Source organism: Vombatus ursinus, unplaced genomic scaffold, assembly GCF_900497805.2.
Source record: "Vombatus ursinus unplaced genomic scaffold, bare-nosed wombat genome assembly UNPS02005659.1, whole genome shotgun sequence".
Taxonomy (NCBI): Eukaryota; Metazoa; Chordata; class Mammalia; order Diprotodontia; family Vombatidae; genus Vombatus; species Vombatus ursinus.
The window spans coordinates 4,614,329-4,746,648 of record NW_020945437.1 but is presented as its reverse complement, the minus strand read 5'-3'; the positions used below and the strand labels follow the sequence as shown (position 1 = coordinate 4,746,648).

Here is a 132,320-nt window from a genome sequence, read left to right as displayed (position 1 = left end):
GTGTGTGTGTGTGTGTGTGTGTGTGTGTGTGTGTGTGTGTGTGTAAGGCATGGGAACACTGAAGAGGGGTTGGCCAATGGAAATTAATTCAGCAAAAGAGAAAAAAGAAGTGAGCAGACAGGAATAAGAGTCAATAGAGAGAAATGTCAAAAAAAAAATGGGGTGGGCAGGGCATTTTCAGGAGGGGAAGTTGCTGAACCGTATAAAAAGTTGGTGTGAAGTTAAGAAGCATGATGGCAGAAAAGACCACTGGATTTGGCAATACAAAGAAAACTGGTAACTTTGGAGATAGCAATTTCAGTTGAGTTTTGAGGATAAAAATAAGTACCTTATTAGAGAAAAGGAAGACAAGATAGAAGACAAAGCTGAAAAAGGGAGATCCTTTAGACTTAAACACTGGACTTTGTACATGGGAGTCGATTTATAAATATTTGTTAAATTAATGAATTCCTTAAGCTTGGTATTCATCAGGGATTCATATATAAATCTTTAAAAAAATGCAATAAAAGGTTACCTTCATATGTTTTGCTTCATGGATCATTGCCTTTTTATCAGTAAATGAGCTCTTGTTCATTTGCTTGAGCTTTGAAAATATCAAGCATGTGAATGACAAGTACACAGGCGTCCAATTCTTAGCAGGCCCCACTTTCCATTAATATATTTACAGAATATTGTTCCAAGGAAAAGCACAGAATCTTATTAATAATAGCTTCACTGTTTAATTGAGCAAATAATTACTCAGTTAACGACTTTACTTTCTCTGTGTAGAACCTCTGAAAACCAGGTTGGCCAAAACTGGAGGCAGCAAAAAGTCTTCTTTTTCATGTTAATGTATAAGAGAAAAATTACAATAGGTGGTCAATGAATACTTGTTTCCTTCCTTCCTTACTTCTTTCCTTCTTTTCTGCCTTACTTCTTCCATTCTTCCTTCCTTGTGTGGCTGAATCTGTTTCATTCACTAGCTGCTGATTAAATCAGAAGTAGATTGACCTCATTGATACTAAAACCCTCTTATTCACAATAGGTATCATTAGTTGACTTAATGGTGTATCCTTCTTAAATCACATTTTCAAATTAATTTGGTTGGTGTTTTCAATCTTGATAGCATCCTTGGCCTTCTCGTTGTCATGGTGAGTCCTCCTACCCTTACATCCACCCTACTGCTTCGCAGAAGAGGTACCCTGATTGTACCAGGGGAATGGGAAGAGGAGCAGAGAGCAGCAGCTTGGTAAGGAAGGTTGATCTTAAGGTGTTGTCCTTTCTGCCCCTTTGCAGGCTTATTAAGATAGGAATCACATGTATTATGATGATCATGCAGATATATTATGATGGGAATAGATTATGAACATTTAAAGGGAAGAAATAATTACAAAATTACAGAATTTTAAGTTTGGAAGGGACTACAATAACCATTGGTCCAATTGTGTGAAACTATAATAAAAAAAATTTAAATAGAAATATCATTTCAAGATAGAGATTAGTGAGTCTTTTTTCCCCTTAATCTTTCCAGCTCCTTTCTCTTTCTTATTAGCTCTAATATGGTGGTTGTAGTATAGCAGAAATAATTGAAAAATTTGGAGTTGGAGGAGCTGGCTTCAAATACCCTGCCAAGCAAATTACCAACAACTATAGTAATATTCATACACGTTTCATTCTTGGCTTTTTCCAGAAGTCTCTTAGACTTCCAAAATGCTCCATTTCCCACAATTTCTACACAATGCATCTGCAGATTTCTCCTTTATTTAACCAGATCTCAACAGTCCTTTTTCACATCCATTAGATTAAAATTAGTAGTTTTTTACCAAGTTAATGTCTAAGAATTCCATGACCTAAAAGTTTTCACCAAGCTGTCTCCTAGTGGGGGAAGAATTTGTGTTGCTTATTTTCTTTTTTGTTTGTTTACTTGTTAAAACTTTCACTTAAAACCTAGGGGTTTTTTTTTTCAAGGTATTTAGGCCCACTAGTATTCCAACTGCATATTTTTTTTCCAGGTACAGTATAGTTATTTCCTCTGCCATGAAATAAATGGGTTAAAACACAAAAGATAAGAACACATTGATAAATATTTAAAACATAATACAGTAACTATAACTCCAATTTTACTCTCCTGGGAAGTTATTAAAAATATTAAAACATGAAAGATTTGATTTAACTGCTGAAAAGGCAGGCTCATATCTGCACTGCCTGAGCATTCAATTAATTTCTATAGATTTTAACAAGCCAAACATAGTTTGAGCTCATTCTCCAGTCACTATCATTTTCTCCTCTGAGAATACTGAAATATCTGCAAGAAGCACCTCCCATTGGGCAAACAGCACTCAACCCCAATAGCTCCAGTTGTCTTGAATCCACAAAGGTGCCAACAAAGATGGAAACACTCATCTTAGAATTTCTATTTAGTCACATATGCTCAGGAAAAGAAAAAAAAAAGGCATCCAGAGATTTGAGATCCAGTCTCAGTATTATCTAGGCCAATACCTGTACTCATTGTCATGTGTGAACAATCATCATCATTGCCTTGGGGGAGGAAAAGAGAAAAAAAATTCCTGCCCGGCATCTTGGGAAGTCCAGGGGAAAGATTTCCAGAGTGCTAAGTAACATATTCAGAAAGGCGGAGGGAGATTCAAGATTAATTTTCATTTCAGAGAGTCTAATGAACCAAAAACCGCATTTTCCTGAAGTGAGCACTTCCAAGTGAAATACAGATTTCAAGTATATAAGGTTCCTTATCTGTATATTGGTGAGATTAGGCTTTATAGAACATCTAATTCAACTTAGAAAGGTTAATCATCCCTTAGCCCTCACATACCTTCAATCTCCCTCACCAGTGACTTTTTCTTATCTCTTAGATGTGCCCAATCTTACATTACAATTATTAGCATTATAATTTTTAATATGTGGGCATTACTCAGTCATAAGCAATGAATATTCTTCAAACTATATATTTTTTATTTATTTAAAGAACACTTTGTAATTCTATCTTTATTGATATTGAGTGTGCTTTGGTAGATTTACTGGTAGATATTTTATCATTTCATGGTTATTTTGAATGGGACTTCCCTTTCTATCTACTGCCTCCTGGATTTTGTTATTACTATATAGACATGCTGTTAATATTTTGGAGAGGGGATATTTTGTAGTCTGCATTTTTACCGAAGCAACTAATGGTCTCAATTAGTTGTTTTACTTTTTCTGATTACCTAGGGCTTTCTAAACACATCATTATGTAATGAGCAATTTTCTCTACATAGTAAATGCTATATAAAATGTTAGTTGTTTTTTTCTTATGTTTAGCAATAAGGAAAGGGAAAGACAATAGCTTGATGAGATAAAAAGATGTCCGTGGACTGGGGAATACTAAACAAATCACGGTACCTTCACGTAATGACATATTATTGTGCTATGAAAAAAATAACATGATAAATACAGAGGAGCATAGAAAACTTCTATGAACTAATAAAAAATAAAATAACCAGAGACAAGAAAACAATATACATAATGATTTTGTCAACATAAAAAAGAAAACAACAAAAACAACAAAACACTCAAAAACTGAGTGCTGCAAAATTAGAATGAATAAGTTTGGCCCCAAAATGAGGTAGATGAAGACACCTCCCCCATTTCTCTTCAGAGATTCAGAAAAGGGAGTCCATAAGTTTGGAAAACTAACATGAGATTTTTTTTATATGCTGGGTATAATTTTTTTGCACAATTTCCACTCCTCCACATTTTCTGTCATCATCATTATTTATTATATGTAATTTATTATATACATATATACATATAATAAATATAATTTATTATAAAAGATGACTTTCTGGGACCAAGTAAAGTAGAAAACATAGCTGATCTAAAAACAAAATATATCAATAAAATATTTTAATAATAGCTAGTATTTAAATAGTGCCTACTATTTGCCAGGTACTGTGCTAAGAGCTTCACAATTATTATTTCATTTGATCCTCACAACAATCCTGGGAGGTTGGTGCTATTATTATTCTCATTTTACAGTTTAGGAAACTAAAACAAACAGAGCTTAAGTGACCTCCCCATGATTACACAGATAGTGTCTGAGGCCAGATTAGAACTCAGGTCTTCCTCACTCCAGACCCAGTATGGGCAAGGCGAGAATCGTTGTGAAGACACAATCTTTTTCTTTGTATTTTTTTTTAAGAAACTGGTCGATAATCTCAGTGAAGAATAGACAATGAATAGGTGAAGTATCCCCACCAACGCATTACTATTTCAGCTACAGAAATCTATCACTTTCACTATTGAAATAATGAGTAGGGACAGAATCACTTCCCAAGCTACTCGAATGAAAAAAGAATTGAGGGAATTAAATGATATTAATTTGGAATATGTGTGATGCAGCTTCTTTGTTACTTTACTTTCCATTTAAATTTTGATGAAATATTTTGTTTTAATGTTATTCGTTGCCCGAGTTTGTTAATGTGGTGGCAACTGAATTTCTATACATGAGTTTAATTTAGAAGTTATCCGTTTTAAACAGGGCAGGATCAAAATTAGTCAGATAAGAATAAACTTTTAAAGATCCTATAATGTGAACCCAAATTCATGTGGGTCCAGGATAGGTTAGTTCATATTAGGAAAATGAGTCCCAAAGAGGTATGTATAGTGAGCTGCCCACCATCCTCCTTCTCTGTAACTACTCCTTTTTCATTTTCTTCATTGTCTCCTCATCCTCTTACCAAATGCCCAATAGAATTCTTCCTCACAGCTGTCTTTAATTCTTTTCTACATTCTCCCTTGGCAATCTCATGATGACTATAGTTTCAATAATGACCTCCATGCAGATGACTCCCATATCTATTTTTCCAATCCTGAACTATCTTCTGTCCATATATGTCTTTTCAAATACCTACTGGATATCCTGCCTACTGTCAAACTTAAACTATGTCCAGAATTGAATTTATTATCCATCTCCAAAAGCTGCTCCTCTTTTTTATTTCAGTTTCTTCTTGTGGCACCACCAACATTTTAACCTAGAATTGTCCTTGATTATTCCTTCCCTCATCACTCATTAGTTACCAAATAATTTTCTATGGTATTTTTCACATCCGTCTCTTACTTTTTATTCCCTTAGACATCATCCTCCTATCTGTCCTCTTCATTAGCCTGATCAATTGCAATAGCTTCCCCAATGTAAAGGATCTTAGTCTCCACTTTCTACTTCCCTCCTTTCTCTGGTATAAGAACAAACTTTCTCTGGCCATGCTTCTGCTCAAAAATATTCAGAAGCTCTATAAGGTCTAATGAATAAAGTTCCAACTCAATATTTGATTCCTTGCTTATTCAGTAATATAGACAATATGTTGTATGTTCAGTAGAGAGAGACATTGTGAAATTAAAGGAAAAGTAACATATTTTTACAGAGTTATGGGTTCATCACAAATTTACCCAAGTCAATATAGGGAAGAATTAGATATTTGCAACCTATCTCCATCTATTACCCACTTTTCCTAACATTTGCAAAACGGTGCATTAGAACTACCTCTCCCTATCCTTTTTTTTTTTAAGACAGAGCCGCCAATGAGGAACTTCCGTTACCAGTGAAGATTGACATCTTTTCTGCAGTTTATAGTTTTACATAATTACCTTAGCTCAGGGAGTTTCATTATAATTTCTGACTGCTTTAGGAATCCCCCTGAATTTTATAAATGAATTGTGAAATGGTATATTTTGAGATTTGAAGAATATGAATATAGACAGAAATAGATCAAAATGTATAAGAAATTCAGGACTCATTTAATAGGCATTCAATGCATTTTTATTTAGCCTTCTATATACATGGCACTTTCCAGGCATAAGTACAGTGATGAGAAACAAAGATGAATAAAATGAGAACTTACTTCCAACTATCTACTTGGAATAGAAAGTTAAAAGGTAATGCTTCCTGGAAGTCTTATATACATTATCTCATTTGATCTTGCAACAGCTTTGAGAGGTATGCAATTGTGAATAAAATGGGTCTCTCAATTTTACAAGGAAGGAAAGTCAGATTCAATGAAACCAATTGCCTATGGTCAGATAGTACTTGAGCCCACCCCCAAAGGATGAGTAGAATTTGGGTAAGAAGTCTCTCCATATTGTAAGAAGTGTGAATGAAGGCATAGACATGGATGAACAAAGGAATTTCCATTTGATATACAAGGAAATAGAGTAGGAAGAATCTTTTTCAAGAACAAATTGAAATGTTATTTCTTTTTGAGGCAAGGTAGTTGAGTAAAGTGTTTCATATATGTAGGCTCTTTTGGCAAGTTCCAGTTTAGTAACTTTTAGAGTGACATGTATATTTTACCTTTTAAAACTTCTATCCAGATAGAATATTAACAATATGTTTTTGTTTTATCATGACAAACGTTAAGTTACTTAAACATTAAAATTATAACCCCTGGAAAAAGACTCCTCAAGTCCTGGTATTCCATGAACTGTGTACAATCTTGATGGCTGATGCCAGGAAGGTCACTACCTCTTTTTGGCTTATTGCTTCCACTTGCAATTTACTCTGGGAAAATTGCCAGTTTGACTCATGTCTAGGTTTCAACAAAGGTAGATGAATGGATGTGCCCAGCTTCTGCACAAGCATTCAAGATAACAAACATATGAATGATGTTCAGCATTTATTTCTTCCCACATAAGATGCAAAATACTCACAGGAGTCCATAAATAGACATTGAAAACATATAAGACATTCAATGGAATCACAGGAGTCCATACAAAATAGAGAAAACACATAAAGCACTCATATGGTACACAAACTCCCCTTGGAAAGGAAATCAATTTGGGGTTACAAGTGGGGCCACCCCTTAACCTTACCTAGTGATTCCTACTTCCCCACAGGCTCAATGTGTCCCTTATGGTTTTGAATTTTTTCAGAAGGTAAATACACTTTGGGATTGATGCACAGTTCCCATTTGATCTAGGGCATCTGAAACTCATTGTAATAATATGTTGAGATTGGGGGGAAGGGAAAAGAATTACTAAAATACTGATATCTTGCTGCCCTATTGTATGTCTTTAATTCTTAGTGTTTCTCTAGCAGGATGGACCTTGTGGGTATTCTTCTTTTTCCTCTTAGTAGAATACTTCTCATGGAATTCTTCTTTTCTTTAGAAGGTCTCTGAACTTTTGATCAATGGGGTTACTTGCAGGACATTCCCCAAAACGGTTACAGTCCAAGAAATCTCCCTTCTCTAATAAGAGAAATAGATTCCATGATTACACTGTGTAGGAGTACCCCACCCCTAAACATTGGAGGCTAGTGTTCTGAAAAATTATCCATGAATTTCTCTCTTGAGCCACATAAACAAGAATGTCAACTTTCTCCAATTACTTCTATCATAGCCCCAACTGCTTTCATTTCTGGCTTGGGGAAAGTCCATCAAAAAAAAAATCTCATGGGGCAAATGGACAAGGAACCTGTAGGCCAGTACCTGTAAGCTCCATTTGCTCCTATTCCAGTCATCATTACTAATTCCTGGGAGGACAATACTGTGCATATATAAGGGCCCCCAATTTCAATCTGTCCCCTCCAGAATACAAGTCTGCTTTGCTCTAGTCTCAGTTTTCTGAATAGGGAATAGTAAAAAAGAAAAAAAAATAGCAAAAGGGCCAAGCAGGTCATATTAAGCCAGTGAGAAAGGCAGCTTTTTACACGAGGGCCTTACCTCCTAAGTCCCAGTCAACCAATACACCACTTCAGTGTATAGTTTATTTATTGTCCATGAGCCTTGAGATTTTAAATGAAGATTGATATAAGAAAAAACTTTTCTTAGCAATCAAAATAGCCTAAAAGTGGGGGGATATAGTTTCTCCCTCATTGGAGTCTTCAATGCCTGTACATGTTGGATCAATAAGCTCAAGTGACTATTCAGGACACCTATTTGGTGTTTAAGACTGCCTTTCACAAACTGGCTCCAGCTTACTTTTCCAGTCTTACTATATATTATTCCCCTTCATTCACTCTGTAGTCCAACCAAACTGGCCTTCTTTCTATCCACACATGACATTCCATTTCAAGTCTCCATGCCGTTTTCCTCTGTTTCTCTGTCATGATAAAAATTGTTGCTATAAACATCTTTTTGTATTTGTAGATATCTCTCCTTGGTCTTGGATCTTTTGGGGGCATATACCCAGTAGTGATACTCCTGAGTCAAAGTGTACATATTGTTTAGTGGCTTTGGGGATTTATTTCCTAAATTGTTTTGCAAAATGGTTGGCTCAATTCACAGCTCCACCCACACTGGATTAATGTGCCTGACCACCCTTAATACTTCCAACAATTGTCATTTTTTCTTTTAGCCCTCTTTTTTTAAATTAAATTTATGTGAGGTAGAAAATCTGTGTTTTAATTAGAACTTGTTTGTGACTTGAATTTATTCACATACTTGTTTATAGCTTGAATTTCTTTTTTCAATAATTGCCGACTCATAAATTCTCTATATATCTTACATATCTGATCTTTATCAGAGAAATTTCAGCAAAAATGTTTTCCCAGTTCAGTTTCTCTTCTCATTTTGACTATGGACTAAGGGTAGGGATAAAGTAAAGTAAGGGTAAGGAGTATGTATATGTGTATGATGCCCATATATATGATACGTGTCCATATGGATCTGTCTGCATATGACTCATGAGGAATCTTTTCCACCCAGCCTTCTCCAAGAGAGAATTTGATTCCTGCCAGGAGAGGATAGTAGATTGGAATCAGAATCTGGCCACTGAAATAGTATTGGGATAGAAATATCTATTGTTGTTGTTATTATTGTTTAGTCATTTCAGTCACGTCTGACTCTTTGTGGGCCTGTTTGGGATTTTCTTAGCAAAGATACTGGAATGGTTTGCCATTTCCTTCTGCTCATTTTACAGATAAGGAAAGTGAGACAAACAGGGTTATGTGACTTGCCCCCAATACTATTAGTCTAAGGAAAACAATTGCTAAATTCAAGATAATTTCCTGATTACTTTCCGTTAATGAAGAAGATTGTCCCAGCTATATATCCAAGCCTTGACTCTCTTCCCACCAAATGCTAGTTCCACAGTGAATACACACACAGCAAATACCAATGTATAACAAACAGAAATCAGATAAATTACACTAATAAGAATATATAAGAAACAAAACAGAGTGAATAAGTCCTAAAAGTGAAAGAGAGAGAGAAAGAGAGAGAGAGAGTATCAGATCTCACTCAAGGGGAATTTCTTCTAAGATTCTAGTATGGTAAACCGGGGATAGGGGCAAGGTTGAAGTGCTCTACCTGTTGGCTTCTTCCCCCAGTCTTTCCTTTCCTTCAGGGATCAGATGAGAGTCTGGAACCATATGTCTTCTTTCTTGAATCTGGAAGCCAAAACACTAGAATCTCTCTTCTACTAAGCACTCAGAGGTTGGAAGAGACCTGGAAAGGCTTCCCGCAGGAAATGATATTTCCTTCCTTGAATTGGAAATTCTTAAATTGAATTGAGATTCTTCCACCAGTTTGTTTACTCTCCTAAAACATTTCACAAGATTTTTGACCTGGAATGGATCTTGAGAGAATTCAAGTTGGAGCTAATCTGAAAGTGGCTCAGGAAGCTGACCAGGAATGAGACCAATTATAGTCCAGGGGAAAGTAACAAAGTAGGTAATTGATTGAAGAAGTAGTGATTATTTAGCTTGGAAAAAAGGCTAAGCAGGAACATGGGCAGCTGTGTTAAAACATTTGGATAACTGTCATGTAAGAAGGAGTCTTTAGAGGCAAAGCAGACAACAGGGTGTTCAGTTAGGAGACCAAAGTTTGATTCCCAGGTCTGCCACTAAATGGCTATATGATCCTGGGCAAGTGCCTTCACTTTTTGGAGACTCAATTTACTTATATGTAAAATAGGGATAACAGATATTTACCATACAGAGTTGTTGTGGGATTAAAAAAAATGCTTCAAAAACCTTAAAGCACTATGTAAATTCCGGTAACCAGGATGGTTTCCTAGTCCATCCCCTACTTCAATACAGAAACATATCAACAACAATCAGCCATCCTTTATTAAGCATCTACACTACTATGTGCTAGGCTCTGGAGAACAAAACCAAAAATGAAACATTCCCTGCTCTCAAAGAGCTAAATTCTACGTGGGGAGGGAGACTGCATTTACATCCATATAAAATAAATACAAGATAGTTTAGGGAAGAAGGGCCCTAGAAGCTGGGAAATCAGGAAAAGCTTCAAGTAGAAGGTGATACTTAAGCTGAGTTTTGATGAAAACTAGGTATTCTAGTGGAGTGGGATCATTCCAGGCACTGCGTACAGTGCAATGCAAAGGCCAGGAGATGGGGAGAGCAAGGCTTGGGTGTAAAGAACAAGAAGCAAGCGGTTACAAGGGATCTCACCTTTATCAAGAGAGCGGAAATCAATATGACCTAAAACCATATGTATATTTTTTTTTAAAGAAGCTCTGGGCAATTTCATGGATTGGTTGCTTTTTTTTTTTTTTTTTTTTTATGTTACCACTTGTTAGAATGCTTGGATTCTTCCTTAAGCAGCAACAGTCGGATCACTCCGCCTTTTTCAGAGGCGGGTTGCTTCTAGTCCTCTTGTCGGTCTGTGATGGGCTAAAGGATGGAAAGACCAGGAAAGGTTGTGTCTTTTTTTTTTTAAGCACCGAGACTCCGCCCAGACTGACCCCCTGTAGCAAAAGGAGAGGCGGGCGCGCAGGCCAGCTGGCTCTGAAGCCCAGGCGCTCCTCCAAGGAATTTGGCCTCACTAAGAAGGGGGCAGGGTAGGCGAGGGGGAGGATCAGAGTGCAGGAAAGCGGCAGAAACGTGCGGGCAGGCCCTCAGCACCAGCAGCGGCTGCGGCTGCCCCACCCCCGGAGAACCTGGAGGAAGATTGGAGGAGAAGGAGAAGAAGGAGGAGGAGGAGGAGGACAATGTGGACCCCGCTCCAGAATTCCGTGGAGGTGGCGTTGCGCAGGAACCCTCACCGCCTGTGTGCGGGGACCCTGGGGGTGGCGGTCAGCCTCTTCCTGCTCGGCTTTCTTTTCGGTAGGCGCCCGCAGTCAGAACGCTTCCCGGGCTGGGTTGCAGGTCCTGTTTCCCCCATCATTCCCTGGGGCTGCCCGGTTAGCTCACCCTCTTCTTCAATCCCTGAGAAGCGGAGTAGGGGAAAGGGCTAGTTAGGGATGTGAAATGGAGAGTCAGCTCAAGGCTTACACTGGGGCAGTTGTAGGCTTAAATCTTTCCTCCCCTCCTTGCTTCCCAAAGGTAATTCTTGCATCCTTAAACTCTCCCGAGCTACTAGTTTCAAAGAATTAGTAATTACACCCGTCTGTACAGTGCTTCTTCTGGGAGGCGGGGTCGTAGTGGGAGAGAGTCAGAGTGCCTCAATTTCGATCCTAGCTCAGACCACCTGTGTGATTTGGGGCATGCCATTTCACCATCCTGGGCCTTGGCTACGGATCGTGAAGCCGGTCCATTCTATCTGCGTCCGTGATGCCTCTCACCCCTGCAATCCTGCGCGTGCGAGGCCCAGCCTGCTTTTCAGGAATACCTAGGATAGATGCCATACCTAGGGAGTACACACACGGAAAGGTCCTTTTTACATTAGCTGATAGACTTGTTAGCAGCAATATTCCGGGGTTATGAAAATGTGTGCTTGGCAGCTTGCTTGCTTGTATGCAATGTACTAGTAGCATGCCTCCGGGTCCTTGGAGATTCATGTCAAATCTCTTTAAACCACTTTTCCTCATTGGGAGTAAAGGGAGCTCATATGGAAGTGCTGGAATCTTCCTGCCCTTTAGGAGTCGTTAGTGCTCCTATACGTCTTTATTGAAGGTACTTACCATTAAGTAAAAATACCAAAATTCCAAAGTACCTCTCTTTTTCTCCTGGGATATCTTACAGGCTGTGACTCAAAATTGCAGACTTTCGGAGCCATAGAATGTTAACTCTGGAAGGGCCCTTGCAGATAAATGAAGTGGTGGACTTTAGTCACAGAAAGATCCAAGTTCATATTCCACTACCTACAGTTACTAGCTTTGTGGCCGTGGTCAAGTTGCTTGTCTTCTCTAAGCCTTAGCTTTTTCACCTGCAAAATAAGATTAATATTACCTGTAATACCCATTCCACAAGACTGTATGAAGCTTGGGTGGGCTGGCATATGCAAAGAGAAGTGCCATATAAATGTCACATTATCATTATCTAGTTCTGTACCCTCATATACATCTTAAATCTGGGATAGGCCAGTATGATGGTTTGATTAACACCTAATACAGTGCCTTGTACACAGAAGATGCCTAATTAATGGTTGTTGAATAGAATTGCACTGAATTGACTTCAATTTAGAGTGAACCAAGGTAGACATAGAGGAATACAGTCTGGGTCTGAAGCATGAGCTCCATTCCTTCAGCCCTCCACCTGCCTTACTGTAACAGTGAGGTCTGCAGTATTTTCCAATGTCATAATCTCTTGATTCCCCAACTACTGATAAGATTTTATTTTATTTTTTTCAGCCAAAAACAAGGTTTATTGAAGATTTGCCATATTAGCTAGACTCTTAAGGATTCTGAGCATCTGTGGGCTATTGGCTAGATTGTGAAAATCTGAGCAGTGGCTAGATTATAAGAATCCCAGTCTCTTAATGGTGACAAGATGGACCTTATATACAGAAATGATGTGGTTTTGGGGGTTCAGGGGTCCTGGGACCCCAAAATCACAACACGGGTCCTGCATGAAAGAATTTGATCCAAGCCTTCTTTCAGCCAAAGACAAGGTTTATTAGAACATCCATCTTATTGGGCAGACTCTTAAGGAGTCTGAACATGGGTAAACAGTGGCTAGATTATAAGAATCCCAGCAGTAACTAGATTTTAAGAATCTGAGCCATGGCTGGATTATAAGAGTCTAAGCATTGGCTGGAGTTAGGAATCCCAGCAGTGGCTAGATTTTAAGAATCTAAGCCCAGATAAGATTTTAAATACAAATTCTTGCCAGGATAACAAATGCAAATTCTTGCTAAGATATAAGAAATAGCTGCCCCCCCAAAAAATGATAATCAGATTGTTATTTGAAACAAAGTTTAGCTAAATTGGTTTAGGATAGAAACACAGTTCAGAAAATGAGAGGTTACTCATCCCTCTAGTAGAAATCAATCACAGTCAATAAGCGTACTATGTGCTGTAAGCACTGTGCTAAGCATTTGGGATGCAAATACAACACATAAAATAGAACATTAGATCTCCAATTTAGACCTTGCTTCATGTCCTAATTTTTCTACTAAATATCTGTGTGATTAATCTTTGGTAACTGTTGAGTCATCTATTTCTCCTTTGAGCCTCAGTTTCCCCATCTGTAAAATGAGAATGTTAGACAACATGATCTTTGAGTTCTAAATCCTTTCAGCCCTAAATATTAAGATTTAAAATTGGCCCAGTTCATGATGAATAAAATACCTGTTTGAGCCAGAAGAGATTTAGTTTAAGATTGGAGTTCTACTCCCATCCCCCTTTCTGTAATCCTTGTGTGCTATGAGTTTATCAGAATTCTTTTAGCTGTAAGGTTTGATTAGAGGTTAATTGACAGGTGGTACTATACAAATACATTATGTAGCTCCAGGCTAGAGTAGCAGCCTAGTCAGCATATCTATCTAAAAGTGCTTATTGACATTGAATAGAACTTTGAACAGTTCTATTGAACAGATCAGTTGTAGAATCTTAGCCAGATTTCCTAGCCAGTTGTTTACAGAATTCAAAGTTGTTTCTTTGAGGAGAATAACACTTATTAAAAGTTTCAATAAAGCAATTAAAATTCCCCAGATAATCTAATGATGAACTAATATGTGATTTCTTTTCATATATTTTAATTAAAAGTGAAAATAAATGTATTGCAAATATCATACAATGTTTGGGGAAAATTAGAGAACAGAATATAATAAAGTAAAATACTTCATTTTACTGAGTAAGTTAGCCAATGGCAAAATTGCAAAATTAAAAAAAAAAACTTTCATCTCTTCTTTCCTCCCCCTCCTCCATCTCTCCTTTTGGTGATTTTCTGTTTCTTTCCTCACTTTGGCATATGGTATTCTTATACTGCCCTGGGCATAACGCATGGGTACCCCAAAAAGACTGTTCTTGGGGATTTTACAGCCTAATAACCATACACAGGCAATCCCCTACCAGAGCGTATCTGATGCCTTTTATCCTATCCTTTCAAGAGCTCAATTTTTTGGTGTTGGCTAATCTGATAGTTTAATCTGTGCTAATTTTGCTTTTTTGAACATCACTTGAAAAATGAGGATACTAATGCTGCTACTTCACCTCCTAGTGTCATGAAGAAAGGACTTGCTAAGCTTTAAAGGGCTTAGCTAAGCAAGCTTATATCAAAGTATAAGTTAATTATAACTATTTTTTACCTCATGAACTGCCTTTGAGCTCAGCTCTTCTCAAGAAATAATATCTCCATAGGAGTTACTCTGAGTACCCTCACTCCATTGACATCAGCAGAATTCAGTAACTTCCCAGGGATGAGACTTCTTATGCAAATTACTGCCCCAAACTTATCCCATGGGAGATATCTAGTAAACACAATTGTGTGATAGTCAACATACCATTATTCTGTTTCACCAACATTCTAACTGGAACTTTGAAAGTAATAACTGAAAGAGCCTATTCTATTAGTTCTGCTTTGACTGAAAGGCATGGTGGCTGAGTGAATAGATAGACTTGGGATCAGGTCAACCTCTTACTCATAATAGATCTAAGTGATCCTGACCAAGTTGGTGCATTTCCATGTCTAGGGGTTCCCTACATTAATAAAACTACAGGTACAGTCCCTATCCCCTACTTTGCCTACCCAGCATGTTTCTCTTCTGGGGGAGAGAAGATAATAAATTACATTTTGAAAATGCTAAGTCTGAACTGCCCACAGAACATCAGGTTGGATCTGTCCAATAGCAACAGTGGAGATCAAGAGAGAGACTGAGGCTGAATATATAGCTCCGGGAATAATTTTCACAGAGAAAGTAATTAAACCTTTTGAGAAGAGATGAGATGATCAAGAGAGGATATATAAAGAAAAAAGGATCCAGGAAGAGCCATCCACTTCTTTCTTCTCAACCCTCCCTCCATTCTCCTCTCTCTCCTCTATCCTCCTATCCCTTACCTCCTTCCCTTCTGTCTCTTCCCTTCCCCTAAGGACTTTAGTGGGTAGAGCACTACATTCAGATCTGGTCTCCCTACATAAGCAGTGACCCAGGCAAGTCATTTAAATTCTATCTTCCTCAGTTTCCTCAGTTGTAAAATGGGCATAAGAACAGCACCTGCCTCCCAGGGTTGTGAGGATCATGCTTAGCACAGTGCCTAAAACATAGTAAGTGCTTAATAAAGCTTTGTTTCCTCCCTCCATGCTTCTTTGTATCGCTGTTTATTGTTTCTTATGCCATATTAATATTCTGTTTCATATTAATATAGTATAATGTATTTAGCCATTTCTCAGTTGTTGAGTATCTACTTTGTTTCCAGTTCTTTACTACGACTAAAAGTGCTGCTATAAATATTGGTGTATTTTAGTATGTATTGAAGCCTTTTTGTGAATTACCTCTTTAAGGCATATGCATAGAAGTAATATCTCTGCTGCAGTAGACATTTTTATCACTTTCTTTTTATAATTCCAGATTGCTTTCCAGAATGGTTGGACAAATTCTCAGCTCCAAAACCAGTGCATTAGTGTGTCTGTCTTTTTACACTGTCCCTCCAACATTGACCGTTGTTGAGTGTGAGGTGAAACCTCAGAGTTCATTTGATTTTTATTTCTCTTATTTTTGTGTGTCTCGGAGCATTCTTTCATATAGTTGTTAATAGTCTCTTTTAAGAACAGTTTGTTTATATCTTTTGAACCATTTTTCTTTAGGGTTGGCTTCTTAGTCTTTTATAATCCTATTAATTGTGTTCTGCATGTGATATGACTATGTGTGTATGTGTATACATTTGTGTATATGTATATACACACAAATGCTTAGTAAAACTTTTGGAGGTATTGATATAAAGATGTTTTTCTAAGTGGACCGCTTACTTTTTTTATCCTAAATGTATTAATTTTGTTTGTGCAAAAGCTTTTCCATTTTGTGAAACTGAAATCTTACATTTTTTCTTTTGTAATTGTGTCTCTCTCTTGTTTGGTGAAAAATTGATATATCCATAGCTGTGAAAGATATATCATCTGTTTCTCTTTGAATTTTTTTAAATGGTATAGTCTTTAATATTCAGGGCAGTTGGGTGACACAGTAGATAGAGTGCTGGGCCTGGAATCAGGAAGACTCTTTTTCCTGAATTCAAATCTGGCCTCTGACACTTACTAGCTAAGTGACCCAGGGCAAGTCATGTAATCCTGTTTGCCTTACTTTCCTTATATGTAAAATGAACTGGACAAGGAAATGGCAAACTGCTCTTACCATCTTTGCCAAAACCCCAAATGGGGTCACAAAGAGTTGGATGCAACTGAAAACAATTAAATAACAACTTTAATATTCAAGTCATATATTCATTTTTAATTTATTGTGGAATATGGTATAAGATGGTGGTCTATATTTAGTCTTTTCTGTCCATCTATTTTTCTTTATTTTTAACCAATACCAAATGATTTTGATGATTATTGTTTTTATATATAGTTTGAGGTCTAGAAGTTCTGTTTCCCCTTTATCCTTATTTTTTCCATTATGTCTCTTGATATCTTAGATCTTTTGTTTCTGCAAGTAAAATTTGCTATTATTTTATCTAGCTCTGTAAATTATCCTTTTAGTAATTTGATTGGCATAGCATTAAATCTATAAATTAACTTGGTAATGTATTTTTATTATATTATCAGAGCATAGCCATAAGCACTGAATATTCTTCCAGCTTATTTAAGTGAACATGTTGTATTTATTCTATACTAGTACTGTATGTGCTTTGATAGATTAGCTCCCAAATATTTTATGTTCTTTGTAATTATTTGGAATAGGACTTTCCTTTTTATTGTTGTCTCCTGGATTTTGTGGTTAACATGTAAAAATACTTTGAATTGTGTGGATTTATTTTGTAGTCTTAGCCCAGTGCCTGGTACATAGTAGGTGCTTAATAAATATTTATTGATTAAGTGATTGATTCAACTTTGCTGAAGCTATTATTTGCTCATTCCCTTGGATTTTCTAAGTAAATCATCATGTCATCAGCAAATAAGGATAGTTTTGTGTCATCTTTCCTATCTTTATTAATCAATAAATGTTTAGTAAGCACCTACTATCTGACAGACACTATGCCAAGTGCTGGGGATACAAAAAGAGGCAAAAGACAGTCACTACCTTCAAGGAGCTTGCCTTTAAAAAGTACTTTATTTATTTTAACATTCTTTTTTTAGAATTTTGATTTCCAAATTCTTTCCTTCCCTCTGGCCTTTCCCCCACTCATTGAGAAGGAAAGCAGTATGATGTCAATTATACAAATGAAGTCATGAAAAACATATTAAGGAGCTTACCTTTAATTTCATTGAGAAAGGAATTATTGTGTTCTTGTGGTTTAGTGTGTATGATAATGGAGAATTTATGGTGTAATGGAAAGGGCAACAGAATAAGTCAGAAAAAATGGAATTTCACTTCTAACTCACCTTTGTTTTACCTTGGGTAAGCCCCTTAACCTTTTCTCTCTCTTTTTCTCTCTGTATGTATCACTTTCCTCATTCCTAAAAGGCAGGTGTGCTATATTATTTCATTTGTTCATTCAATAAATATTTAGTACATACTTTCTCTGTGCCAGGTATCATTTTACCATTGACTTGTAGTGAAATAATGTATTTTAAAATGTTTGTAACTGTAAAATATCATATAAATTAAGGTGTAATGGTTGCACAATCTATCTTCACCAGTATGGGTACTGGGCCCTTTTGATAAATGACAATTAAAATATCTCTGCTCCCCACCCACCTGGCCATTGATCACTATCACTACCAGAAATATTATCACCAGCAGTTTGCTAAACTATTATAAAATTCCTTTTGAAAAGGCAGGGGTTGACATCTTGCCCAATTTCTACCCCAAACATTGCCTGGAGCACAGAGATCTTGTCTTTGTGGCCTCCTTCTTCAGCTCCACCCTCACAATACCTTTGTTTCCTCAGATTTTAAATAGTTGTACCTATAGATAATTTATACAGGCTTTGAAATGAGCTCTGAATGCTTACTGGAGAGTTGTATTGATCAGATAATGTACCTCCCTGGGGACTAGGTATTCAAAACCTGCTTCTTTTAAATCTTCTTTTCAAATATCTAAATAACTATATTTCTATAACTAATAAAAACTAGAGAAAGGCAAAAATCTTTCCAGTGTGAGCGTCTGAGGGTCTCTTTAGTAATAGCCTATTTTTCTTTTCTCTGTTTATTTTTTAAGAAAAGGAAGAATATGGTTGCTTATACTTAGTGAGCAAATACTTATGCTTTGTGAACAATCTAATATTTTGAGAAATATTTGAATTTTAAAAAAATTCTATCTATATTAGCTGTCACTTCTTATGGTGCCATTTAAATTTTTTTTAATTTATTTTATTCTGAACTTAAGAAATAAAACAAGCATTTCCATAACATAGTATAATAGAAAAAAAAATGATTGTACATGAAACTGCAAATCTATTATGTACAACTTGCTATGCCTTTTAGATATATTATAGTCATCATATAACTTTTTTCCCCCTTTTTTCTTCCCCCCCACCCTAGAGATGGCTACCATTAGACATAAATATGTATATGTAAAACCATTCTATACATCTATTTATCAGTTCTTTCTCTGGATGCAGGTAGCATTTTTCTTCCTATGTCCTTTGTAGTTAATTTGGGTATTTATAATAGTCAAAATGCCTTAGTCACTCAAAGTTTGTTGTTTTTTTTTGTTTGTTTGTTTTGATGAGGCAGTTGGGGCTAAGTGACATGCCCAGGGTCACACAGCTAGTAAATGTCAAGTGTCTGGTCTGAGACCCGATTTGGACTCAGGTCCTCCTGATTCCAGGGCTGGTGTTCTATCCACTGTGCCACCTAGCTGCCCCCAAAATTGTTCTTAAAACAGTATTAAAATAATACGCTTTGACCCAGAGGTACCACTACTAGGTCTGTTTCCCAAGATGATTAGGGAAAAAGCAAAAGAACCTACATTTTCTAAAATATTTGTAGCAGCTCTTTTTGTGGTGGTAAAGGACTGGAAATTGTGGGGATGCTTGTCAATTGGGGAATGGCTGAAGAAGTTGTGTTATATGATTGTGATGGAATACTGCTATGGTAGAAGAAATGATGAGCTCGATAATCTTAGAAAAACATAGATAGACTTGCATGAAATAATGAAGAGTGAAATTAGCAGAACTAAGAGAACAGTGTATATAGTAACAGCAGTATTGTTTCATGGTACCATTTTTTACTTGTTTTGTACAACATTGGATTTGGAGCCTGAAGACCTGGGTGTCAGTCCCCATTCATTCACTTATCATTGCACTGATGTTTAGCAAGTCACTCAACATCTCTGAGTCTGTTTCTTCCTCTGTACGTTATTAATGGTCATTGAAATCCTGATTTTTTTTTTTAATCTTTCATTGTTCTTAGCTCCCTCTACTGAACTTTAAGGGTTTTCTTTTTTTTTCCTTCAGATTATGCTTGAATTTTTAAAAAATGCATTTTTCTTGGCGGGGGTGGGGGGTGAGTTGGGGGGAAAGTCGATCATGATCATATTTAGCTTTAGAAATATTAACTGACATCCTCAAGACAATTCTTTGAGTTGTATCATTGTTTGTTGTATTAGTCAGAGGGCAGCTGATGTCATGACAATTGCCTAAGTACAAGTGACAAAATCATAACAAGAGGGAATGAGAATCTTTGTGGCATTCAGCCTAGTTGCTTTTCAGTTTGATGTGTTCAATTCCAGTATTTAGTGACACTTTATTACCAGGTAACTAATTCTGCTTGTTTCCCTGCTGACTGTAAAAGTAGAACTAGACTATCGCTTTCTGTCAAATGTATTATAAAGGGAGCTTATAGCCTAGTGATATATGGCAGTTTTTTGTTCAGTGGGTATTTTGAAGCTTAGATATTATTACATGATTTTCTTTTGAAATGTAGGAGTCTTTTTTACAAATAAGTTTCTCTTAACACCATAAGACAATTGAAATGTATTTTATTTTGGTAGAATAAAGAATCCAGTTTTCTTATCTTTCTAGTCTTGTTTTTAGCCATCTTAATCAATTTGTTATACACACTTTGTTCTCCATCCCCTTCCTCTGACACGTTAAATTCTGCTCGTCAGAATCCTCAAACACATTTCTTCATCCCTTAAGTTGTTATACACAGGAGATAAGAGACTGGACCTATAATTTCATTGTTGAGGAAACTCCCTTTTCCAATGGAGGATAACACCTTCTATACAACTTAGAAGATTAGACAGTTGCATTAGGACAAATAACTAGTTAACCCCTCATTTAGTAATGAAGTATATGTTTATGAAGCTTATTGGCCAAAGAATTTCAGATTTAGAAAATAGAAATAGACAATGACACTTCTTTCTTCACCATGCCCAGTGTCCCTCCCAAGGGCAATATCATCCCTTCTCTGGCTTTTTGTCTTACCCAACAATCTGAGGTCCCCTAGGAACTCACATATCTTTTCACTTTTCATGAGAAGGTGACCATACATGCACAACATTCTCCCAAGAGAGGCTTCCTTTCACTTAGCAAACTTCTCCTAAACCAGAGCAACCATGAATGTTCCATTGCCCACTGAAAAAACATACCTCATTCTCCATGTAAATTCATTTCAGAGGCATCCTTTCTCCCAATCTGAAGATACACTACCTTGAATTCTAGTGCTACAGTCTTAGACCCTCTCCTCTACTGCCCATATCACATTCTCTTGAAGATTTCTCCCTCTACTTCCAGTAGTCAATAAAAATTTATTAAATGTCGCTATGTGCTAAGTACTCTGCTAAGCACTGAATTAGATTATGGGAATCATCAAACCTTTACCATTCATTTTCAGACTTAGTAAATGGTACATCACTAAATTCTTTCTGTATCCTTTCCCTTCCCTTATGCTACCTCCTACTTAGCTATTCTTTCCTATAAAAGACATTGACTTATCTTCATGATTTATTCCCCCACTCATAACTGAAAAAGACCTTTCTGTTCTCCTCTAATTTTAATGGGCATTCCTTTTATCTTTCTTGGACTATGGGGTGCAAAGATAGAAATTACTTCAGAGGGCCTAGTGTCCAATCCCAAGGGAAGGCAAATTCGAATAAAAATACTTAGACTTACTTCTATTCTTCCCCTTTATACATTGTTTCCCACAAAACTAGAGTCTGAGCTGATCTTTGAACCCCAGCATCCATCTCTTCCCTCCATGCATTTACATAAGCTATATCTTTTGCCTACAATATATTCCCTCCTATCTCTACCTCTCAGAATCTTTGTCTTTCTCAAAGGCTCCACTCAGTGAACACCTCCTCTGTGAAGCCTTTTTTGAAACATCTACTTGTTATTTTTTTCTCCCTACTCAGTTTTTCTTATTCTGTACTTATTTGGGTACATGTTGTATTTCTCCTCTTCCCTCTCTCAACCATGTAAACTTTTTGTAGGTTGGGATTATTTTATCTAGCACATATACATTTAGTCAGTTATTTGTTTATTGAATTCAGATGAAATTCATCAGAGAAGGTGATATGTCATAATGAATAAATGGATTCACCATAAAATATCAAAGAACATGAGATGCACCTTGAAGAAATCATGTAATCTACCAATCTATTTTAGAACTGGGGAAAATGAATCCCATAAAGGTAGTATGATTTTTTTTCCCCAAGAATAGTTAGTAACAGAGCATATGTTCTTTTCAGTTCACCACTTTGAAGAGAATAGTATAAGTGGGAAGGTTACTGGATTTGAATTTTTTTTTATCTGATTTTAACTATGATTCTACTACTTATTACTTGTGTAACCAGGTAGCAATCACTTGCCTTTTTTGGGTCTCAGTTTTTTCATCTATAAAGTAAAGGGATTGAACTAGATAATCTCTGGAGTTCCTTATAAATCTATATATTCTTTGATCCTATTACTTTTTTTTTTTACATAGATTTCTAAAAATGGTAATTCAGAAGAGGTCAGTTAGCCAAAATATTTATTGAGTATATATTCTGTGTTCCTGGAACTGTATAGGTAGCCTAGTAGAGAAGAGTGCTGGACTTGAAGTAAAGAAGACATGAGTTCAAATCCCACCTCAGTTAGTTGCTAACTGTATAACATTAGGCAAATCGTTTACCTTCTCTCAGGCTCAATTTCCTTATCTATAAATTAGGGTAATAATAATACCTACCACTCAGGGTTGTTGAGGATCAAATAAGATAATGTAGTGCTTCACAAACCTTAAAGCTAGCTATTATTTATATTATCACTATTTTATGGGCAAAGTGAAGGGTTAGAGAGGATAGAAAGATATGTAAGACTTGGGCCCTGCCTTTGAAGAATCTACCATCTTGGAGAAAAGACAAAAAAGAAGCAATTCAGGAATTGTACAAGATAACATTGAATTGAATTGAGCATAAGGTTTTCTTTTTTCTTGGAAATTCTGCCTCAGTTTAATGTGTATTCAATAAATTAATCACTGAATTAATATAAATAGGGCTAAGCCATGGGTTTCCATTGTAAATGCAGGTAAGACTTGAGAGAATGGGAGAGACTAATGGAGCTCATATAGCACACAGTAAGTGACATAAGTTTTCTGAGAGATTTACTTGAACATGGCATCGTGTGTAGGTGCCATAAACATAAGAGGACTTAAGTGTTTTTTGCTAATGATGAAGTTGCTTATTTATTAACAAGTGAAACATTTTCATGTTCAGGCCCCATGATGACCCTTCAGTTGCTTTCAAGTGCTTTTGTATTCATAATATTCAAGGTTTCTTAAATTTTTTGGGGGGTGGGCTGTTGAGGCAATGGGTTGAAGTGACTTGCCTAGGGTTACACAACTAGTAATGTCAAGTGTCTGAGGTCGGATTTGAAGTCAGGTCTTCCTGAATCCAGGGCTGGTGGTTTATCCACTGTGCCACCTACCTACCCCTTAAACCTAATTTCTGTCAGACTCTTTTTTCTGGAATTCTACCATTAAGAAAAAATAAACTTGGAATATAATCAATACACATCTAATATATATATATATATATATATATATACACATATATACATATATACATATATACACACACACACACACACACATACATATAGGGTATGGAAGAAAAGACAAAAGTCCTGGTTTTACCAGTTATCTGACTTTTGGCAAACACGTATCTGCTCTATTTTCATCTTCTCTGTGTAATGCATGCTCTACTTCACCGGGTTGTTTTCAGGATCGAATCAGAAAATCATAGAGAGTTGGAAGAGGCCTCATAGACAAACCATTATTTATTGGATAAATCTCATCTAAAAACCCTCTCAACTAGTGGTCATCCAGTCTTGAAGACATATTATGGAGTACTCACTGTGTGTAGAGGCAATCTATAACATTTTTAGACAAGCGTATTGTTAGGAAATTCTCCTTATGTTGAGCTAATATCAGACCTCTGTGAGAAATGATTATTAGTAACCAATATCTTGGAGAGATTCTGAGGTTCTCCCCTTTTTCTAAATTCCTCTTTTTAAAAAGTTCCCTTTTCTTGAAGGATATCACTGATAATGAGATTGCATTGACTCTACCAGATCTTGGTCAGACCCCACCCAAACTTGCAAGGAATTTAATCTAAGGTGAGGAAGCCCTTTGTGTTCTACTCAAGGTTGGGTGGGGACAGGTCCTTTTGTCTAGATTGCCAAAAGAGGAGTGTGGAGACAGATCCTTTTGTCACCAAAGGAGGGGTGGTGGTTCTGAGTAGAGATAATTTCTCCATCCTAGGGTCACTCTCAGCCCCCCCCCACCCTGTTGAAAAGGATATACATTCTTTGAATTGATAGCCTAAAGCTATGGGAGGTCTGGTATTGAGATACTTTTCCTATCCCGAGAAACTCAGTCCTTCATTTAAATATAACCCACCCCCAAACACGTTAACCAATTAGATTTGATTGCTGTTTGATGGCCCACTTACTGTTTTGAAGGGTACATAAACTGTCTGCAGCCATAGTTGTCTTTCGTCTAAGAGAGATGGCCAAATGACCATCCTTTTATTAATAACCTGCTGGCCTTATTAATAAAATGATTAAATTACCCAGAAACTGTTTCTCGAACCTTTTTAAATGTTACACCTCCAATAATTTCTATATCACTTTATACCATCTGAAATTTTGATTACATATGTATACTCTTATCCAGGTCAATGATTGAAAAAAAAGTTGGGAAAAAAAAGATACTTGCAAGTATTCCAATTGAAGGCACATTGTAGGTTATTGTCTTTTACCATTAGTTTCAATTTTCATCCCTCTAATTTCTCATATGAAAAAAATCCCTTGAAAGTCAATAGGGATTTCATTTGGAAATGAGAGACTCTGGGTAAAATGGAAAAGGCAGAAGCACTGACAGGTCTTCAAGACAAGAAGCACTCTGTATTCTCTGACATTCCTTCCAACTCTAATGATAAAAGAAATTCCAAATCAGTGGAGTACAAATGTTCTGACTGAGGATTTCATTTTTCATTGGTAGCTTGCCCCCAAAGCACCAGAAGATGTTGAATTTTAAGTCAGTTTGTTCCTCCAATATCATCTATAAATGCTTTTGAGATGATCTCACTTCGTTGGTCATGTCAAGTTCTCCATGGGCTCATTTTTTCTTTCAATTCAATTCTCTAGCTTGTAAGGCAATACAGCATACCCTTCTGTCATTCTCTCTAAAGCTTTTCAAATTAGATAGTATTTTATTTCTTCCATATTTTAAGACAGCTGTGATGATGTCTATTGAAGAGGTGCAAGGTCACCAAAATGTTGAAGTGCAAGGTGTGTGTCATGGTGTCTCGAATTTGCTCGAGCTGTCTCTAAATCAAGTAAAGGCATTTATTCTTGATAACACATAGGGTTAAGTGATTTGCCCAGGATCACACAGATAATAAGTGTCAAGTGTCTGAGGCTGGATTTGAACTCTGGTTCTCCTTACTCCAAGGTTGGAGTTCTATCCACTGCCCACCTAGCTGCCCTGAAGCTAGCTATTCTTATAGAGGTATGCCCAATGCCTTGGGCAGAGAGATGAGGTAATCAGGGACAGAAAGGTGAGGTAACCAGGGGCACTGTAGGCTAGGGGGCTCAGAGTTTTACACCTATCTAGGCACATCATTCCATTGTTCAGCCCACTTGCCCAGGCAGATTTTTTTTTTTTAGTTTTGTATTTCATTGACCAGGCTATTTAAATTTCATTATCTCATTGACCAGTCTATTTGAATCTCATCATCTCCAGAAAGGCTTCAGCTAATCTCATCATTTATAATATGGATTGTACTAAAAAGCAAGCTCATTATAATTTAAATCAGTTATTGCCTGTCATAGATATAGACTCCCTTGAAAAAAATTAAAGACAAATGCCCTTTAAAATGTTTCAGTAATATATGAATAAAGTTATATTGTGAATATTTTATGAATTATTAAATAATGAGATATGGCAACTGGATAGTGAGTGAATTCTAATTTTTCATTTATTACAGCTTTCCAACACCAAAAGAATGATTTAATGAGGATTTCTGAAAATTTTGACTAGAGGACAGTCTAGCCAATATTGCCACCTTGGAGATCTGACTTACTGCTGCACCCTGCCCATCGCATTTTAGTCTGTAAAACCATCCGACAAACCAGTTATAGCTGAAATTCAGAAATCCCCTAAATCTAAATTGTAGAAGACAGAAACACAAGAGAAAAATTCACTGTCTCCAAAAGAAACAATCAGACATGAGAAATCTGTCCTGCTAATATACACATTCCATAAATGTTGCTTTTTAAATTTTATTCCCTTTAGCTGTTTTACTTTGTAAGATGCAAAGAGGTTGGATCACATTTAAATGGCTACGCTGCCCCCTTTAAAATCCAAAGAAAACCAAAGCATGACAAGGCATGTAGATCCTACTGTGCTGCCTCCCCATCTTCCTTTCTGGCTCGTTTTGGTCCTGAGGCATAAAAAAAAACTTGCATATTGGGGAAAGAAGAACCTGAGCAGAATTACAGTCAAGTTGTTTAGTAAAGTAAAATGCAGAACTGTACCAAGGTCCTGGAAAGCTGTAAAATGCAATTAATCACAGTACCTTTTCTTGTTCAAATAATTTTAATTATTGGAATGCACATTTTAAAATCTGCAAATTATAAAGGTTTGAAATCTGTTTTTAAAAAGAAAAAAGATATTTGAAAAGAGAAACTCCACTACAGAAGGGCTCTCTTGATAGAATTATTTGGAAATTCAAATAATGTAGATTCAGACCTTTTTCTGCAAGACCCAAAAAAGTATTTATTAATGACTCAATGATCATCAAGGATGTTAACTTGGAAGGAGGTTTCTACCTTGTTTCTGGGCCCTAAGGATCTTTGCTTTAGAATTTTATCAGTGACTTGGATATAGGCATAAATAACATGCTTATAGAATTTGCAGGTAACATAGTAGAAATATCTAATATGTTGGGTGATAGTTAAAGTTTAAAAATATCTCACCCGGTTCTCATATTGGACAGGACCTAATAAAAAGAATGAACTAAAATGGTATTTTCCATTTGGGTTCAGAAAATCAATTCATAAATACAAGTTAGGTGAGCTTTAGTATACAGTATATTCCTTGGAGTTTTGGTAGCTTGACCTTAATAGAAATCAGTTTTGATATATCATAGCAAACAAGCATAATGGGACCTTAGACTGTATTGCGAGACATAGTGATAGGCCTAGAAATTCTTGAGTGGAAAAATCCTGGTCAGCTAGAGAACAGCTAGAGAAAAGCAAGCAGAATGGAGAAAAACCTGAAGATCATGCTATGGAATAATGTTTTTAGAAATAGGATATGTCAGGTGCAGCTGAGAGAAAGAAAGAGAGTACGTGTACCTTGCATTAAAGCAGTTCAAGCTTGATGTAGCAAGAAGCTTACTCATACTTATTTACTTATTGCTATATGGAAGTGTAATGAGTTGTCTTGGGAGACAGTGGGTTCCATCTCACCAGAGGTCTTTGAGCAAAAACTAAATAAACAGTTGTCAGGTATGGTATAGGGAGGGGTCTTTTTTCAGTATAGGCTGGCACTGAGGTCTCAGAGATTTTATGATCTTTTGGTGATGCTAAGCAATGTTGGCAAATGTGGACAATGTAACATAATGAAGATTTTTCTTTCAAAAGCCAAATTATGTCAAAACCATGGCAATGATGAATCTTTTAAAAAAATTCATGAAATTATTTAATATCTTTTAAAGCACTAACAACATAAAGAAGGATTTACATATGTCTCAACAATTCATTCTGAAATTTGGGTGTGTGTTACAGGATGGATTGCAAAACCCACCAGTGAAGTTAGTACCATAATTCCCCACCGAAATATGAAGAAGGTATTTCTGGATGAACTGAAAGCTGAAAACATCAAATCATTTTTATAGTAAGCATATTTTTTAAAAATTAATATTCAGTATGTTATTGGTTGGAATAGTTGTTCTTTCTAGAAATGTCCCTATCTTGAATTACTGATTTAAGAAGAAACTTGGCATTTAAATGCTTGCATACATGTTGAATTATCTTGTAATGGTGTCATATTTTGCCTGTCTAAGAAATACTATGAGCTGTATTTCATGATTTTTACCTTTCTGTGCTTCTATTTGAGAACTCAATGGAGCAAAGTTTGATGATGGACTGAAACAAAGTGGCAGTAAGAGTAGGAGACAGAGATACTTTATCACAAAAAAATAGAGACTAATTCAATGTGATGAGGTGCAAAGAATGCTAGATTTGGAATTGGAGGACCTGAGTGTGAATCTCTACTCTTTCATTTACTATGTATTTGACTTTGGGCAAGTTGTTTAACCTTTTTGGGCCTTAGCTTCCTTCTCTATAACATACTAGTTACCCTCTAAATCATCCTCTGCTTGAAAATCACTGATGTCTTTGGTATTTTGAAAAATTAATGATATAACATTCTTGTTATAAATAAATAGCATTACCTTTTATAGATTAGCAAATGAGGAGGGTGTGTGTGTGTGTGTGTGTGTGTGTGTGTATGTATGTTACCTAAATGCTTAAAAATCACTTACAGACTAGCGATCTAATCTGTAAGATTCTTGACTCTATATAGGTAATCAGTTTATAACTCTCAATTATAATAGTAAGAATCTTAATATTAAAAAAAGTATTAAATATGGTAAGTAATACATTTTAAATGAATAAGAACAATAGCTAGCATTTATGTACTGTTTTGAGATTTACAAAACACTTTACTATGTAAAACAGAGCCAGGAGAACAATATGCAGGTCTACAGCCAAGCAAATGGAAAGAAAAAAGCAACAAAACAATTAAAATTGTAAAATAATGAAAAATAAGCTTGGTCTAAAAGAAGAAATACAAGAAGAAGCCTTCCTTCACCTCCTTTCAGAGGTTGGGATTAAAAGGTGTGACCTATTGCATATAACATCAGACTTTGTTGATGTGTTGATTGTTTTTGCTGAATGTTTTTCTCTTCTTTTTATAAAAAATTCTTTGTTTTTAGGAATAGATCTTTAGAAAGGGAGTGGGGGGAGGAGAGACAGAGGAAAGAATCAAGGTGATATCATCACATATATAAAGAAAGAATGTAGGGGCAGCTAGGTGGCACAGTGGATAAAGCACTAGCCCTGAAGTCAGGAGGACCTGAGTTGAAATCTGGCCTCAGACCAAACACTTGACACTTACTAGCTGCGTGACCCTGGGCAAGTCACTTAACCCCAAATGCCAAAAAAAAAAAAAAAAAAGAATGTAGTTAGAGGGTCAGCTGTCAAGAAGACTTTAGTTGCTGGACTGGGGTTGCTGATTTTTTCAGTCAACTCCTTGCTGATTGACTGGAGAAAGGCTGAAACTCATTGAAAGACAGCTGAATTTCCTGTATTGCTCCAGACTATTACTAGCTGTGTGACTCTGGGCAAGTCACTTAACTGTAATTGCTTCCCCACTCCCAAAAAAAATCATCTACTGGACTGGATTATAGCTTACTGACTTCTTCCAAATATATTAACAAAATGCTTTTTCTGCTCTAATGGTATCATTGATCCCACCAAGCAACCACCCAGTGTTCTAGGTTCAGAAACTTGGAATAATATTTGTTTCCTCCCTCTACTTCCCCTGTCATATCTACTAAGTCCTACTGATTTTACTTCTGCAGCATCTCTTGCGTCTGTTCACTATTCTCTAACTCTACTACCACCATCTGAATAGATGCACTTGTTTCCATTTACCATTTATAATAGCCTCCTGACTGGTCTTTCCACCTACTTTCTCTCCCCACTCCAATCCATCTTTCATAGCACCATCACATTTTCTTTCTTATGTATGGATCTAGTAATCACTTCTCTGATCAAAACACTTCTGTGAAACTCAATTGCAGACCAATTAAAGTGCAGCTTCTTTAGTCTGTCATTCAAAGCATTCTATATTAGCAATAGCGTACATATTATTAGCACATATTAGCATCAGCAGTATTTAATCTCAAGCTATTACCCTCAAGTTATTTTATGCTCCATACAAACTGGATTGTTTTATTGTCCCTCGTGTATATCTTGTACTTTTCCACTTCTATGCTTTTGCTTAATATATTACCTTATTTTGGATCCCAAGGAGCAGCAACACCACTCCATACTAATATTTGGTTTACTAATGGTCTATAAACTACCAATACTACATACACATGAGAAAGATAACATTGCTGCTTATAGAAGTCTTCTGCATTGGCTACCCAAACTATCAGATGTCTAAATAGCTATTAGAAATGAACCAGCAAATGTAGTTCCTAGAACCCAGACCAGACCAGAACTGAAGGCGGGATCTGAGTGGCCAGAGCAATTAAGGCCAGCACTGTATCATATTCAAAAAGGGAAAGGCATTTGGAGTTTTTTTTTTCTTCAAATTTGTCATTCTGTGGTTAGCAGCCACCAGGCACCTTCTGAATATACCTCTAGTGAGTAAGATAGGCAAGGATGCACATGAGTGTTGAGAGAATTCCTTTGGCATCGGGGGCTGTACTCACAGACTTACTAGTCTGTTTAATCTGTTTTTACCTACAAATTCTCCTCCTCTCTGTGGAGGAGGCTTACCCTAGTCAGATACCATCATTTATGTTGTTCCTCATATGGAGAAAATTAAAAAGAAAATTCATAGTCTTTACATATACGTGAGGTACTATAATTAAAGTATCAAAAAAAAGTATCATAGGTGGATAAGAGATATTAAGCAGTAGAAAATTCCCCAAAGGAGAGAGGTATCACTTCTGGCAGAGGAAAATCAAAGAAAACTTCATGATTATTTTTTTTTTCTTGGCCTTGGAGGATGGGGTGTTTTTCTAAACATGTAAAAGTAGTGTGAATCAAGACAAAGGCCAATCTGGCTAGAGCTTAAAGTATAGAATTTTTTGTTTATGAAAAGGAGATATATGAGAGAATGGGTAGGAAGATGAGTAAGCATAAGTTAGTAAATGACTATGGGTTTGGATTTTATTGAGTAGGTAATAAGGGTCATTGGAAGTTTATTTGAACAGTAAAGGGACATGATTAGCCTTGAACATTAAGAAAATTAATCTGAGGGAAGGGGGAAAAAGAAATTTACATGGTAACTTTATTATATATTTAAAAGGAATGGCAAGTTGTACATAATAGATTTGCAGTTTCATGTGTAATCATCTTTTTTTTTAATACCATGTTGTAGAAATGCTTGTTTTATTCCATAAAGTAAAAATAAAATAAATTTTTAAAAAAAAGATTAATCTGGGATGAGTTTAAAGGATGGATTGGTACAGGGAGATAATGAAGGCAAGAAGTATGTATATACATACATATATCACTTCCACAAAACAACTCTGCAAGGGCCGGGCCCATGAGCCCCATTTCACAAATAAAGAAGCTGATTCCCAGAGAATTTATGTGATTCACACAGTAAAATAGAACTAGGAAACCTAAGTCTCCTAACTCCTTATTTCAATTTAGATTCTGCCTCTCCCAGATTCTCTCTCTTCCTCACTTTTTTTCCAAGTTGCTATAGAAATCGAGAAGTATATCTAGAAATTGAGGAATTTGGTGGGAAAAATTCACATCTCTGCATGGCGATTGCATTTGACGACAATTATGGTATCTCACCCATATGTAAAGAATTACGTATTGTACAGTACTTTTACATTTCTTTGTATTCTGCTGAATTAAAAATAAATATTTCAAATCAAACATTGTTTTTAACCGTTATCCATTTTTCTCAACTAGTAATTTTACACGGATCCCACATCTGGCAGGCACGGAACAAAACTTGGACCTTGCAAAGCAAATCCAATCCCAGTGGAAGGAATTTGGCCTAGATTCGGTTGAACTTACTCACTATGATGTCCTCTTATCCTACCCCAATGAGACTAATCCCAACTATATCTCTATCATTGATGAAGATGGAAATGAGGTAAGGGAAATCGGTTGTTTTTGCGTACCACAGAAGAAATCCTACATAAAGATAGACAAAGCCTATCCATATTGACCCTTGTACATGACAACTTTAGTAAGCTATCAACCTTATCTATCAACCTTAGCTTTACCTTGATCTTGCCATCACCAAGAAATGTACTACTTCTATGTTTAAGAACTCTGAAATTCCTTTATCTGATCACAGTGTGTTGGCTTTTTGCCTCTACCTCTGCTTCTCATATCAGACCCTATTCTTCATCCAAACCATTGTTTCCCAGGTCATCACCCCTGCAACTAGCTACTTTCTCCTCTTTTCTTCATCTTGACCTCTTGGTGAGCTAGTTTAAATCTACACTGTCTTGTTGTCTTATGTCCATGACCCCTTGATAGTCATTTGCCAAGCCTCAGCCATGGATCACTCGTATAAATTCTGCTACCTTTGTTCCTACGCATATACTGCTGAATGAAGGTGGAAAAATTCATGCAAGTGTTCTGATGGGGTCCACCACTGAGTCTACTTTTTTTATTTTTTGGGTTTTTTTTCCTACTGGATGCTTATTTAGTACCTATAAATCTGCCAATTTTTCTTCCATCCTCATAAAACCTTCACTTGATCTTTCCATCCCTGCTATGATCTCATATCCCCTAGGGATGGACACACACACACACACACACACACACACACACACACCAGTATTAGATAACAGTCACTTAAGAAATGTTCTGTATGGACTCATAGGAGGTTAGGAGTAGAAGGTTAAATAAGAGAGTGGTACTAGGTGAGGAAACTGGGGTCCAGAATGGGTAGTGACTTGAATAAAGTCATTGGAAGCTAGATTCCAGTGTTTAAAAGTGAGTGAGAGAAGAGCAAGTGAAGATATTGAATATAGATTATTTTGTTTGGCCAAGAAGAGGAGGGAGATCATATCATAGCCAGTGGGAATAGCTAGATCAAGATGACTTTTTTTAAAGATGAGAAAGACATAAGTGTGTTTGTATGCAGCAGGGAAGCATCTAGTAGATATGGAGAAATTGAAGATTAGAGATTGAGAGAGAGAGAGAATAGAGATAAGAGGAGTTCATCAAATGGATAAGGTGGGAAAGGATGGGATCAAGATTACACATTTTGACATTTGGATTGTCATGGAAAAGGGCCGCCTCTTCATCTGACACTGGGGTAAAGTGATAGTGGAAGCCAGTTGTCTAAGTGGTGTGAGGTAAGGAGGAGGGGAGAAGAGGGAGTTTTCAGCAAATTTTTCATTAAGTACATGATGGGGTCTTAGAGATGTTGTGGGAAAGGTGCCTTGGGAGATTTAAGGAGAAATAAGAAAGTCTGGAATAGCTGCCATAAAGTGTGGGATAGCTAATCAATTAGAAGGCAAACAGAGCGTTTGCCTTGCTGCAGTGAGGGCTCAGTTAAGATTAGATAAAATATATTGGTAATGGACCCATTCAACTTAGTTCATGATTTTCTTCATATCTGTTTAATATTATATAAATATGAGGGGGAAAAAATGGATGTTGGGAATAATCCAGGGTTGGGGTTGTCAAGGACTGAACCACAACTATAGGACAAGGAGTCAAAGGGATTAGAGAATATAAGGTACTGTAGAATGGGTTCACCAGAGGGTTAAGATAAGAAAGGGAGGAGACTGTAGCTAATACAAGGAAGGGTGTTGGCCATTGGACTATTTGTGCGGGCCCACAAAAGACAGAAGGATGATGGAAATAGTGGTTATGGTTAAGGATGAAAATCAGGGTTAGACTTTGTAAGGCATAGGGAAGTATGAAATGATAAAGGATTATAATCGGATGAAGGAAGTTCAGAGTTCATAACTTGTGAAAGTAGAATACTTATCGGTGATAGCAAAATCAGGGATATGACCATATATGTGTGTAGCATACATGGGTAGAAGAATGGGTCATAGAATAGGTCATCAAGCAATTGGCATATTAAGGCACTGAAGGGAACATCAATATGTATTTTGAAGTCCATTAACATGAGGGGAAGAGAAAAAACTGAGCCAGGCACTGAACTCATTGAGGAAAGAAGAAGAATGTCTTAAGGGTTGGTAGATAATAGCTACTAGTATCTGGATTATTCTTTATGGTAAAATAATATCCCATTCCATTTATATACAAGAGTGTTCAGTCATTTCCTCCAATCATTGCGCACAATGGTAATGATACTATGAATATATGATTCTTTCCTGTTATTAACTTCTCAAGGATATAATCCCTGTAGTGAGATCTCTGGATTGAAGTATGACCAATTTCATAACTTCTCTTGCATAATTCCAAATTGTTTTCTAGAATGATTTGACCAATCCCCAAATCTACTGTCTGTTATTTGGCCCCATCCATTTAAATTTCCTATCCTCTACTATCTCTGCTAATTTGAAGATTATAAGGTAATAGGTGAAAGTTGTTTTAATTTGCCTTTCTCTGCTTAATAGTAACTTTGAATAATTTTCACATGGGTATGTACAGTTTGCATTTCTTTTATTGAAAACTTTGTACATATCCTTTTGATTACTTTTTTCTTGGGGTATTACTCATCTTGTGTCAATTTCCTATGGATTTTGGATGTCAGACTTTTAACATATAAAATATAACATTTATTTTAATATATATCTATTCTCATTCTAACTTCTTTGATTTTAATTATGTAAAAGTTTTAAATTGTATGTAAATGAGATTGTCTTTTGACTTTTATAATCTGTATTTTCTAAGTTATATATTTTTCCTCTCTTAACAGCTTCAAAAGCTATAATTTCCCATTCTTCTCTAAGTGTGTCATACTATAACATTTTTATAATTGGATCATTTTTCCATTTGAAATTTATAATGGTGTGAAGGTAACATAGTAAAATTATTTAGGTGTTTTGTTTTTGTTTTTTGTTTTTTGTTTTTTTTTGGTATTTATGAATAATCTGCAAATGAAATTCAGCATTCAGAATGAAGACCAAATAGTTATAAAATTCATTAATTTGAATGTCATTTCATTGTTAAATCATGAAGCTAATAGTAGCTAACATTTCTATAGTATTTGGGGGTTATATCTCATTTGCATCTTGCAACAACCCTACAATAGAGATGCTGTAATTATCCCTCTCTTACAATGGGGGAGGGAAAGGAAGAAAAGGGAATAAGCATTTATGTAATACTTACTACGTGCCAGGGATTGTGCTGTTTTATATAAATATTAACTCATTTGGATCCTCACAAAACCCTGTGGGGTAGGAGTTATTATTATCCTCATTTTATATTTGAGGAAATTTAGACAAACATAGTTAAGCTAACTTGCCCAGGATCACACAGCTCATAAATGTCCAAAGTGAAATTTGAACTCAGGTCTTCCTAACTCCAGCCTCAACACTATCTTTTGTACCGCTTAGGTACCTCACACTGAGAAAGCAAGTTCAATGCTTAACATAGTAGCTGAGGTGAGAATTCAGGTCTCCTGTATTCTTGTCCCAGAGCTCTATCCACTATACCAAACTGCCTCCCTATCTGAATCTAATTTCTTCCAAACTGCTTTCCAAGTTTCCCAGATGTTCTTGACAAATAGGGATATCTTCCAGTAGCTTTTATTATGGGTTTATGGAATGTTGGGTTATTGATTTCAGTTGGTTATGCTTTTTCTAATTATGTTTCACTAGTCCGCTTTTCTGTTTTTTTAACTGAGGATTACAGTTTTATAATGTAATTTGTTTTCTGAAAATTCTATTCCTCCTTCATTCTTTTTTCTATTATTTCCCTTCAGATTCTAGAAGTTTTTCATCCTCTGAATTTTGTTATTATATTGGAGCTCAACAAAATATTGTTTGTTGTTGTTGTTCAGTCATGTCCAACTTTACATCCATGGGATTTTCTTGGCAAAGATACTGGAGTAGTTTGCTATTTCCTTCTTCAGTTTATCCCCATTTTACAAATGATGAACTGAGGCAGACAGGGGTTAAGTGACTTTTCCAGGTTCACACAGCTAGTAAGTGTCTGAGGCCAGATTTGAACTTGATGAATATTCCTGACTCCAGGCCCAGCACTGTATCCATTGAGCCACCTAGCTGCCCAACTGTGCCACCTACTGTTAGAGAAAACGGGAAGTGTTATTTGTCCTTCATTCTCAAAAAGGACCGACATCAGGAAGGTGATGCCAAGACTTGCAAGTGAATTGGATTTAAGTGAGGGAGGGCTGTGCAAAGTCACCAGCCTCATTTTCTCCTCTGGAGCCATCTGGGTCCAGTGGCAAGATATAGATCACAATAACTGGAATACTGTACATTTAAGAAAGATTTCCATTATGCTGGCAATTATAAATGTTGATGAAAAATTAAGCTATTCTAAATAAGTACAAAATTGTGTGTAGTTTTGACTTGACTATAAACTAAGAAGCTGAAAGGAATTAAAAAATATTTTTTGCACTTTGCCCTGTACAGTGAAGGTGAATTTCTGCCTCAGTCCTGTTCTTCATCTGAGAGTGACTTCTCTCCTCCTCCCCTTCTGCTCATCCCTCTCCTCCTCTTCCCGCAGCCAGCTTAGTGGATTGAAAAGAGCCATGGCTTAGGAATCAGGACACCTAGTTTCCTGGCGTATTCTGCCACTTACTAATTGGCTGAACTTGGGCTCAAGGACTCTTTTAAGTCCCAGTTTAGGGATAATAATACCTTCCCTGTCTATTTTGCAGTGTTCTTAATAATGAGATAATGAAAAATTCTTTGAAAATAGGAAGCACTTGTAAATGTAAGACATTATGGCCATTTAGGGCTCAACCAGAGCCACTCTCCTCATAAAGATTTCTGTGACTTGGACTACAGAGATAGTGAGAAAAATAAATTGTCATTCCTATTGTGAATAGTGCTTATTTTGGTACTTAAGAAGTTGAGTACTCCAGTAGTATCAATATAGAGTGCAATAATCAGGAAAAGTTGAGTTTTGATCCATCTTGCCTCACATTCTTACTACCGTGATTGTCACAACCTTCTGAGCCTTAGTTTTCTCTGTAAAATGGAGATAATAATAGCATCTGCCTCATAGGGTTGTTGTGAGGATCAAATGAGATTATATATTTAAAATGTTTTGCAAAGCTTAAAATACAATATAGATGCCAGCTATTATTATTAATTATTGTTGTTATTATCTCTTGTCTAGTACATTCTATTGATCTATTTTTCTTTCTTTTTTGGGGGGGAGGGGCTAGGCAGTGGGGTTAAGTGACTTGCCCAGGGTCACACAGCTAGTAAGTGTCAAGTGTTTGAGGCCAGATTTGAACTCAGGTCTTCCTGACTCCAGGGCCGATGCTCTATCCATTGTCCACCAAACTGCCCCTATTTTCCTCTTTTTAAAAGAGTACCAAGTTGGCATGATCATTACTGCTTTATGATACATTTTGAATTTGAAATGTTATTCTCCATTCCTACTTGTTTTCATTGTTTCTCTTGATAACACTATATGTTTCAATCAAGGATTCTAAAACTGGGGGTGAGGTAAAGGGAACGTGTGTCTCAAAAAGTGGTGACAGAAATTCTCCTTCCCCTGACATTGTTACAAAATACCTCCCCCCATATTAATAACTTTGGCAGTAAGAGAAAATCAGTACTAAGTTCAAATTGAGTGATGTGACGGTACATTCTAGTACAGTTCAACTTTGGTTCAGTTTTGCATTTTACCTAGTGTTATACATTGAGCCATTGTGAGCTGTGAAATAATACATTATTCCTCTTCCTAAACTCCTAAGGTAATTTAAGACACATTATTTCAAAATTTTCAAAACTTCCTGTCAATATTAAAAAAAAAAACACTTTTATTTCAGTCTTTTCGCTGGAATATTGACTCAAATATGTTTAGCAAAAAATCTATAGTTATTATCTCTTCTGTTTTTCTTAACCTTCTCTGAATTTTGATGAAACATATTTTTTTCTAGTTGCTATTATGTGTCTGCTTAACTATATCTGAAAGCTCCTAGAGGGTAAAGATGATGCCTTATACTATTTTTGTATTCTCCCACAGTATATAGCACAGTGCTGGACACATAGTAAATAGGTCAGTAGAAGCTTACTACATATTTTGATTCTTGACTCCTCCCACGCCTATGGAAGCACCACCAAGAGCTTGTGTTCCAGTTTTAATGGGAAGGCCATTAGATTGAACCAAAATAAGACTGCTATCAAAATGGGGGGGGGATCGGATTTTGACTGTGGGTTTTAATAACTTTGATTTCTTCTTAGATTTTCAACACATCATTATTTGAACCCCCTCCTCCAGGATATGAACATGTTCCAGATGTGGTTCCACCTTTTAGTGCTTTTTCACCACAGGGGATGCCAGAGGTAAAGAATACAAGAAATATTAAATAATAGAGGGTCTCTCTCATAGATTTATGGAGCCTTGAACATTCATCTGCTTTGTCTTCCAAAACAATCCACAGAAATACAACTGTTGACCGTTTCTTAAAAGAATAAAATATAAAGAGAAATACCAAAGTTTGATAACTACCTTGGGCAACATAGTTTTCCCAAATTTTTGTTGTTGTATCTCCTTAAACTATATGTCACATAGATGAAATGTTGAAACCTAACAGAAAAAAAAAAGGACAGGTTGGTGAATTTCTAAGAATGTTATTTAGGAAAGTGTTGGATTATAATGACAGTGCCAAAGGATGCTGGAGAGATGATATCATCTTTGTAGTCACTTGGTAATGTTGCTAAGGAGCCTAAAGTTGTGTCCTACAGCATTTCTCATGTCATTGAAGAGACAATAAGGTTAAAGTCACATTTCATCTAGTAGAATTTGATAGATCTGAGTGTGGTCATTTGAATAATACCCACAGAATACCTCAGTGAAGTAATTTAACTTCTATTATAAATATAGAAATGGGAAAGAATGGTAGAAATTTTTAAAAAATGGAGTAGTGTATATCTGAGAGCCTATGTATTATGGTAGAAAGAGCATCGTACTTGAAGTTGAAAGAACAGAATTCTAATCTTAATTTTGTCACAAAGTAGTCATGTGACATTGGACAAGTAAATTAATTTCTCTGGATTTCAATTTCTTCATTTTTTCTCCTTATCAGTTTGTATTAATATTCTCACATTTCTTTGAATTTCTCATATGTGTTATTTCTTTTTGTACAATAATATTCCACTGTATTCACAGACCACAATTGAAGACATTCCCTAGGTAGTAGATAGCCACTTTATTTCTATTTCTTTGCTACTACAAGAAGTGTTATTGATTAAAAAGTGTTTATGAAGTACATCATGTGTGGTATATATGGGACCTTTATGTTTTGATCTTTTTGGGTTGTTTGCACAATGGTGGAATCACTGGGTCAAAGGATATTAACAGTTTGGTCTCTTTTGCAAATACTTTAGTTGTTTCTGGAATGATTATACCAACAACTTCTCTAATGTCAGTTATTTATATTTTTTGTTACTTGTGAAAATTTCCAGGGAGTGAGGTAAATTTTTAACTTTTATTTTGCATTTTCTTGTTATTAGTGACTTGTGGTTAATTTTTCTATAATCATTGATTTTTTTGCACTGCTTTTGAAATAATTCAAATCCCTTGACCACAAAATTAACATTAGGTTCAGTAAATAATCAGGAAAATCAGTAGTGAAAAATATAAAAATATATGGTTCTTAGCTTATATCACAAAGACTGCTGAATTTGCCTATACAATCCTAAAATTACTATATGTAATACTTGCATACTTGTTTTTAAAAAAAGAAGTCCCTTTTAGAGAATATCATACTGATGGAGGGAAAAAGTTGATGAAGGTAATTAAGGTCAACCAACAAGCATTTATTAAGAACTTACTATGTACCAGGCACTGTGCTAAAGGTTGTTTCTTGACAGAAGTAAAACTTTGTAGATAGAGGAGTTTCTGGTCTTGTTCTCTCTTTTTTAAATGGTTGTTTGATTCTTCTCTGTAATCCTGTGGGATGTGAGAGTTATCCATTATAGTGTTTCTTTGAGACCACTCCTTAGAAGGGCAGTGTCAAAATGATTGGATTCCAGATTAGGAAGTAGGAAAGATACTCTTAATTTAACTTAGTTTTTATCTAATGACTTTTCCCATCTATACTAATATCCAGTCATTAAATTCTTTATAGTGGAAAAAAAAAGATGGGAGCACAGGACAATAGAAGGTTGACAGGAAAAAGAACAAACTCTCCTATAAACCACAATGCAAGAGTGTGTTTATTCCTAGGAGAACAATAGTTCACTGTAAATCACACAAAAGGGTCATTGTATGTAGTCATAGAACTAAAGTACTGTGAAAGGATGCCCATTATAGTTTTTCATCTTTAGTTTGTTTCAGCTAATTCTTTTTCATAGCCCCACTCTGCCATTGAATCGAGCAAAGTTGTTAACATCTCAGAAGAAGGGAATGGAATTTAAAATACATTTAATATATTAAAGAATTGGTGCAGCCAAAAGGTGATGTAAAGTGAGAAAAAAATAAGGTAAGGAAGTTAAAGATCTGAAACAACCTAGTCAGAAATAAAATAGGACATGATTATGATATTCCATAATTTCTAGGCATATGACTTGAAAAGAAACAATGAAGTTAAAAAATAGGGGGGTTGTTTGTTTGTTTGTTTGTTTTTCCCTAGAAAGAACCTTAGGTTCAGTGAAAATGCTGCATGGTTTTCCAAATAGAATGGATCCTGCTGTCATCTTCCTATTCGGTTCTGGGCTTAGTATATTGTCCATGTACAGTGTCTTTTCAAGGTTACATGTACTGATGAGCCAACTGATTGAACTGTTGCTCTAACTGTCCATCTATATCATAGTCTAAACAGAAGATATTCTTCAACAACTTGTTTATGCTTATGTGTATAGTTAGGCTAAACTGAGTAGTTGGGGAGCTCATTTAGAGGGTTTTGCATTTCTTCCAGATGATGAAGTAAATAGCTAAGTATGAAGAAGAGCAGCTGATAGACCTTACCATTTACATGGGATTACTCAAGTTTGAACTCTGCAGTAGTGCAAAACACCTTTTGGCATGCATATTGGTCTCCTTGTGTCATACCTTGCTTGATGTCAATAATCAGAGGATTGTGAAAGTTACATCTGTTGTTGGGTCATCAAAGAATCTTTTATGACCTTAATGTATGGTTAAGCATGAGGATTTCCACCTGTACTTCAATTAAGTCACAGAAGACCAAGGCTTCTAAATTTGGCCAATCAGTTTAAAAGGATCATCCTGGATTTAAGTCATTGGATTAAAGCAGATGATGCCATGTAGTAAATATCTAATGATTATTTGAAGAGAATCGACCCTGAACCTTGGGGTAATGGATAAAACAGCCAGCCAGCTGGTAATCCTGCCTTGCAGTAGCAGGCCATTCAAGTGATGGTCAAATCCAATGGTGTGGAACTTCTGAGAGGGAACTGCCCTTAGAGATGATAGGAGGACTAAGTTTATCTTTACATACACCCCACCATTAACTAAGTGATAGCTATGTGAACTTCAGAAGGTCAGAAGATCTGGAGTTCCTAATTGGTAGCAGTGTCTGCCAAAGCATCAGTGACCAACAGCAGTGTCTTCATCAGTAGTTGGGAGACTTATCAAGGGTAAACTAGATGGGCTGAGGATAAAATAGCTTCAGGACTCTACAAGGGCACCACGTTTGATTCTTAACAGAGAAACTAAGCAGACTTTCATATATCCTCTGTGAAAAGGGGGAAAAAATGATTTCTAGTAACCAAGCACCATAAATTTATGCTTTCACCACATTTGCTCCCCAAACTTGAACCCATTCTTCCCAAAGATCTTGTGGGGATGAGGGATGATTATACCCTTTTTTGAGAAGGTGTTTCTATCATAAATACCCTTGCTATAGATACTTATTAAATATAATTTTTAATAAGTAGTTATGTTGGGCTAATAATCAATGGGGAACATAGATAGTACTATGCAAATCTACCCCCTCAGGCTTACCCTAAGAATCATGAAGGAAATAATTAGTATTGGTCCTTTGGTAACTCTGTCTTCTAATGCAAATGAAAGTTGAGAAGGTAGATCTATAAGGAGGATTAGGCATATATGAGGTACATCACATTGAAGGAGAGCCTTTCAAGCAGAATTTTGTTATACCAAATGAAATTCTTTTTCAAAAGACAACAAATAAGTAAGGCTTTTGTTTTCCCTACACCTTTCTAAAAATTAACTCTAACTGTTTCAATCTGTCTTGGTTTGGGGAGTTTTGAGGGTAGCAAGTTTAACACTTCAGATGTAGGGGAACAGTGCCTGTGGAGAAGAGGCCTGTCATCTCAGCTATCCCAAACACTAACTGTTGACCATTTAACACCTATGGGCAGCCAAAAATCTAGATCATAGAAATATCCCCTAGAACATAGACACTGGCTCTAGCCTATTCCCTACAGTTTTTATCCATGGGGCCAATCCTTGAGGAGATGCAAACTGGCAATAGTCTCTATTCTATAGCTACTTAAGAACAAGATAACAAAGTTCTTGCTACCAAAGTCCTTGGTGCCATTAAATGTTTCAAAGGATGTAGTCTTTTCAATGAAACTTACCCTAAAGAAGATACATTACTATCTACTTTGCCTCTGCACTCTCAGCATTACTGGCTCCTTCCAGATGAAACCTCTTACATGTACTACCTCCCTACATTCACGTGTGAGTTTCTTGAGAGTAGAGTCTGTCTTGTTTTTGTTTGTGTGCTCAATGCTTAACACAGTGCTTTATATATTGAAGTACATAATACATGTTTTTTTAATTAATTTGTTCATAAATAATAGCTAACGTATCGTATTTTAAGGTGATAAAAGGAAAATTCTTTGTTCAGGCTTTCAACCTAATTAATGAGGCAAAGCTCAGGAAAAAGGGAATTAAAAGAGTTTATTAAAAATATGTCAAGCAGTTCATTGGTGGGCTGATCACTGGAGATAACCAAGGGTTTCAAGGTGGAGCCAGCTTTTATTGATAACTTTTGTAACGAAATAAAGACAATTTGGATAGGTCCATATCAATTAAAGGGACTGGGCCATTGCATCTCAGTACCTACCTGGTTTCTGCTATGTGAAGGCTGATAGGTATTACTATGTGATGTATAGTAGCTAATACAAAACTCAGGCCCTAGCATGAGAGAAAGGGTAGCAGGGGATCATCAGGACCATTTCGAGGGCAAGGCTCTAGTAAAGGAGAGAAAAGCTTAACCTCAACATAAAAGAGCAAAGGTTAGGGTCCAGTTTTGGTGAGTGAGGTTTGAGGCTGATAAGCCAGCAACATGACCAACACAAGGAAACTGATCAACTGGTGAATGTTTTGTTTTCTATAAATATCATTTCCTTCATGTGGATATCCTTCCCCCAGTATAGCTATGAAACCTTTTTGTTACATGTTAGATGGACTAATTGTGTCTCATTTTGTTCTAATTTTGAACTTGAGCTACCAAGCTGAGCTGATCAACACTCGCCTTCTACAAAAGGCAACATCACCAAATTGTCAGGAGATAGGAATTCTAACCCTGACTTCATAGTTAACTCCTAATGTATGTGACCTTGGTCAGGTTCCTTAACTTTTCTAAACTTCAGTTATCTAATTAGTCAAGTGGGTTGACAGTTTCTTCCTTGTCTACCTCTTCTGTTAGTAGTAAGAATGAAATAAGACAATGAATATAAAAGACCTTTGAAAAGGCCTGCTTTAAAGTGGGAAAGCCTTATATGTAATTTCTCTGGAGGAGCTTCAGAAAGTACATTCTAGTTTTAAATCACCTTTTTTCCCAACAGGGTGAACTAGTGTATGTGAATTATGCAAGAACCCAAGACTTCTTTAAATTGGAGCGGGATTTAGGAATCAATTGTTCTGGAAAAATTGCCATTGCTAGATATGGGAAAATTTTCAGAGGAAATAAGGTAAGTTCACCTTCCTTTCGCCCTCCCAACCCTCCTCCCACTTTTCTGCGCTCCATTCATTTTATTGAAATTATGGTACCTCCTTATTTCTGGCACCATTTTGCATTATTGTCCTGTAGCAAGTCTCTCCCAGGGTCAAAGACGGAGCTTCTAGATTATTATCTAAGAATGATAGAGTATTTGGAACTAGGCTGTTGTAGAAAATGAAGATGGATGTGACATATGCCACATTCCACAAATATTTCTGTAATTTCAAGAGTGTGCATTGCTAGTTTGCATCAAGGGTCTTCATTTATTGTCTTCTTGTAAACATTTTATTATTCTGAAACATATAAACTGAATTGATATTTAATGTTAGAGAGGCAGCATGATATAGTTGGGGGGGGGTGATAAAACCACTGAACTAGGAATCTGAAGACAGGTGTGGTCGTGGCTCTGATACTTATTGGCTATATGACCTTGAACAAATCACTTAATCCCTGAGCTTCAGTTTCCATATCTGCAAAATGAAGAAAATGTTACCTACCCTGTCTTCATCACAGGGGCATTATAAGGATGAAATGAAATAATGTATATATATGAAAATGCTTTGTAAAGTATAAAGTACTACTCAAATGTAAAATACTAGTATATTGCTACATTGTTATTATAAGATATAATTTAAAATTCAGTAACATTTTGTAAATAAAAGAGGATATGGGCAAAACTGATGGATGTTTAGCAGCCTTTTGAGTCCTGTTCTGTCACCTTACTTTGATTTACTCATGGATTTTTAGAGGAATCAGATTTCAAAGTTGCTCACCTACCACAATTAGAAAACCCCAGGGAAAAGTTGGGAAGTTAGAATGTGGGGTAACTAGATCTTAGGGTCTTTTATGGTAGTAGACGTGGAGTGTTACTATCTGGGGACCTAACACAATGAGAATTTGCCTGACCTCACGTGTGTATGTGTGTATTTGAGCACGATTCAACTCTTGATGCCTCTTTTAAAATGTACTTTTTTGGTAGACAGAGTAGATAGATCAATATATTCTTTTTTTTAATTAATTTATTTTGATTTATCAACCATCACTTCCATAAGCTTTTGAGTTTTAAATTTTTCCCCCTCCTTCCCCACCTCCCTCCCCAAGATGGCTCGCAATCTGATATAGGCTCTACATATACATTCCTGTTAAACATATCTTCATATTAGTGATGTTGTAAGTAAGAATTAGAACTAATAGGAGGAACCACCAAAAAGAGGAAACAAAACTCAACAGAAGAGAAAAAAAGATTGCAAATCAAAGCATACTATTTTCTTTCAAATTCCTTAGTTCTTTCTTTGGACATGGATAGCATTTTCCATCATGAAGCCTTTGAGGATGTCTTAGATGCTTGTATTGCTGAGAAGGGTTGAGTCTATCAATATTAGTTACCATGCAACGTGGCTGTTACTGTGTACAATGTTCTCCTGGTTCTGCTCACTTCACTCATCATCTGACCATACAAGTCTTTCCAGGTTTTTCTGAAGTCTGCCTGTTCATCTTTTGTTATAGCACAATAGTATTCCATTATAGTGATAGATCACTATATTCTCATTGGAGTAAGGGCCAAAATAAATTTGATTATGATATTGGCTAGCGTTCCATGTAAAATACTGATTAGTCATAGCTCTGGAATCTGTACAAGTAAATTGGCATATGTATATGTGTGTATATATATATATATTTTTTTTTTTTAAAGGTTAACTCATTTTACAGGTTAAAAATGCTCAACAGGCAGGAGTCAAAGGAATTATTCTGTATTCTGATCCTGCTGATTATTCATCCCCTGGGGTAGAACCTTATCCAAAAGGTTGGAACCTTCCAGGAGGTGGTGCCCAGCGTGGAAATGTGCTAAACCTCAATGGTGCAGGTGACCCTCTCACTCCAGGTTATCCAGCCAATGGTGAGTCATGAGTCTTCAGTCAACACTGGAGACAGAAGGGAAATAACAAAAACAAGTGCTTTGCCAAGTAAAGGAATAGATTATGGATGTCTTTGGGCAGGCAAGCACAGGGAACTGTAATGTACACTCATCTGCAGTATGGTTTTTCTTTTCCTGAAAAGTGGAACAGAGACCTCAGAATGCTGAAGTATGAGATCAGTTTATAATCAACTTCTTTACTATTTTAAGTCCTATGATGCCAGATTTAATCTCAAGAATTCAGAGAATGCTCACTGGACATAAATTAATACTGATTTAGAAAAACTGATCCTAAACTCTGTTCCTTATGACAAGGCCATTCTTAAAACAAGAAATACTTGTAGACAGGTATCTTTTGCTAATGGTATCACATAATTTGCTTATAATGCCTTTTTAAAACATCTGTGAACTAAGAGAATGCTATTTAGTTGAATTGGACTAGATGCCTGTTGAGGTACTCTCCAGCTCTCAAATTCTGTGATTCTGTGAAGAGCCAAAATGGTAGTAGAGTTTTTTAAAATAAATTCAGCAAATATTTACAAGGTTCCTTTAATGTCCACTGTGGTATGGTGAATAAAAGGCCAGCCTGGGAATCAGGAAATAAGAGCATAGCTCTTGCCCCTGATATATGCTCACTTTATGGCCATTAAATTCTCGGTGCCCCAGGTGTCTCTCTATCACTAAATAACATACGATTTCCCTTAAATCTGGTGCCTTCCCTCTATTTATTATCTTCAGTGTATCTTGTATATAATTTCAAGATTAGGGCACTACACTTCAACTGAACAGGAGGAAGAGATGTATGAAGTACAGAGATAAGTATAATACCACATAGAGAGTGAATGGGGATACAAAGGAGAGATCAGACAAAGAGTCCTAGTTATTTTTGAGAAGGGAGAGAAACCTTTTAGTTGAGGTGGAGGAAGGAGAGCAAACAGCAGTTGGCACCTAAGATAAGCCTCAATTAATAAGTATTTATTAAGTTCCTACTCTGTGCCAGGCACTAAGCCAGGTACTGGGATACATATACTTACATCAAGCTTATGTTCTGGAGGAGGAGACAAGTATATATAAAAATTTGAACAAATACAAATATATTCAAAGTAGTTAAATACAGTGTAGCTTGGGAGGGAGGACTCTAGTAGTTGAGGAAATCAGGCAAGGCTTCATGCAGAAGATGACATCTGAGCAACCTAAAGGAAGAGAGGGAATTTGTGAGTAAAGAAGGAGTGAATTCTTCATATGAGGGTCAGCTAGTACAAAATTTGGAAGAGGAAATGGTAGATGGATTGTCCTGTGTGAGGAATAAAGAGTGACATTTTGGATTGTATGAATCAAGGATTTGGAAAGTGTAAAGAAGGAAGTATATTCTAGGCCTGTGTGTCTATAAAGAGGTGGGAACTAGTCTGTCAAGTTCAGAAAAAGCTTATAGACCAATTGGTTGGAACATAGAGTCCATATATGGATATGAAAGTAGATTGGTGCCAGTTGTGGAGTGCTTTAAATGCCAGGCCAAGAAGTTTTTGTTTTATCCATAGTCCTGAGAGACCTCGGCTCTCTTCACATCTTGAACTCCCAAGGCAGCTACCAAGGCTAGGATTATTCAGCTCATGATCACTCATCTATGCTCAAGGAAAGAGACACAAAGCAAAAGAAGTAAAAACAGTCCTCACCCCACATAGAGGGAGAGAGGGAGAGGAAGAAGAAGAAGAAGAAGAGAGAGAGAGAGAATTTTTACTCCCTATTGTCAGAATGATAAAATTTTTAATAGTATAGTTCAGATCAGAGATATGGTATAAATTCAGTTTTTAAAAATGTTGTGTCACTATAATAGGCTTAGCTCTTTTCAGCAATACAATACTATCCACATTCAGAGAAAGAACTAAGGAGTCAGAACGCAAATTAAAGCATACTATTTTCACCTTTTTTTCCCCTTGTGGTTTTCCCCTTTTGTTCTAATTCTTCTTTCACAGCATGACTAATGTGGAAATATGGTTAACATGATTATATATGTATAACCTACATCAGATTGCTTGCTATTTTAGGGAGGGGGGTGTGGAGGGAGGGAAAAACATTCGGAACTCAAAATCTTATAAAAAGAAATGTTGAAAACTATCTTTTACATGTAATTAGAAAAAATAAAATACTATTAAGTGGGGGGGGATGTTGTGTCAATGCTAGGCCCCAGCACCCAGCACAGTGACACAGAATAGGTTCTTAATAAATGTTCATTGACTGCCTGTCTCACTTTTGTATTTTTATTTCCAGTGCCCAGCACTTAGTAGGCACCTGATAAATGCTCATCTATTGTTGAGGGTAACCAGAATTCTGAAGGGAATTGAGGATCCATTAAAGGAACTGAGGGCATTTACCTTGTAGAAAAGACATCCAGGGGACATGACATTCATCTTTTTTGTGGGCAAGAGATTAGGCTTATTCTGGTTGGCCACAGAGGACAGAACTAAGAACAATGGGTGGAAATTGCAAAAATGCAAGTTAAGTTTGATGTAAAGAAAATCTTCCTGATCATTAGAGCAATCCCAAAGTGGAATGGACTCTCTCAGTAGATATTGAATTTCCCCTCCTTTTAGATCGTCAAAAAAAAGACTGAATGATTACATGTCAGGTGTACAGTAGAGTGATTACTTCACAAGTATAGGGTGAAGTAAATGACTGCAAAGGTCCTTTCCAACTCTCAGATTCTGTGATACCTCAGAAGCAGAGAAAAGCAAATACTATCATTTTCTGCATTGCTGACTATGTGCTTCATTTTGTCCAGGACCAGGTACTGTTCTCACTACAAATTCTTATTTTCTTGTTACAGTATTTTCCCTTTCCTGAGATTTTTTTTCTTCCACAAGCACTAGATAGCCTGGGAGCAATCATCTGCCAGAATTTTTCTAGTTTTTTGGCCAAAGAATGAACCAACTATAGACAAACCATCTTTTAAATACATACGTTTAACTTCCCATGGTTATATGCTTTTTTTTGTGTTTTAAATATACTGATTTTGATTCTTTCTAAAATCAACTCAAAATTATCTCTCCAAGAAAAAAAATTGACCATAGAAAAGATTCTGCATTAAATAAGTTTTCTTACTTGGAGTATTGAGCTCTTTTGAAAGAGAAAAAGCAAGCAATTTCTCTTTTATTCAAAGTTATGGCTGTATAAAACAGAATCATTTGAAAAGGCTTGATTATCTTGATCATAACAAGTGAATTATCTTTTTTTCCCCAGAATATGCCTATAGATATGATATAACTGAGGCTATTGGTCTTCCAAAGATTCCTGTTCATCCAATTGGATACAATGATGCCCAGATCTTACTAGAGTAAGTACATTTGAAAAGAAATAAAATGTAAAAGCCAAAGGTTAATTGGACACCTTGGCACTAACAAAAGAAAAAGGCAGCATGGTGCAGTAGAATAAACATGGAGTCAGCAAATCTAGGTTCACATTTTAATTCAATTATAGTACTACCTTGGGAGAAGTTATTTAACTTCCTTGGTTCTCAATTTTCCTCATATGTAAAATTAGAGCATTGTATTAGATGATTTCTAAGGTCTTATCCAGCTCTTAATCTACAATCCTGTATCTCAAAACAGCAAAATACAAATACCTATTTAACCTACAGTATAGAGTTTCTAACTATAGTGAAATATTCTACATATAATGAAAGCTGGCAAAAAGTTGGACCGTAGAAATCAAGATTTTATAAAGCTACTAAAAGTATAATAATAATCCATTTATAAATCTTCCTATTATAATCCATACTTTTAAGAAGATCTCAAAGGAAGCAAAAAAATGATTGTTATGAACTGATACAGAATAAAATAAACAGAACATGGATAGATGGATGGATGGTTGGATGGAAAAACATTTATTATGTATTCATAATATGCAAAGCCCAGTGCTAAGCGCTGAGAATACAAATAGAAAATCATTATAGTCCCTGTCTTCAGAGAGCTTATATTCCAAAAGGGAAAGAACAGATATTAAAGGGCTCATCTACATAGATAATGATCTGAATGACAAATATACAGTTCATCTGGAAGGTAGAGGAAATAAACACATCTCCTTTAGAGTTATTTCAGCCTATAAAACTGTATCCATTTCTGACACTGAGCCATTTGGGAGCACCAAAAACTTTAGTAATTAGTATTAGTTCCCCGTGTTGGTTGCTTCTCTGAAAATGGCAGCAGAAACTGGGCTACAGGCAGGAATGGTGAATTGAGGGGTGCTGGTATTCTTAGAGCTCTTAGATGTGGGATTCTTAACACTAAGGATAAAAATATGCACAATAAGTTCAATAAAGTAAATGAAAATATTCCTAAAAGGCAGCTGAACTCTAAATTGGGGGGGGGGACAACAGCATACACACAAATGGATAAATGGCCCCAGAGAACAGATAATGAAGCATATCTCCCCCCCCCCACCACCTTTTTGGCACAGGAATGAGAGACAATAAGAACAGAATGTTGCATACATTGCTAGATACATTCATTGTATAAGTTATTTTTGTTTACCTATTTTTTTTGTTATAAAGAAAGAGTTTAATTCTTTTGAATAGGGTATTATCCAAAAATGACATTGATATATAAGCAAAAAACATTAATAAAAGTTACTGTTTTAAAAGAAACTAATGAATATTGATACAAACTTTTAATCACCCTAGCAGAAAGTCTATAGCTATATATGTGTATATGTATGTGCATAAAATCTACTAAACCTCAATTGGATTTGTGTCCAGAATGTAAGGATGGTTCACAATTAGAAATATAATTAGCATAACTAATCATACTAAATAATTATAATTATTTATTAACTGTTAGTTGTAATTATTATTGATTATATAATAATTAACATAACTAATCATACTAAAAGCAAAAAAACACTTGCAACATATTTTAACAATAAATACAGGGGAATAAAAACAATTACACATCATTGACAGAGAAGGGTTATATGCTGAAAATATTAAAAAGTACAGATCTAATGCCAGAAGTTAGCATTAACTCTTGTGGGGAAATGCCAGAACTACTCCTAATAAATACAAGAATAAAGTAGGATGCCTTCTCCATTGTTATCTGACATAGTTATACAAATGCTAACAGTAATAACAAAACAGACAAAAATTGAAGGCATAAACATTGGCTAAACAAAAGGAGAAAAAATATGTTTAATATGCACATGTGAAAGTGTTAATTCAGTCTGCAGAAAATGTGTTTGATTATTTATTATGCTTAGTCCTCCCATATACTTTGTTAGAGTTAAAATAATGCTTGATGTAAATATGAATTTGTATAGACTCTTTGTTAATAACTCGTTGGCCCTGACTGAGAACAGATATTATAGAGTACGTGGAACTATTAAAGGTTTTTTTTTCCTCAGTTGAGAAGTGATAAAAACAGAGCTGGGCTTTAGGAAGTTATTTTGAAGAAGTAGACTAGATGTAAGTACAGTAGAAGTACTGTAAGTCATGTAGGCAAGATTCCTCAGATCTACATGCTGGAATATATAGTCGTTTTTTTTAATTTGCTTTCTAATTGTATTTTTAATTTGTGAAATATAGCAAGCATTTCCATGACATAGTACAATAAAAAAGATGGTTGCACATGAAACTGCAAATCTACTCTGCACTACTTGCTATTCCTTTCAAATATACAACAAATTTATCATGTAAATTTTTTTTCTTTCTTCCCCTCACCCTGTTCTAAAGGTGACTACCATTAGACCCAAATAAATATGTGTGTATATTTATATATATAAATATATATAATGTATATGTATATGTATATATGTGTGTGTATGTATGTATATATGTAAAATTATTCTATACATGCTTCTACTTATCAGTTCTTTCTCTGGATACAGCAGATAGCATCTTTCTTCATATGTCCCTTTTAGTTAATTTGGGTATTTATAATAGACAAAATAACTTATCCACTCAAAGTCATTCTTAAAACAGTATTGCTGTTACTATATACAATGTTCTCTTAGTTCTGCTCATTTTGTTCTTTGTTATTTCATGCAAGTTTTTCTATCCATGTTTTTCTAAAATCACTGAGCTTATCATTTCTTGTAGCATAGTAGTATTCCATCACAGTCATATACAACTTGTTCAGCCATTCCCCAATTGATAGGCATCCCTGCAATTTCCAGTTCTTTGCTACCACAAAGAGAGCTGCTATAAACATTTTGGAACATATGGGTTATTTTCCTTTTTCCCTAACTATCTTTGGAAATAGGCCAAGTGGTGGTATTGCTGGGTCAAAGGGCATAGGCAGTTTAATAACTCTTTGGGCATATTGTTCTCCAGGATGGTTGGATCAGTTCCCAATTCCACCTACAGTGAATTAATGTCCCAGTTTTTTCACACCCCCTCCAACATTTGTCACTTTTCTCTTTTATTATTTTAGCAAATCTGGTAGGTGTAAAATGGTATCTCAAGTTTCTTTTTTTAATTTGCATTTCTGTAATCAATAATAATTTAGAGCGTTTTTTCATATGACTAGAAATGATTTTGATTTCTTCATTGGAAAACTGCCTGTTTATATCCTTTGACCATTTATCAATTGGGGAATGACTCATATGCTTATAGATTGACAAAGTTCTTTATATATTTTAGATATGAGACCTTTATCTGGTAAATTGTCTATAAAAATTTTTCCCCCAATTTTCTGCTTTCCTTCTGGTCCTGACTACATTTGTTTTTAAAGTAAAAAAAAAAAAGACTTTAATTTCCTGTAATCTACATTATCCATTTTATACCTAACTTTGCTCTTTCTCTTGTTTATTCATAAATTATTCACCTATCCATGTCTAATAAGTAATTTGTTTCGTGTTCTTCTTAATTTACTTGTAAAATCTCTCTTTATAGTTAGGTCATGTATCCTTTTTGACCTTATCTTGGTAAATGGTGTAAGATATTTGTCTATGCCCAGTTATTTTTACTCACTGTTTTCCTTCTCAGCCTCTTTTCACCCTATCCCTATAGTCAATGGTTTTTCTTATTACTATTTTTAACATATTGATCACTTCTCAATGATAACATTGTCCCCATTTACTCTCCCTTTTAGTGAAAAAATACAATTAAGCAAAATAAATCAATACACTGGCCTTGCGTGACAGTATCTGACTAATTCTGACCCAGTAGTCTCCTACCACTCTGGTGGGTGAAGAAAGGTATCCTCAAGCATCAGTCCTCTGAAGTCATAATTGTTACTGCATTGATCTAACTCAGCATGTCCAAAACCATTATCTTTTCCCCTAAACTTGTCGTCCTAAATTCCCTTTTAAGAATATCATAATTCTTTTAGTTGCCCAGGTTTATAACCTTGAAGTAAGTTCAATACTCTCATTTGCCCCCATATCCAATAATTTGACAAATCATTTCACTTCAGCCTCCACATCTCTTGAATCCTTCTCTTTCTCAACTCACATGACAACTATTCTAGTTCAGACCCTCATCACTTCTCAGCCCCCTAATTGATCTCCTGACTTTCAGTCACATCCCCTCGGCAGTCCATCCTCATCACTATTGCCAGATTGATATTTTCTAAAGCCTAGGTCTAACCATGGCACTTTGTTCCTTAAGAATCTTCAGTGGATTGTCCTCTTGACTTTATGATAAAATATAAACTCCCTATCTAGCATTTAAAAATCATTTACAATCTGACTGCATTCTATATTTCCAGACGAATTGCACATCATTACCCCCCACACACACACACACACTCTACTCCAGACAAACTGGCCTACTTATTTTTCTCCACATAAGAGATTCTATGCTTTGCCTCCAAGCTTTTGCATAGACTATCTCCCAAGTCCAGAATCCCCTCCATTCTCATCTCAGACTCTTGGAATCCCTAGCTTCCTTCAAGGCTCAGCTCAAGGGCCACATACTTCAAGAAAGCCTTTTGATTCCCCAAATTGTTAATTCAATTTCCCCCCCAAACCCCATTGTTTTTGTGTTTATTTTGTATTTATAGTAGACTGGAAGGTCCTTTGTCCTCCATTAGATTGTAAGTTTCTTGAGGTCAGGTATTGATTTTTGCACTGCCTGGTATATAGTAGGTGCTTCATAAATGTTTATTAATTGATTAAGGGCAGGGACTATATTTTTTTGTCTCTATATTCCTAACATCTAGCACAGTACCTGATACATAGTAGATATGAATAAAGGTTTGTTGATGGGTTGTTATTTTTTGATCAAATGTGTCCTTCATCTAATACTAATTTAATACTAATACTAATTTTTGTGTATTACAGAAATATGGGAGGACCAGCACCACCAGACAACAGCTGGAAAGGAAGGCTCAATGTGCCTTACAACATTGGGCCTGGCTTTACTGGAAACTATTCTACACGGTTATCTTGCTACATTTTTCTTATTTTTCCCATCTTCAGTAAATTATCATAATAGAAATCAAGTAGTCAAACTTAAATTTACATGTAACATGAATGTAAGGTCCTCAAGGCAAAATATCTATTGTTGTTGGTTTGTTTTGCTTCTGTACCTCTAATGCCTTATGCATAGTGGTACATAACATTTTTTATTGAACTGAATAGAATATGGTTCATATGCTGCTCAATGACGGGTTTTCCATTTCAGCTGATGTTAGTTAACTTGCTGATTTTAGTTAAAATGCTGTAGTATTGTTTTTTTCCTGCTTAATTTAGAATGTTCCTTGAGGGCAAGGAGTGTTTTGACTTTCTTCATATCCCTGACACTTAGCTCTGTGCCTAGCACATATAGTAAGCACTTAATAAATGTTTGTAGACTTACTAAGGAAGTGGCTTTCTTCAGAAAAAAAATATTTTTATAGCAAAACAGCAGGGAAACAGATTTTTCAGATTCTGAAATAGTTCATCATCAGTAAGTAAACTAATATATTATTCCGGCCTCTATAGCGTTATCTTAAAAAGAAGTTCAATCTGGATTCCCAAAGGCTATGCACGTGGACTGCAGATTTTGGCAGGTTTATATCAGTGTGAAAGAGCTTCGAATTTATCTTTGTAACAGTGTATGTGCTGTCTAGGGTCTAGTATAGCTGGCTCACCAAGGTGGCCATAGCAGTACTTGAAAACTACTAATTAAATTACAGAGGGCTTGTGATTTGCCTTATTGCATGGAATACCTTCCCCAATGAAATCAAAGCTTCCTAAAGCACTGAAGTATGGGATGTGATGTATCCATAAATGCAGAGAAGTTATAAAACAAAAATGATATATTGTGACAAATTATTAACAATAAAAAAAAGTTGTGGCTTTAAGTAAAGTCAAAAAGCACTTACTAATCATCTGTGCTTAATAGCTGCCAGGTACTTCATTAAGTGCTGGGTGTTCAAATAAATGCAAACCCCCCCCCCCCAAAAAAAACCAAAAAAATCCCAAAACAAAACCAACACAAAACAAAACAAAAAGTAATCCCTGCTCTCAAGGAACTCACAGTCCACTGGGGGAGAAGACATATAATCAACTATGTACAAAGAAGATACACACAGTACAAATTAGAGATGATCACAGAGGGAAGGTATTAGAATTAAGGGGGACTGGGAAAGGCTTCTTGTAGAAGATAAGATTTTAGCTGGGACTTGAAGGAAGCCAGGGGATGGAGATAAGGAGGACGAGAATTCCAGGCATAGGAAACAGCCAATGAAATTGCCTAAAGTCAGGAGATGGACTCTCTTATCAAGGAGGCCAGTTTCATAGTACAATACTCTGTAAAAACTCTCCTAAGTCTTGCTGTAGCCTTCAGCAATCCAATCCAATCTAACAAGCATTTATTAAGGTCCTACTATTTGCAAAGCAAGAGGCATCATAGTTTCAACAATATGGGGCTGGCTTTGGAAGAAGGAATGTCTGGATTCATGTTCTGGTGTCTGATATATACTTACTATGATCATAGGTCGGTTACTTATTTCCTCATCGGCACAGGCAATTCTAAAGCTGTATAGTTTACGGATGGGTTGCCAACTATCAGTGCAAGGAGTTTCGACACTGGGAGCTCTCTACACAAATGAAATCACAGGTCTAGAAAACATACACTCCCTCCTGCACCCCTAAATGTGAAAGGTATACTGTGTTAGCTTTGGGGAGAAAAAGATAAAGTATAAGGCCATACTTACCCTCCAGAAGTTTATATTCTACTGATGAGAGAATATAACATGTAAACAGATAATTATACCAATTCTTCCTGAGGAGGAAAACAGTGTAATTAGTTATGGAGGTTGAGAAAGACTTCATGGAAGAGGTGATGCATTGTGTGTGTGTGTATGTATATGTTATGTGGTTTGTCCTTCATTCTTTTATTTTTTTTTTTTTAGGCAATTGGGTGACTTGCCCAGGGTCATACAGCTAGTGTCTGGTGTTTGGTCTGAGGCCGGATTTGAACTCAGGTACTCCTGACTTCAGGGCCAGGGCTCTATCCACTGCGCCACCTAGCTGACCCAATGTATCTCTTTTTTTTTTTTTGTGAGGCAATCAGGGGTTAAGTAACTTGCCCAGGGTCACACAACTAGTAAGTGTCAAGAGTCTGAGGCCAGATTTGAACCCATGTCCTTCATTCTTGAAGAGGACCATGACATCAGGGAGATGATGACATGACTTGCAATTGATTTTGATTTGAGTGAGGGAGAGCTGTACAAAGTCACCAGCCTCACTTTCTCCTCCAGAGCCGTCTAGGTCCAGTGGCTTCATTCATTCATTAAGACGACTGGAGATGGCCCAGGATGCAGTGGGAGACCTTGGCCCTTTTAAGCTAAGGTCTTTTCAAGTTCTCCCTTTGAGTGAGACAATGCACCATTCAGTGAACAGGCCTCTTTAAGAAGTGAGTCAAGGTGGGGCAGCAAGGTGGTGCAGTGGATATAGCACCGGCCCTGGTTTCAGGAGGACCTGAGTTCAAATCTGGCCTCAGACACGTAACCCTTACTAGCTGTGTGACCCTGGGCAAGTCACTTAACCCCATTGCCTAACTAAAAAAAAAAAAAAAAAAGTGAGTCAAGGGATGGCACCTGTAATTAAAAAAAAATCAAACTGGGAGGGGAAGACCCTCAGAGTTGCTGCCCAAAAGAGAAATAGTTACTCTTTACATTCACTCTGAGCCTGGAGGGCCCAAATAATAACCATTAAGTGGTGATTAGGCAGGGACCTATTGTCGTGATTCTGGAGATCCAGAGTGAATTGTTTTTAAGGCTTGGTCTTTGAGAAAGAAATCTAGCCAGTAAACCCCAAGTTAACTAGGTAGCTTTTGGCCATCAAAATTTACCTTCCTTTGGGCAGAACACCCTCAGGTAAGAGAAGGAGAGAAGAGAGGAGAGGAGAGGGAGCCTTGAAGGAAGCTACTGTTTCTAAGAGATGGAGGTGAGTAAGGAATGTATCTATTAATGGGAGAAAGTCTCTGCCTTTTCACAGAGGTGGGAGAGAGAATGCTGACTTGAACCTAGAAAATGTAACATGTGAAATAAGCTTGCAAAGACAGTGGAGCCAGACTGTGAGAGCCTTTAAATGTTAAGCTGAAAAGTTTGTAATTTATCCTAGAGTTAACAGGGAGTTGCTGAAGATTCTTGAACATTACTGTGCCCTGGTCATTGGTGCTTTAAAAGGTTTGCTCTGGGAGATGAGTAAGGATGAATGGGAGAAAGGAGACTTGAAACCAAGAGACTAATTAGAAGGGAAGCTGTTGCAATAGGTGATGAGTTGCCAACTGACCTTAGGGGAGTAATGATGTGATTAGAGAAAAGGGTTGGCTGTCAGATGTTATTGTGGAGGTCGACTTGCTAGGTCTTGACAGCAGGATGCACATTTGGAATGAGGTGGAGGGAAGAGCCAAGCTTATGAACCTAGGTGAATAGAAAAGTAGTAGAATAGAGAATGGAAAGTTTGGAGTACAAATAGTGGAATAGTCCAGAAAAACTCTGATTTTTCTTGTCTACTCTTTCTTTGACCATAAGGCTATCTCCTTCCTAGTCATTTACCTTCCTCCTACCCAGTACTTCCTCCTATCTATTCTGCACCTTTCTCTGGAACCTTGTCTCTTCTGTATCTGGAAACTTCTCTCCTTGGAACATTCTCGGCCAGTAATTTCTAGTTTCCTAGCTAACTGGCACCTCCAGGGATGGGAAATCAATCAGACTCACATGAGCAAATTCCTTTCCCTTCCTATGAAAACACATGATGCATTCTAATCCTGAAGTGTCCCTAAACCTTGAATGCATATTTGCCTAATCTGAGAGCCACTCTGACCTCTGCAGGTACCATCACCCCAGAACTGCTTGATCTGCCCTCAAAAGTGTGGACCAGGAATCTGAGGCCATTATGGCCTGCCTTTTCCTGCCAGAGTCCCAAGATCATCATGCCCGATGCTCCCTGTTGATGTCTCTGATTCCATGCCTTCCATGTCCCCTCCTAGGGTATTAAACAGGCAGTTCTGTGGTGATGCAGGACTGGAATCATTCTAGAGATTAGGATCTGAAAACTGATAGGGTCACTAAGAGAGATGACAGATAGAAAAGAGAAGAGGGGAAAGGATCCCTAGGGGATAATTCTAAATGAGGGAAGAAGTGACTAGGATAACGATGTAGCATAGGAATCTGAGAAGAAATGATAAATCTGGTAGAAGAATGAGGAGAAAGCAATGCCACATCCTCCCCTCCCCCCCCAAAAAAAGAACCCAACAACCCAAGGAGAAGAGAGTCACCAGGAGGAGGGTAAACAATGTCAAACACTGCCGATAGGTCAAGAAGAATGAGAAATGAAAACAGGTCATAAAATTTAGAGATTAAGAGATCATTTTATAGCCTTAGAGAAAACAATTTCAGTTCCATCCCAAGGTGGTAAGGCATACTTCAAAGGGTTCATAAGCAAGTAGGGGGAGTTCAAGTCTAGACAATGGGTTTAGAAACTTCTAGACATTTCTAAATTGTGAAAGAGAGAAGAGGTATAAGATCATAACTTGACACTGTTCAGTCAGTGAGTCGTGTCTGACTTTTCATGTCCTCGTCTATAAATGAGCTGGATAACTTGACTTTAGACTGTTACAATGGTGTCCTAACTGACCTCCTTGCTTCCAATCTCTTCCCTCATAAATCTGTCATTTACTCAATTGCCAAATTAATATTTCTGAAATGTAGGACTGAACATGATTCTTCCTACTCAAAACGCTTCTTTAGTGGCTCCCTATGGTCTTTAGAACAAATTTAATTTTCACTTTTTGGAATTTAAAAACCCTTCACATTCTGCTGACAGTCTGTTGTTCTAGAATGATATCTCAGTCCTGCCCCTCATGTGCTCGGTTTCACACAAACTAGCCTATTTGCTATTTCTCTTGCCCAGCATCCTGTCTCCCCACCTCAGTGCTTTTGCGTGTTGGCTGTCCTCTCTGCCTAGAATGCTCTTCCTCCTCACCTATGTCTCTGAGAATCCTTTGCTCCATTTAAGATTCAACTCCAGGGCCACCTTCTTCATGAGGCCTTTCCTGATGATCCTCAGTGGTTGAGATTTTCTTCATCTCTCAATTACTCTGCATGTACTTGATATTCTGCTTCTGGAGAGGCAGGATTTGAACTCAGTTCTTTCTTAAACCAAGGCTAGCCAAATGACTAGTAAGCCTTGCTGCCTGTCACATATACATGCTCATATATATAAATATACATGTATATATATGTAGACATATACACATGTAGCAATATACCTATCTATATATATGCATATATACATGCATACACATGGATATTCATACACATACAAACATACTTATGCATATACATATATAGGAAATAAAGGGGGGAAGGGGATGAGAGGGAAGGGTGAGGAAGAAAAACTATATAACAAATCGGTGTGTTTTGGTGGCTATGAACTTACAATGCTAATGTTTTTTTTTAATTGTGTTAGAAAAGTCAAAATGAATATTCACAGCAACAATAAAGTAACAAGGATTTACAATGTGATTGGAACTCTAAGAGGAGCAGTGGAACCAGGTAAAGTATTTGTTTTCTAAATTACCAATGTGAGCAGGGACCAGCATGAGTATAGATAGAAGTTTAAGGAGTTACATACATAAATCTTATCTGCTTAATGGGATCATAAGATTTTCTACATGGAAGGGACCTTGCATACATCTAGTTCAGTTCCTTCCTTTATTTTACAGATGTGGAAACTGAGGGCAGAGTGGTTAAATTAACTTGATTAAGGACATACAAGTTTATAGTGTCAAAATTGTAATTGTAATCCAGATATTCTTTACATTATTTCTAGTCTTTTCCTCATACTCCTATATTTGAACCCTGTTTTATAATACACGATCCCAGTGTCTGACTCCAAAACTATTGCTTTTAGAATCATAAGATATAGAGATGTTGGAAATCATTTAGTCCAGCTGATGAGGAAGCTGAGTCCTGAGACACGATGAGACTTACCTAAGAAGACACAGATATCAAGTTGCATGGCTAGAATCTGGTTCCTTCAATTCCAAAGATACTACTACCCTTTCCAGAGAAGCTTTATGTTTTAGTAGTCTTTATAAATAATTTGATTTTTTTAAGTTCCCCATTAATACTCAGAAGCACTTTCAGAATTGACTTTAAGATTACATATACCTTTCCTGCACAGTTTTATTCTCTGTTAGTGAAATCACTATTTTGGAAACTGTGTATGTGGAAGCTGGCTAGTTTGAGTTCGTAGCTTCCTAAAATTAAGCTATGATTTTAACTTTTGATAATCTACTGTTATGCCCCTCTAAGTATTTCTATGTATACAAACATTCTTCAGGTTATTCTAAGACTTACCTAACATGAGAAATGGATTTTATAGGGGGATTTTCACTATTTCATAGATTTTCCATGTTGGGCATAGGATTTAAAGAAGGAAAGGAGTTAAGAGGATATTTTGTCCAACCTCTTCATTTGACAGATGAGGAAACTGACACAGGAGAGGTAAAGAGGTTTCCTCCATGTAGTAAGAAGCAGAGCAAGGCTTGAGTTTGGTGTTCAGACTTCCAAGGTTGTGTTCTTGCCAGCTGCCAGATGTTCAACACAGCTGCCTCTGTTGAAGCTGAAGTGAGATTGCCCCCATCTCAGTTTTATTAGATTGTGCCTCAGTTTCCAGGTTCAAAGTTTAAAAGGTTACTCCATGGAAAATATTTCGTTTCACTATTGTAACCATTCACTCATATAAACCATATGATTAAATTATATTCCTCTCTTACTAGCAGGCATTCTCTGGATATGGAGTTTTTCCTTGCCGTGTTCACATTTTAAATGAAATTTGAATTTTGTCCACCAAACACATAATACAGCTTCCTATGAGGGTTAATAATTGTTATTATCATTAGTCAACAATGATTGACTGCTATATATGAGAGTATTTCCTTTAGGAAATGATTATAGGGCTACAACTATAACAGCGCTTTACGAAGTAAGCCCTACCAACCTGTTGACAGAATGAACCCTCAGAATCTGATCAGATAGAGGGAATTACCAAGACCTGAGGAGTAAATGTAAGAAGCTTCTTCCTTACCCCTGCCCAGGAAGCAGGAACCAAGAAGCAAGAGGTTTAGTGACTTTCCCAGGGTCACATCACTAGTATACAGCAGCATGGTATAGCATGGTATTCTTTCTCATTCCAAGACCAGCTTTCTGTCAAGCTGCCTCTCATAATCTCAGTGGGAGTTTAGGGTAGTGGAAATAGCAGTGTATGTGGAGTAAAAAAATATGGTTTTCAATCCCAGAAAACTGCATATAAACTCTTTGACCTGAGCAAGTCACTTGCTTCTCTAATCCCAGTTGCTTCATTTGTAAAATGAGAACTAGAAGAACAGTTCTAAATCCTAAGAAAACCTTTGTTCCTCAATTCAAAATACCTGAGGAGTGATTGACCTAGAGGTATCTCATAAGTAAAATATAGGGAGGTACTGTATCTACTGTGGAGACCAAAAAAGTAGCCAATACTCAGCAGTACTACTCTCCCTCACACTCCTAACCCAAATATAATGGTTTGTTGGTGATTTGGAATTCGGAATGAATTCTTCTGCAATTCAATTAGCGTTTATTAACTGCTTGCTCTGCTAGTTTCTGGTGACTAAAAAAAAGATTCTCAAAGAAAACAAAACAAGGGGCAGCTAGGTGGCGCAGTGGATAGAGCACCGGCCCTGAAGTCAGGAGGACCTGAGTTCAAATCCGGCCTCAGACCAAACACTTGACACTTGCTAGCTGTGTGACCCTGGGCAAGTCACTTAACCCCAATTGCCTAAAAACAAAAACCAAAAGAAAAAAAAGAAAAAAGAAAACAAAACAAACAATTGTCTCTGTCCTTAAGGAACTTAGATCCCACAGAAACGATATTATGAATACTTATGAGGAGTAGTTGGAAATTGGTTTAGAAGCACCATTCTCTTCAGCAGACTTTTGTACATTAAACTGGCAAAATTGTAATATTTTCTGGATGGGAAAGAGCTTTCTGATTTCTGAACAGCCAACCAAAAAACCATCTCATAAGCTGGAAACTATCCTATATTATGATTAAATTCAATTCAACATATATCAAATACCTACTGTATGTTTGTTTAATAGAACACTAGGCTTTATGCTAAAGGGATACAAAGTTTAGATACATATTTTCCTTGCCCTTATGTAGCTTACAATCTAAGGGGATGGGCCTCCTCTGTTTTTAGGTGTAATTGAACTTCTTAAATTTTGCATAGATACTTTTGAAATGCAACAGCTCTTCAGTCTCCTTTTCCTGGAATAGATTTCTCATGGGATAGCTACCTCAGGTGGGTCTGTTATTGTAAAATTATAGCTGAAGAGTCCCCACCAGTGTGCATACTTTTTATAGGCAGTCAGTAGACATAGTTAACTCAGACCTAAGCCATTTATTGTAATGGCATAGTAAGGATAGTGGCTATAAACCTTTCTCCCATAAACTGAGGTACACTCTTCCACAACTACACAATATATCAGTGAAAAAAGTGGACATACACATAGAGTTCACTAATAGAGGGGTACACATGAAGAAAATGCACATGTGACTAAGGAACTTCATGCCTACAAAGTAAGAATGAGGCCTATTTTTAGAAGGTCTCAATGTCTAGACACATTAATTCTATCAAGTTTGACTGAGGAACTTCATATCTTATAAAGGACTAACAGTATAAACCCTTCCTTCTATTTTGATTAAGACTTTATTACTTCATCATTTCTATTACCTTACCCTTAGATTTGATGATTATTGAAGAGTAATTTTGTTATTGCTGTGTATTAACAGTGTTGGGGAGAAATCAGTTGATTAGGCGTCTCCTAATCATCTCTGAGCCCTCATAATTTTTGTGATGATTTTTGTAGACAGGTATGTAATTCTGGGAGGTCATCGTGACTCATGGGTGTTTGGTGGCATTGATCCTCAGAGTGGAGCTGCTGTAGTACATGAGATTGTGAGGAGTTATGGAAAACTGAAAAGGGAAGGTAATGTAACTCAAGAACTGAAGAGGTAAAGATTCAATTAAATTCAAATCAGTCAATTAGCACACTTACTGAACTTAAACTATGAGTAAGATATGTTTAAAGTTGCTATAGGGGTTACCATAGATGCTCAAAAAAATGTTTACTTTTAAGGTTGCATGTTTTTGACCATTTACTCATAGAAGCTGAAAGTTGAAAGGGACCAAAAAGGTCATCTACTGAAATACATACTTGACTTATTCTATATCATCCCCTACAAGTGAATATCTGTACTAAGAATGCTAGTGATGGAACACACACTTCCTACAGAAATAGAAGCACCCTATTCCTCTTTAGGATGACTCCAGTTGTTAGAAAGTTTTTCCTTATGTTGACCTGAACTATCCCTCACTGTAACTGCCACCCATTGTTTGTAGTCCCACATTTGAACCCTTCAAATACTTGAAAACAACTCACATGTTGTCTTCTCTCCTCTGGGCTAAATATCTCCATTTTTTTTTTTCAGTCTGTTTTCATATGGCATATTTTTCAGTTTTTTTCCCTAATTCTGCTCTCCTCTTCTTTACATAATTCATCCTGTCAATGTCCTTCCAAAATATGGCACCTGGAACTGAATGCAACATTTGAGATACAGAATGACCCAAATTGACAGCAATGGCAATATTGCCTCCTTCTTTCTGGACACTCATGCATAAATGTACTCTTGGTTCATGTTAATATCTTTGGCTGCCATTTCATAATACTGATTTATTAAGTTTGTAGTCCACTAAAAGTTCTCTAAATATTTTTCACGTGTACTGTTGTCCAGTCTGTGACTCTTCCATCCTGCTAGAATAATGTAGAACTCTTTCCCCACCAGGATCATAAAGGCTGCCTTTACAAATTATATAATGAGCTGTGTGAAATTTCAAAAATATTCCTAAGTAAATTAGCATAGATATAATGTCAAGCTTTTTATTTCAGACTGTAAAAAAAAAAGTTAGTCTGTCTTTACTACAATATTATGGGTTTATTCAATTCCAGTCAATTTATCCAACATTTGTTAAGCATTTACTATGCACAAAGCATTGCTCTAAGAGCTGAGGATACAAGGACAAAAATAAAAAGACCCTGTGCCTTCAAGGAATGCATATGTTCCTGGAGCCATATAATATGTACATGGACAAATAAATACAAGGTAGTTTAAGGAGAAGAGCACTAGGAATTTGAGGACATCAGGGAAGTTTTCACCTGCTGAACCTTTAAAGAAAATAAAGATTCTGATAAGTAGGGATGGGGAGGGAGTATACTTCGGGTAGGGAACAACTTATTCTAAAGCGGAGGATAGAATATTGAATTTAGTCCTGGGTGGTTGGAATATAGTACAGTGGCAGCAAGCATACTCTGGTAGCAACACTTCTGAGTGCACCCAAACTGGATTAATATGTAATTGAGAAATCTTTTAACAAAATAAAATTACAGTGGAATTGAGATAATGTGAACATTTGGTTTTCCAAGTCAATATGCTGCCTACATGATCTGTTTGTATGATTTTGTTGTCTCTATTTGAGTTTCACACCACTGCTGTAGATTATTTAAAGGGAAGCAATGTAAAATAAAAATGGAAAGGTAGGCTGGAGCCCAAAAGTGGAGATGAACGGAGAAATGTATAATTTATCTTAGAGGTAATGAAGAGCCACCAAAGATGATCGTTGTTATAGTAGAGTTTTACAGTTTTATGTGGGCTCTCCCTAGAGTCAGTTTTGGCAGGAGCATAGGGTAACTGTGCAGAGTACTGGGAGAGGTAAAGGTAGTATTAAGAGGAAGTGCCTCATGCTACATGAGCATTTGCTCTCTACCTTTAGAGTAAAAGGATTAGAGTAGATCCTTAGGATGCTATATCTATGTTAGCCACCAGATGGAGCCCAAACACTGATCTGCCAGCAAGCTCAGGCAACTAATTACACATACACTAGGTCCCTGTTCCTGTTTAGTCAGTCCCCTCCTTTATTTTCCCTCTCAATCCCTGTTTCAGCTAAGGGTGTAAGTAGTCAAACCCTTAATAATTTATGAAATAACTCCTCTAATGCCACTGAGATTCTTATCTCTTTCCCATCTTCTGGTGACTGGCAAGATCACTCTGTCACATGTAGATTAGCTTTAGAATCTAGATTTTGATACATACCAAATGTGTGGTGCTGCCTCAATTTCTTCATTTGCAAAATGAATATAATACTTGCCTTATCTATCTTATAAGGTCATTATGAAGACAGTGCTTTACGAACTTAAGGTATGAGAGGATTGTGGAAATATGGCAACATGTGGGACCCAGAAAAATCCAGATCATCTACATAGCTCTAAAACTCTACCTACCACTAATACCAATGAAGTATCAAGTCAGAAGACTTGAATAGAAGTATGATTTCACAATTCAAAGTCTGGCCCTCTTTCTACTAACACTCACCTTGCACACAGTAGGCATTTAATAAAAGCTTGTTAAGGGGAATTATCACGAAAAGTTATTAAATGTGGTTGTTGAGGCCCACAATAACTAAATTAAAATTTTATTCATCTGAATTTGGATTACATTTTTGTGTTCCAGTTGATTGTTTGACACAGCCTATCTATCTAACCTATCAAATCAGCTCAGCAATATGCCCCTGGAATCTGTCTGCTGGTGTTATATGTATTTTAATGTATATTTAGCCCAATATAGTACTTAGAAAGCAGATACATATTTCCATATCAGGTCATTTGACGCTTGGAAATGACAACAGTATGTAAAGTCAAATATTATTGTTCAAATACTTTATTTATTTAGACTAACCTGTAGTCCCAGGAATTATTTGATAGTTATAATATTGTGTTAAAGTTACATTTTAGTGGTTTTTTTCTGTCATTCGGTATTTTAAATCCATTAGGGTAAGGTCTCTAAACAGAACCAACAATAGAGACTTATTAACACCATACCCATCTTCCTTCAGGGTTGTGGGCTTTGTTTTTTTTTTTTTTTTTTAATGAAAATAGGATGGTCCATTTCCTTTTCTTTTCTCTGGTGGCAAGGTTGATAACTAAAATCATATGGAGTTTGGCTTTTAGTGTTTTAAGCCCACATCTTGCAATTTCTTGTGTTGCTCTGTCTTGAATACTAAAACTGTGGAGACTTTGTGGTTTGGGTTCCTAAGGAGAGTAGAAAAAATGCGTCTGGGTTGCTTTTTGAAAGATATAAATACGTTACCCTTGAGTTGTAGGTCAAATTTTCAAGATTGAGTATATGCCACAATAACAAACTCAAATACTAAAAGAAAAATATTCAACCAAAGTCTCTAATATTTTCTTGATTATAGGTAAAAATTAGAAGACATTGATTCTCTTCATTTCTTGAATTTGCATAAATATTGAGAACTCATAAAACTCATAGAATGCTCTGAATTTAAAGGATCTGCTGTACAATTGTGATATGCATTGCAGTCTCCTGGAATTGGGACCCAAGATAAAGATCCAACAATAGAACATTATGGTACTGCTAACACTGCGGAAAGCTTTTGGCATGAGGGTACACTCGGAATGAAGGTACACTTCAGAACTGATATGAAACAATCCTTCATCTGTCCCAGGAGCCACAGGCTGACGTTGTAAAGGAATCCTAATCTGCTTCCCATATGTGACTAACAAATTGATCTGTCCCAGCAGGCTACAGGATCTCTAAGCTGCCTCTGGTCCCTATATTTTTTGCTTTAGAACTTAATCACCTCAAGAGTGGAGGATGGTAATGATAGTAACAATTCATTCCCCCTCCCATTAAGATTTTGTTTATTTTCTTTTTTAATTCATTTTTGTTTTAAATCCATAGTCCTTTCCCCTTGAATACCCCACTTCCTTTAACATATGCTTAGAAGCAAAATCAATAGATACAATGACCTTGTTTGACAATGTATACTCTATTCCATTTCAGAAGAGAACAGCCTCTCTATAGACAAAGAGGGATGGTTACTTCTTCCATTCTCTTAATCAGGATTTGTTATTTCAGTTAATTAGAGTTAAACTGATTTTAGTGCCATTATTATTTAGACTAAACAATTCTTATTCTATAATGCTTTAAAGTTTGCAAAGATCTTTCCTCATAATAGCCATCTGACATAAGCAGACAAAAAGGATCAAGGTTAAATAACTTGCCTAGGTTCACCAAACTGATACATGTCAAAGGTGGGACCAAATCCAAGTTTCCCTGTATCCAAGTTTAGTACTTTGAACTTGTTAGTTGTTGCTGTATGAGTTATTATTATTATATCCACTTTTCAAATGGGAAAACTGAGGCTCTGAGAGGTTATTATTAATTTTCCTCAATAAGAATAGGAGAGGGGTTATTTAGTACCTTTCCATAAAATTAGAAGTGTTCCTTCTTGCTTCTGGAGAAAGGGGATAGAGCCATGGAGAAAATTTTAGGATCATACTTCACTACACTTATGTACTAACTTACCACACTTGACTTGAGTGTCTTCCTGCCTACTAGTAGGCTTGCATGGGTACATATTTATGCTATAGGGTACAAACCCTTTAACTCTGCTATTGATTCTAAGGAGACTTCAAACAATAGATATGTTTCTTAAAACCATAAATTGAATTGCACTCAACTTTTGCTGTCTCTGCTATGCTGACCTTTGCCTGAAAGAAGGATCCCATAACCCTGTAGTTATATAGGAATCCTAAGGCCAGAAATCTCAAGATAATCTTCAGGACCCCAACAATGCCCTGTGCATATTGGGTGCTTAATAAATATCTGTTAATTAAATTTGTGCACATGCCATGGGATAGATTGTAATCTCCTTGAGGACAGGGACTAGGTTACTATTTGTCTTTGTATCCTCACTTCTATGCATAGTGCCATAAATGTATTAGATGTTTAATAACTATTTGTTTAATATAATTGAAATGAAAATTTGAATTAAAAAATTAGGAATGACATATTAGTTTATCTGTCAAATTGGTTGGTGTTCTTGATAAACTTAATAAACATATAAGTTATTGTGATCCTGACTCTCACTTATATGGAGTGTTTTCTAAGGCTCTATATATTTTGCTATTGTTTCCAGGATGGAGGCCAAGAAGAACAATGATATTTGCTAGCTGGGATGCTGAAGAATTTGGTCTATTGGGGTCTACTGAGTGGGCTGAGGTTAGTCAATACTGTGTTGTAATGAAATCTTCATTCTAAAAAAGTAGGCAGACTTTTACTTTCTCATAGTCACTTGGAATTTAGAATATGCCAAGTTGACTGTGCCAAAATACAAAAGCAAAAAAACAAAAACAGCCCCTTACATTAAGGAGCTTACATTCTATTTGGGAGACAGCATGCTTTGAATATGAAGAGAACTGTGGTAACTATAGAACAGGGTTCCGGAAGGTAGGAGAGAAAAGTAGGATAGAGTGGAATAGAGACCCCAGAGGGATGGCAACCACATAGATTGATATGAGGGATCAAGGAATATCGACTAGGGAAGAGTATTTTGGCCTAGGCAGCTTAGGATTCATATTCATATCAATTTCAGTGGAATCATAGGGCAATAGATTTTTACACACTTCACAGTAGCAATGATAATGTTGATTTGATCACTGAAGAAAGCTGTAGAGGTGGTAGGGTATGGACATATACGGTGGCAAGGACAATTAGAAGTTTCTGGCCTTGTTTGTTGTTTAAAGGAGGGATTGGAAGAGTCCCGGGTTTTGATTGGTTATTGAAAGGTTAGACATGTTTAAGGCTGCTAACCATCCAATCCTTGGTCAGATGAACTCTATTCCAGGACTCACTGAAATGGTGACTAGATAATATTGTTCAGGGTAATGGAGTTAAAAAGGATTATCAGGGAGGGAATGGGGTAGAAGGTGGTATAGGAAGGGGAGAGGCAGAAGACATGAAGCATGTGCAAGATCTGAACTGTGGATCCAAAATTAAGGAGGTTTGGGATCCAGAGGACCAAATGTGTCAGACAGTTTTCCAAGAGAATGGGTATACAAAATAGGGCTGAGTTTGTCTAAAAGATATATGCTCCAAATTGATTCACTTGGTTCGATGTAAACCATTACTCCTTTAAACATCAGTGTTTGAGGTAGCTTTGATATCTTTGATTTCTTTACAGTACTCCATGATTTTTATTGCTTTCTAAAAATAGAAGTGATTGCGTTCTCAAGCAAGATAGAATATTGTTATTCAGTTTAAACCTAAAGCTCTATTACATTTTTTTTTTTTGAGGAGAGGGAGATAGAGAAAGAGAGGAGAGATAAGATGTTTATGCATACTTCTTCTTTTTTTCTAGGAAAATTCCAAAGTACTTCTAGAACGTGGAGTGGCTTATATTAATGCAGATTCTTCTGTAGAAGGTAAGTATTATTTGATATTAAGAAAGGGATTTAATTATTTATAATTTTGTAGTTTTTTTTTTAAACAATTCTATTCAGTAGCAATTCAGATATTTATGTGCAGAAATAGCTCAAAAGGGACAGGCTGCCATTCTCTAAGCATACATTTATTGTTTCTGAGGTAGGGAAGTCAATAGCTATCCATTCAGGACATTTTTATCTGACATTTATGTTGTAGTCCTTAGAGGTAATAGAGGTATCAATCATGAGATTAAACCTAGATAGAGAAGACTTGACTCTGTAGCCCATGTGTCTAACATGAGAGAAGACCTGACCTTGAACCCAACTCTCCTTTGCCTAGGAAAATTTCACAGATGTTCAGAAGGATATGGAAATTTTAAAATTCTTGGTTATATTTTTAAAAGCCTCTCAAACACTTTTACAGTGCTGTGCAAACATTAAGCCATTTTGAAAGATGAGTCGGAGCACAAATGTTCTCTCATTGATGCTTTATAGCTGTTAATTTTTGAGAACCTCATAGCTTCTAAAGAATTAAAGCTGTAAATGATTCAAGGGGAAAGGGAGAGGGGCAGGATACAAGTAGTAGTAGCCTATTTCCAAAGATGATTTGTATACAGGGGATATCATTGAGCAAATGTATAATTGGAAAAGGAGGGGACTGATCATGTAGAAAGAGTAAGGCATAATGGATGGACAGGCTAACTCCTGCACTGGTGGTTCCAAAATGTGATAAATCCTACAGAAAAGCCCCCAGCCCATTAGGCAGATAGACTCTCTGTTTAAGGATCTGAGGGAGAAGATGAATAAGAATTAATACAGAATGAGAAGGAATGGGTAGGTCGCAATGTGGGGAACACCCACATCAGTGAAATCGAAGATCCATTGAAGAAATACTCAAGGAAAGAATTTTAAAACTAAAAAAGAGGGCTCACTTCCTATAGGTATGGAAGTAAATACTATAGAAATTTTAAATACTTTCATATTAAGCTTAATATTTGTTGGAGTGATGATGACAACATCTGATACTTATATAGGGCTTTAAAATGATTTGCAATTTTAATTGCATTTGCAATTTGAACTGATCCTCACCTATGAAGGAGGAACTAAAGTTATCCTTATTTTGTGGATGAGGGAAGGGATGCCATGAGAGAGTGACTTTTTTTCCCCCAAATTCACAACTAGATTTAGAACCCTGATCTCCTGATTTCTAGTTCTATGTTCATAGGTTGCTACTGATGAGTACTCTTATACCAACTCTTTTCTTTTACTCGATTTCTTTGTATGTTTTCCCTTGGTTTTACATGAGAACTGAAAGATCCATTCAAAGCTAGTTCTATTCTAGTTCTAACACGTAGTAGCTTTATAATGACAGGCAGTTCAACTCATCTCTCTGAACCTGCTTTGTTACCTATAAATTGGGAGTAGTCATGCATGGACTCACTCCCTGATAAGATTGTTGTGAGGAAAGCACTTTGTAAACGTGAAGACTAAGACTGATGGATAGCTGGACATTCACATCGATAAACAAGTTGATAAGTGGAGAGATAGTCATTCTGGTAGAGAAGTGGATTGATAGACACTCAGACAGACAGACACTCTATTAGGTAGATGTACAGAAGGGGAAGTAGGAAGGGAATAAGTATGTAGCACTTTCTATGTGCCAGGCACTGTGCTAACTGCTTCACAAATAGTAACTCATTTGAAGCTCATAACCCTATGAGGTAGGTACTGTTATCCCCATTTTACAGTTGAGGAAACTGAGGTAAACAAAGGTTAAATAACCTGCCCAGGATCACATAACTAGTAAGCATCTGAAGCCAGATTTGACCTCAAGTTTTCCTGACTTCAGGCACAGTGCTCTATTCACTAAACAACCTCGCTACAAGACATAGAGATAGACCAGGGGTGGGGAACCTGTGGCCTTGATGTGGCCCTCTAGGGGCTCAAGTGCAGCCCTTTGACTGAATGCAGACTTCACAGAACAAATCCTTTTATTAAGGGGATGAGATAGACACTCATAGAACAATGGATGTAGGGATACATATATAGACACTCATAGATGAAGAGATAAATAGATATATAGATGCTCCTAGATGAATGAAATACATAGACAGTCATAGATTGATATATAGACAGGTAGAAAGATGGATATCATAGATAAATAGACATTTTACATAAAAGTGGGTTATAGGTAGTTAATCCCTCCATTACATACTCTTTTGATTTATGTCAGTGATTATTCTCTTTTTTTTTTTTCTTTAGTTTAGAATTAGATGTTCCCACTTGGGAGAATGGAATTTGATTCCTAGATGGGGACACTTTTACACTTTTGAGGTGTCTTCTATGTGATCCTTAAGTAAGTTTACAAAGCATGTAATTGATTAGTTTTTAGACTATAGGCAAATGCCCATATTTGCTGTCCTATTTTCCTTATTTGGAGTTACATATTAAGTTGATAAACTAATGTAACACTTATCCCAGGGCCTTCTATGATATGAAGTGCCTTGTTTATGGATAAACTGGGGGCTATTTCTCTGCTTTTTAGTGAGAGCTTCACCAAGAATCCTAGGAAAATCAATGCATTTTCACTTTCATCCTTGCAAGCATAGTGGCTCAAAATAGTAAGGAAGGCAGATTCATTACAACAAATCACATATAAAGGAGGATAAAGAAAAAAAGACACATATTGTTTACTTGAATGAGGCTGGGGTCACAGTAAACAAAGTATTTTTTTTCTTCATCTTTCTTTATGTGTTATTTGTTGTAATAAAACTGCCTTTTCTATTTCCTCCCTCCCCCTCCCCCCACCACACACATACACACACACACACACACACACACGCGCGCGCGCGCGCGCGCGCGCCATACTTTAAAATAAGTGCCTCAGGGAGTCACAATTTGAACATTCTTGCTAAGGACCTCTATAGGGTTATAGCTATTCTAATTCTCCTGGGTCAAGCAGCGCTTTGCATGAGCTTCTTCTTTCCAGGCCCTTGGATGTCAACTGTTCTCCCCAGCTTTTGCGGGTCAGCATTTTGACATTAGCTAGTTTACCACAGATTTCCTCCATGAGTGCTGCTCTTTTTTTGCCCAATCTAGCTTAAACCAGCAGCATTTATTAGTCACTTACCATGTACAAAGCACTGTGCTGGGTGCTGAAAATAGAAAGAACAAAGAACAAGAAACAAACAAAAAAAAAATCCCTTGCCCTCTAAAAGATTATTTCTGCTTAGGGGGATACAAACATCTTCTCTTTTTATCGGACTGCCTTTCTAAATGAGAAGAATCAGAAGTTTCCAGAAAGAATTATTTCAAAATAATGTTCATCTTGATGTTAATCTCTGTTCTTAGAGTCTCTAATGCTTAGATATTGGAAAAGGAAAGACAAACATTCTTATTATTTGTTTTGAGATGTTGTATGCTTCTATTCTCATGTTGCAGGAAACTACACTTTGAGAATTGATTGTACACCGCTTATGTACAAACTGGTATACAGCCTAACAAAAGAGGTAATTTAAAAAGCCCTCTCCTATTTGCACCTAGATAATTTTGAAATGACTTTTTAGTTACAAAGTTGGTGTTTTCTTAATGTATTACATTACCATGTATAGCCAGTTTTGTCCATTGTTTCAGAACATGTAATTGATCATATTAAGATACCAAGTTTATCACGAGGGTTACAAGCTGATACAAGCCTAGGGATTATTGAAGTCAGAAAAACAATTTCAATATAAAAAAATAAAAGTCTGGTTAACTCAGGTATCTGTTTAGGGAACAAGGTAGCATGGGGTGTGTAGTTAGCATCTCCACTTCCAGATTCCCTCTTAGAACTATTTTACCTTGAAATGAGTCCCTTCCCCTTGACCCGGAACAACTTTTTATGTATGTATGTTATCTCCTAAATCAGAGAGTTCAGGGAAGATAAAGTTTTGATTGATGCTCAGGACTCCCAAGTCAAGCAGTCTTACATTCTCTTCATTTTAGACTAAACTGAAGCGTACCAATATCATATAGTATTTTTTAAGGTTTACAGAGTACTTTATATATGTTATCTCATATAACATCACATAGTCTTACGAGCGTAAGTACAACTATTATTATACCCATTTCACAAATCAAGAAATTGAAGTTCAGAGAAATTAACTGATTTTTTGGTGGTCAATAGAGCTACTAATTGTCAGGCATCATTTGAACTTGGGTCTTTCCTGAAATTGGAGTCTAGCTTGTCCTTCCATTATACTTACACTTTCCATTATACAATATGGAATGACACTCTAACCTAATTGATCACTAGAGTCAAAGTCAATAATATTAAGTGCCTGCTATATGCCAGGCACTATACTAAGTGCTAGAGATGCAAACAAAAGTAAGACGGGCAGATAGGTGGCACGGTGGACACCGGCCTTGAAGTCAGGAGGACCTGAGTTCAAATCTGACCTCAGACACTTGACAATTACTACCTGTGTGACCCTGGGTAAGTCACTGAACTCCCGACTGCCTCACCAAAAAGCAAAAAAAAAAAAAGTGCAAGACAGTCCTTGCCCTTAAGGAGCTTATAATCAAATCAAGAAAAACAACACATAAAAAGAAGCTGAAAAATGGAGAAGAGGGAGAGAACTGGAGTAGGGTTATGTTGCAGTCCTGAAATGGGGGTAGGAAATTACCTGAGCGGGTATGAGTTACAGAGTTGAATTCATTTTGCAGAATAGTGAGTTACTGGGGATTATGAAATCCAGTACTTCAGCTGGGAAGGAAATAATAAAGTGAATTCCCTGGGCACCCTCCTCAGACAGAGGGTCTGGAAGAGCTCCTGAATATTTACCCCCTACCTCTACAATCAAAGGGAGGGAATAGTCCCAGGGGGAGGAGGAATGAGTTTCAGAGTAGACTTCATCTTGTAGAATAATGAGTTTCTGGAGATCATGAAATACCGGAGACCAGCTATATCAAATTGAAATTACAAATGATCATGACTTGAATGTACAGGCTTTCTATTCAGGATATTTCATTCAACATATTTTTATAAAGTATCTTTTTTGTCCTAGATTTTAAGGAAGATATAAAGTTGAGATGATCTAGGCGAGAAATAACCCATGTGGACCTTACAATCAATGGATTGTAAGGTGGAAAAACACAAATAAAATTAACTAAGCATAAAAATTACCTGGTAAAGGAATCAGAGTTGCAAAACAGAGTGCTCTCAGAAGATTGCATTCATCCATTTCAGAGGGAGCCATGTTAGGGGCTTCTTTCTTTCTAGTGTCTTTCATGCTCTGGCAAATGACACAAAGAATACTAAATTCCATAATCCTTGTTGTTTTAGTTCCCAAGTAACTTGTGATTAATACTGAAGCTAATTAATATAGGATTTTTTTTTATGGGAACATTATACAAGTTGATTTTTAAATTTTGATTGCTATTTCATCAGGCTGATATGATCTGAACTTTCAAGATTTTCCCTCTAATGAGGGATTATATGAAATAAATTTATTATTAAACTTAAGGTTTGCACATGTTGCTAATTCATTAGAATTTTAGTTGCCAAACACAGCTGGAAAAACCTTAATTTTTAAACAGGCTGAAGTAGGCTAATGAGGGCTCAGTACCTATTTGGAGTCTAGTGAATGCTGGATACTCTAAAGTGGCATGGTCTTTAGAGAATTCCCAACATTATAACAAGAATCACTGTTATTCTCTGAGTTTCTTCATCTCCAACATGAGATGATTTTTTTTAATTGTTTCTAGCTCATTAGATCACTGTTATTGCAAACAAAAAAAAATTACATAGTTTTCAGGGAAATGAAATATTGACTTTAATTTAGAAAATAAATTATAAGCATTTATTAAAAATAATTTTTAAAAAACTTTCCTGCCAAATATATTACCATCCCATTATGTTACAATATTTTATTCCTGGAATATGGTGCATTAATTCATTCAGAGTTATTTTGGTTCCAAGATGCTTTTGGTAAAATTCCTACTATACTATGCTTCAATTATTTGTCATATGTTACACCCTAATTTGTTTATTATTATTTAATGAGTTTGTTTTTTACAAGTAAATGTCAATTTTAGAGTAAAGTATTCCCTTAATAATTAGTGTCTCCCCAGTGCTTTTATTTTTCTTCTTTTTTTCTTCCTTCTTTCTTTTCATTATATCTCTTTTTTTTTTTCATTTCTGAATATTTACCATCCCTTCGCCTTCCCAGGAGACTGTCCTTCATAATAAAAGAATGAAAAGGTTATGGGGAGTGAACAGTTTAGCAAAACTAACCATATCAACCAAGTCTGACAGTTTATGCAACATTAGCCCCCTTCCATCTTCATAATAAGGAAAGAAGGTATGCCAGATCCACAAAGAAATTTCAGAATATCTTTCTTTCGAGGATAATTTATCTCATTTTCTAGGATTAGTGCTGAATTTGTAATGCATTTTTTTTTGAAAACCCAAATCATGTTACTCTAATTGTCTCATCTGTACAAATAAATACTACATTAGTATTGAGGTATGTTGATTGATTACACTGAAATGGATTATGAGGTTCTTTTTAAACCCTTAGCTGGATAAGCCATTATTCTATGTCTTGAATTGGCTGGCCTATAAAGCTTATGAAACTAGACATTCCCACCAAGCTTCAACTGCTTAGGAAATAGACTAAAGTTCTTGAAGAGTAGACAAGCCAGATTTGATAAAAGGGGAAAGGGCAATACTACTGTCAGGAATTTTGTAGGTTCAGGGATGAATGATGAGTTAAGATATGTTACTCCACATTTGAGCCTGCCCTTGATTCTAGTTTCACCACCTAGTTATGGCAAGTTCTGATAAGGTCCATCAGAACTCAGTATAGCCCAGTAAATGAGTCATTAACCTCAGGAATCAGTTTAAAAAAGCAAGATTGGAGGTCCCAGCCAGTAACAGAGTGATGACATGAAAGATCAACCTGGAGTTACTAACACTTAGCAATAGCACCTAGATAGATAGGACTCTCTAAGTGATTACTGTTTCTTCGCTTCAGTAATAGAAGGAGGTCAGAGCCTAAGTACCAGAACAGTATTCTTAGAATTCCTTGATTTAGGGCACAACAACAGACTTCACTTGGGTGACTTCGATGAGCCAAACTTATGGAATGGTTGTCTTAATATATTTATCTTTTGCTTCACTGGCTTATGAGTAAAGAACAGTTGACAGTTAAACTGTATCTCTTTCAACTCCATTAGATATGTGATTAAATTTCTTTTCAACATGGCAAGATGGAAGAAGCTAGAGTTTTCCCAGTGGGTGGAGGCTGAGCCAGAAGTCTGATTGGTTAAATCTTTACTGACCATAGGCCTAGATTAATAATATTAATAAACACCAAAGGGAAGGTCAAGGCACTGTTAAGGGCTCGAAGTAGCCAACTCTCAGATAACTCACCAGAAGTTTGTTTCCAGCATGATTATTCCACAAAAGCTGCTCTCTACAAAGCTACCGACTATCTCCTAATTCACAAGTTAAATGGCCTTTTCTCAATCCTTATTCTCTCTGATCTCTCTTCAGTCTTTGCATTGTCAATCACTGTCTTCTTCTTGATACTCTCATTTCTAGATTTCCAGGCTAACATTCCCTCCTGGTTTTCCCTCTACCTATTTGACTGCTCCTTGCACTCTTCTTTGCTAGATTCTCATCTAAATCAAGGCCACTAACGTGTCCCATAGAACTCTGTCCTTGTCCCTCTTCTCTTTTTCAAACATACTACTTCACTTGGTAATCTCATCACTTCTTATGAATTTAATTTTTTTTATGTTGATGATTATCAAATCTAATTTTCCAGCCCTAACCTCTCTGCTGACCTCCAGTGGCACATCTCCTACTACCTTTCAGACATCTCAAACTGGATGTTCAGTAGACACCTTAAACTCAACATGTTCAAAACTGAACTCATGTCTACCTGAAGCCTTCCCCCTTTCCAAACTTCCCTATTACCACTGAGGACACCATCATCCTCCCAGATTTGGAACCTAGGTATGTCAACAAAGGCTTTTCGCTGTCTCTCATCTTCCATATCCATTCTGTTGTCAAGGCCTGTTGATTTCTCCTTTGCAACATCTCTTGAAAAATCCCCCTTCTCTCCTCTGATATTGCCACCAGTACTGTCCTGGTGCAGGCCCTCATCACCGTATTCCTGGACTATTCCAAAACCTGCTAATTTGGCTTCCTGCCAAAAGTTTCTCCCCACTCCAGTCCATCTTCCATTCAGCCACCAAAGTGAGTTTCCTTAAGCATAAGTCATACTTACAAACTATGTCATACTATGTTATACACATCCCCATTCAATAAATTCTTATAACTCCCTATCACCTCCAGGATCAAATACAAAATTCCCTATTTATTGTTCAAAGCCATAGTTCAGTCTACCCACTCTCACCTTTCTAACCTTCTTATACCTTAAATCCTGACATATGCTCTTCAATCCAGTGAAACTAACCTCCTTGCTGTTCTACAAACAAGATATTCCCTATCTTCATTCTGGACCTTTTTACTAACCCCCCCCCCCCCCCCATGCCTGGAATGTTCTCCCTCCTCATCCCTGCCCCTTGGTTTCCCTGGATTACTTCAAGTTCCAATTAAAGTTCCACTTTCTAGAAGAAGCTTTTCCCAATCCCTCTTAATTCTAGTGATTTCCTTCTATTAATTATTTCCTGTTTATCCAGTATATAGCTTGTTTGTACATATTTGCTTGCTGTCTCCCCCATTAAACTGTGAGTTCCTTAAGGGCAGGGACTGGTTGCGGGGTGGGGTAGAAATTGACTGCTTTTTGTATCCCCAGCACTTAGACCACCTTGTCTGACACATAGTAGGTATTATTTATAATATTTATTTACTTACTGAATGACAGAACTTATCATTTCCCCTGGGGACATAGTTGATGGAATGAATATATTCTCTTTTGTGACTTTCCTCACCAAATTGGGTGGAGCACTTAGCCAGCGGGTCTTTCTGGTCTTCTATGGCACTTGAGGAGGCCTCTACTTAGTAGTTTTCATTCTGGCTGCTTCAGAGGGTACTTAAGCTGCACTTCTGTCAACTGTGAGAAAATCTTATCTTATTTTCTCTGTGCTTCACAGTCATATTCTGTCTAGGAGACAATTTTATTGGATTGTCTTTAAAATGTATTTTCCATTCGTCTTCTTTGCTCTCATAGTCTTCTGGCTCATTTAACTGTTACTGAGTTAAATCATGATCCGTTTTCACCATGCTTTACAGGAATGTTCTTGCTTAAAACTGAAAAGTAATATAGGAAGACAGATGACCTAAGAACACTCACTTTAACTCTGAATTTAAGCCTGAAAATGAGGCACATGAATAGGCAATCAGAAATAAGGTTGTTTTCTTAAAAAGGAAAAATAAATAAATCAAGGCAAATCACCTGGGTTTAAATATCAATTCTGCTGCTTGCGTTCTTTTTGTAACCTTTAGCAAATCACCACATAGTGTCTGGCATATAATAAATGCTTAATAAATGTTCATTGACTGCCTTACCAACCTTCCAGGATTTTAGTTTTCTTATCTGTGAAATCAGAGCATTGGATGAATCTCTCTCTTTTCAATCCAGGTCTAACTAATATGATCCTTAGCTGGCATAGATAATTCCTAAGGTCTCTCTCATCTAAGAAATTCTGTTATCTAAGCAGGACCTTAAGTTCCTATAACCACCATCCTTTAGGAGTAACCCAAACTCAAAAGTGAGTTGTTGGGTGGCCTTCTGAAGACACAGTCTCCCATTCTCACTTGTTAACCATGCACAAAGCTGCCAGTTATCAGCAAAAGGAAGGTTAGCCTTAAAAGTGGGTGGGGTGAGTGATCATTCAGTGTAGATGGATAAAATCACCCTAAAAGTTGGCATTATTTCAGGAGGTTGAGTCAGGCTTCCTCTGCCTAAAAATATTGGAACTCTCACATGTTATGTGCCAAAAATTATACCATTAGAGATTTGTTTCTTTGGACCCAGAAGGATATTTAGTCTTTGAGAATTCCTCATTAATATGTAAATTATTCTGATGAGTTAACAGTTCAAGTCTTGGCTAAGTCATTTTGTAAATTTTTGAGCCTCTCCTCATTTATGAAATAATGATACCTTACTCTCACGGTTGATGTAAGAAAGGAAGATAATCTGTGAAAAAATGCTCTGGAAAGTCCAAAGTACTTTATAAGTTTAAGCACTATAACTTTTTAAAATTGGGCAAGTTTCTAATACTTTTTTTTTTGTAGCTTCGAAGTCCTGATGAGGGTTTTGAAGACAAATCTCTATATGAGAGCTGGAAGGAGAAAAATCCTTCAACAGAATTCAATGACCTACCCAGGTAAATGAATGAATAATTCAATTTAATCCAAAAAACATTTATTAAGTGTCTACTATAAGGCATTATACTAGGTACTGAGAATGCAAAGAAAAAAAAAAACAAGACTCAGACACCTCCAACAGATTATATTCAATTGAGTAATTAACAGTAAATAACATAGAGGAGAAAATACAAAGTACATATCAACTTCAGCCTCCCATAGTAAGTTTTTATGTTGATTAGGAAGTGAGATGACACAGGGCATTAGAGAACCTTGAGTGAAGTCAAGTAGTCTTGATTTGAAATCTGACCTCAGATACTTAATAACTGAGTAACCTTGAGCAAGTCACAAAAGCTGTTTGCCTCAGTTTCCTTATCTGCAAAATGGAGGTGATAATTAGAACACTTCCCTCCCAGAGTTATTGTGAAGATCAAATGAGATCCTATTTGTAAAGCTTTCAGCACTTGACACATAGTAGGGACTATATAAATGCTAGCTATATTATTATTATCATTTGCTGTAACTCAGTTTCTTTTTTACTTTTTGTGGTTAACATTGTTCAGATTGTTTTCTTTTGCATTTTGATTTTTGAAAAAAAAAATAGAAAGGGGCTTAGTAGAACATAACCCCAAAGCACAATATCTGGGTATTTAAATACAATTACTTGTTAATAAATATCATATAATAAATATCAAATATTCAAGCTAATTCAACTGTTTATCTTTGATGTTTGGTGACTTCAATTTCCATTAGTGAGCACAAAAAAGAATAGCAAAAACTATGTTGAAAAACATGAGGAGCAAGAATGAGAGAAGCCAAATGTAGATTACTCATGTGGGGGCACCATATTCAGCTGGCATGCCAGGTAAACACTTGGAAATTTAATGTGGCCCCGCTAGGCATGCATGATGGAGGGGTTCCCCCGCACCCCAGTCCCATCCCCTACTTCAGGGCATGCATGCACTAAAGTTGGCCATGATGGTGCAGGGGTTCCAACTGGATGATTTTGAAGAGTCTTTTAGTTGGCTGCTGAGCTGGAACTCTGGATGTACTAAAAGGATAATCCCTGCCCCTCAAGTCTCCTCTTCTTGCCAGCTTTGAAACATGAGGACCAGGTCTCTATGTTTGGAGAATCAAGTAGAAGAGAGAGACCTTCTTGTGTCTTCTTTTCCTTTGCAGAGGACTCTATGAAATCTTGAAAGGCAGCTAGTGTCTTCCCTGTATCATGTATCCAAGTAGCGGGGTAGCAGTGTAGCAGCCACCAAGGCAGTTGCATTGGTAACAGCAACAGAAGAAAACTGTCAAAAAGACCATAGAGAGAGGGGTCAACGGAAATAAAGAGTGTGTTTGGTGTTGTTTGGACTATACTGAAGGGAGAAGAAATGCACGCTGGATAATAAGTAGTCGTACAAAGAAACTATCCGAGTGATACTTTAATATTGTCCACTGATTATATTAGTCATAAATTACCAACTCCTAATCATTCTGCAATTCTTTATTGACTACTTTTTATTTTCTGTTTTACCCTGTAAATCATGTTACATACCTAATTCATGCTTGTATTTTGGGCACCATTTTTTTCTCTCCCTTTTCCTGGGAGAACCCGTTAGACTTCAAGTGTATAACTATTTCTATAGTTAAGAACCAAATTAAGTAACAACTTTCTGGTGGTAGCATGGTTGGGGACATGAGTCCATGAATATGAGAACTAGAGAGCCTACTTCTCCTGTTGAGGAGTTAAGCAACCTCAGCAGCAATGAACTACAAGGAATGCAGGGCAATCCTGGAAGACAGATTAAGGATGGGAACTGGAACAGGTTATCAGCTTCTGGAGCCCCAACTTAGTTGTATCTCTCTAGTCACCATGTTTAGACTCAGAAGTCCTTTATTTAGGAAGAGAATTGAAAGCTCGGGATTTAGTGGCCACCAAGTGACAGAATAAAAATTTTTGAATTGACTGAATCTTAATAGATATGGACTGAGCAGCTCCAGACATAGAATGTAGTTCAGAATCAACTCTCTGCATAGTAAGACTATTCATTAGTTAGAGCAAAGGTAAAAATAACCACACCAAAAGCAAAAATAAATAGATGCTGTTTATAATTTTAGCAGCTTTTACCTGACCTGTTTAAATGAATTCATAACTCAGAAGAATCAGAAATCGGCAAAAATAAAAACATTAGCTATCACCATTTCTTTGAGGCCTGTGAATGGTGCAAAGTAGCACAACAAGAAAGCTAAACAGCCCAAGAATTGCTTCGGGTAGCGAACAATCCCCTTGCTAAATGAAGAGCTACAGCAGCCAGGGGTAACACAGGTTACCCTGTGCAAGCTCTTTTTTTACAGAGGAAGATGACAGAAGATTATGTGCCATATCATCTCCCAAAGCATCAAAAAGCACACAAGGAGAAAACAAGCCTTCAGGGACCCTGGCATTCGAACAAAAATTAAAAGCATTTATGGATGAAACTAGAAGACAGCGAAATGGATGGAAAAGGAAGAGATCTGGGAAATCTACATTAAAATTAAACGATACTATCACAGATGTGACTGCAAGTGGTAACAGCTCAGTGATCCAATGTGTTGACAGTAAAGGAAGTGTAAAATGGGAAAGTAATATGCAACTGTCTCAAGTGTTCGGCTGTCTCCTAGAAGATGCCCTGGCCAAACAAAAAAACGATTATTGGTGTAGTTCTCCAAATACTCTTAGTAGCAGATAACACTGAATTGATTGCAACAAGTACTGGATTGTTACAAACACTCATCAATGAAACCCACAAGAATGTAAAAGAAGTTGGTCTTAGTCCACACTAGAAAAGCAAAGTAAATGAAAAATTCTTATTGCATTACTTTTTTTTATTTAACAAATATTTGTTTATTAAGTGCTTACTGTGTGAATAGTACTGTCCTGGAAATACCAAAGTACAAAACAATACAGTCTGTAAGTCTCAAGGAGCTTACTGAGGGCTGCACTCTGGTAGGTAAGAATAGTACAGAACAGAGTGATGAGACAGTGAGGTGGATGGACACAAGGTGCTCTTAGAAAATATGGGGGGGAAAAAGACTTCCTGTTGTGGAAATCTGATAAAGCTATACTGTGGTTAAATGAATCTTTTCAAAATCACATAGTTTGTTAGTGGTCAAGTGAGGACCAGAAACTTGGTTTGCTGACACCTAGTCTAATAATTTTTTACATGGTGTTTCACTGAAGCCCGCTAAGCCTAAGTGTGGCACAGAATTCTATTTTGGTCCCTCTTCTCTTCTCCCTTTCTCTATTATTTCCCTTAGTGATCTCATTTGCTCTCATAGATGTGATTACCATATTTATGCCGAGAATTCTCAAATCTACCTATCCTGCCCCAAACTCTCTTCTGACCTCCAGTCTAATGTCTCCAATAGCCTTTTAGACATCACAAACAGAATTCCAAGAGACAGCTTAAACTCAACATGTCCAAAATCTAACTCATTAACTTTCCCCCTAAACCTTCCCACTGTCCTACCTTCCTTATGACTCTATAGTGCAACACCATCCTCCCAGTCCCCCAGATCACAACCTAGGTGTCATCCTTGACTTCTCATTATCAACCTCTCCAGCCCCTCATCCATTCTGTGGCCAAAGTCTATCAATTTCACCTTTTAAACGTCTCTCCAATATACTCTCTTCTCTCCTCTGACACTGCGCACTCTAGTAAAGGCTTTTATCACCTCATATCTAGACTTATTACAACTGTCTTCTGGTAGGTCTGCCTGCTTTAACTCTCTCCTCATTCTAGTCCATCCTCCATTCTTTCCTAAAGTGCAGGTCTGACCAAGTCACCCCACCCCTTCTCAATAAATTTCAGCGGCTCCCCATAACCTTCAGTATAAAATACAAAATCCTCTGTGTTCAAAGCCCTTCATAACCTAGCTCCCTCCTCCAGTTCCAGTCCTCTTACACCTTATTTCAGACCAATGACACTGGCTTCCTTGTTATTCCATGAATAGGACACTCCATCTGTCATCTCTTATCATTTTCTCTGGCTGTCCCCCATTCCTGGAATGCTCTCCCTCCTTATTTCTACTTATTTTGACTTCCTTTTAAATCACATAAAATCCCATCTCATACAGGAAACCTTTACCAATCCTTCTTAATTCTAGTAACTTCCTTTAGATGATTAATTCCTATTAATCCTGTATATTGCTTGTTTGTACATATTTGTTTGCATGTAGTCTCCTCCCTTAGACTGTGAGCTCCTTGAGGGCAGGGACTATCTTTTGTCTCTTTTTGTGTCCCTAGTGCTTAGCACAACACTTGGCACAAAGTAGGTGCTTAATAAGTGTTTATTGATTGACTGACTAATGACATTCAAGTTGATTTGCTGCAGGCCATTGAATTGGCACGTTAGTATTAGTTTACACACACACACACACACACACACACACACATACCACGAACAGTTATTAAAAAAGCAATTTTTAATTAGAAAGGAAGTCATTGTAACTTGAAGGGCTAAAAATTTCCCCATATAGAGATAATTGTTCTACAGCACTTTCACAGTTCTTGAAACTGTTAAAAAAAAATTTTAATGTTGTTCTTCTTACCTTTTCAAGGATTAACAAACTGGGATCTGGCAATGACTTTGAAGTCTTTTTTCATAGACTTGGCATTCCTTCAGGCAGAGCTCGTTACACTAAAAACTGGGTAAGTTTGAATCCACCAATGACTTTTGATTGCCTATTGGTAGTGTCTACCAAGCATGACCATTACACTAAAAACTGGGTAAGTTTGAATCCACCAATGACTTTTGATTGCCTATTGGTAATGTCTACCAAGCATGACCATTCCAAACAGCTGTGGCTATGGGGGATTAAGAGTTTGGAAAGAGGCAGCTATAGGTTGACTATGTATAGCATATATATATATATATATATATATATATAGCCATGTGTGATGGGTGCCATGGTAGGTAAACTGTAGGTGCTAAATCTTTTCCATAGATTACTTCTGCTAGTCCATGTTCCAGGTTGACCTACCTAAAATGTGCTATGTTGATATCAGTGACCTATCTAAAATTTGTTATGTTAATCTGACACCTTACAAAATATTCCTTTTAGAATGCTTTTCTTTTAGAGTAAAATTCCTGTAAACTCACTTGATGATTTTTTTATCTTGCACTTATGATCAAAACTCAAACTGAGAATGGTAGGATGTAAGCTTTTTGAGGGGAGGAACTGTTTTGATTTTCTCTTTATATCCCCTTAGCCTGCAAAAGTACCTCCCATACAACAGATTCTTAATATGTATTTGATGAATTGAATTTCTAGTTTGAGCTTTAAGGGGCACCACTGCCATGCCCAGCTGCTAGGCTAGATTATTACTCAGAAATAGAGAACAAGGTTAAAATGGGAAGATATTTTATTTCTGTGACATGATATTGGTGTTTTGGTGGAATCACAAATACCATTCAGAGTCTACATTTAATAATTTTTTAGCTATTTTACCTATAACCATTGAATATGTGAAACAAATCAAAAAATACTACCTTGCAGAAGAATGATAGATGACCAATAATTGAAAATGTCGTATAGGATATCCGCTCCAGTATGGGTTAGTAGATGATCTTGAAGGACTTTTATAATTTTGATAATCTGTGATTCTAAGGAGAAAATCACATGAGAGGTAGTGACAGCACAATATTAGTACAGAGGGAACATACCATGGGAAAAGTGCTGGATGTGGAGTCACGAGAGTTTTGTTGCTGAGTTGTTTTCAGTTGTGACCAATTCTTTGTGACCCCATTTGGAGTTTTCTTGGCAAAGATACTAGAATGGTTTGCCATTTCCTTCCCCAGCTCATTTTACAGATGAAACACGGTTAAATGACTTGCCCAGGGTCACACAGCTAGTAAGTATCTGAGGCTGGATTTGAACTCAGGAAGATGAATCTTCCTGACTCCAAGCCAATCACTCTATCCCACTGTGCCACCTAGCTACCCTGGAGTCATGAGAGACTTTGATTCAAATCCCTTCCTCTGACACTAGTAAATCCCTCAACCTCTCTGACCCTGTTTCCTCATCTTTAACATAAGGATAGTAATACCTGTAATATAAATTTTATTGGGATGTTGTGAGGCTCGGATGAAATAAATAAATTTTAAAGTGCTATAAAAATTGCCATTGTCTATTATCATTGTCACCAACAGTTATTTCAAGTGTGACTCATTAGCAGTAATGTAATAATTTTCTCAGTCATAAGGATCTTAAAGGAGAAAGGTATCTGGGACAGTTTAATTTAAACTGAAGAAATTAAGGACCAAAGAGGTTGTCATTTCTCTAAGATTATACATTACAAAAGAACAAACCCAGTTTTGCCGACTGCTTGCCCAGTGTTTTTCATTAATAACAGGTTAATGAAGTTTCAAGGATTAATGTTTTGGGGTTTTAGTTTAGAATTGTTTGCTGTTTATAAAAACAAAGCCTAATTATTTGTTGGAGCCTCCTTTTAGTTCTTAGTCAGTCTGGTATTGTTGCTATTTACATCAATGAAAAATGTTGCATTAGGTGATATATTCATGTTTTGGTTTCAGATCATTATTACATTTTTTCAGTACTTTTATTATGTTCATCTCAATTTAAATTCAACAAGAATTTGTTAAGCACCAACTGCGTGTGAAGCATTGTAGATACAAGGACAAAAGTGAAACACTCCCAGCCTACAAAAAAGCCTTCATTCAACTGGTAATTTTAGCTAGGTATGAGGAGAGCACTGAGAAGAGGTGGGAGTTGGGGGGAGAAGGAGAGGGATAAGCAAAGATAACCTGTTTGAGGGAAGACTGGAGATGAAACTTAAGAAAACAAAGGATTGAAAGAGGCAGATGAGGGGCAGCTAGGTTGGCACAGTGGATAGAGTTCTGGCCTTGGAGTGAGGAGAACCTGAGTTCAAATCCGACCTCAGACGCTTGACACTTACTAGATGTATGACCCTGGGAAAATCGCTTAACCTCGATTGCCTCACCGAAAAAAGGGAAGAAAGAGGCAGAGGAGAGGAGGTTTTTTCAGTAACTGGCCAAGACATTTCTTTAGACATTAGTGATAAATTTCTTTTGCTTTTCAGCTCCATATTAATGTACTATTGTTGTATTTCAAAGACAATGAGAATTGCATTTTGTTCTTACATTTGTAGAAAACAGACAACTACAGCAGCTATCCAGTATATCACAGTGTCTATGAAACTTACGAAATAGTGGAAAATTTTTATGACCCCACTTTTAAGAATCACCTCACAGTGGCTCAGGTCCGAGGAGGCGTCCTTTTTGAATTGGCCGACTCCATTGTTCTCCCTTTGGACTGTCAAGACTATGCCAGAGTTTTACAGAAATATGTCAACAGCATTTATGAACTGGCCCAGAAGCATCCGGAAAAGCTGCAAGCATACAACATATCCTTTGGTACGTGATGCGGCCAAAACACTTTCTTCTGGAATTTGTGTTTGATGTATCCTCTTATTCTAGGACCCTGGAGCTCTAGCTCCAGGGTGCCCATCAGCAGTAATATTCATTGTACTCAGTAGGAGGTACTAAGCTTATAGTATATAATTGTATCATTTCTTATGTAGTAGTCCCTTTTTATTTATTATACTAATCAACAGAAATGTATCCTCCTTTTTTCATTCAGGGCTTTGTACTGTAGCCTATAAACCCCCAGAAGATAGAGACTATATTTTTGTGCTTCTATCTGTGCAGCACTTGCCAGAGTGTCATGGATAATTCGACTTTAAATAATTAGATAATCTTTATTCCAGACCCACTTTTCTCAGCGGTGAAGAATTTTACAGAAACAACTACTAACTTCAGCAAGAGACTACACGACCTAGACACAAATGAGTGAGTAGGGTGTGAACATGTTCTAAGTATAGGTAATTGTGCAAGTAGGATGTGAACTATCCTAATAATGGGTAGACACTGGCCTTAGTCAAGTCAAGGAGACCTTGGGTGCAAATCACTTAACCTCTCAGTGCCCCATGCAACTAAGACTATAGAAAATCGCGACTCTGAATTATATGATGAATATTAGTGCGAGTTTGCGTACAGAGAATTCTCAACATCACGTAAATCACAAAGCCAATAAGCAGGTGCTCAAATGAATCTGGGATCTCATCAATTCAGGATGTCTCTCCAACAATGTAAGGGTGGTGCTGGTAAACATCTACAGAAAAAAAATGTTCACACATCACACTTTAATCTTAATCTGAATTGTTAACATTTTCTTAAAGTCTAGACAATCAAACAAACAATAATTCAAGCTCTGTGGTTTTTTTTTTGTTTCATTTTTTATTTGTTTTAGCATTTGCCAATTTCCAAGGTGTAAATGCTCACACTGAAAATTTAAGGAGCTGGTCCAAGCTGGTTCTAGCAAACTTCTGGATCCTTGCCTGTACCACCCCTTCTGACTCTTGCCCTACTTCTTCCAAAAGTTTGCAACAGGGGATCTCCTCCCACAACATGCTAAAGACCTTCTTTCTCTCAACATCTAGAGGATCCCAATGGAGTACTCTGGCTGTCTACTTGTCTTCCTTTCCTCTTAGCCATTTAACACACTTATGTTATCAGTGTTAAAACAGCCTTTGGGAATCAGCGCCCATTTATCAAACAATTAAACTTAGTAAGCATCTACTGTGTGCCAGTCTCTGTACTGGGAATACAAAAACAAAAGCAAAATAGTCCCAGCCCTGAAGAAGCTCACTTACAAAGGACTTTCACTTCCTATCTTTCCCTTACGGTAAATATTCAATGGTATGACTTTTCTGGTCCGCAGTTTTATCATCTGTAAAATAAGGACATTCAGACTTCATGACCTTTAAGGCCCTTTCTATCTCTTAGCTCTGACTCTATGGTTCTAACTTTCTATTTTCATTGGCCCATGACCACCAAACTTAACTACCTTCTCCCCCAGCCAACTACCTCCTCGTTCCCTTCTGTCTTGTCCAACTGTTATCATTTTAGAGATGAGAAACTTTGGCCAACAGAAATTACATGATATGCCCAAGGATGACAGAACTAGAATTTGAATTTAGGACTTCTGGCTCCAAACGCAGCATTCTTTTTTGCTGTACCACAGGAGACATATTTCCTTTCCTCAATGTGGAAACAGTTGGTCCAAAGAAAACTCCATTTAGATAGCAAAGTAAGAGCATTAATAAGTGCCCCTTGAGGCTTTGGACTCTATATGGCTCTTATGTTGAGTTATGTTACTCACACTATAATACTCTTCTTGCCTCCCTACCTCCTACTCCCAGACTCCAAGAGAGATTTGTGGGCCAGGTTTCAACTCCCAAAGTGGAATTTAACCATGTACTTGACTTAGCTGGGATTTTCATTTGAATTAGCCAAATATTTACCATAGTTCTCCACTTCATAATACTCATGGTGACTTTACTTCAAGGCGTGTAGCTAAAGAACACAGGATTTGGAGTCAGAAGACCTGACTTTGAATCCCTTATCTTCTATTTGTGATATCTCATAAACAAAGAACAAAATCTAGGACAGGTCCACTGGGCTTTGCCTATAAGGCTGATATCCAAAGGAATACAATTCCTCCCCCAATACACAGAAACATGCTCTCTCTGCACTTTTTAGAGATAGCCATCCTGGCACTTTATCATTTTCCACTGGCTTCTCTTACTTGATCACACTGCCAGCGTCCCCTTACAAAAGAGTCCCTTTGCTGGGGACCCACTTTCCTAACTCTAACCCGTGGGGAAAACAGACCTGTTCCCCTTCCTTAGGCCACTCCCTTTCCTTGTGCCAGTCACCTGCAATTTGACTGGCCCCTACTCTCTCACTGCTGCTGTTCCATCTCACTCTCCAACGTTCTTCCCCATTAATATCCTTCATCTCCTGGAAAACTTGGGGCTATCCTTTGAGTGATACATACTCCCTCACTCTGTGGCTCTAACCTTGCCCACATCATTAAACCTGTCTCTGCCTCAATTTCCTCTGTAAAATGAAGGGATTTGACTTGATGATCTCCAGAATCCCTTCCTGTTCTAAACTCTTATGATCCTGTTCTTTAAATTCATGAATCTGTGGTTTATTTGTTTATATAAATATTTTTTTTTATATTTTTATATAAAGTTTTATATTTTTATATAAAGTTTTCATGGGTCGCTAGCCTAACTGATGAACCTTTTCACACAGCTACAGCATCAGATGACAAAATATCTGTATCTGTGTTTGTCCTCAGACTCTTCTGGCTTTGTAAGATATGCTAGAACTTAAGTTCTTCTGACCTTAGCCTTTAGGAACTGAGTTATCTCTGTGCCATGACAAGGCAAAGCAGAAGAACTTTTTTTGGAAACTGTATTTGCTTTGCTTCTATTATGAATGTGCAACCACCTGGCTTAAAGTGTCCATTTTCAAATATGCTAAAGTATGTTTCCTTATCTTTTTTAGTCCGGTCTCAGTGAGAATTATCAATGATCAGCTAATGTTTTTAGAAAGAGCTTTTATTGATCCTCTTGGATTGCCTGGAAGCCCATTCTATAGGTAAGGAGAAAAAAATATATATATACTGCGGCTTATATGTTAATTTTTTTTTCAAATGTCAGTCTTTGGAAAAAGTTTTAGAGAATAGTACTTGAGAATGAAATGAAATCCAACTTCTTTTTAATGACTACTCACAGATTTTTCTGGTGAATATTCTCAGGGAAAAGACATTTCTTAAAGCTAATATGAGTTTGTAGTTTAATTTTTAATGCTTTCAAAGCAGCATGGTTTCTTGGAATGTAACTATAGAGACAGTTGTACCAAGTTGTACCAAGGCTTTCCCAAAGTCAAAGGTCTAGGATTAGATCAGGGTATTCCCATTTCTCCTTTTGGAATTGGATGTTTGTGCCTTCTTAGGAATACATAGAATACCACACGAATAATTGTTGAGACTCGTCAGTGAACAAAAGAATAATAACTTTTGGTTTTGGAGTGTGGGAATTATGAGGTTTTGGGGGGTTTGCATCTTTTTGGGGGTTGGGAGTTATTTTAATGCTCATGTAAGTATAGGTTAAAGGAACTGAGGATTTTTAGTTTAGAGAGATAAGAACTTGAGGACATAATGCAACAACAAAATAAAATATCATAAACATGTATTAAATGTTTACTGTATACAGAACATTGTGCTAGTCTTCGGGGGAAGCATGAACTTTAGATATGATAGTCTAATAAGGGAAAATTACAGAAACACAGAAAATATAATATGTAAAAGAATTAAGAGAAGTGGCAAATACAGTCCTATATCAGGTCTGAAGGGGGAGATTGTTACCACCTGGGAGAAATCAGGGAAGGCTTCATGGAGGATTTGCTATGATGCTGGCTTCAAATATTTTAAGGTCTGCTATGGGAAAAAGAGATGAGACTTTTTTTTTGAAGCAGAAGGGCAGAACTGTGACCCAACTGCTACCAGCTGTAACCAATGGGGTTGAGGTGTCCAAAAGAGGAATGGACCATTTAAGAAAAAGTGAGTTTCCTATCACTACAGGTCTTTAAGCAAAGGCTGAATAGACACTTATGGGGATGTTGTACAACTGAAGGAAAGAATTGGAATAGATAGCCTCTGAGGTCCCTTCTCATTTCTGAGATTGAAAGATCCTATAATGTGTCATTTGCTTTCTAGTGATTTGGGGATCAATGAGCTCACTACTGTCACACCATTCAAAGCCTAAGTTATAAGTTTAATCAGTCCGTCAACTAGCATTGACTGAATATCTACTAGGTGCCCAAATTGTGCAAGTGTGAGAGATACAAAGAAAGGAAAAAACAGAACAAACCAAGAGATCCTGTGATCCTGTTCTCAGGAAGCTCAGAATCTAATGTGGGAGACAAAATGCAAACAGCTATGTACAAACAAGAACTATAGATATCAAGGTAGAGATGTGTATGAGGGAGAGAGAAGAGGGGAGATGGAGGAAGGAGGAAGGGGGAGAGAGAGAGAGGGAGGGAGAGAGAGAGAGAGGAAGGGAGAGGGAGAGAGAGAAGGAGGGACAAAGAGAAAGAGAGAGAGACACTGGATGACAATATATCTATAAAATCACAAACAGGATAAATTGATGGAAAAGAAAAATTGTGTCTAGGCCACAAACTGCAAACCTTAGCCTGTACAACTCTCTCATCTATACAAGCTGTTGGTCACAAACAGGATTTACTCACAAAGTATGAATGAGTGGTTTAGCCAAATCACTCTCCACTACTACATCATGGGATTTAGATCTGTAGTGGACATTTGGGATCAATTAATCCAACCTCTTCATTTTTCAGGTGATGGAACAGATTCAGAAAGATAAGGCACTTAGAATAATACAAGGAGCAGGAAGTAGAACTAGAATTCAAATACATGTTCTGTGAGATGCAGCAGCGAATAGAGAGCTAGCATTAGAATCAGCAAGACCTGAGTTCAAGTCCTGATTCAGACACCTGGGCAAATCATTTAGTGTCTATCAGCCTCAGTTTCCTCCTCTATACAATGAAAGGATTGGACTTGGTCTCTGAGATCCTTTCTAGCTCTCACTCTACCCTATGCTGTATCCACCTAGCACACTACTTAAATAGACTATATAGTTTGAAAGAGACTTTCTAAGTACCCTAGAGTTCAACCCTCTCAAATGTGTAGCTCAAAGTCCATAGTCTCCTAGCATGATAATGCAGTACAGTCATCTTCTAAAAGAACTATAATTTCCCTCTCCTCTCAACCAAAAAATAGTGAGCACTGTTGCTAGAGTGTTCATTTGTAATAGAAGTTTGTAACCGTTTCTTGAACAGATACTCATAGAACTGTTTTGTACCAACAGGCACATCATCTTTGCTCCAAGTAGTCATAACAAGTATGCTGGAGAGGCATTCCCGGGAATTTATGATGCTCTCTTTGATATTGAAAACAAAGAAGATTCTTCAAAGGCCTGGGCGGAAGTCAAGAGGCAGGTTTCTATTGCAGCCTTCACAGTGCAAGCTGCAGCAGGCTCTCTGAAGGAAGTCGCATGATAGCTGGAGCAAGGGATAGCATGTGAAAACAGAGCATCTTTCAGAAAATGCCCAAAAGCAAAATGGATACCCAGCCATTGGGAATACCTCAACAAACTGGTATAGGCATGTAAAGGAATATTATTGTGCCATAAGAAGCGATGACTATGAATAACTTGGTGAATGATGGGAAGATTTGTATGAACTGATGCAGAGTGGAACAGAAAAGACCAGAAGAACAGTATCTACAATGGTTGTAATAATTTAAATGAAAAGAATACTAAATGGAAACCAAACTGAGTAATTGTAATGAGCATTCTTGGTTCCAAAGAATAGGTAATGAAATATACCTTTCTCCTGGCAGGTAGGAACAGAAGAGGAAACTATAGGAGCAGAACACGCTGAATACACCCCCAAATGCAAACTGGTTGATTTTACTTAACTGTTTTAAGAGGAAGGTTCAGGAACAGGTGACACAGGAGAAGCAGGAGAGCTTATATCGGGAATGGTGGTCATGTAAAAATACAAAAGGTATCAATAACTTTTTTTTTTAAGAGGAGGATTCAGTAATAGGTGGCCGAAGGCAGGCAAGGGAACTAATATCGGGAAATGATAGTCATGCAAAAATACAAACAGTATCAATAAAACTTTTTAAAAAGGTGCTATAGTTTATCATAAAGTGGTTAGAGTGAACTCATTTCTGTGAGAACTCAGTCAAATCATTTATTGATGGTCTCCCATTTTAAGGGTATCAGAACATGTATGTGATATATACTTATTCCATTATTGTTAAGAGCATTTGGAAATTGATCTCCATTTTAAGATACAATTTGAGGAATATCCAGAGACAGAAAACTTTTACCTGGCACAGAATGTTGTGGTAAATCACATTTTCTGATTAATAAAAAATAATTAGGGGGCAGCTAGGTGGCACAGTGAATAGAGCACCAGCTCTGAAGTCAGGAGGACCTCAGTTCAAATCCGGACTCAGACCAAACACTTGACACATCGTATTAGCTGTGTGGCCCTGGGCAAGTCACTTAACCCCAATTGCCTAAAAAGAAAAAAATATAATAATTAGAATACAAAGATACATATAAAGAGTTTGGCATAATGGATGAAGGGCTAGCCTTGGAATTAGAAAACCTTCTGACATATAACCTCTTAATGCCCTGGGTAACTTTCTGAGATTATAAATTACAGAAAGTTACTCATCTGCATCTATGGAGGGAACATAGATACCAGGAGTTCCCTATGATGATAAAATCACAAGTCCAGACTTCCCTTCCCTTCCTTTCCCCTCCCTTCTGTCCAAGATACACCTAATATTATGCTGTTGTGGTAGAGAGTGTACTGAATTGGGAGCAAGGAGACCTAGGCCTTAGTCTTAAGCTCTGCCAATAACTAACTGTGACCTTGGGCAACTGATTTATCCTCCTTAGGCCTCAGTTTCCTCTTCTATAAAATGATCTGTAAGGTCCCCGTGAGCTTGTAGTCCACTAAAGCCACCTGTTATTTTAGAGGAAATGTTGTCTGGCTCTGTTTCCTCCATCTTGTAATTGTGAACTTTATTTCTCTAGCTAGGCTGGTCCTCATAAGACATACATACAGCTCATCAGTCAACCTGTCCACAATTCCTTTCCTTCATGGAAGGACTTGCTCTTGCAAGTCAGACAGTATAACTTTCAAGAACCCAGTCACCTGTGTCAAAAAGCTGGCTTAGTGAGCAGTAGTTCAACGCATTCAAAAGAATTCTGGACTTGAAGTCATGAAAGACTCCTGCCCCTGCCATTTACTAGCTGTGTGACCATTGGCAAGTTACTTAACCTCTCTAAGCCTCAGTTTCCTCATATTTAAATGGACATAATACCTGCAGTGCCTATCTCAACAGGGTTGTCTTAAGGCTAAAATTTGATAATGTAGGTAAAGCACTTTACACCCTTTAAAGTGCTTATATAAATGTCAGTACCCTCATCATCTTTGTTCTTGTTATGTTTCCCAGAAGATAATTTCTCTTCAGTCAATACTTCAAATGTAGAAAGTTTCCTTCCTATATCCACAGCTCTTATAATGATATACTATCTTAATCCAATATGCATCCTTACTAATCCCCTTCAGTCCCCATTCATTCACCCCAATTTAAATTCATCCTACATAACTGGTAACAATAATTCTTCTCTGTCACCATTCTCATCTTAGTGTTCTGGAACAATCCAATAATAGTTTTTTTTAATTAGGTATCAAATCCAAACTGTCATTATTGAGATTGAGCAGCATCTGCTCAACACTACCAGTGGAATTCTTTGGTTAGATTGTGAAACTACTGGCTGAACTGCTACTGAGCCTTATAGATGACTACTGAGATGCAGTAATAGGGCCTTGCTCAGGGTAGTCCTTTGGTGCTATCGTTAGAATGTTGTGCTAAAAGGACCTTGACTTAGACCTCTCGCTGCAGTTCTTACGCCTTTTAAGTCCCATTACCAAATGGCCACCACTCTCTAGGTAGTATAGTGGACAGAATGCTAGACTTGGAATTAGGAAGACCTAAGTTCAAATCTTGACACATACTTACTAGTGGTGTGATACTAGTCAAGTCACTTACCCTATCAGTGTTCCAGTTTCCTCATCTGTACAATAGGGATAATAATAGCACCTTCCTCATAGAGTTGTTGTGAGGATGAAGTCAGATAATATATGTAAAGTATTTAAAGTGCTATATAAATGTTAGCTATTGTCACTACATTTTTTGCTATGCTGTGTAATAAATTCAGATTAAAATCTTGTTCAAAACTTATTTTAAAAGTGCTGTTCTATATAAGGGATAAAATACTTCAAGAAAACAGTGCCAGAAAATCTATATCCAAAATAATTTTCTAACTGAAGACCAGTATCAGCAACACCAGACAGGGAAAAAAAAAAGATATCAGAAGGGTAATCCCCTTCATTCTTAGCTGAACTTGGAGTTCCCCCTTAGATTCACTTCAAGGAGTTACTGGGTTGTACACTTTGGTTGTACACTACAGTGTGTGTGAATGTGTAAGTGGGTATAGGTGAGTGTGTTGAGGGGAGAACCCACAGGTTCAGCACAGGTGCTCTGAATAACCTCATCAAAGTGTTTAAAGAAAGAATTAGGAAACAATTAGAATACCTTAGCCCCTGGACCAGTGGCAAGTGATGTCTTGGGGAAAGGGCAGCCTGCTGAGGTCAGAAGATAGGAAGGACAATAGGGAGTGTTCCAGTCCTTAACATCAGTAATGGGATAGCCTTCCAAAAAAAAAAAAAGAATCAGACAGACCAGCAGTGCATAAAATGGTGGTTCTTTACCTTATAACTCGAAAAAGGGAAGGCTCAAAACCTAAAGTGAATGCCCAGGAGCAGCAGCATTGGAGAGAACAGGCAGAGAAAGGATATAAAATTCATTGCTAGAAGTTGAAGATGATGATGTTCAGGTAGCTGGCAAGAGCAGAAAGATGCTTCCCAGCAGCTCCAATTTCCCGCTCATTCCTATTAGTAAACTGCAAGATGCTTGGGAGCCTCCAGCTACATATTATAAAGAGTAACCACATGAAATTTTCCCTATCATTTTTCTTTCTGTGCAATCAGAAAATTTCCTACTATATTCACTCCATTGAATATTTAGAATTTCAGCACATATTGTTAAACCCAATGACTTACTAAAACCTTACTTTCCCAAGCTGAATAGTTGATTTCAATTTTGGTGATTTTTAAAAAAATAATTTACCTACAATAATTAAACCCTGTTGCTTGATTAGTTAACAATTCAGATGTTCTCTGGGAGATTAAAGCACCTCAAATCTCCCATTTTCCCAGAAGGAGATAGAAATATGCACTGCTCATTCCTAATCCCAATATATGAAAAAGTCTGTGGAACAAACACTTTTAAAAATCCATTAAGATGTTTTTAGTAATACAAAAACTTTTAGGAGGCCTGCAGTTGCTTCTGCTCCTGTTGAAGCACAGGAGTCAGGTTCTGAGCCCCCTTAGCCCTAGTTAACAGCTTGCAGAAGGCTTGACTTAATAATCAAGGTCTGTTATCTTGTCTACAAAGATCAACTCAAAGCATTTTTTCAAAGTATATCATACTCTTCTCGTTTGCTTCGTCTTCACTTCTCAGAATCTGGAGACAGCTAACATTTTATTCCAAATCAAGAGTTGTGTTTTTTTATTACCATTTTTTTTATACAAACAGGTTTATATTAGTATCCTACGTTTTAAACATTAATGGCTAACATTCTAAATTGATGGCTTTTAAGTCTACTATGGAGAAACTTTCATCAAAGAGAACCTTAAAAGTACAAAAAACTCATTTTGCAGTTTTAAACACGTTGCCCTGATGTCAGATATTGTGTGAGCAATCACCGGGAACAGAATATTATCAGAGAGCAGGGAGTAGTACCCCTAAGTCTGTCCAGAACATCTTGTCCCCAATAGTTCACAGGGGTATTTAGGCATAAGGAGAAAGGAGTGTTCTTCAAGCAGGAAAGGCACTTACTTTCTAGCTACTGTTTCTCTGAGTATAAATAAAAATGTCTTTTCCACACTCAGCTTCAGTTACTCAGCATATGTTAAGTTTTTACTGGATACCTTATCAATAAAAAGAGTAATTATTCAATTTCTAAAATTGGTGGGAAAGGGGGTGAGGTGGGGTGAAGGGAACACCTGCAGAAAATCCAGGGCTAGGACCTTGGGGTCTGGGAAAAATGAAACCTTTGAGATTGTCAACAGGAAATCACACCTTCATGAAACTTGTGTGAAAACTAGGTTTGTGACAAGAGGAATGAACATGCACATGGAAATCAAAGCAGAGCAAAGAGTTCACAATCTTTGCAGAAGTTTTCGTTTTTATAATAACAGAACAAAGGGAGGAGGGGATACTAGGAAGGGGTGTGATGTGGAAGGGGGAATGGAGCAGCAAAAGTAAGAAAAAAGATAAGACAACCCACGGCAGGGAGCAAGGTAAGGACAAAAGCTGCATTCTTTCCCCTTGGGAACTGCTATCAGGAGTGGGGGACCTGAGGCCTTGAGGCCACATGTGACCTTCTAGGTCCTTGGATGTAGCCTTTTGACTGAGTTCAAGTTTGACAAAACAAATCCTTTTTTTAAAGGGATTTGTTCTGTGAAGTTTGGATTCAGTTAAAGGGCCACACTTGAGGACCTAATGGGCCACGTGTGACCTTGAAGCTGCAGGTTCCCCACTCCTGTGCACAGCTAGACTATGAAGATAGGATGGTCTCCTTATCTGCAAAGGACCCCAGCTGCACAAGTTTCACCCCAGCCTGCCACAGACTGGCTGGTGCCTCTCTTGCCTCCCAAGCACACACAGGGAATCCACTTTGGGGTACAACAACAAATTATGTCAGCTCAGGGAAAGCTTCATCGTTACCACATTCAGAGCTTCCCACATGCTTTGAGTCCAGTGTTTCCAGAAACTGTCAACTCAAAAAGACAAGTTCAGGGAACCCTTTAACAGCCCTTAACAAGATCGACAGCCCTTACCCCTTCCCTTTCATGCACTAAGGCTGCTTAAGGAATCTCCTGTTGTTATTTTCTTTCTCATTTTGGGGGCCCCATTTTTTCTTTCTACAAGTCTGGGCAATAAGGCCCTTTTCCCTTATTTGGTTAGACAGCTTTAGATAGTCTAATTGCCTTTTTAACTTTCTGTTTTCCCTGATTCGGATAGGTGTTCTTCTAAGGGAATCTCTTTTTCTATACTATTTTTTGCTATTCTTAGTGCCCAATACATTAAAAAAAAATTCTTAAATGTGGCCCAGGTTCAAATCTTTCAGTTTAATTTCTAGTTCAGTCTTTTGAGTGGCCAATAATCCCTCCTGATTTAGCAAGGGTGGGAGACCATTAATTAATTCTAATTGAGATTTGAGTAGTAAATCTTTTAAAAATTAAAGGTACAAAATACATAATAAACCTCTAGGGGAAGAGAATTTCTTTCATCAACCTTTGCTTTCTATGTCTGGGGTCACAGTGCCACGCTTGCCAACGCAGGTACAGCTGTCATTGAGTTCCGTTCCTGGTCTGGGACCCCAGTCTATAAGCTATTGGGAAGCAAGAATGAAAGCTAACGCTGGAGACTATTTGCCTTTCCCTAAACAAATTAAAGGCATTGAAACTTCCTAACATCACTCTAAGCTAGGACTAAAGTCAAGTTCACTGTTTTTACAACATCCTCTACTTCCCCCTTCCTTGGACCACAAAAAGAGGCGAAAAAAAAAAATGTGGCTTGCTTTTGTGCTCCTGGATATACACACATGAAAGGGAAAGGAAAAAAAATCCCTTGAAACTGCACAGATACTACTTTCAAATATGCTTTTCTCTCTCTCTTATCTGTAAAATAATAAATCTATTTGTAACATTCAAAGTTATGTTATTAACTTTCTTAAAATGAATTTCAAAGAATGTTAATTTGAGAATCACTAGAATACTTTCAGCATTTATAAAAACATACAAACCACAATTTAGATTAGCCACACTAGTTTCCAATTAGTTTACAATGCAACTGTACAATTCCTATCTATCTATAAACATTATTAGGAATCATCATTCCAAAAAACAAACAAACAAAAACCCTGAACCAAACCAAAAAACAAAACCAAAAAAAAAACCCTTTCCTTGAACCTCCTAGGAAATTCTCCACCTGTGAACACATCCCTAAGTAAATCCTGTCTGAAGCATATCTTCCCGGTATAGCTATATCTCAGCACTATTTGGGAGAACACACTATCTGTTCTTCCACACACAGGTTTTTCTAGACTCCTAACACTCTCTCATCAAATTCTCTTGTAGACCAATTCTCTTGAAGACCCTCTATGTGTCTGAATTAAATCCCAGTGTGAGTTCATTTCTCTCAAACTCAAGACTAACCCTCCTTTCAAAAATGATTTATCTCACATCACTTAGCACTAGAATCAGTGATACTTCTCTAAATCCTCTGAATAAGCCCACAAAATTACAGATAGCTAGCCCAACACTGAGGCCCAGCATTTTTACCTTTAAACTTTGGTACTCCTGAGCACTGATGTGAAGTACCTTGTAATTCCAAAGGAATTCTTTCTTAGCCTCTTGATCTTTTTAGTATCTGGATTAGAAAAGTTTAGGGGTTTGTTTGTTTTCTGAACCTGTGGTTTCAATCATGTAAAGCACTCCCAGTGAATAACTTTTTGTTTTTAGTCCTCAATTAAATCTTTCACAATGTCCCAAAATTAAGGAATTCAGTGTGTTATATTTAGTTATCTCATTGTCCAGGTCACAGGGATGATGAACCTTCGGCCTTGAGGCCACAAGTGGCCCTCTAGGTGCTCAAATATAGCCCTTGGACTGAATCCATACTTCACAGAACAAATCCCCCTTAATAAAAGGATTTATTTTGTAAAACTTGGACTCAGTCAAAAGGACATAGAAGGCCTCGAGGCCGCAGGTTCCCCACCCCCAGAACAAAAAGATCATCTTAGATATTTTTTTCAATTATAGATTTTCAGTTTAATAACCAGACCAAATACCATATTATCAAAGTATTTTGAAATAAACCACATAAAAAATAAAATTTAATTTATATTTGATCACATTTTCTAAAAAGAACAAATTTATAATAATGATTCTTTAATGAAAACTACCCACCAGTACAAATTTAAGTGATACTGGATGTTTTGAAAATAAATATGATTTTAGCAATCAATTGGAAAAAAATGAGGTAGTTAGAAAGAAATTTGTAAATGATTAGTTTTAAAGAAATAATGAAAAAATGGAAATCTCAAAATGATTTCTGCATCTCTTAGCTAAAGTGAAAAACCTGTTTTGAAGCTAGAGTAATCCAGTTTTCACCTTGGATTTTTTTTATCATCATATTAAACATGGTTCCACATTAGTCATGTTGAGAAAGAAGAATCAGAACAAAAGGGAAAAGCCACGAGAAAGAAAAAAAAGAGAGAAAATAGTATGCTTTGATCTGCATTCAGACTCCATAGTCCTTTCTCTGGATGTGGATAGCATTTTCCACCATGAATCTTTTGGAATTTTCTTAGATCCTTGCATTGCTGAGAAGAGCTAAGTCTATCAAAGTTGATCATCTCACAATGTTGCTGTTACTGTGTACAAAATGTTCTCCTGGCTCTGCTCACTTCACTCAGCATCAGTTCATGTAAGTCTTTCCAAGTTTTTTCTGAAATCTATCTGCTCATTGTTTCTTATATCACAATAGTATTCCATTACTCTCACAAACCACGACTTCTTCAGCCATTCCCCAATTGATGGGCATCCTCTCAATTTCCAATTTTTTGCCATCACAAAAAGAGCTCCTATAAATATTTTTGTACATATGGGTCCTTTTCCTGTTTTTATGGTCTCTTTGGGATACATACCTAGTAGTAGCTGGATCAAATAGTATGCATACTCTTATATCCCTTTGAGTATAGTTCCAAATTGCTCCCTGGATATTTTTCAGGACTATTTGCTAATATCCTCAGTCTCAAATATCATGAATGAAAGTCCACTTATTTTTTCCCCAAATTCACAACAACCTTCCTAAAATTATCAATATTAAATGACCCTAAATATCTTCCAGTTTATTCTGTACCCTAAAAGAAACAAAAACAAAAGCAAAACTCCTCCATTTGAATGTGGAAAGTTGGTGAAATGGATAGAGGACTGGCCTGGGAGTCAAAAAGACCCTAGTGTTGCCTCTACTACTTACTAGCTGGTATGACTTGATAAATCACTTAACCTATCACCTTAACCAAATAACATTCAAAGTCTCTAAATTAAAAAAAAAAAATGTTGCCTATCTGCATCATTAGGGTAGAAAGAGCATCTATAGCAGCGTTTCCCAGCAATGATGAAATCAGAAATCTAGATCCAAACTGGAATATAATAAATAGTTTCTGAGCTATTTTATTGAAAAAACTACAAGATAACATGTATACAAAACCACGATGTTGGTTTCCTTATCATCAATTAAGAAAATAGAGTTTATTCACTGAGGTGGTTGAGTCTGAACTCTTTCATCAAACAGCTACTGGAAACCTGAATTTTTGAAAGCTTTTTGTGCTTTATTGATATTAAATTACCTGGATACTGGATCTTGGTCCGTTAGGTGAATTTGATATGAAATATCCATTAATCATCATCTATTACAAGGAACTCCATGAGCTTGGATTCCAGATTTGTTCTTTATATTTATTTTTGTAACACCATTTTCAATTATGTATCTGCATAGGTTTTATTTGCATATTTCAACTAAAACAACTCATTGAAACAGATTAAATGAAGAAGCAGATATAAGAATCCATCTGAATTCTATGAAAGCAGACATTTAAGAGATTTGCAAAAATATGTAAAATAATACTACTTTCATGCCATAAACATAGCCATCTCCCTCTTAGCAAGTGTGATTATTCCAGTCATTAATCATCAATCATCAGTTCTATTCCTGGTACATCAGTTTTCCTGATAAGGAAGCTTTCAAAGGGAAAAGAAAATAGTACTTTAAATTTTCTGAGGACAAGGGAGGTGAACAGGCTAGGTGAGCAGTGTGAATGAATACTCCTTGGTCTCTGAATGCCTTGGTTCTCAGCTATACTAAGGAGCAGTTACTAAGGTGTGAATCAAAAGCCTCAGGTCAAGACAATAACCAGGAATTCACATCTTGAAGGAAAAGGAGGCTTCAAGTTTCCAGAGATATATAAAAGGAGGGGATAGGGCAGACTCAGTGATTCCCTGCTTGTGTTGTAAGCAGAGGAAAAGGCAGAGCTCTGAGGTTGAAGAAAACAACTCAGAAGAAATAAAGGTAAGTTTCCCAATGAGATATATTATTTGATTATCAGGGATGTAAGCACTGGGCCCTGAGCCATGAAGTGAATAGAGGTGAAGGGGCATACTCCCTTGTGATGAATTAAAAAAAAAACTTGGGAATTAGTAATTTGAAGTCAGCAAAGGAAGAGAAGGGATAGAATGCATGTTGATGGGTTAGGCAGTAACAACACAGGCCAAGTGGAAAAATAAATTTGGCTAAGCCAAAAAGAAGGGTAGGAGGCAGGGAGGATTAATAACTTCCCTCATCCATCTAATTATTCCAAATTCCTCCCTTTATGAATTTCGCAAATGCTTCTAAAGGCACCAACTCCTATATGATAGAAGTCACTAATGGTAAAAAAAAATTTTTCAAAGGTTTCACCTCACACCCAAATATCAGCAAAGATGAGAAGAGATGGAAATAGATAGTGCTGAATGGCCTGGGAAGAGACAGATACACTAAGGCATTACTGGTGGAGATGTGAGTTGGGTCATTCATGGTAGACAGCAATTTGTAATTATCCTCAAAAATGGGTCTTAAGTGTCCAGACTCCATACATTTTGACCCAGAGATCTCACATATCCTAAGGAGGTTAAAGAAAGAAAAAGTAGTGCCACATATGCCAAAAAAAATCATCACAACTATTTTTCTTGGTAGCAAAAAATTTCTAACATAGTGGGTATCTGTAGATTGGAGATTGCATAATAAACTGTGGTAATTGAATAATATGGAACAGTGTTGTTACATCAGGGAAACAAGGAAAGCATAAACTCTAATGCAGACTAAAATGAACAGAACCAGGAAAATCAGTATAAACAGACTATAACCATATAAACGCAAAGGTTGAAACAAAGCTGTAATTATAATTACTAATCTGAGCCCCAAAGAAAAGTTAAGAAAATGGATCTCCAACACATGATTTATGTGTTGTTTGGCTTAGGAGAACCATTGTTTTGGTTGTTCATTCATTTTTATAAGTGAAGATCTGCTGGGGAAGGAGTAGAGAATTTCCCCAAATGACTGAGGTGTGAAAGTGAAATGCATTAAAAAAAAAAAAAGGTTAAAGATATTGCAGTGAGGGGAGGAAGAGTGAAGAAAGATGGCAGGAGGGAGAAAAAGTTATTTATATCATAACTGAAATTATCAACAAGTGTCAGGGTGAGAGAATAGCAAATTTCATCTAAATAAAATTTTGAGTCTCATTGAGAATAGTGTTTCACTGGAGTTCTCTTAGCTGGTCGAGAGGTTTAAGAGATCAGAAAGGAATCAAAATGCTGGCCTATTTCTCACCTCAGTTTCCCCAACTGCATAAAGTGAAAATTTTGTTTTCTTTTTACACACTCTCTGTACTGGGTGGGGGGGGGGGGAACTAAATGAAATGATAAAGTTGATGTATCAGAAGTGGTCAAGTAAGAAGGGCACTTCTGTCTCAAGACCAAGTCACTGAATTTTCCCCTTCATTTTCCTCAGAAACATGGCATCTTGCCCAAACCTGATTCAAGACCTCCAGGAAGAACTCATCTGCTCCATCTGCAGGGAGTACTTCAAAGACCCAGTTTCAATAGAGTGTGGCCACAGTTTTTGCCACAGTTGCCTCCTCAGGAGATGGCAGGAAGCCACGACACCTCTTTCCTGTCCAGAGTGCAAGAATGTCTCTCAGCTGAAGGATTTCCAAACTAATGTTCATCTTGGGAGACTGGCAACCATTGCAAAACAACTAAGACCTCATCGTTTGCAGTACCCCGAAGGATATGGCAAGTGTCAGAAACATCAGAAAATGCAGAAGCTATTCTGTGAGGATGATCAGAGTCTCATCTGTGTGTCCTGTTCTCAATCCCAGGAGCATGAAGCTCACAAGCTCTATTGCATAGATGAGGCTGCTGAGAACTTTAGGGTGAGTAATGGATCCATTACTCAATCCACATGTTCATTTTGAATTTTTGCTATAGACTGCAAATGTAATCCTAGAAAAAGATGTGGTGTTTTCATGTGCCGATAAATTTACATATTTACATATTATTGGGTACTCTAAATACTCAAAATGCTTTTGGTGAATTTAAGTATGCTGTGTTCTTTGGCCTCAGCCTGAGCCTTTCCTTATGGACTGAGATCAACAGAAATTTTCCCTTAATGTTCAAGAACTTACTCTAGTTTTGATTGAAATGTCTCATGGTTATATGTTCTGGAAGAACCTCTGTTCTTTTTAGATAATTGATTGCAGGAATTTGAGATTTTCAAGGCCATTTCCACCTGATGCAACAATTAGTATCACATTCATGTCCTCATCTACTCTGGAGAGGGCCAAGAAAGTTCAGCAACATTTGTTCTCTGTGTTTGACACTGGAAAGTTACCTCCTTCTGCAGGAGGATAGGAAAAAAGAGACTACTGTTATATCTCAAAATTTTGCTTTCTGAAAGACAGGAACATTGAAATCACTTGCCCACATAGACCATGGTCTTCCAGTTTTAATTCGTACCTGTAGCTTCAAAACTAAGAGCATTACTGTCTCATTATTAATTGATCTCAGCCATTCACATGTGTATAGGTTTGGATACTTAGAATTGAAATCTCTCAGGGATACAAGAATTAATGTTTTTTTTTCTTTTTTAATTTATTATTATTATAGAGGAGGCTCCAAGAAACCATAATTCATTTGTGGAGGAAAATTGAGAAAGTTGTTAAGCAGAAGGCTAATGAGAAAATTAAATTTGCACGGGTAGAGGTAAGTATGTGTATTTTGATCCTTTTGAATTGCATTGTCTGTTGTCATCCCCCAAAGCATCCTTTTGAGAGAGGTAGTGAATATATTGGTCCCCACAAATTAAGACACTGAGGGTCAGAGTGGCTAACTGTTTTTCCAAAAAGGCACATAGCTGGTAAGTGGCACAAGGTGCATTCATAGCCAGATCCTCAGGTTTCAAATCAATTGTGTTTTGCATTATAGAAGGCAGAGAACACCATGGAAAGAAATGTGGTGGTTTCAAATGGGAGAAGGCAAGAATGTGCTTGGAGCACTAAGTGTAGCGCAGTGGGGACAGTACAGAGAGGGCACCTCCTGACCATGGCTAACCTCAGCCACAGAATGAACAAGATCAGAATCCAATTGGAAACTAAAAAGGCTATCATTCACCTATTCCCACTTAGTGTCATGTCAATTCCTGTATTCATCAGCCCCATCTCTTTCTTTTTTAGGAGGAAATAGAAATTCAAAAGAAGAATATTTTGTCTGAATTCCAGAAAATAGACCTACTCCTAACTGAAGAAAAGGATAAGTATCTCTCATATGTGGAAACACAGGGGAGGGCCAATTTGGATGGCCTACAGAAGAGAATAAGTGGACTTTCCAACCAGAGTCAAGAATTAAGGAAGAGGATCACAGAGTTAGAGGAGGAAGACAAGAAACCAGATGTGGATTTGCTCCAGGTAAAGCCACAGAAAATAAGATGAAGAAACATATAAGCTAAAATCAAGAGATGATAAGATGAACAATATATTTCTTAAACAGAAAGTAAAGTGGTTTATTCCATTACTGCTCTGGACTTTTCCCAGTCCTTCACAATATATAGGCTAAGCTAGTCTCTTCTCTTTTCCCTCTTTAACCTCTTAGGGTAATAAGTTCAACTCTATAGCCATATGAAAAAATACTCTAACTCTTTATTGATTGGAGAAATGCCAATTAAAACAATTCTGAGATGCTACCTCATGCCTATTAGACTTGCTAATAGGATAGGAAAGGTGAATGACAAATGTTGGAGGAGATGTGGGAAAAATGAGACATTAAGGCACTGTTGGTAGAGTTATGAACTGATTCAACCATTCTGTACAGCAATTTGGAACTATGCCCAAAGGGCATACTTTTTGACCTAGCAAAACCACTACTAGGTCTGTATCCCAAAAGAGATAAAAACAAAAAAGGAAAGGATCTTATATGTACAAAAACATTTGTAGCAGCTCTTTTCTGGGGGCAAAGAATTAGAAATTGAGGGGATGCCCATCAATTGGGGAATGGCTGAACAAATTGTGGTATGTGATTATGATGGAATATTATTGCACTATAAGAAATGATGAGCAGGATGCTCTCAGAAAAACCTGGAAAGACTTACATGGGCTGATGCAAAGTGAAATGTACTGTTACACAGTAACAGCAATATTGTAAGATGATCAGTTGTGAATGACTTAGCTATCCTCAGCAAAACAACAATCCAAGACAACTCTGAAGAACTTGAGATGAAAAATTCTATCTGTCCCCAGAGAAAGAACTGATGGTGTCTGAAAACAGATTGAAGCTTACTTTTAAAAAATTTATTCTCTTGATTTTTTGGTCTATGTTTTCTTTCACAACATAACTATTATGGAAGTGTTTTGCATGACTACACATGTATAACCTATATCAAATTGCTTGCCTTCTCAATGGGGGTGGGGTGGGGTAGGGAGGGAGGAAGGGAGAGAACTTGGAACTCAAAGTTTTAAAAACACATGTTTAAAATTGTTTTTATATGCAACTAGGAAAAAATAAAATAATAATAATAAGTTCAGCTCTATCTTATATTCTATCCATAAGCCAGGAAACAGAGAGAATAGTTAGGCTAGAATGTAGAGAGAAAGAAACAGAGTAATATAAAATGAGGCTGGAACACAGTGGGAAAGAAGGATAGTAATGTAAAAGGAGCCTGCAAAGATTGATTGCAGCCATGTTGTGAAGAGTTTTAATGACCAAAGAGAAGGTCATTAAGTGCCAATATTTTATTATTGAGATAGTAGAGAGACACTGGGATTTAACTGAGATGATCTGCAACCCTAGGCAGACTACAGGCCATATATTGAGACAAATTAGGAGGTTACACTAATAGTCTAGGTAGGAGGTGAGGGCCTAAAGTAAGATAGTGGTTGGGTGAGAGGAGATAAAGGATATATGTGTGACATGTTGAAAACTAGAAACTGTATGATTCTTTCTACTCTCTAGGTCTCTTCAAGGCAATGAATAGGGGATCAGTTCCAAAGTCTCATTTTCCTAAATCATATCTATTATTGTCCTAACCATAAATTTTTTTTCTCTCCTCAGAATATGAAAGAAGTGTTAACCAGGTAAGGTTACGTCTTACTTCATTATGAAATAAAATAGCAAGAAAAAAAATTGATCCAAAGGACCTTGACTGACTAGAACAGTGTGTCATGTGGCATTGATCCTCTGACAACTGGTGACCTAAACGACCTTTTTTTTCTCTAGGAATGAATCTGTGCTACAGAAAGAAATAGAAAACTTCCATATAAACATGATGCTCCATTCCATCCCTGGAATTATAGAAAGGATTTTCAGTTTCAAAGGTGAGAAAATCAGTAATGAAAAGGAAGCATATCTCTATGTCTTGTCCAATTTTCCTTTAGGTCAGAACCCATTTTGCCAAAATGTCAGAGTTGGAAAGAACCTCAGGGATCATCAGATAGTCTTCCTTTACCTGAACAATGATTCTTTCTGCAAAATGTTTAAGTGTTTATTCAGCCCTCCCTGCTTGAATACATAGTGAAGAGAAGCCTGATAATTCCAAACACAGGCCATTCTTTTTCATAATTGTTTCATTACCAGGAAAGTTTCCTCACATCAAGGCTAGATTTGCCTCTTTGCAACTTCTAACCATTTCTCCTTGATCTAGCATCAGAGGCCAAGCAGAGAAAATTTTATCTTCCTTTCTTATGAAAACCATTTGTGTACTTGAAGATAGCTACCATGTGGCCCCTAAGTCTTCCATTCCCCAAAATAAACATTCCCCGTCCTTACAACTCATGTTTAAATGACTTATCTCAAGGTTATCAAAGATAAGGGTAAAGATGATGAAACCTGGTTTAGGCATGTTGAGGTTCACATACCAGTGGAATCCTAAGGCAGAGTTTTCCTGCAAGCAGATGAATATGCATATCTGGATCTCAGAACAGAGATTGCATTAGATAAATTTTGGGGTGGACCATCTGCATGAAAGTTGAATTCCTAAGAATGAATGGGGTTGTAGAGAATCACAAGAGCATCCTTATTCTCCAGACTCTTCTAGTTTTCCCTGTCTGAACCAATCTAAACATTGCCACCATGTTTTGATTCCATTGCCAACTGGGAATGATCCATAGGTGAGTCTAATGAATGCCCAAAGTCTCCTTCCATTACACAGTGACAGGGACACTCGCATTTAGGGCAATAGGTCATCAAGCTTTTTAGAAGTGATAGACACTGGAAGGCTTAGAGAATACAAAGTATGATGTAGTTGGAGAAGAGAAAGGTGGTGGGGATTCCTGGAGCATACCATCCCCACCAAGAAGAGGGAGAGAGAGGAGAGAGAGGGGAGCTGGGGAAGGGAGGGAGGGGGGGATAGAAGAAAAAAGAAAAGAAAAATGTAGAGAATATCCTCATCAATTTTCCAAGGTCCTGCTCAAAGGGAGCAGTCCTTACCTCCCTCCTGTGTAGCCTTCAAAGAATCCTCAAATGAGCCAGCATATGATGATGACTCCAATTTCACATTGAAAATCACAAATATGATCTGTGATAGCTCTGGCATTGGTTATGTTTTGTGAGTCTCAGCAAGATGTGAGCAGAATTTAAAAAAACAGATTTTGCAAAGAAGCATCTAACACAATCTTTCAGCTACCAAACAGACCAAAGACCATTCTGTTCCTCATACTATGAAGCTGTCCTGCCTCTTCCAAGTTACTTCTTTGAATGTCACTGTAACACACAGTTGGTAACTCTCTGGTGTAAACACCTGTCCTCCGTCCCCAGTAAAAATACAGCTTTGATGTTACCGTTGATTGAATCAAATCTTTCTCTTTTTCACAGTGGACATCACTCTGGATTGCAACACAGCTGATCCAGGTCTCATCATATCTGAGGATTTGAAGAGTATGAGATACGGAGGTGTCCAGGCAGAAGTGTCCAACAACACCGGGAGATTTGCAGATTTTGCCAAAGTTCTTGCTAATCAGTCCTTCATTTCAACAAGATGTTACTGGGAGGTGGAGGTGCCAAATAACACTGGCTGGTGTGTTGGTATCTGTAAAAATTCTCAAGATTTCTTTATGCTTATTACTGTACAGAAGCATGATCGCTACCTTCTTTATGCCATAGCCCAGCACAATCTTTATTCCCAAGTCCATAAAAAATACCGCCAGATTAGTGTGCCCAACTTAAAGATTGGCATTTTCCTTGACTATAAACGTGGAGAGATATCATTTTATCATGTGAAAAATAGATATCTAATTTACACTTTCCCTAGCACTTCCTTCTCAGGACGACTCACACCCTTCTTCTGTGTTTCCAAGAAAGTCCTGGCAAATGATTGCTCTCTCATGATCTGTCCCTAATTGAGAGAGATCAAGGAATATGTATTCAATGGCTACATGGATTTCAGTCCAATCCTTGTGCACTCTTATATGAAAATAATTGTATCTACTTGCCTTGCTACAGATAACTTTTTGTATTTCATTTTTGTGTGTTTTCCTTTGATCCCAGTAAATGTAAGCTATGTTACGGTAGTGATTGTTTCATTTTGTTCTCTGTATCCCCAGTACTTAGCACATTGCTGGGGCTCAAAAAATGCTTGTTGAATTGGATTGTATGTTGTCAATTACTCATAGAATCATAGGATGACAGATATTGAGCTGGGAGGGAATTTGAACCTGGGAGAACTCAATATGTCCCATTCAGACTTAGACAAGTTTAACAGAATGATAAACAGTTAAAAATTAAGGACTTGAAAAGAATTTTATGGGAAAATATATACATATTTGTGTGTGTGTGTATGTGTGTGTGTGCGGGTATATGTGTGTGTGGAGAGAGAGAGAGAGAAAGTGAGGGAGAGGAAGGGGGAGGGAGGGAGAGAGAGGAAGAGAGAGAGAGATCTAATTGACATCTACTAATTCCCAAGTGGTAGTCACAAGAGGTATACATGTTTTTCAAATCTGAATGCAGTAAAAAAACAACACAACTGCATACTAAGCTTTAAAGGGCTCCTACACAAAAGAAAAAAACATTAATTTAAAATTCAATCTTTATTAACTATGAAACAGTAATAATTATAATACACAAGGAGAGCTTGAAGTCAAGATTCAACCTCAAATAGACACTAATATAAACCTCCATATAGGCTGGTTATATTTGGGCTTCAGAGTGAAGCCCAGAGGGAAGTTGCATCTTGGAGTCCCACTTGGTGATTCATGCTGATATTGTACCCTAATAATTATTTTAGATCTTTATCATAAGAGGCATGTGAGCATAGATCTCAGCTACTTGTTTTTCTTTCTGTGCCAATGTAAAGGGCAGGTACATAAATATAGAGGACATGGCTTTATTCATATCAAGTCATGCAAGATAAATTTGAATTCTATTTTTGATTGTTTACTGGACTTATTTTCAAAAGGATTTGGCATTTACTTAGTATTCCTCGACTTGAAGTGAAAATTTTTTGGGTTGTTCCAATGGAGATATGCTATCTCCATGGAGATATATGAGCTAGATGGTATAGCAGCCTATATTTTCAAAGCTGATTGAATGCTTGGATTCAAAGAATGGCAATCAATAAGTTTATTTCCATTTAAAGGTATATTGCTGATGAATTGCCACAGGAGTTTCTTCTCCATTCTTTTTTTTCCCCAACATTTTATCAAGGATTTAGTGTTGTCAAATCTGTAGATAAAATAAATACTTGAGCTTTAGATAGCAATAATTTTGGATGATTGGGTCTACTGACTGACACTCTCAGTGAAAGGTTTCAACAGACTGGAATGATGGACTAAATTGAAAAAGGTAAGATTTAAAAGGGATTAATGTTAAGACCAACACTCTAAGATGCTAGCACTTTTGTCTTCTCTAGGATATGGGCATTCTCTTTAACAATGTAGATTATATAAATGGTCAAAGGATATTGTTGCAGTCTGAGAGGTTGAGACCTCCTCAAAGACTGGAGTACAGGATGGGGTCATCTGGAATGAATTCACAGACTCAAGTATTCTTTAAGTCAAGGGGGCAAAGATTTATTGTTACACTTTTCAGCGGGCAAGGATTCTTAAGGAACCTGCAAAAGACTGAGGATGGAGCTAGGGTTTATATGGAAAAGGGCAAGGGAAAGGAATGCCAGGGATACCAATTAGGTAATCCAAAGGTCCTAAGGCTGGGCAAGGCACCCCCCTCTCTCTGTCTTGATGAGAGAATGTTCTGCAACAAGGGAAAGCTTTCTCACAAGACAGGAACTTACTAAGAAATTGGGAGGCTTCCAGAGACATGATCTGAGGGCTGGGGCCTGAGCATCCCAGCACTCTCTCACCCAGCTTTGTGTAGCCTCACCAGGAAGAAAGATAAGGGTCTTGCTGGGGCCCATGCATGAGTAATTGCTAGGCAAAGTGTCCTTGGGCTGGGGAGTGATTATCAGAGACAGTGTTTCTGAGACTAGGGAGAAATTGGAGTCCAAGTACAAGCACAAGCACCCAAGTACCCCATCAATATGAACAGGCAGTTTTCAGATGAAAAAATTAAAGCTATCTATAGTCATATTAAAAAATGCTCAAAATAACTATTGATAGAGAAATACAAATTAAAACAACTCTGCAGCACCATCTCACACCTATCAGATTGGCTAATACAGCAAAAAAAAGAAAAAAATGTTGGAGAAGATGTGGGAAAACTGGAATACTAATGCATTGTTGGTGGAGTTGTGAACTAATTCAACCTTTCTGGAGAGCAATTTGGAACTATGCCCAAAGAGCAACCACACTGTGATCCAGCAGTCTACTAGATCTGTATCCCAAAGAGATCATAAAAAATAGGAAAGGGACCTACATGTACAGAAATACTTATAGCAGCTTTTTTTGTTGTGGCAAAAAAAATTTGGAAATTTAGGGGATGCCCATCAATTGGGGAATGGCTAAACAACTTGTGGTATAGGTATATGAATGTAATGGAATACTATTGTGCTATAAGAAATGATGAGCAGACAGATTTCAGAAAAGCCTGGAAAGACTTACATGAACTGATACCAAGTGAAGTGAGCAGAACCAGCAGAACATTGTAGATAGTAACAGCAATATTGTGCAATGATCAGCTATGATAGACTTAGCTCTCCTCAGCAATACAATGATCTAAGACAATTCCAAAACACTCATGGTGGAAAACGCTATCCACATTCAGAAAAAGAACTGTGGAGTCTGGATGCAGATCAAAGCATACTATTTTCACTTTTTTAAAATTTTTTTTCTTTCTCGTAGTTTTTCCCTGTTGTTCTGATTCTTCTTTCACAACATAACTAATGTGGAAATATGCTTAACTTGATTGTACATATATATATAACTTACATCAGATTGCTTGCTGTCTTGGGAAGGGGGGAGGGATGGGAGGGAGAGAGAAAAAGTTGGATCTCAAAATCTTACAAAAATGAATGTTGAAAACTACCTTTACATGTATTTGGGGAAAAATATTATTAAATGCAAAAAAGAAGAGAAATAAACAAGTTAGTTAAACAGACTGTCATTAAACTATGGTTACAAATTAAATTACATTTAATCAATTTATTTCATCTTAGGTCTTAGCTGTCACACATAGCTGTCTGATACTTGGAAACATTTTTCCTTGGAAATTGTGGAATAGGCTTAATTTTCAGGGTAGTTCTGGAAAGGATATTCCTCTTAAATTTGATCCCATAATAACCAGAACATGTGGTGAAAACCAGTTCAAACTTTATGGATATATCCTTATATTTTTCCTTTCATCAATGTCCTTATTACAAATATTCAAAAGACAGATTTTATATATATATATGTGTGTGTGTGTGTGTATACACACACATAAGCACATGTATTTACATATGTATTGTATATGTGTGTATTCTATACATACATATATACATATGTATATATATACATGTATGTATATATGTGTGTATTAGTTCTTAGAGAAAACAATCTAATCTTATTGCTTCTTCTCAAAGTAGTTTACTATTCCATTAATTTTAAAGCTTTTACATTTTTATCACATCACATATTTGTCCTAATTGTTCTATCCTCCCTCCCCTTTGAGAATATATTATCCTCCAATCCTCCAGAAAGAATGAGATATTTTAAGGGTCCAATCTTATACATGAATGTATATCCATTAATAGCCACAAATTCAGAATAGTAAAATTAAAAACAGTAAGATCTTTCATACTTTCATCCTATCTCAGTAACTTAGAGATATTTAGTATTGCAACAACAGGAGATTCATCGTAAATATAAACTTTTATAGTTTACTTGCCCTTGTTATAAATATTTGCTGTAAAAGGAGGAAGGAGGGACATTGTCATAATAATATAAAGACTGTCCCTTCAGAATGACCTGACATAAGCATGAAGTTTCCTTAGCTTTGTTTGAATCTAGGTAAGAGACTTTATTTTGGAATATCCAACCATACCTCAAAGTTCCAGATTATTCAAAGGGCCTGACTCTGAATTATCCAGGAAGAAAAATTTCCTGTTCAGAATGGAAATAGCACAATGAGGAAACTGATTCAAGCAGCTCTTATTATATTTGCAAGGTTGTCCTCTCAACCTTCCCAGAAACAAACATCTTCCTCTATCAGTTCTCAGATCACACTCACTTTGAGCAACACTTGTATTTCCCTTAAATTATTGGTAATTGGCTTAATGATAATTCAGACAATCACACCTGAAATCAAAACTCAGAACAATATCAAATTACTGTCAGGAGACTTTACTTCAAATCACTAATCCAGGATTAGAAAAACAGCCATTACTGTTTTTCTCATGTTGTAATAATAGTTCACATACCACAAAACACACACAAGCTTTATTCATCATTTCTTGTTTAAATCCAAGCTGGAACAGACATAATCATAAGAAATTATGGAAAAATCACATTCTATGATTACACACATGCAGTAAATACATTCTAGTTCACCCCAAACCCAGAAAAATACTGACTATTTTAAGCCTTGACGCTGACAGATAGTCATATCTGAAAGTATTGCATATCAACTACTAAAGCAAACTAAAATCTTTAAATCTAGGATCTCTTGATATTAAGTTTGCTCAAAGATGTAACTTCAATACAAACTATCCCAAGTGTACTTCCACAATTTCCCTAAGTGATAACCAAGCAACCTATCAGATAAAAATCACTCTTTATAAAATAACTTTGTAAGCTCCCTTACTCCAAATCTGAGAGATATGCATTTCTCATTAAACCACTTCATTATTTTAGAAATTCACGACATTATTTCAGAAACATTTCTCATAGAGCTAATGAGATTTATGACCTCAGTAAGGCAATGGATGGAGTGAAGGCCCTGGAGTGAGGAGGACTTGAGTTCAAATTTGGCCTCAGATACAGAGTAGCTGTGTGACCGTGCGCAACTCACTTAATCCTGTCTGCCTCATTTCCTAATCTGCAAAATGAGCCAGGGAAGGAAATGGCAAACCACTTTAATATCTTTGCAAAAACACAGAAACAAACAAACAAACAAACAAAAAAAAACAAAAAAACCCAAATGGGGTCATGAAAAGTCAGACACTACTGAAATGACAACAACAACAATCACAAAAGCTGAAGATTCGGGGTACTGAAAATCTGGCAAGTCTCTAAAGACCTTCTCAGATATTTACAAGGTACTTTCTGAAACTCAAAATAATTATATTATTATTATCCATTTTAAGCAAAATATACCCAATTAAATACTTGACATTTTTTAAAACCATAAAGACAGTATTCTCTAGCAAAAGAGGAGTTAATTTCACCCTCTGTGCATCATTTTTCAAACTAACAGTATTTTTTATACAATTTTTTTTTAAAAATCACAATACAAGAAAAATTAAAAACCTAAAAATAGTAAAAACAATATTATGGATCTTTAAATCATAGTCAAAAAAAATTTGCCATTCAAATAACACCAACTTAGTTGAATGTATGCTCACATTATTTTTCATAGTAAACTATTTCATCTATCTATCAATTTGGCATTCCATACTAAAATAGAATAATTACACTTTTAATTGTTATTCATGCAAGTTCTAAGCATATTGCTTTAATGCCATTTCCTTTTGCAGCTCATTTTGCAAATGAAGAACTAAGGAAAACAGGGTTAAGTGACTTGCCTGGGGTCACATAGCTAGTAAGTATCTGAGGCCAGATTTGAACTCAGGAAGATGAGTTCTCCTGACTCCAGACTTGGCACTCTATCCACTGCCCGTTCTAGCTGCCCTACAGTCAGAAAAGATATCATTCAAATATCAATTTTCCCAACAATCATTAGCTGCCTGCACATTAAATTATAAAGCCTACTACTTTCAGTTCAATTCTGTTCCAGTGATTTCTAGTGGCAGTCACATAGTCTTCTCTCCTCATACAATATTTCAGCATTTGCAAAAATCTTCAAACCATAATTTGGAAATTTACAGTAAAGGTACTATATTTCAATTGCAATTTTGTTTCTAATTAGTTTATAATACCATAAATTTCTACAAACCAGCAAAAACTTTTCCTTTCTTTACTTGTCTGACTTTATCTCTGTAACCCTAACCTAGCCAAGGCTGAAATGGCAGAACAATAATCTTACAGGCTTGTTTTTCTTTCTTCTTCCTCAAATCTTATCTCCTGCTGAAAATCTGAAGCTACAGTATGTCCCTGCTCACTGGCACAGATAATTTAGCATCGGATTACAGAAAGCTAGGAGAACTGTTTCAAGTATTGAATTTCATTAATCTTCCCCAGCACTCTAAACTCTCTAGCTGCAGTTTTTGTTTTTGTTTTTGTTTTTGTTTTTGTTTTTGTTTTACAGCAGTCTTTATGGCTGTTAGCAGTTTCTCTTTAGAAGTCTCCAAGGCAGAGAAACTACAGACAACACTATGCATGACAAAAGACAAAGATTTTTCTAAGGAGCTCCTAGGGAGGGTAGAGAGAGACAAAAAAGAGGAGTTCTCTGTTGTTGAGGTACTAATTTTTGTCCATGAATAGCTTAATAGTGATCAATAGCTTATTACAGACTATTACACTTACCCACAATAATCTAGACTAATTGGGGAGGGGAGGGGAGGTGGGCCGGGCAGATTTGCTGAAGGACTGGCTGAATTAATAGATGACATATCTGCCCCCCCAAAAACTCTTGATTGCTAAGTCCAAGAAGACAGCGCATTTTCCCACAAGGATGATTAGACTAGTTCTAACCCTCCCCCTGAGTAATTCCTCAGATCAAGATAGTCCACAGCTCCCTAGCTCTCTGGACACCCAGAGTTCTCAGTCCTAAGACCTAGTCTTGAATCAGCAGTGACTTGACTGTTTTCCACCTGAACCACAGGTGCACTCACTTGTTTCTAACTGTGCAGAATGATCCCATTTAGGTTGAATACTAAATGGTAGAGGTAGGTTGAATACTACCTCTCAGATTGACCATCAGACACCTCATTTCTGGAACCAAACAAAATCCAAAACTTACAGATTTTATTAAGTGGTCTAGCAGAAGGGAGAACTGAAAAATGAGTGGTCCACTCTCCCCGAGGGTTTGGAAATTACACATTACAGAGAATTTTAAAAAAGGAATAAGGAAGCAGTAGTTGATTGGCCAGTATGAAAGCAATTTCCAGAAAAGACATTGGGTTTTCAGAGATGTGTAGCAGGATAAAACTCTTCACATTCCTTGCATCAGTCTTCTGATCTGAATGGGTTCCTGGTCAGCATAACCTAGGTCCTGAGTTAAGCATTAAACAAATCTGATCTCTAAGCAACAGGTCTTTATTCTAAGCCCCACAATCCTAGGTAAAAACAATGTAATAAAATTTTCCCACATTTTTCTTGTTAGGAATCTCTCTTTGAAAATCCTTTATGTCAGATCATTGGATGATAAGTCAAGTATTTCCTCTTTTCCTTCAATCTAAACTAAAGTACAACTTTCTTCAAGAAGCCTTTCCTGAACCTCTTGGCATTGAACTAGTGCTATCCTTCTCTAGATTATCTCCAGTGTATTCTCTCTCCTGTGCAGTTGTTCATTGGTAATGTATTTTATCCTCCTCATGTGCACCAGGATTTTTCCCACTGCCTGTTAAGTTATGAGACTCATAGGAGACCTGTAATTCCATAGGTGAAGGGAAGTGCTGTTAATAAACTGTGAGAGTTAAGTGACTTACCATGATGACTCAGATAGTATATTTCAGAAGCAGGTCTTAAAAGCAGGCCTTCTTGACTCCAAGACCAGCTCTTTCTCTTCTATGTCATATTGGTTCTCTCACTGGAAGAATTCTGATGATAATATCATGAATGGGCTTCTGTTTCAGGGGAAAAAATTGTGGTTATTAAATTGCAGGCCCAATTCCCAAATACAATACTACCTGCACTGCTCAAATTGAAGTATTGCCTTATTTCACTATCCACATGAGGCATCTCTTCCAAGTTCGTTCATTGTTGTCCTTTGTATTTGAAGAGGACAAAAATGATATCACAATGTCAGGATCAATGTACGGTGTATCTGACTATAGCTGATCAGAACAATATGATCTCAGAAGGCTCTACCACAGGTCAGGCACAAATAGTCCCCATGAATATTTGGGTTGGACATATCTCCAGATTCTCACATCTCCCATTTCTTTTGAGCTATTACAATTCTGCTTTGCTCATAGAGCGCAGCACCTACTTTGATGTGAGCATGTCATGCTGCGGGTTCCTATGTCAATGTCTCCTATGTCTCACAATCAATACCAAAATTCTTCGGAGAGATCTTGAGTATGTCCTGGTATCACTTCTTCTAACCTCTGTGTGAGCACTTGCCTTGTGTGAGTTCTCCATAAAATAATCTTTTAGGCAAACATGTTTGTGGCATTTGAATGACATGGTTAGCCTGTCAGAGTTGTGCTCTCTGAAATAGCCTTCGAATGCTTGGAAGTTCAGCTCAAGAAAAGCCTTCCGGTACTTCATCCTACCATGTGGTCTTCAGAACCTTTTTAAGGCAATTTAAATGGAATCAATTCACTTTTCTGGCATGGTGTTGATATACTGTTCAGGTTTCACAGGCATACAACAATGCAGTCAACGCAATGGTTCTGCAGAACCAAACGTTCAGTTTGGTAGGTAGCCTAATACCTCTCCTCTTCCACACTTTCTTTTGGAACCTCTCAAACACTGAGCTAACTCTGGTAATGTGTGTGTTAACCTTATCATCTATGTGTACATCCCTGGAAAGTATAATGCCAAGGGAACTTATCCACAGCATTCAAAATTTCTCCATTTTCTTTAACCAATGGTTCCGCATATCGATGGTGTGTTTTGGCTGGTGGAAAACTGCTGTTTTCTTGGTGTTGTCAGGCCAAAATTAGCACAAGTGACAGGAAATCAATCGATACTAAGTTGCATCTCAGCCTCAGAGGCTACATTTACTGCACAAATCATTTGTGGGCAAAATCATTTGTGAACAAATCATTTGTGAACAAAAAGTATGCACCAATTCTCCCTGAATTTTAGTCTTGACTTGTAGTCTTTTCAAGTTAAACAACTGTATTTGCAGTAGCTGACCTTGATGCCATTTTTGTCCTCATCGAAGGTATCTGACAATTATCGCTGAAAACATCATACTAAACAAACATGGATGTAAGCACACCACCCTGCTTAAATTTATTGGGAACTGGGAGAGTGGAAGAGCATTGTCCATTATCCAGAATCTATGTAAACGTGCCTTCGTGAAACTGGTGTACAATGCTGATAAACTTCTCCAGGAAACTAAATTTTCATCATGATTTTCCATAAGCCTTTGTGACTGACAGTATCAAAGGCTTTGGTCAGATCAGTGAACACTATGTACAGACCTCTGTTCTGTTCCTGGTATCTCTCCTGGAGTTGTGGGTAGCAAACAGCATGTCAACAATTCCTTGGCCCTTCCTGAAGCCACACTGGCTCTTGGGTGGTAGACCATCTTCCAGATGAAGGATCAGCTGATTAAGGAGGACTCTGGCAAGAATCTTTCTGATAATGACTACAGGATAGCATATTTCCTTTTCCTTTATAGAGATGGACAATGGAGGCATCCTTGATCTCTTGAAGGATGCCCTTCTTTTGCCATATAACCTGGAAGATTTCAGTCAACTTTTGTATGAGCAGTGGACCTCCTGCCTTATAAATCTCTGCTGGAGTGGAATTAGCACTAGGTATTTTGCCACAGGAGAGGAGCTTAATGACATTCAAAACCTCTCCTTCAGTTGGGAAGTTTGACTAGGCAGGGATTGACTTCAACCTGAAGGACACAGCCACTTGCTTTGATTGATGATGGTCTGTTTAGAACATCATGAAAGTGTTCAGCCTATCTCTCCAGGATCATGTCCTTATCACTAATCAGTGTGGTTCCATCAGCCTTGAGTAATCAAAATGTATCATAGGTCTTTGGCCCATAAAAAGCCTTCATGGAATCATAGAAGCACTTTAAATTGTTACTATCAATGTAAAACTGAATTTCATCTGCCTTCTTACTGAGCCAAGAATCCTGAATCTCTCTAAGTTTCACTTGCACTTTACTTTTGGTAGAGTTAAATGCTGCCTTCTTAGAGATGGATGAACTATCCTGCTGGTAAACCCTATAGAGTTCTCACTTTCATTTAGCAGCTTCTGTATTTCCCCATCATTTTCATCAGACTAATCCTGATGTTTGTGAGTGTTCTGGCCCAGATCACTAAATGTAATGCTTTACACCAAACCTCTGAAAGCTACCTACTCCTTTTATGCTCACACTGTGTATTGGCTCACCTTTCCCTCCATGTCAGCAACAAACCATTCACACATGGAAAAACACTCTAGCCTGTTGACAGTTGAGTCTTTTGATAGTCACCTTGCATTAGGGCCTTCAGTTTTGTTGAATGCAAATGGTTAACTAGGAAAAGATATGTCTATGATTGGTCCAGCATGGTGCACCACATATCAGCTTTATCACTTTCACATCTTGTCTGTCTCTTCTCCTTACTGTGACACAGTCTATTAAATGCCAATGTTTGCTGGGAGGGTACATCCACAAGTTTTATTGCATTTAGGTAAATGGAAGACAGTGTGGTGACATGAAGGTCATGAGACATACAAGTCTTCAGTAGTGACCATTGCTCTTACTATTTCTAACTCCGTTCCTCACCCCCATCTCCCTACCCACCAAGGGCTCCCTGCCATGTGTGCTAGTCTGGTGTTAAAGTCACCCAGAATTACAAGCTTGTCCACTTTCAGCACATTGATGATGAGGGTCTCCAGGTCTTCATAAAATTTTTCTTTTCTCTCACCACTGTTCATCATGGTGGGAGCATACACACTGATAATAGTGAAATGACACTTTCCTGTAAGTGGCAATTGTGTTATCATGAGTTTGTCATTCATTCCTTTTGGTAGGCACACAAACTTGCTGACTAGATTAGATTTGATTTTGAAACATACTCCAGCTTCAAGGCACCTCTCATCATGGTGGCCACTCCAGAAAAACATGTATCCAGCTCAGACTTCAGTAAGCTGGCCTTCCTGGACATTGAACGGTACTTAGACCAGAGGACTTTGCCAGATGATATCCAGAGTGTAGGACAGCTGTATGAGAAGAGACTTCTGAAGCTTTAAATGGACAATTTATCTTTACTTTTGGGTCTCTGTATCTGTACTTAATAAGGGTACTGCCCCTTTTTAATTTGTCAATGTGTCCATCAATTTCTCCCTTCCTTCTCCCGTATTGTTTTAAGTTCCCAAAATCCTTTGATGAAATGTTGCCCAGCAGCACAGCCCCAGATAGAACCATCTGTGCCGGCCGCGCTGCGCACTCTCCTCCTATAAGGAGCAGGCTGCCAGAGTCATACTTACCAGTCTTCGGAGCCTACCTGGATAAACACACAGAGATGAGCCCATCAGGAGGTGCCAACACTGAAACTTTATCCAGAGGCCATCACAGCAAGGCCAAGCAGGAAGGCCAAGCAAGAGAGGAGGAGCAAAGAGAGAGCGAGCTCCGACCACGACCGTTCCTTAAGTACCCACTTAGCCCCTCCTCCTCAGCCCGCCTACTAGTCATTGATTGTAGGGTCAGATACCGGAAGGGGATGTCTGAGTTTAGCGCACCAAGAGAGAGGAAGTGACGCAGGAGGCTAGGACCGGATACAGGAAGGAGGCGTCTGGGATTAGTGCATAGACAAAGAGAGAGTACATGACCTAGGAAGTCAGGCCCAGATACCGGGAAGAGGCGTCTGGGGTCAGTGCTACACAAAGGGAAGGTGCGTGACCCAGGAAGTCAGGAAGGACACAGGAAGGAGGTGTCTGGGGTTGACGTTGCACTTAGGGAGGGGACTAGACAAAGGAACTCGTTCTCTGCCGTCCCACTCCCACGTGGCACAGCCCCCTGCCTCAGGAGCACGTGCTCCGGCTACTTCCTTGTATTCTGTTCCTTCCCCAGCTATCACAGCTCCAATAGCACTGCCCACTGCCTCAGGAGCGTGAGCTCCGGTTACTTCTCCGTATCCAGCCCATCTCAGTTCACCACAACTCCGCCTAGCACAGCCCCTGCCTCGGGAGCGTGAGCTCCGGTTACTTCCTAATACCCAGTTCCTACCCCATCTTGCCACAATCCACACTTGGCAGTAGCCAACATCAGACAGTCCCTCACAGCCATCACTAAGGCATTGCAAGGTTCAACCACTGCTGGCCAAGGAAAGTGGAGTCTGATCCCAAGAGCTGGCCCACAACACTGGAGTGGGGAACCCCATCACTAATTGGCTGGAAAGGTGGTTTGGAAAGTGGAAAGGGGTGGCAATGTCTCTGATAACCTCTCTGCTTGTAGGTATAGCAATTATGACCACTGTGGGGTGCTGTGTAGTCTCTTGTGTGAGAGGATTAGTTCAAAAATTGATGGAAACCACATTAACCAAGGGATCCTCACCAGGAGAGTATGCTAATTTACAAGTCATGGGGCCAGGGAATGTAAGGATTATGATGGAAAAGACTGAGATAACTAATAGTGATGAAGAATGCGAGCTCATGCTAAAGAAGTTTGAAAGAAACCAAAAGAGAGTGTGGGAGCATGATCTCTGTAAAGAAAAAGAGGTGGGATTGTAAGAGACAAGGTATCATGCTCCCACAATTTAAGATAACCTCTGACATCTTACAACATCGGCAAAGAAGTTACATTGTTTTAACAAGCTTGCATAACCATGAAAGGGCAAGCCACTGATAAAGGCCCTAATAGACCGCAAAGTTCTAGAGGGCAGAACTGGTTTCAACCTACTCTAAGCAGGACAAAGGGCATGGGCCTCTTGAACTGCGCATGCTTACCTAGCTAATATCATATTAACTGACACACCTCAAATAAAATTGTAGCCCCATTAACACATCATGGGTTGTATGATAAGGCATGAGGAGGGAGGGGTGACATGTCAAGGGGTGAGCAGGTAAGGAAGATTGTAACCTGGAAAGGAACAGACCAATCCGGGCCTGGAAGGGAGGAGTCGAAGTATTCTAACAGTATAAAATTTTTTCTCGCTTCTGTATTTGGTTCAATCTCTTCTGAGAGGTGTGCCCGGTTCTCTCGTAAATTACGATTCTTCACTCTGAGCTTAGTTTAGTTTTTAACTAGAAGGCTTTATTTCTCTAAGGCCTCATTTCTAACACTAGCATAAAAAGTTTTTGAAGATAGAAAAACTTAAGGCCAGGCAGGAAATTGAAGAAATATTAAAGTATCCAAAATATTTTTAAAATCTCCTAAAAAATTGCTTTTCTCCTCTGTCCTCTACCTATACCCCAGAGCCTTATTCTTCTTCCACTCGTCTCCCAAAACCTTACAACCTTACAGTATTCCTTAAGAAGAGTGAGCAACATTTTTGTTTTGTTTTATGTCAGGTAGAATAAATGCTGTTAGCATTGTCTTTATTCTGTCCAGTCAAATCTAGCTTTTACTCTATGGCCTGATATTTTTTTTGCATTTTGGAATGCAAAAAGAAAGAAAGGAGGGAAGGGAATTATTTCACTATTTGCAAAAATTGGTGGCATAGCAAACTAATTAGAGACTAAAATTTTGAATGAAGTGTATGTTTAACATGAGCATCCAAATTATGATGAGAGTATGGTTTGAATGCTTGATATGAGCTGAAATAATTCAGTGGTTTTGAGGGAGGTACAGCTCCCTAAGAGTGTTTAAAAGAAGAAAATGTGTGGATTTTCATATAAACAGCACCAAAATCCCTCTATCACTCTTTTCCTTCCCTGAAGAGAGAAAAAGGAAAATACACACATGCATTCATGCACATGTGCACTCATGTCCCACACACACATTTATTTACTACAGAAGAAGTTGATTTCACAGAGTAGACCTTGCTCAGTCCTAAACATATCTAAGACCAGCCTAAGAATTTTCTCTCTAGTGATTCTTAAAGTAAAGGGGAAAAAAGGGGGCAAAAAGTTTTGCAATTTGAAGTTTCAAAGGATTATCTGATATTTGAGAACCACCTTGCGCAGATAGTCTTTCTTCTCAGCTAGCAAAGAAAAAAGGTTTGATTAAGTCAAAAGCAAATCACTTGGAAAAATTCAGAACATCATTTTGAGAGTACAACATAGAAGTCTTCTGTGAATAATTTGGCAGTATTTGATTGCCTAGGTACCTCAGGATCAATATCCACAATTGTGTAGACCTTTTGATCCAGCAATACTACTACTAGGTCAATATTCCAAAGAGAGTTTTTTTAAAAAGAGAAAAGGACCTATTTGTACAAAACCATTTATAGCAGCTCTTTTTGTGGTGGCAAAGAATTGGAAATTGAGGGGGCAGCTAGGTGGCACAGTGGGGGACAGCTAGGTGGCACAGGGGATAGAATACTGGCCCTGAAGTCAGGAGGACTTGAGTTCAAATCCAGCCTCAGACCAAACACTTGACACTTACTAGCTATGTGACCCTGGGCAAGTCACTTAACCCCAATTGCCTAAAAAAATAAAAAAAAAAAAGAATTGGAAATAGAGGAGCTGCCCATCAATTGGGGAATGACTGAACAAGTTCTGACATATGAATATAATGGAATACTATTGTGCTACAGGAAATAACAAGCAGGCAGATTTCAGAAAAACCTAGAAAGACTTACATGAACTGATACCAAGTGAGCAGAACCAGGATAACATTATATACAGTTACTACAATATTATACAATGACCAACTATGAATGACATAGCTATTCTTAGAACAATGATCCAAGACAGTTCCAAAGGACTCATGATGAAAAGTGCCATTAATATTCAAAGAAAGAACTGGTGGAGTTTGAATGCAGATCGAAGTATGTTATTTTTCACTTTATTAATTTTTTGTGGGTTTTTTTCTTTTGGCCTATTTCTTCTCTTGTAACATGACTAGTATGGAAAAAATGTTTTACATGATTGCACAATATGCAACTTATATCAAATTGCTTACCATCTTAGGGAGAAAAGAAGTGAGGGAGGAAGGAAATTAATAACTCAAAATTTTTAAAAATGAATGCTAAAAATTGTCTTTACATGTAAATGGGAAAAAATAAAATATTATTAAAAAATCAGTATCCTCTGAAAGGAATTAAGGAACATCACACCTTTTGAGGTTCTTAAATAATAAATAAAATTCAAAGTGGTTTACTTGACAAAAGTTTTGAAATAAATTTCATTTGCATAAGAAAATTATGCTATTTTCTAGTAAAACAGAAGTTAAATGACTTGCCTAGAATCATAGAGCTAATAAATAAATGTCTGAGGACAGATTTGAGTTTAGGTCTTCCCTAATCCAAGCCCAACGTCCTATCCACAAGGCCACCTAGTGGTGTAAATAGTACTACTTCTACCATCTGACTATCCTGGGACCAAAAAAAAAAAAAAAAAAAAGGCAGATTCTCGATTGAGAAAATTGGAATGGGTTTTCAGTAAATGGGTATACCTACCTGGCTTCTCTATGAATTGAGTTCTCTTTTTATCATTCATTTTTATATAAAATTTTCAGTTCCAAATTTTCTCCCTCTTTCTTATCCTTTCCCCCTCCCTGAGACAGTAAGGAATTTGATATAGATTATATACATGTAATCATGTAAAACATAAGTGTTAAGTTTTCAAACAATGATTGTAGTCAGTCATTAGTATGTTGAAAAGAATGTTCCACCGCTAATTGTAATGGTTTGCTAAGTTATTCTTTGTACAACATCAGTAATTCACAGAGCCCCTGAAATTTAGCCAGTGAACCTTTGGAAAAGTTCATTTAAGCCAGATTAAGAACCCCTGCTCTAGATTTAAAATCTTATGACTGAATAAAAAAACAATAGGCATGAGTATTTGACAAGATGTCAAGTTTATTCCATACAAATAGGTTCAGAACCATCCACAACAACCCCAACCCGTGTTCATAGGCATTTGCTTCTGCTGCCTTTCTACAGAATGTAAAGGGACTTCTTATGATGATTAATCCCTCTAAATGTCATTCCCGGAAGTCGTGCTAGTTCTTGCAAATTCTTCCTCTTCAACAATTGTTTCCAGAGATGAAGTCTTCAGCATGAATGCTCTTTGCTTGATGGTCTCAGCTTCAACACTCCCAGTTATGTAAGCAATGTATGTCTTACCCGAAAAGCCAGGGAAAATCCTAATTGCCCTCTTTTTCTCCTCAGACAAGTCATAGTAATTGCAACCCTTCCACAGTTTGAGGCCTAAAGAAAGGAAAAGATATCAGTCCAAAAGAAAGGGATTTCGATGTCCTGAGTGAAAGGGAGAGCTTATTTGGGCGCTATTCTGATTTTTCCCTGTTCCCCAGGACATTTGGTATGTTCAGAGCAAGAATAGTCTGTACATACCCTTTGTTATATTTAAGAAAGTGGATAGCACTCCTACTGAGAACCAGAGCTCTCTCTTTCAGGCATTTTCTTTTACTTTAATAGGCCTTTATGTTTTGTATCTGCTCACAAGTAAATGCCCCCTTGCCTTTTTATCATTCAGTTACTTCCTAGTCTTTGGGATGTCTTTAGTTCTCCTGACCTGGGCAAATAATGAAAAGCTACCTTCTGATTAACCAAGCCCTCATAGGATTAAGCACTCTCAGTTAATTAAGGAAACAATATAATTAGCAAATGGTATAGTACTCAAGTTTTCTAAATCTCTCAAAGCAAATTGGACAGTAAATTCACCCCTTCAGCTAATCATAGAGAGAAGGAAGAAAGATTGGGAGAAACTTCTGTCTACATTTGTCTATTTATTGATTGGAACAATGAGTCTTTAAGGCGCAGGTGGGTGCTTCTCAAACACCTGAAGGCTTCTTAACCCAGATTTTTCTGAGAAATGAATCCCTGGGGCTCTCAGGGACTGAATATCAAAGAAAGCCTTATCTCTTCCTCCCAGCCCCAACAAATGCACAGAAAGCAGCCTGGACAAGAGAGGAGCCATTTACACAGCTGTGCCAGTCTCAAGTCCTTCATTTTGATTTTTCCAAAAGATATGATGGGATCACAGATCTGGAAGGGATCTCATAGAAGTCACTTAGTACAACACCCATTCCACTACCACATCCAGGCAGAGGTGAGAGGTGTTAGCCCCAAATGGAAATAACTTTTGCCCTGTGTCTGGCACAACAGCTTCCAGTGAAGCTCCATGACTGCCCAACTAGAGGCTTAACTAATGAAATGCTGCCAGAAGAACACCAACAGGACAGAGCTCTCCGTGAATCTCATTGAGCTTGCTTGTCCCTCTCACTTGTTTTTCTCCTTGGTGCTGTTCCCAACACTCTATCCTAGACCACCTACATTATTACATCTTTTGGCATATTCCAGGCAAATGGACCTATCTATACCAGGAATCATTCCCAAGGTATCAGGACACATAGCAGAGATAAGAACACAACTTCAAATGATATTGTTTGCCTCCTAGGACTCTTGTGAGGAAAGCCCAAATGAAGATTCTTGCCCAAAGAGCTGACACTTACTTTGAAAGACTTTCAAAAATTCGGTCACCACAGTGACATAAGAGGTATCCAAAGTCAGGATGAAAGGTTCCAAATTTGGATGTACAAAACTCCTACAGAAAAGAGAAATCATTTGTATTGAAACAGGTTGTGACCTTCATGGTACTAAATGTTCTGTTTCCTGTACCTCGTAGTAAACACACAAGCTATTTTCCCCTTAATCTCTTGCCATCCAACCCCAATATGTTAGGTATTTATCTGCTATCCAGAAAGAAACATACCTTTCCAAGGTTTCTGCCACATCCTAGAAAGAAACGGGAAAAAAAAGAAACAAGGTTAGTGTAGTTCATGAAGTTTCTACTAAAGCTTTATATGACACCAGCCTCTAAAAGCCCATAGCACCCCAGTCCCCAGGAGGGACCTTCACTGCTCTTTTCTCTCATTTTCCTGATTTCACTGAACCTTGACTTGGAAAAGTTGGCTTCTGGACACAGACTTTCTTCCCATGCTAGGAGGTGCTTGGGCAGTTCTGGTGTTATGCTAGCAGAAATGGTCAAGCAAGAAGTCCTTAGATCACTGCATGTTTATCCCATTTTATGATGAGATCCATTCATTTATTCCCTATCACAGGGAGAAAATCAAAGGGGAAAAATTATGGGCAATAATAAAAGGCCTCACAGGAATGAATGGGATTCTGCTGGAGCCATTTCCACAGCACTATGGAAACCATGAATGCTTCCAGTGCCTCTCTGGGAGGTCTTCTGCCTCTGCCTACATATGTGACAGATCCAAACTAGAGGCACAGGATTCCTATGCTTCAGCTCTCTGCATCACTGGGCCACAGCATCAGCACACAGAGCCTTCTCTGCTGCTTCAGGCCAAACTGTCTGTGGGCAGACATCTCTTCTCTCATCAGTGACTCCTCCTCCTCTTTTTCCCAGAAAGCACAAGGCACATACACCAAGAGACAAGAGTAGATCTCAAAAGAAAGGGCAACTGAAGAAGATGGCCTAGATTTCCTATCCCTATAAACAACTGGCCCAATGAGTTTACGCTAGTCTCACCTGTAGCATTTCTACATCTGGCTTCTGCATCTTGTCCTCCAGCTGGGTGATTATGGCTGTTAGGAATCTGCTTTGGCTGGACATCGTGGCCTCCCACACCTCCTTTTCCTCCAGGATTCGACATTCCTGTGCAGCCTCCATGTCCTTCAGCCTTTCATAGAGCTCATTGAACTTCTTGCTCTCTCTCTCAATAACTAATTTCTCCTTTTCTGATTTTTCATTCTTCCTCTTCAGAAACCCCCATATTTGCCATAATTTTTTTGGAAATATTTTTCTCTTCATTTTTTTCTGGTGCTGCAGAGAAAGACAGTAGATGATATACCCCAAGGAACACCATGGGCTCCTCAAATCTCCCCTTCTCTGCCTGCTCAATGTGGTCTAATGCAAAGAGCCCTGGGACTAAGTAGGAGTCAAGAGCTCAGGATTTCACTCCCAGCCAACTGTGTGTCTTTGGGGAACTTACTTAACCTTTTTGGCTTCACCTTTCTCCCTTCAAATCAAAACATTTATTTATATGGATGATATGTAAGGGCTTTTTCAGCTCTAATTAGTTATCTTGAAGCCCCACAAGTTAACTTCAAACCACCCTGAAAAGATACGTTGTCTGTTTTTGCTTGTCCTTGTGTAATTAGGGGATTTCTGATCTCTTCCAAGAGATTGCAGTCTGATAGTTTTGATCCCCTAGCCAATGGGTCACATAAAACAATCAATATTCTTTAAATCTCAGATTACTAGCCCCATATAAGTGTTGGCCCAATTTCCTTAATGGAACCTATCATGTTGTCCCCACACCCCATGATGCCGCCAACCCTGTAAGCAATTCCATTGTCTTCCCCACCTACCCAATTTTGTACTTCCCAAAATTATACCAGAGCTAGTAAGCCCTACCTCAGGGTCTTTGGGTCTTAGACTCAATTTATTGGTTACTGTCAGCCTAATAATTTTTTTTAATTTTTTTTTTTTGTTTGGGCAGTGGGGGTTAAGTGATTTGCCCAGGGTCACACGGCTAGTAAGTATTATGTGTCTGAGGCCAGATTTGAACTCAGGTCCTCCTGAATCCAGAGCTGGTGCTCTATCCGCTGCACCACCTAGCAGCCCTGAGCCTAATAAATTAATAATGCTTAGATCATTGTCTCTCATTTTACCTTATTTTTCAAAGGTAGCATAGGTTAATCAAGGTAACATGTTAATCTTCCCCCCCACACACACCCCAGACTCCATTTCTCTGCTTTGGAGAGTGGAGAAGACTGAAGTTGTGCACCAGAAATCATAGAGCTGAAACAAGAAAGCAGAGATAGAGGTCAGCTTCAGCTAGATTCAGCTTAACACCCAACATAGAATTTTAGGTCAGGATAATTGGTTTGATTCAAATTTCTTACTCTCAGTGACATGAATGAAGACTAGTGACACTGTGTCTATGAACCTCAGATTCATCACATGCCAATTATGTGTAATAATAATAGGAGGCTTGTCATGAAAATCATTGGGGATTAGGAGTATGCACAATATTATGGATGGAGGCAGCCAGATACTTACAGTGCATACCACAGCCCATGCAAGGGGTTTTTCTTCCTCTTTAAGTAGAAGGTCCCGAACTTCGTTCACATTTCTGTGCAAGATTTCCAGATGAACCCGGATCTTCTTCTGTAAGAGAAATATGAATAAACACTATTAGAAAGGTTTTTTTTTTCCCTCCTAGGCCTGAGCCTCATGGAATATGAGGGGCTGGGAAACTCAAGACTCCTGACAAGCCCGTACAGTTTGATTTTAGAGGAGTGTCACAGCGGGAAGGAGAGAGACTGAATTCTGATGGGTATCTGAGTACTGAGGGGATAGCTCCAAGGGATAGACTAAGGTAGGAACAACTAAATTGAGCATGCAGAAGTCACTAACAATGAACACTTTAAGACACCTAGAGGATTTCCCTGCATAACTTACCCTGTAGCTCAGAGCAGCCACTGCAGTGGGCCAGTGAATGTGGTACTCATGATCCTCTGACTTAGAGCAGGTCACACACAGTAGGGTCCTGTTCCTATCACACAACAGCTTCTGGTCTTCCCGGTGTATCTGACACATGTCTTCACCTTCAGGGTGCATGGCAATGTCAGCCTGAAGAATTCTCAGCTGTGAGAATTCCCAGCACGTAGGGCAACATAAAGGTGGAGAGGTTTTCCCTCTGAGACACGGTATGGAAATAGTATGTCCACATTCAGCCGTGACTGGGTTTATGACTTCATCAAAGCAGATAAAACAGAGATGACCTTCTTTCTGTTCAATTTCATCAGCCATGACCCTGAGGAAAGACAATGGGGCAGGGTAAGTGTGTTTCTTCCACTCTTACATTTTTTAAAGTTCAAAACAATCACTCACATTTCATGAAACAGCATAAGAAGCAAAGTAATAATTTATGACTTCCCCCATAAACTTGGGGCAAAGTCTCTAGCAAATATAGACTCTATCAAAAGGAAGATTGGAGACAAGGTTGGGACACCTCTAATAATATCTAGCATTGTTATAGAGCTTTAAGGTGCTTTCCATACATTATCTTCTTTCCTCCCCACAAAATCCTCATGAAGTAGGTACTATTATCTGTATTATTGATGAGGAAATTGAGATGAGAGATTAAACGGCTTGCTCAGAGTCAGACAGAGAGTTAAAATCTGAGGTAGGATTCAGACTAAGGCCCTCCTGTTTCCAAGGCTTGCAATGTACCAGCTATTAATCAATCAATCAACATTTATTGTGTTTATGTGCCAGATACTATGCCAGACACAGGCTTTCAAGGATTATCTCATTTGATTTCCACTACAACCCCAAGAGTTATATTATTTCTCAAATTTTACTGTTGAGGAAACTGAGGCAAACAGAGGTTAAGTTATTTGCCCAGAGTTAAACAGCTAAGTAAATGTCCAAGGCTGGATTTGAACTCAGGTCCTCTTGATTCCAGGCCCAGTACTCTACCCATTGTGCCACATATCTAATAAGAACAAAAACAATTAAAATAGTAATAGGTAAAAAGATAAAACATTTATTACCAAGGAAAAAATAAGCAATTTGGAGTCAGTGTCTATGCTCAAATCCTAGTTCTACCACTTTTAATCTGTCTGAAGTTGGCTGCATCACTAAAAACAATCTATTCACCTCTTCTGGTTTCAGTTTCCCTCTGGGTAAAATGAGATGATGGGACTAGAGTAAAACTCTAGCTTAGGGTTTCCATCCCTCTCTAAATCCTAGGTCTTCAATAACAAAATAACTTTCTTCAGAGGAACACCTACCTTTGAAATCTTTCCAAGTCTCTGACCCTCAGAAATTCAGCTTGGGGAAGCATCTTAGCCCTGAGCAAGCACACAACGCCAAAGTGAGTAGGGATTTGGCTTTTTACACACACACTCACATACATATACTTATGTATGAATGTAAATGTATGTATGCATACATTGGTATGCAATCTATATGTACATATATGCATATATCTTTGTATTTCCCCAGGCACTTTCCTACCCATGTAATATTTATGGAAGACCTTGGATGGATGAATGAATCATCCCCTCCAAGAAAACCCTCTTGTGATTGTTCCTCCTTATTCTTATTTACTCTTCAGGCACTGGCTGAATCTAAAAGTTCATACCTCAATCAGTCAATTGATCAAGTACCATTTCTTAAGAGATTACTTAGCATTAGAGTTTGAACTAAGCATTGGGGGATATAGAGCAAGACAAAAACACCCCTCAAGGAGCTCACTTTCTAGGATGAGATTTGAACAATAAACCAACATGCTTGTAAAATATCTGAGGAAAGGCCCTAGCTGTGAAGGTCAGGTGGGAGAGGAGCTGGCAATGGTATCAGGCAGCAATCCAATTTAAGTTAAAAAACTTTGTGTCTAGGGGCAGTTAGGTGGCGCAATGGATAGCACACGGGCCCTGGAGTCAGGAGGACCTGAGTTCAAATCTGGCCCCAGACACATAACACTCACTAGCTGTGTGACTCTGGGCAAG

At 37.3% G+C, this 132,320-nt stretch overlaps 2 protein-coding genes across 2 annotated transcripts; both read left to right on the top strand.

Annotated features, from left to right (window-relative positions):
• The first annotated feature begins 10,822 nt into the window (after window positions 1-10,822).
• On the top strand, window positions 10,823-93,506 carry FOLH1B (folate hydrolase 1B). The gene is made up of 19 exons (XM_027848192.1): window positions 10,823-11,038; window positions 27,466-27,574; window positions 31,408-31,594; window positions 37,824-37,925; window positions 43,362-43,487; window positions 45,227-45,413; window positions 48,669-48,762; window positions 53,703-53,801; window positions 59,325-59,410; window positions 62,771-62,890; window positions 67,960-68,042; window positions 69,181-69,244; window positions 72,686-72,753; window positions 79,494-79,585; window positions 84,156-84,246; window positions 86,728-86,992; window positions 87,346-87,427; window positions 89,996-90,088; window positions 92,380-93,506. Exons 1-19 carry the CDS (start codon window positions 10,924-10,926, stop codon window positions 92,567-92,569), a joined length of 2,253 nt encoding a protein of 750 aa, XP_027703993.1. The 5' UTR covers window positions 10,823-10,923; the 3' UTR covers window positions 92,570-93,506.
• Window positions 93,507-103,842: 10,336 nt separating this feature from the next.
• Window positions 103,843-109,713, top strand: LOC114032726 (zinc finger protein RFP-like). The gene is made up of 5 exons (XM_027848108.1): window positions 103,843-104,262; window positions 104,996-105,085; window positions 107,432-107,454; window positions 107,597-107,694; window positions 109,190-109,713. The coding sequence occupies exons 1-5, from the start codon at window positions 103,843-103,845 to the stop codon at window positions 109,711-109,713; spliced, it is 1,155 nt and encodes a 384-aa protein (XP_027703909.1).
• The last annotated feature ends 22,607 nt before the right edge of the window (window positions 109,714-132,320 follow it).

What these genes read in the sequence shown, in the direction of transcription:
- FOLH1B (XM_027848192.1), top strand. Translation starts at nt 10,924, where the DNA reads ATGTGGACCCCGCTCCAGAATTCCGTGGAGGTGGCGTTGCGCAGGAAC. An exon ending in TATACAGCCTAACAAAAGAG is followed by an intron (nt 72,754 to 79,493) that starts GTAATTTAAAAA and finishes TTTTTTTTGTAG; the next exon opens with CTTCGAAGTCCTGATGAGGG. An exon ending in CCTGGAAGCCCATTCTATAG is followed by an intron (nt 90,089 to 92,379) that starts GTAAGGAGAAAA and finishes TTGTACCAACAG; the next exon opens with GCACATCATCTTTGCTCCAA.
- LOC114032726 (XM_027848108.1), top strand. Translation starts at nt 103,843, where the DNA reads ATGGCATCTTGCCCAAACCTGATTCAAGACCTCCAGGAAGAACTCATC. An exon ending in AGGCTGCTGAGAACTTTAGG is followed by an intron (nt 104,263 to 104,995) that starts GTGAGTAATGGA and finishes TTATTATTATAG; the next exon opens with AGGAGGCTCCAAGAAACCAT. An exon ending in ATGAAAGAAGTGTTAACCAG is followed by an intron (nt 107,455 to 107,596) that starts GTAAGGTTACGT and finishes TTTTTTCTCTAG; the next exon opens with GAATGAATCTGTGCTACAGA.